The 124,646-nt window shown below is 43.9% G+C and overlaps 2 protein-coding genes and 2 pseudogenes across 3 annotated transcripts; 1 reads left to right on the top strand and 3 right to left on the bottom strand.

Moving 5' to 3' along the window:
- The first annotated feature begins 3,018 nt into the window (after positions 1-3,018).
- On the top strand, positions 3,019-40,228 carry HMBS (hydroxymethylbilane synthase). Of its 2 annotated transcripts, none has more exons than XM_089678588.1 (14): positions 3,019-3,105; positions 10,590-10,643; positions 10,755-10,827; positions 11,686-11,735; positions 11,885-11,940; positions 14,863-14,940; positions 15,036-15,113; positions 19,953-20,028; positions 23,031-23,144; positions 32,448-32,486; positions 32,598-32,717; positions 33,813-33,866; positions 33,994-34,080; positions 37,623-40,228. In XM_089678588.1, exons 1-14 carry the CDS (start codon positions 3,103-3,105, stop codon positions 37,794-37,796), a joined length of 1,056 nt encoding a protein of 351 aa, XP_089534714.1. In that variant the 5' UTR covers positions 3,019-3,102; the 3' UTR covers positions 37,797-40,228. The 2 variants fall into 2 exon arrangements, with proteins under 2 accessions (XP_089534714.1, XP_089534713.1); XM_089678587.1 differs by lacking the exon at positions 3,019-3,105 and adding an exon at positions 9,775-10,220.
- On the bottom strand, positions 24,181-24,296 carry LOC149461259 (U2 spliceosomal RNA; annotated as a pseudogene).
- An 8,605-nt stretch (positions 40,229-48,833) lies between the features above and the next one.
- On the bottom strand, positions 48,834-49,283 carry H2AX (H2A.X variant histone). Its single transcript, XM_089678647.1, has one exon. The coding sequence runs from the start codon at positions 49,276-49,278 to the stop codon at positions 48,847-48,849; it is 432 nt and encodes a 143-aa protein (XP_089534773.1). The 5' UTR covers positions 49,279-49,283; the 3' UTR covers positions 48,834-48,846.
- A 17,567-nt stretch (positions 49,284-66,850) lies between these two features.
- LOC149461256 (U2 spliceosomal RNA) lies at positions 66,851-66,943 on the bottom strand (annotated as a pseudogene).
- Positions 66,944-124,646: the final 57,703 nt, after the last annotated feature.

Here is a 124,646-nt window from a genome sequence, read left to right as displayed (position 1 = left end):
GATCAGCAGTTTTTTAAATACTCAGACCAGCCTGTCTGGCCCCAACAACAATGCCACGTTCAAAGTCACTTAAATCCCCTTTCTTCCCCATTCTGATGCTCGGTTTGAACTTCAGCAAGTTGTCTTCCCCACGTCTAGATGCCTAAATGCATTGAGTTGCTGCCATGTGATTGGCTGATTAATTTGTGTTACCAACTAATTGATCAGATGTACCTAATAAAGAGGCCAGTGAGTGTAGATTGCAGATGGATAATCACTCCTCCACTTTACATGGAGCCCAGTATTAGGCTTCTTGCACACAGTACAAATGTCTAAGCAGCTGCTTTTTTGGGGGTAATTTCAGGTGTTTGTTTTGCGTGTTTTTATGCACATATTTGATCTTGCATTTGCACGCACAATATACTGTATTCTTAGCAAAAATGCATTGATATTTATGCTCCTATGCATGCACGCAGCATAAATTACTGTCCAAAAATGCAGATTTTCCTATTTTTTTTCTCTGAGGAATACACAGCGCTTGTTAATGTGCATTTTTCAAGCTGCAGAGTCCAAGAGGCCTTACCAGCATACAACATATACACCCCAATAAGGATATATAGAGATCCTCCAGGACACGTGTCAAACACAAGGCAGGCCTGCAGGTTGAATCTGGCCCACCAGGCCATGGCATTTCATGTGGCCCTTCTACCTTTCCTGCAGCTGCGGCACCCCCCACCCACCCCCTCATTCTCCACTCACACCTTGTCTCAGCTGTCAGCAGCAGAGAAGAGGACAGAACTCCTCCTATAGATCCTGCACCATCTCCACCTCCCCTGGTCTCAGCATTTAGCAGGCTCCAGCCCTTCTCTGGTCCTCCTCCAGACTCTGCACTTTCTGTTTCCCAGCTCCGCCCCCAGCTTCTTCTCAGCAGCAGCAGCACAAGGTAAGGGGGGGGGGGGGGGTGGGGGTGTACTGCGATGTAAGAGAGGGTGGAAGACTCTTGACTTCTGGTGGTGGTGGGGGGCTCTTGACATCTGATGTAAGGAAGGTCAAGTTCTGTGGACAACTAGTCTGACAGATAGAAATGGCCCTTTGAGGGCAACCATAATGCTGATGTGGCCAGCAATGAAGTAGAGTTTGACACCCCTGCTCCAGTACTACCCTGCCCCCCCCGTACCAAAGGGGATAAAGCTCACAAACACTTAGGGCGACATTAGACCATAGTGAACCCATCATTAAATCTATGGGTAAATGTCACCCTAAGGACTTGTGAGCTTTATCAGGGGATCAGTCTGCCTCTGGGGGATCTTTATGTGCTGCCACATTGCGGTGTCACTGATGCTGTCCCTGAGAATCATAACAAAACCGTGCTTCTCAAAATGTTTTTTTTTTACTTTATAGCATTCTCTGCTTTAACTGCTTTCCTGCCACCCTATAACAGATCTACTGCTACCAGGGGTGCGCAAAATCACGTGTGTACAGTTTATATACGTAATTTTGCATTTCCTATTCACAGCCGCGGCTGTCAATCACCAGGTCCCGACTGGTAATTACTTGCCAGCACCTGGTGATCGCCAAGCATTACCAAGGGTGGGGGAGAGAGAACTGTATGTAAACAATACAGGTCTCTCCCATGTAAGCTCCTGCACACTGCTTTGCATGGCTCTGCATAGCACAGCCATACAAAGCAGTGTTCTTACAGTTGAAAGCACAGACACAGCCCACAGTAAAACAGCACACAGTTAACCCTTTGATCGCCCCACGTTAGCTCCATCCTGTCCAGTGTTATTAGTACAGTGTCAGTGCTTTTAATTAGCACTGATCAGTGTATTGGTGTCACTGGGGAGGTCAGTGACAACAAGTCAGTTCCCCCCCAGTGTCAGAATGCCCGCCACCGTCCCGCTATAAGTCGCTGATCGCCGCTATTACTAGTATAAAAAAATAAAAAACCCCAGTATATATACCGCCATTTGTAAACACTCTACTTTTAATATAATTCAATTAATTTACACGTATTGGGATTTTTTTCAGCAAAGACATGTCGCAGAATACATTTTGGCCTAAATTTATGACAAAATTTTATTTTTTTACATTTTTTTACTGGACATGTTTAATAGCAAAAAGTAAAAAATATTGTTTTTCTCAAAATTGTCATTTTTTTATAGCGCAAAAAATAAAAACCACACAGGCGATCAAATACCACCGAAAGAAAGCTCAATTCGTGAGAAAAAAGGACATAAATGTAATTTGGGAGCAGTGTTGCATAATCGCACAATTGTCAGTTAAAGTAACGCAGTGCTGTAAGGCAAAAAAAGGCCTGGTCAGGAAGGGGTGTAAATCCTCTGGAGGGCAAGTGGTTAAGGTAAAAAACGCCCAGTGACTGTCCACCCACTCCCTCTAATCACTGAACACCTGATTTTTCTCCCGGCTGCAGCGGCAGTGTGTCCTCTTCCTGGGCTCACAGGAGTCTTGGACAGCAGTGAAGCCATTGGCTCCTATTGCTCTCAAACTCCTGTGAGAAGAGAGTGGGGGTGTGGCTTACCAGAGTTGTGTAGATCTATGGGGACACACAGCCCAGTCTGCCAGCACTGGTGCCCCCCTAGCACATGGCTTGCTAAGGGGACACTCAGAGATGAGGAGTGGACAGTGCTGATGGGGACCAAAAAAGAGAGGGGGGTTCAGGGCAACTCTGTGTAGTATCCTTGTACAGAGCAGGGAAGACATCCTTTGTATCCCCCCCCCCCCCAAAAAAAAAGAAAGAAAACCAAAACAAAGGTTTATTATGGCTTGCATGTATCCTCCAATCATGTACTGTACAGCACACATGGCTCCACCCCTCCAATGTCAGTACATGGCACAGTGAGTGATGAGAGGCGTGTCCCCGCTCTGTATACACACACGTGATCCATACAGGACATGCCGGCTCCATGTGATTGGATAAGCCGGCATTGTGTATGTAATCCTCCTCACACATTCCAGCACCCCTCTCTCTCACACTGTACAGGAATTTTGTGTGCAATAAAGTTTTGTTGAAAAAAAAGCAAAGCGAAGTCACATGGAGTGACGTTCCCGGCCGAGGTGGGCTGAGCTGAGGGTAGTGACAGTGAGGGGAGTGGAGAGGACATGGTGAGTCCGGGGCATGGATGGGGATGGCGGACAGCACTTGGAGGAGATGTGGGTGGGTGTAGCGGACGGTGACCTCCTGTCATCGCTGTCCTGCCCGGGGTCAGAGTTATCATTGCACGGTGCGGGAGCAGGATGAGCTCCTCATTCCTCACATGCTGGGGTCAGTCTATGGGTCATATGGGGGAATTAACCCTTTCCAAGCTGCCCTATGAAGTGCTGCCTGCAGAGACCTCACACCATCCTCCACCTGTACCCGGGGAGCCACGATATATTCTGTCCCCGGGGAGCCTCGACCACCTCTGTCCCCCCCCCCCGGAGCCCCGACCTCTTCTGTCCCCCCGGGGAGCCCCGACCTCTTCTGTCCCCCCGGGGAGCCCCGACCTCTTCTGTCCCCCCGGGGAGCCCCGACCTCTTCTGTCCCCCCGGGGAGCCCCGACCTCCTCTGTCCCCTGGGGAGCCCTGACCTCCTCTGTCCCCCGGGGAGCCCCGATCTTTTCTGTCCCCCGGGGAGCCCCGATCTTTTCTGTCCCCGGGGAGCCCCGACCTCTTCTGTCACAAGGGAGCCCCAACCTCCTTTATTCCCAGGGACCCCTGACCCCTTGTCCTGGGTAGCCCCAACCACTTCTGTCCCCCGGGTAGCCCCGACCTCTTCTGTCCCCCGGGGAGCCCCGACCTCTTCTGTCCCCCGGGGAGCCCCGACCTCTTCTGTCCCCCGGGGAGCCCCGACCTCTTCTGTCCCCGGGGAGCCCCGACCTCTTCTGTCCCCCGAAGAACATTGACCTGTTCTGTCACAAGGGAACCCCAACCTCCTCTATTCCCGGGGACCCCTGATCTCTCCCTGGGTAGCCCCGACCTCTTCTGTCCCCAGGAAGCCCCGACCTCTTCTGTCCCCTGGAGAGCCCTGACCTCTTCTGTCCCCTGGAGAGCCCCGACCTCTTCTGTCCCCTGGAGAGCCCCGACCTCTTCTGTCCCCTGGGTAGCCACGACCTCTTCTGTCCCCCGGAGAGCCCCGACCTCTTCTGTCCCCCGGAGAGCCCCGACCTCTTCTGTCCCCCGGAGAGCCCCGACCTCTTCTGTCCCCCGGAGAGCCCCGACCTCTTCTGTCCCCCGGAGAGCCCCGACCTCTTCTGTCCCCCGGAGAGCCCCGACCTCTTCTGTTCTCGGGGAGCCTCGACCTCTTCTGTTCCTGGGGAACCATGACCTTTAACTTTTGTTCTCTGAAACTGTCACCAACCAGCTTGGGTTCATGAGACACTTTGCCTCTTCTGTCCCTGGGGAACCTTGACCTCTTCTGTCACTAGGGAGCCCCAACCTCCTCTATTCCCGGGGACCACTGACCTCTTCCCTGGGTAGCCCCGACCTTTTCTGTCCCCAGGGTAGCCCCGACCTTTTCTGTCCCTGGGGTAGCCCCGACCTCTCCTGACCCCGGGGTAGCCCTGACCTGTTCTATTCTCGGGGAGCCTCGACATCTTCTTTTCCCGGGGAACCATGACCTTTAACTTTTGTTCTCTGAAACTGTCACCACCAGCTTCAGTTCCTGAGACACTCTGCCTTCAAAACTGCACCCGCTCCTGCCCATACGTCACATTTAGAGATGTGACAGTGTCCATACAGCCGATGCATCTGCATCCACTTCTATGGGCTGCCTGCTTCCCAGGTGGATATAGACACAGCAGAAAGCACAGCATTGAGGAGATGTCTCAGAGCACATCTGAATGAGTCCTAACTTGTGCCCCTGGGGGGCCCTGACCTTTAAATTGTGTTTCAGGGGAGCCCCGACCTCTAACTTTTGTTCTCTGAAACTGTCACCACCAGGTTGGGTTCCCGAGACACTTTTCCTTCAAAACTGTGCACCCACTCCTGCCCACACGTCACATTTCGACATGTGACAGTGTCCGTACAGCTGATGCATCTGCATCCACTTATATGGGCTGCCTGCTTCCCAGGTGGATATAGACACAGCAGAAAGCTCAGCATCGAGGATAGGTCTCAGAGCACATCTGAATGAGCCCTAAATGTGCTCCTGGGGGGGCCCTGACCTTTTTACTTTTTGGGAATCCCCAACCTCTTCTGTTCCCGGGGAGCCTAACCTCCTCTATTCATGGGGAGTCCCGACCTCATTTATTCCTGGGGACCCCCAACCTCTTCTGTCCCTGGGGGAGCCCCGACCTCTTCTGTTCCCAGGGAAGCATGACCTTTAACTTTTGTTCTCTGAAACTGTCACCACCAGCTTGGGTTCCTGATACACTTTGCCTCTTCTGTCCCTGGGGAAACTTGACCTCTTCTGTCACTAGGGAGCCCCAACCTCCTCTATTCCCGGGGACCACTGACCTCTTCCCTGGGTAGCCCCGACCTCTTCTGTCCCCGGGGTAGCCCCGACCTCTTCTGTCCCCCGGGGTAGCCCCGACCTCTTCTGTCCCCCGGGGAGCCCCGACCTCTTCTGTCCCCCGGGGAGCCCCGACCTCTTCTGTCCCCCGGGGAGCCCCGACCTCTTCTGTCCCCCGGGGAGCCCCGACCTCTTCTGTCCCCCGGGGAGCCCTGACCTCTCCCTGGAGAGCCCCGACCTCTTCTGTCCCCAGGGAGCCCTGACCTCTAACTTTTGTTCTCTGAAGCCGTCACCACCAGCTTGGATTCCTGATACACTTTGCATTCAACACTGTTCACCCACTCCTGCCCAAACGTCACATTTAGACATGTGACAGTGTCCCCATAGCCACTGCATCTGCATCCACTTCTATGGGCTGCCTGCTTCCCAGGTGGATATAGACACAGCAGAAAGCTCAGCATTGAGGACAGGTCTTAGAGCACATCTGAATGAGTCCTAACCTGTGCTCCTGTGGGGCCCGACCTTTAACTTGTGTTTCAGGGGAACTCTGACCTCTAACTTGTATTCTTGGGGGGGCCCTAAACTGTGCCTTTTTGTTCCCAGTTGCTCCTGGGTTCTAGCTTGTGTTTCTGGGGCCCCTCTGGGTTCTAGTTACTGTTTGTGGAGCCTCACTGGCTTCTAGCTTGTATTATTGGGGACCCTCTGGGTGAAATCTAGCTTGTGTTTCTGGGGCCCCCTCAGGTTCTGATGTGTGTTTTATGAAGCCCTCACCTGGGTTCTAATTTTTGTTCCAGGAGTGCCCCCATATGCCCTCTATATTATGTGTTCTCACTGAGCCCTGACCTTTAACTTGTGTTCCTGGGGAGTCCCTGTGTTCTCAGAGCTGAGCACTTCCGGGTTTATACCACCCTGGGGGGATCTGGTAACATATATAGGTATATATATTCTGCTGCTTTTCCTCTTGACACCCGTCATGTGATCCTGGGCACTTAGAACAGACAGCTAAGCTCAGGACACGTGGAGGTTGGAAGGAGGCGCGTCATGTACCTAAACATGTTAGTATTACATATGCAGCAAATAGTCTGTGAATAGGCTCTCAGCTGTTGTAGTGCTATAATAGGTACACTTGCGGCACTCCCCTAACTCATGGGTAGCACAGTGGTCAATGATTACTACCATACCGTACAGTATAGTAGCCATGCAGAGTCGTAATCTGTGTTCAGAAACAGTCTGTAAAATGAAAATGCTATGTAAGAATCCCAAAATATAGTGATGATGCTTATCACAAACTTTTGCTTCCTCCCCCCCCCACTCGAGGGCCCAGTGATGCAAAGAATTGCATGTTTCATACATTGCTGTGATGCAGTATCCTCCATTCTGAATAGCACACCAACATACCTTGATGACTAACCTGTGTTGCGGTGTGCTGCCAGACATGGCACATGCACCTTTTGTGGTGCATTAGGCAACTCATTCAAATGCAAATATTTAAGTTCCAGTATGATTGTTAAAGTATAAATGCATACTTAATCTGCTGCTTATCTTCTCAGCCAGGTAACACATCTGCTGTACACTCTGCATGTACTCTCTCTCCATTCAATCCTATGGAGAGTTTGCACCAACATAATTATTGAAAAGTAAGCTCAATAGTGCCTGACCTAGTGACTGAAAATCAATCAACGTATTCTTGAGTGCCCTGGATGCCCAGTGACCCAGGCTTCCTCATATCTAAATAACGACTTGGAAAGTAAAGGTGAAGGTTGGCCAACTCATTTACATCCTTGACTATTGGTCCCAAAAGTGACTGGCAGTCATAGTGACTAAAGTGAATTGTAGGGGAGTTTCTATTTGCTTCTAGTTCAAATCAGAAAATCTAGAAAGGTATGTGCAGGCACCTTTTGAGTCATTGCCTTGAATTTCTTGTTCCACTTTAAACCTTTAAGATGGATAGGTTTATATAAAATGTTGTTTCCATTATGTTGAATAATATTTTAGGAGTCAAACATGCATTTGTCCTTCAACTCCCTTAGACTAGGTTCACACACGTGGGTCGGGGAATGTCTGCCAATCATACGTGTTCTCCGACCTGTAGGCAAAACACACAGCTGTGCTCTTTTGCAGATGCGAGGAGGTGTTAATTTTTAATGGCTCCCCCACTCATTGGAAAATGCGTCACGTTTTTAGATGTGCAAAACTGCATGGTGCTACCATGTGGTTACAATTTAAAAAAAAGATCCCTGATGAAGTCCCGTGATTCGTGACGATACGTGTGGGGAGGAGTCAGGTGACGTCAGAGCTGGAACACCGCTAGTACGGTCAAAGACGCTGCACATTGTCAACTGCAGCTTTGCGGCTTTTGTTATACTGCGAGGTTCACTTCTCTTAAATGTGAGTGCATTTCCAATAAACTAATTGTGGATTTTAAGAAACACACTGTACTTTGGTCGCTTTATATGGTTGTGAGTTCTACCCACAGAGCCAGTCATGCTGTTAAAGGGATAGTATTGAGGATACAGTGGCCATAATGAGAGGCAGATTATTTCCAGAGGAGAGGACACATTTTACCCCCATTAGGAGGGGAGATGCCTGTCTCACCTGTCTTTACATTCGGGTCAATATATGAAGGTGAAGGTCCACCTATAAGCCATGGTCACCATGGTGATGCACATTAGTTAAAAGATTTACAGCACCGGGATAGTGGGCTTACTCACCAGTAGGAATACACTTCCCACCAATATTTCTCAAGAGACTTTCTTGGGACTATTATTTCTACCTTTACTGTTGAGTGATTTATGTTTTTTTGGACTTATTTATGTTTATGTTATACTTTAGTGTTCACTAGAGTGGATGATTTTTGAGCAGCGCTACACTACACGCTGGTTTTGAATTTAACAAAAAGAGTCAGAGACTTTTTCCCCACATTTGTTGGAGGTACAGCAGCCATTCAAATGAGTGGTCTGTTGTGCATGTGTAAACACAGCACAGAGGACCTGCTCAAGTGTGAACCAAGCCTTAGGCCTGTTCACACCTATGCATTTTTCAGTGCGTTCTCAGTTTTGCAGAAATGCACTAGAGTCCATTTAACATGGTTTTGTATATCACATTCACCTCTGTGCATTTTTCCCCAATGTGTTTTTTGAAAAGGGTCAGGGGCTTTTTTTCTTGTAGCAGGTTGTATAGACTTTGCATTTTTGCTGGTTTCTCCCACAAGACAACAGACACCTCCCAAAAAGATGAAAAACTCATAAAGGGCTGGTCGACACCTTGTTCGCGCCTGAATCACACCGGAACACGCTGTGCGTACCTGTGCATTTCAACCCACATTCAAAGTGCACTGCTTTTGCAATCTGCAGCGGGTGTCAAGAAAGATGTAATAACCCAAACGCAGGTAGCAAATGCAATGCCTTTCCTCACACCTGCCTGCACCGGATTGTATGGTACAAATGTTACAGTGCATGAATGGGTTTGAAGTCACACTGCACAGAGCCTCATGTGAATTGCACAGGAACACACAGCTCATTCCTGTGTGAATCGACTCCAAAGCATGGTGTAAACCAACTCCAAAGCATGGTGTAAACCAACTCCAAAGCATGGTGTAAACCAGCTCTAAAGAACGTGTGTTAAAAAAAAAAAAAAAAACCACACTGGAAAAATGCATGAACTGCAACCTTCATAGATGTGAAGCAGGCCTTAGTATATCATGTCATCTGGTTTCCTGGGTCATGATGATTTTGTATCCCAATGTTTCCTTTTTATCTTGTTCTTGAAGCCTGAGTCTTGAATATCTTGCATGCCAGACCTTTTTTTCTTTTAATTGCCTTGTACGTTTAGTTCAGGTTGGTAGCTAGTATCATTCATGGGTCTCAGGAGAAATTTATACTGGCTGAGCAACATGGACCTCTATCACATCATTTTCTTTTATATGCACCACTGTTGGCACTTTGATAGCCAGCTGGGTTTAAAAATATTCTTGAATTGGTGCCTTTATAGTGGTGTATGACCTCCTGTGGGACCAAAGCTGGTCATAGATGGATCGAAGTTCAGCTGGTTCAGCAGGCTGAATTTTGATTCATCTATGGCCATTCCCATTCCAGAGAAGTCAATCTGATGATTGACTTTGCTTGAACCAGCTTGTTGAAAAATTCTCCTTTGATCATTGCTACAGCCAGTCAGAGGAGTCCCCACTGTCAAAAAACAACATAGTGGGGAAGATTCCATGCACCTCACTTGTGTGGATGTGGGAATCGGTTCAGTTTTTTTTTCGATCAGCTTAATGGCTGATCAAAAAAACTGATCCACGTACTGTATAACGAGCCTAAATCCACTGCTTTTATTATTGTAGCAGACGTTTTAAGTCTAAGATGGCTGCAGAATTTGTTTTACTTCTTCCCCAACTAGTTTGAATAAAAGGATTGTGCAGGCACATTGTACATCTTCGTTAGTGAAGATGTAGTAGTTCATTTTGGCAGCTCAGCACAAAGAGAGGAGTTACCATTTTATGCTCAGATAAGTGTCACCATCATTTTTTTGCCTTTGATAAGAAGTCCAGCCTGAGCTCCACTGATAACAAAGTTTGGGATTCTGTGTTAAATTACACCGAGGGGTGGGGTCGTAGAATACTATCTGTTCCACCCCCTGACCCTACAACTTATCAGCTTGTCCATATTGCCATTGAGAAATATTCTTTTAACTGAAACTGGGACTGCAGAGTAGAAAGGAGACCCGTTTAGAAGAGTGCTCTGTTCCTCACCTGGGTTTTGCACTGAAAATGGAAAATTCCAAATCTAAGGTACATTTTAGAAATTCAGATAATTTGTATATTTTTTGTATGTCTTCTGTAGAATTTGTTAGGAATTGATGTTTTAGAAAGGAATTGTCAAAATGTTTTCAGTTTTTTGGAACTGTCTTAACTGCATCATTTTTTTTTCTAGTTTAGTTAAAGTAATATTTAAGAAAACTGTAAATATGTGCACACATTCTATAAAGATGATATACAGTGTATAACCATAATGTGTTAACACAAATCTAGGCACACGGATGGCATATAAAATCATTATTACACACTTACTGTGCTCTTTTCTGCTCTGTATGCTGCTCAGGAGGTCACTTTTTAAAGATATGTCTCCCAGTCTGATCTCATAACTTTATACTTTTTTAGGATGGTCTTGGCCAGGGGGGAGATGTCATCAGAGTTGGTACAAGGAAAAGCCAGGTGAGCCTACCTTTAATTTGGGTAGACAAAATGTATTTAGCACATTCCACTTGTATGCGAATGATGAGAACTAGTCTATTCTTGATCAATGTATGTTATATCTATCTACAGCTAGCACGAATCCAAACTGATAGCGTGGTGGAAATGCTGAGCCAGAAGTTTCCCGATGTTCGTTTTGAAATTGGTGAGTGAATTTACCTTACTGTGCTACGCCTTTGTCCTCAAAACTATACAGACTATTTATGTGCTTGTCTAACTAGCTGTACAAGCTGGCCATACATGTATAGACTTTATTGTTCAGCCTGCAGGTTGAATAGAAAAAACCCAAGGGATTCCTCCATCCACGCTACACACTGCAGGTGGAGGATTCCCCTCGCTGGACTATTGTATTTTGACAGCTATTCGAAATACTTGAACAGTACTTGCATCTGATTTGAAGCAGCCACTGTTCAACTGATATTTTCCACCCAGCTCCTTTTGATTTTTCAATCAATGTATACCCACTAAGCGAGTTTTGGCTGGTTCATCAGGAACTGAATGAAATTCTCTGTGTATGGCCAGCACAAGTCTTTACCATAAAACAGGCCTGCATGAATTCACCCTGTGATCATTTAATATTCTGTGATCTATGATCTAGCTCAGGATTTCTCCGCCAGGGTTCCTTCAGAGTTTTTTAGGAGTTTCTTGAGCAATTTCTGCTTCTCAGATAAGTTCCCGCTAACACTGTTGATCTTTTTAGCTATCTATAAGGGGATAATTCTTCCCAATGACCACAAGTGTAAGGAGCATTCTGCCCATTGACCACCATGAGTTGTAGATATAGTCATTTTAAGCAGAAGTTCTCTGAGACTGGAAAGTAATTTCAGGGGATTTCTCTGTGTTGAAAAGGTTGAGAGAGTCTGATCTTGCTTTTTAATATTCTTATCATTTTTCCATCTGCCTCAGCTTTTGCCATATGTATCTCATTGTATTATAAGAAAAACAAATATTCCACACTTTCTCCTCCCCATTGCTTTTACTGTTGTTACATTTTGTTTTCTAGTTGCAATGTCCACAACAGGGGATAAAATTCTGGATACTGCTTTATCAAAGGTTGGTTTTCTGATTTTTTTTTTGTAAACATAGTACCTGCAGCATGTTGTTTTGTCAGTGCAGCAACTTTTTTTTTTCTGGAGTCTGAATTGTAGTTCCTTTTATATATTCTGTTGAAATCACTGACTGCTATTCATTCAACTTTGCAGATAGGAGAGAAGAGCCTCTTTACAAAAGAGCTGGAGAATGCACTGGAGAGAAATGAGTAAGTGGGGAAGTTGTGGGGTTGTTCCGAACTGAAGAAGCATGTGTTACATTTATCATAAACCTATAAAGCCTCCTGCACACACCCAGTTTCTATACTTGTGTTTATATGAGCACCGGTGTATACCTTGGTAAAGCCGAGAGCGGCCTTTCATGTCTATGGGCAGCTGCATGCAGCACCTGGTCTTTCTGTAAGGGGGTGGGGGAGTATGCTGGATTTATGTTGCACAAGCTCAGGCCCTAAGTCAAATCGGCCTAAATGTATTTACCAGTACTGTAGAATTTACACTAACCATAGTAGCCAAACTTTTTCCTGCCTTGTACCATAAGGGCTCATACACATGGGCAGAAAAAATGCCGCTGGTAGGAGCACCTGGCATTTTTTTTATGTCCATGAATGCAGCTGCATGTTATTTATTGTGGCCATGCACATGCAGACGTTTATGCACGTATTTGTGCGCAGTGTTCAGGGGTCTGAAAAAAAGTGACCCAAAGCTGTGTTTGGAGAGGCGCCTATGAGCATAATTTACATGCGTACGCATGTAAACGTGCGTGTATGCTCATAAATTTATTCTAGTGGCTACAATAAATGTCTATTCTAGCCATTAGAATGTTTACACATTTATTATAAATGCCATATGCGCATAAACGCATGCAAATATATGACCAAAGCCTTTTTTCTGGCAAGTTCTAGCAGAAACAATGCAGCATAAATTCATACGCCTGTGTGCATGATGCCTAAAACTGCTGTACAAATACAGTGCCTTGAAAAAGTATTCATACCCCTTGAAATTTTCCACATTTTGTCATGTTACAACCCAAAATGTAAATGTATTTTATTGGGATTTTATGTGATAGACCAACACAAAGTCGCACATAATTGTGAAGTGAAAGGAAAATGATAAATGGTCTTCAAAATTTTTACAAATAAATATGTGAAAATTGTGGTGTGCATTTGTATTCAGCCCCCTTTATTCTGATACCCCTGACTAAAATCTAGTGGAAGCAATTGCCTTCAGAAGTCACCTAATTAGTAAATAGAATCCACCTGTGTGTAATTTAATCTCAGTATAAATACAGCTGTTCTGTGAAGCCCTCAGAGGTTTGTTATAGAACATTAGTGAACAAACAGCATCATGAAGGCCAAGACAGGTCAGGGATAAAGTTGTGGAGAAGGTTAAAGCAGGGTTAGGCTCTAAAAAAAAAATATCCCAAGCTTTGAACATCTCACAGAGCACTGTTCAATCATCACCTGAAAATGAAAAGAGTATGGCACAACTGCAAACCTACCAAGAAATGGGCATCCACCTAAACTGACAGGCTGGGCAAGGAGAACATTAACGTCTTGGCACCGGCCGAACACAAATGTGCGGCCTCCCGGCATCTGGGCCTAGATGCCGAGCGGTCACACATTTGCTTTCTATTAAAAAAAACATATGTGCTGAGAGCGCGCTCCCAGCATACACATTCGGTACTCACGGAAAGTTCCCGATCTCCTCTTTCGATTGGGACCTTTCCCGATCATGTGACCGCCATGACAGCGAATCATGGCGGTCACAGGACACTAAAACCCTGCCCCGCCTCCCGGCTTCTGGAACCCTTAAAGGGCCGGAAGGCGCCAAGGGGTTAACCAGAGAAGCAGCCAAGAGGCCCATGGTAAGGAGCCAAGAGATCCACAGCTCAGGGGGGAGAATCTGTCCACAGAACAACTATTAGTCGTGCACTGCACAAATCTGGCTTTTTATGGAAGAGTGGGAAGAAGAAAGCCATTGTTGAAAGAAAGCCATAAGAAGTCCCGTTTACCACTTGCGGGAAGCCATATGGGGAGTACAGCAAACATGCGGAAGAAGGCGCTCTGGTCAGATGGGACCAAAATGGAACTTTTTGGCCTATGTGTGGTGGAAAACTAACACTGCACATCACCCTGAACACACCATCCACCACACCATTGCAGCGAAAGGTGATTCTACAAAGTATTGACTCGGGGGCTGAATACAAATGCACACCACACATTTCAGATAGTTATTTGTAAAAAAATTGTGAAAACCATTTATCATTTTCCTTCCACTTCACAATTATGTGCCACTTTGTGTTGGTCTATCACATAAAATACATTTACATTTTTGGTTGTAACATGACAAAATGTGCAAAATTTCAAGGGGTATGAATACTTTATCAAGGCACTTTATGCTATGATGTTACCATGGGAAGGGAATTGTCTATAGCACTTGCTGAGGGTAATGTTGATAAGTGGTGTTGCCCGTTGTTACAGGAGAAGGGTTTAAGCTGTAAAAACACATGGCAGATGGTGGTTATGCAAGGCTTGTCTTAGAGATGAGGCAAAGAACAGAGCTTAATGCATCATGGAGGAAAATGATATGCCACTGTGTTTCTTCTTTCTTTCTTTTTTTTTTTTTGTGAGAAGGAGGATGTCAGTGAGAATTGCAGGAAACCTGTGCTGCAGGCAATATATGAGTTATAATTGCACACTTCCTTTCTAAAATTGTTAGTTGCTTGTAGAGTCAGAACCCCTGATCTGTGGAGGTATTTATAGTAATTTCCTATAACCTTCCTGTAAATAAAAAGGTAACCTAAATAAAGAAAAGGTACAGAACCTGTCCCATCACTGATGCTCTGATCATTACTCCCTTTCAGCCTTATGCTGGCCAAAGAATCTACAGGACGTAACACATTTCCAGAAGTGTTGGTTGCCTAGTCCTCCATGTCCACACCTGTGTAAGCTCTGTGTTGATGGCATCCTCCTCTTCTCTGTTTCTTTTTTAGGAATTCAGGAAAGATGGCACATTATTTTTGGGGGACTGTAAAGGCCAATATAACATTTCCATGTTTCTGATAGCAAAGAAAATCTTCACTCCTTCTCTGTAATTTTTGCATTTTTTGTTGTTTTTCTTTTGTTGTTTAGGGTTGATCTAGTGGTTCATTCACTAAAGGATTTACCAACAACATTACCGCCTGGTTTCACTATTGGAGCTGTATGCAAGTATGTTTATCCTCTTCTATTTATCCAACCTGATAGAAATCATTTGCTGTATTGTTACTGCAGTAACTGAGGAGTTTCCCTTTTTGTGTCTTCAGGCGTGAGAATCCATTTGATGCAGTTGTATTCCATCCTAAACTTGCTGGGAATAAGTTAGAAACTTTGTCTGAAAACAGGTGAAATTCTTTGTTGTATCACTAATTAAATTGTTGTCTTTGTGGTGCTAACATTTGAGGCAACTCCTTAACAAAACATGCAAAATATGAAGTACCGTTTCCCATAGCTACCAATCCATGGTCATATTTTTTTTCTAATTCTGTCTCTTCTAACCAGGATGAAAAGTGAAGTTTGGTTGCTTTGGTTATTTTGTACCATTTCTCTTTGTGTTGATATATTAACGGTTATACGTATATATACATCCTGGTATTGAAACCGTGGTATACCAGGATCATGTCTACAGCTACAGTCACGATCCTGGCATAGGTTTTTTTCAGCCAGCAATTCTGCACATTGTAAAAGTAATCCTACTGGCTATACAGCTTCTGGATTACTTTGACAGGTGGCTGCGATCGAGAAGCCCAATAAGGATGTGTCTGGCAGCATCAGCTTCCCCGGACACTGTGGAAGGAACTGCTGTTGTTCCTCCTACTGTGCGATGTCAGAAACTGGAAGCAACAAGGATTTCATCACTTCCGGTTTTGGTTTCTTTGCTTACAAGTCCGTTACTGGCTTGTGAAGCAGCAGATCAAACAGATCTTGGTCTCATCTCTTGGACCCTAGATCACTCCATAAAGAGGACCTGTCACAGCAGGTATCTTTTATATTTTACAAAAGAAATTGGATATTATGTTATGTTTGTGTTCACTAAAATTCATTAAAGTGTATTGTCTTTTTTTTTTTAAATTTACATTTGAAAAACCGCTGTGCAAATACCGTGTGACATAAAAAATTGCATCACCCACCATTTTATTCTCTAGGGTATCTGTGTGAAATATATAATGTTTAGGGGTTCGAAGTAATTTTCTAGCAAAAAAAATGCCGATTTTCACATGTATGACATAAATGTCAGAATTGGCCCGGTAGTCAAGTGGTTAACTGCTTCTGCCCGGGCCAATTCTGACATTTCTCACATGCATGTTAAATCTGCATTGTCTTTACGAAAAAAGCTCTCGTAAAAGGGGCTCAAATAGACAAATTAAAATGAGTTGGTTCAAATTAACTTGCTGCTCCATGATGAAACAAACATAATTAAAGCTGAAAGTAATTGGAAAGGCAAATTTTTTGAATTTTTTTAAAAACAACAAGCATGTCATTCTTACCTGCCCTGTGCAGTCCTGATCCTCCTCTTCTCGGGTCCCCCGTCAGGGCTTCTGGCTCCATAAGACACATGGAACGCATCTCGCCCCCAACCCCCCGCTGGATCGAGATAGGGCTCAGGTAAGTATAAGGGGGGCTTAGCAGAATTATCTGACCCCCCCAGTACAGAGTGATCATAAATCGGTTTTGTATCTCAAAAGGCCTTCTGCCCCCTTAATTGCACTTCAGAAAACTCCCTGGTGAGTAAGGTGTATAACCTCTGAGGCTTGTCTCTAGATCACTAGATGGACATTCCGCACCTCCTCCTCAATCTCAACAGGACCAGTAACTTATGTCACAGTAGTGTTTTTCTTTTTCGTTCAACCCAGTGGGCTGAAGGAAAAAAAACCTTGACAGATCGCTGTACTAACACTAGTGGTGTTAGTACGATCTTTCCCGCTGTTCTATTGTGTTCTGACGGGGACCGCCTCACCACTAGGACACACCAGTTAAAAGACGATCGGCAGACCTTTTTTTCGGTCATGCCCCTTCGACAGAACCCAGATGAATATCTGGCTTCTGTCGGACCAGCTGCAGTACACAAGGGCCAAATGTCAGCCTGTTTCTGTTGATCTGGCTGATACTGACTTATATTTGGCCTGTGTGTTCCATTGTGTAAATCCACATAAAAAAACAGCTCTATTAAGTAGAGCCACTTACATTTTATTGCAGAACATACAGCAGGTATAGCATCAGAAAACTCCACTTGGCCATCTAGGTTACTGGCATTTTTTGCGTATTTGCACATTAGTTGTTAGCCACATTGTCATTTGAATTGTTAATGCCTATGATTTATCGTTGAGTAGTTATTCATTTATAGTTGCACCTTTATGACTGTTATGTGATTGTACATTTTGGATGAATTATAGTTTGAGTGTGTGTGTGTGTATATATATATATATATATATATATATATATATATATATATACACAACCCCACACCATAATCCACCCTCCACCAAACTTTACAGTTGGCACAATGCACTCGGGCAAGTACCGTTCTCCTGGCCAAACCCAGACATGTCCATTGGATTGCCAGACAGAGAAGCATGATTCATCACTCCAGAGAACACATCTCCACTGCTCTAGAGTCCAGTGGTGACGTGCTTTACACCACTGCATCTGATGCTTTGCATTGCACTTGTTGATGTAAGGCTTGGATGCAGCTGCTCGGCCATGGAAACCCATTAAATGAAGCTCTATATGCACTCTTGTGCTAATCTGAAGGCCACATGAAGTTTGGAGGTCTTTAGCTATTGACTCTGCAGACAGTTGGCGACTTCTGCGGACTGCGCTACAGCATACGCTGACCCCGCTCTGTCATTTTACGTGGCCTACCACTAGGTGGCTGAGTTGCTGTTGTTCCCAGTTGCTTCCACTTTATCATAATACCAATAACAGTTGACCGTGGAATACTTAGTAAAAAGGAAATTTCACGGATGGACTTATTGCACAGGTGGCAACCTATCACGGTACCACGCTTGAATTCACTGAGCTCCTGAGAGCGACCCATTCTTTCACAAATGTTTGTAGAAGCAGTCTGCATGCCTAGGTGCTTGATTTTATACACCTGTGGCCATGGAGGCGATTGAGACACCTGAATCCAATGTTTTGGAGGGGTGTCCCAATACTTCTGGCAGTATAGTGTACTTCATTACAGGTAAGTAATGAAACTAAAGCTGTAGAAAAGAAAACTAAGCTTCAGCTTTAATAAGTATATGCAAGGCTTTGATATTGTACAAATCTAATAATAATAATAAAAAAAAAAAGTGCATGATTTTCTAATATAACTGCACCTGTGTATTAAAGTGTTACTAAACTCTGTTATTTTATATGAAAAAAAAAATCATGTTATACTTACTGAGTTCTTAAGGTGACAATCCGTGCATAAAGTGTCAACTGCGGCGATACTTCAGTGCTTATCGCTGCAGTATCTGGGTGGTGTGTGGTACGTCAGGCACTTCTGGGTAGTATAGGGATCCAGTTAGCCAGAGCTGTGATCCGGCCAGCGGGCTCGGCGACCCCCCCGGGCTTCGTCCTCTGGCTCCGCTCTCGCTTCCTCTAGCACCGGAAGTCCGCTCTAGGAAGTGTCCGCTGTCCTGAATAAGAAGTAAGTATGTTGCTTCTTCATCAGGACGGCGGACACTTCCTAGAGCGGACTTCCGCAGGATGAAGCCCTGGGGGGGGGGGGGGGGGGGTTGTCGATCCCGCTGGCCAGATCACAGCTCTGGCTGACTGGATCCCTATACTGCCCAGAAGTGCCTGATGTACCACACACCACCCAGAGGGAGGATAATCCTCTACCTGGCCTAATCCGCTTCCTTAAAGGGGACCTCTGTTGATTGATTTACATGCGTATTTTCATTACGCATCTGGTGAGTGCGTATTCTTACCCCACTTTTTCAAAGCACAAGCACTGAAGTATCGCCGCAGTTGACACTTTATATACGGATTGTCACCTTAAGAACTATTTATTTGTCCAACATACCTATATTTCTATACGGACATTATGATTAATTTATTAGTGTGCACTTTTATTTATATTTATGACTGAGGTTTTATTTGGTTACCTGTAGTGCAATAGCTGCTTATATTGAGAGCGCTCACTTTTTATACCCTATTTTTTTCATGTTATACTTACGTGCTCTGTGTAATGGTATTGTACAGAGTAGCCCTCAATCCTCCTCTACTGAGGTCCCCTGCCGACAATCTTTGCTCCTCCTCTTTGTGTGTCCCCATAGCAAGCGGTTTACTATGGGGGCACATTGTGTGTGCTCGCTCCTGAGCGGTGTGTCTATGGAGCTGTGCTCCATAGACACACACAGTGGGACTTAGGCCCCCCATTTGTTCCTCACTGCATTTGGTTGACAGCAGCAGAAGCCAATAGCTCCTGCTGCTGCTTGAGTCCCTGTGTGAGAAAGTGAGGGGAGAAGAGATGCAGTGCTGGATCTATTCTCTCCTCTCTTCCCCTTCACACAGGGAAGGACAGAGGAATAAAATAAATTTTTTACCTTAAAGCGGAGTTCCAGCTGAATAAAAAAAAAAAGTCAGCAGCTACAAAAACTGCAGCTGTGTCCTCACCACCGTTGGTTTCACCAGCTGTCTTCTCTCCCTGGCGCCAGCATCTTTAGTGCTGGGACCCAACTCTGACAGCTTGCGGCTTCACAGCCGGGTGCCTACTGCGCATGCACGAGAAGCGCTGTGCTTTGTGAATGGCCCTGTAGTCTTCTGAGCCCTGTCACGTATCCCAGAAGACTACGGGGAGGGAGAGGGGAGGACAACTTCTGCTTCCGATTGCCTAGGCGATTGCAGCAGAAGTGGGAGCGGGCACCTGTCAAATTTGGGTACCCGCTCCCCAAAGGTGCCAATTCTTAATGGGGGTTGGGGGACAAAGCACTAAAGCGGAACTTCCCGTTTTGGGTGGAGCTCTGCTTTAATGTAAGGAATGTATTAAGGTAAATTGGTTTTAGTATCACTTTTAAATGTATGTATTATTTGTATAGTTTGAATTGATTTTTCTTTCTACAGATGTAGTAGTTAATGTGTGAATTAGTATGAAACATGTTGACTTTTTTTTTTTCTTCACTTTTTTGGCATCTTTTCACCATTAAGTCAATATAGGTTTATGGAGTCCTAATGTAATTTTTTTTTAATTACAGTATAATCGGAACAAGTTCTCTTCGTAGAGCAGCTCAGTTAAAGAAAATGTACCCACATTTAGAATTCAAAGATATTGTATCCTTGTGTAAGTGGCAATATTTGTTTCTTATCATGATATGGGGTGTTTTCCAATCAATATCTATTTTTGGTATAGCTAATATACAAGGGTTGGTAAAAACTCCCTTGACAACTGGAGCGATGAACAGAACAAACTGATATTAAAGTGTAATGGTACTATTGTGATTCAGTCCATATTTTAAAGCGGATCCTCAGTCTATTCCTAAACTTCCTTCTAATAGCATTCTCTCCCCCTTTTTGAACACCAGTGGAAGGAAAAAAAAATTCTAGATCCAAATACCTTCTTTTTATTCATTGTTCCTCTGCACTTCCTGCTTCCTTCTTGTAGGCGAATGACGTCAAAACTCTACTCCTGTTGACCCCTGGGATATTTTTGTCAGATATCCCAGGAGTCTTCAACCTTTTTTTTTTTTTTTTTTTTTTTTTTGTGAGTGAGGGAGAATTGGAGTAGGGTGAAGCACAGGCAGAAATGGGCGGAAACCAGCAAAGGACAGATGGAGACCATATTTAGTGTGCAAGTGCGGACTCCAATGTGTACTGGGCATGCACGACGGACTCGCTGTGCACCACAGAGAAGCGTCATGAATTCCTTGGAAAACAGAGGGCAGCTGCCCTCAGGATGGCTGCATATATGGTGAATGTAGTTACAGCTTGCTTTTTACACTGAAAAATTGCAGATTTAGAAAATGGGAGTGGATAAATCACATTTTAAAGTGTGACTGAAGTTTCACTTTAAGGAGAGTTCAGGGATAATGCTGGAATCTTGAGGACAGCTAGAGAACTTAGTATTTGTGTGAACAAAAAAAAAAATACAGTTAGGTCCATATATATTTGGACACAGGCATAATTTTAGTCTTTTTCAGGTATTTACCAAAACACATTCAAGCTATAGTTATATAATGGGTATGGGCTGAAAGTGCCCACTGTGAGGTTTCATTTGAAAATCCAAATTGGAGGAAGGGTTTAGGAATTACAGCTCTTAAGAGTCGCCATCCCCTCTTTTTTTCAAGGGACCAAAAGTAATTGGACAGTTGAATTAAAAGCTATTTCATGGCCAGGTGTGGGCTACTCCATTATTTCTTCATCAGTTAAGCAGATAAAAGGTCTGGAGTTGATTCTAAGTTTGCATTTGGAATCTGTTGCTGTGAACCTACATCATGCATTCAAAGGAGCTGCCATGCAAGTGAAACATGCCATTGTAAGGCTTCAAAAACTACACAAATCCATATTTGTCAGAGAGATAGCAGCAACATTAGGGGTGGCCAAATCAACAGTTTGGTACATTCTGAGGAAAGAAGAACGCACTGGTGAGCTCAGCAACATAAAAAGGCATGGAAGTCCACGGAAGACAACAGTGGTGGATGATCGCAGGATCCTCTCTATGGTAAATAAAAACCCATTCACAACATCCAGACAAGTGAAGGACACTCTCTAGGAGGTGGGCGTATCATTGCCAAAGTCTACAATCCAGAGAAGACTTCACGAGAGCAAATACAGAGGGTTCACCACAAGGTGCAAACCATTCATAAGCCTGAAGAATAGAAAAGCCAGTAATCTGTACCAGAATGAGGGGAAGAAAAAAGTGTGGAAAAGGCTTGGAACAGCTCATGATCCAAAGCACACAACGTCATCTGTAAAACATGGTGGAGGCAGTGTGACGACATGGGCATGCATGGCTTCCAGTGGCACTGGGTCATTGGTGTTTATTGATGATGTGACAGAAGACAGAAGCAGCCGGATGAATTCTGTAGTGTTTAGAGATTTACTGTCAGCCCAGCTTCAGCCAAATGCAGCAAAGTTGATTGGATGACGCTTCACAGTACAGATGGACAATGATCCGAAACACACTGCAAAAGCAACCCAGGAGCTTTTGAAGGAAAAGAAGTGGAATATTCTGCAATGGCCAAGTCAGTCACCTGATCTCAACCCAACTGAGTATGCATTTTACTTGCTGAAGGCAAAACTAAAGGCAGAAAGACCCACAAACAAAGAATAACTGAAGACAGCTGCAGTTAGAGCCTGGCAAAGCAGCAGAAAGGAGGAAACCCAGTCTTTGGCAATGTCCATGGGTTCCAGGCTTCAGGCAGTCATTGCCAGTAAAGGATTCTCAACAAAATATTAAAAATTAACATTTTATTTATGATTATATTCATTTGTCCAATTACATTTGAGCCACTGAAAATGGAGGGACTGTGTATAAAAATGGTTGCAGTTCCTAAAATTTGTACTTGATATTTATGTTGAAGCCCTTGAATTAAAGCTGAAAGTCTTCACTTCAAATTAATTTGGATTGTTTCGTTTTCATTTTTGGATTGTTTCGTTTTAATCTGTTGGTATACAGAGCCAAAAGTATGAAAATTGTGCCTGTGTCCAAATATATATGGTCCTCACTGTATATATTCAGGACATCTCTTCAATACCTATCCTTTTACCATCTTTCGTCTCTTTAAGCAAAATACCGAATGTACCTGTTAATCCTGCCAGAATTCCAGCGTGCTTCTAAATTCTTGTGGACTTCCAACGCTGCTTCTGCTGTAGAACAGAAAACAGAAAACCTCCCCCTCTCCTCATCTATATTACATAAGGCAGGGCTGACAACACTGCTTAGGATTTCTATGCAGCAGAAGAACTTTGTCAGCTCACCACATGCAGTTACAATTTCAATGTATTTCTGCCAGGATCAAGAGGGTTTCTTTGTACGTGCAAGGGATTTACGCACTGTAGAAAGATTTCCTCGCACTTCCTGTTGTATCTACAAAACAGGAAATGTAGGGAAAAACCTCACCCCCTCCTAATAGTAGTTCTAACCATTTGCTACCCTATCCAAAATGCGGGGAAAAAAGGTTTAACCCTTCATGTATTTCAACATCGGCCATTGGTCTACACTAGCTGTTGTTCATTTACTAGCTTTTTTTAATTTTAAATGGGTAAAGAGAAGTGTGTGTGTGTGTTTAAACCTTGCATTTTTTGTTTTCAATCCTTAACTGAATTTTTCTTAGCGAGGTAACTTAAATACACGCATGAAAAAACTTGAAGAACATCACAATTTCAGTGCCATTATTCTAGCAGCTGCTGGATTGCACCGCATGGGCTGGCAAGGCCGTATTGGTCAGGTAAGAAGAGTATTGGTATATAGTAGTGTGTAATGCTCCCTGGAGCCTACATTATGAAAGACTAAAAACAATTACAAGGAAGAACGTAGCATTACATATACCAGTACATGACAAATTGTATTTTATTTCTAAGATAGGAGACCAGCTTAAAGCAAAGTTTCCTCCCCTGCCCCCCCCTCCCCCCCAAAGAAAAATTAAAAGCTACAAATTTTTTTTTTTTTTTTAAAGTCCGCAAACGTGCAACTATAACGAAAAACCCGTAAGTGTTCACAAAAAAAGTGTAAGTGCAAAACACCACACGAAAAAGTGCACTTAGGGGTGTGCTTTGTCCTTCCCCCGAAGGGGTTGGACCACTAACCTGATCCCCCGGGGCACGAAGCTCCTGACAGGGACAAGGTTCCCATTTGGTCCTCCTGGCCAAAAGGCCTGGTGGACCACCGTTCCGAATCCGGACACCCAGTACTTGGTCAGGGGGTTCTCCCGAAGAGAAAACCCCCTAGGGACGGGAGGAAGGAACCAAAAGGCCACACATCCTCCCCCTAGACTTCAGGGCAGGCCCGAGGACCCACACCCTCCATCCTGTGAGAAAAACGCACACATAAGTAAAGAAAAAAGTGACAATACGTGGGAGTGTATAAATTAAATAAATAGAAAATAAAAAAGTGGTCATGCCAAATAGTGCACAGACCAGGCCCTGAGGCCTGTAGCAAAAATTGCCCTGATCCTAGCCATAAGGCCTGGTCCTAAGGGCGCTGTGCAGAAAAAGTTGAAAACACAGTGACCATGTGCCATCTTCACACAGTGGGGTCCCACACCCAGGTGTTACTAGTGGCACCCCTGAGGCGAGTACTCAGGGGGCACTGGTTTGCAGACTCTGTCTTCCCGACCCCTGGCCAGACAAGGTAGATCCGTCCAAATCAAGAGGAGCTGGGTCCTTCCGGTCTCCTTGGGGGAATTACTCCCAGGCCCCAGCTACGTGTGGGCGTCCCGGTTTCTGTCCCCCCGGTACTAGCCGTCCAGACCCCCATCATACCAGTGAGGGTACTATACAACAGTCATCCCCGCAAAGCAAGAATGACCGGGAGCACCCCCACTGGACACTGATAAGAACAGATACTACACTTGATCTTAGCCAAAAGGCCGAGAAGCGATTAAAAGCTACAAATACTATAGTTGCTGGCTTTTAATGTTAGGGCACTTACCTGTCCAGGGATCTTCTTCAATCGGTTGTTGGGTGCTGGCGCCCCCATCTTAACTAAGGGAAAACGGCAGTGAAGCCTTGCGGCTTCATAGCCGGTGTCCTACTGCACAAAGCACACTGCACTTTGTGAATGGACTGCAGTCCTCTGGGATCTGTGAAGTGTGCCAGAGGGCTGCAGGGGGGCGGCCAACTGAGCTGGAAGTGGGAGCGGGTACCTGTCAAAACCAAAATGAATTAAATGTGTTAATTTATTAAAACATTATTTCTTTGTATAGTTTATAATGATGTATGTACATGGAAGAAGCCATATTCACATTTGCATATGTAGCCTCTGCTTCCTAGTTATGCTTTGTGAATCTAACTGCCAGCCTAACTGACAAGGTTTGACTTATTAAAGCAGTTGTTATTGACATGAATACCCCACAAAATACCCTCAAGATAATATTGAAAAGTCTTTTTTGTGCAAAAAATAAAACTTGCCATCAACGTTTGAAATGTTCCATACCGGGAGTGCATGCACGGGGCAACCCAAGATGGTTGACTCTTAGGCTAGCTCCGCACAGATTTCCTCCCCGCTACAGTGATCAGCCTTAATTCTCTCACTATCTACTCCGGACCACCTTAGGCACACCCCAGGCACCGATCTACAGCCATGGGCCTGCTGGACACAGCGAAAACCTGCCAGTATTCTGACCCAAAGCCACAATGCAAGTGTCAGATAAAGATGGCGCCGGCCCCACCAGCGGATCAGACCAAGCAGCTCTCTCTCGGCGGCTCTGAGGGGTCAGCAAACAGCCTTAATCAATTCCCCTCTGCTCTACAAGCTGCTCACTCCAACCCTCATGCCCACCTCCTGAACCAAATTTCGGGGCATAGTCTGAGAAGAGCTGTCGGAGGTCTCCTGCTAAATCTATATGAAATCTCCATCTCTGCCGCTGTGGGGGTGTCATAGACACCACAAGTTCAATTTATCCAAGCTAATACCTACATATAAGCCTATAGGTTTTCAATCTGTAATTATCCCTGACAGCTGGGTTTTTCTGCGTCTGGTACTGACACAGGGCTGTTCTGCCTGGTGGCCTCCCTGACTCCCCACAACTCGAACCATGCTGCAGTGAGTGGTGGGACGACACCTTGCCCAGAGTTATCCATGCCACCCCGATCGACCCTTCTCCCGAGCCTATGAAACACTCGCAGTGTAGGGCTCACTGCGTTGCACTCTGTGCATCCACTTGGCTGGTACATAGGCTCCTTGTGTTCGAGATTCCGAGCTTATTTTCAGGGCTATCTTGGTTGCTAATTTTCCATTCTCACTTTTTCTCATCTGTACTCTTCTGTTTTCCTGGCTATTTCCTCTTCCCCTTTTCTATATTTCTTTCTTTCCCCCGTTGCCACAGGGATGGTGTCAGGCGGTCCTCAGGGGACCTTCGAGTTCTAAACTACTGTACTTATATCAACAAAATGGTGTTTAACTGGCTTACGTTGAATGTGTAGGGTCTAAATTCACCCCAGAAGAGAGTTAAGGTCTTTAAATATCTTCAGGCTCAAAAGTTTGACCTGGCCTGTTTACAGGAAACCCACCTGTCCTCCGGGCATATGCCGAGTTTTCTTGATGGTAGGTACCAACGCATTTGTGTCATAGCGGACCCCCAAGGTCAATGCTTGATCATTGTAGGGACCCTCCACGATATGGAAGTTACTCTCTGTACTTATTATGCTCCGAACCAATGACAGATGCGCTTTTTCGTATTACAATCCCATCAGAAAGGCCATCTGCTGCTCTGTGGTGACATCAATACGATTGTGAATCCAATCCAAGATTGGACAGATCACCTCCTACTGCTTCGTCCACCACGGCATCATCTTCCGACTTTGCAACTGTGCTCAAATCCAATTACTTGGTGGATGCGTGGCGGGAAGTTCATGCTACTTCTAAAGATTACACCTATTTTTCTCAACCTCATAATAGTCATTCTAGAATTGACCATATTCTGGTGATTCCATCTTTTTTGACTCAAGTGTCTTCAGTCCTGATCCATGCAGTCCCTTGGTCGGATCATGACTTTATTTTGGCACATTGCAATGCGTCGCACCACAGCCCCCGCTCCTCGGGGTGGTGTCTCGGTGACTCTTTCTCCCAAATAGCGGAAGACAGAATGATCCATTCTTTAGATTACTTTTGGAATAACACTCACTCTGTCTCATCCCCAACAACTTTGTGGGAAGCTTACAAATCGGTGATCCGTGGCCACATCATTCAATTATCCTCGCGATGCTGTAAAGAATGCACACAAGATAAACTAACCTTGGAGAAGGACTTAGAGACAGCGACGCAGCTTTTCAAAAAATCTCCATTGGAACGTAATAGGAAGTGTATTGAACAACTGCGCACAGATCTTATGTCAAATCTTTGTCTTACAGACGAGGTGGAACGCCACCTTTGCTGGTCTCACCAATACTTTTATGCAAGCGGTAATAAAATTGGCGCTATGCTGGCTAATCGTCTTCGTTCGTTCGCCCCGAAGCAACACTTTTACACCCTAAAAACGAGGAAACATTTACTCACCTCTTAATCCACGTCACATTGTCAATGAATTCTACTTTTATCTTGCCAAATTGTATGCGGGCAAAAGGGAGGCTCCCGCAGAGGAGATCTTTGAATTTCTTTGACAAACCCCCCCCCCCCCCCCCTCCCGGAAATTACAGCTGACCAACGTTCAAACTTGGGCGCAGACCTCATGGAAGCCGAAATCAGATGCACAATTATGGAGCTGAAATTACCAAAATGTGCAGGCCCAGGTGGGTTTACGGCCTTGTTCTACAAGAAGTTCACCGACATAGTGGCACCCATCCTAACCCAGACCTTTAATCAACTTAAGCATGAGGGCCACCTTACATCTGATGTGCTTAAGGCACATATAGTGATGCTTCCTAAAATGGGCTAAAGATACGCAAACGTGGGCTAATTACCGCCCTATTTCGCTATTCAATGTAGACATCAAGATCTTGACAAAGACCCTGGCAACCAGATTGAACCATATAATAACAAAGGTAATCCACAAAGACCAAGTAGGCTTCGTGCCCCACCGTCAAGCAGCCGACAACATATGTAATATAATAATAAAATATGAGTATAAATATGTATCTGTGACAAAATATATAACCTAAAACCAGTAACCAGTGAGTCAAAATAACAATCTATATATGTGTTACGCCCAATATAGTGACTAAAGGGCTGAATGCTAATTAAATAAATAAAACTGCATAATTCATGGTGATTAAATAAGTATAATAAATTCTAAATATTAAATGTAATCAGTCCACATATAATATTAGAAGTTGATATACAAAAGGACAGTCCAATTGAATTCACTTCAAACTTAGCTAACTATTCCCAATAGTGCAAATCTTCAGTGCAATCCACCATCACCATGCACTCACCAGAAACTAGAGTGAATGAAGCATACAGTGGGGATCGAAAGTTTGGGCACCCCAGCTAAACATTTGTATTAATGTGCATAAAGAAGCCAAGGAAAGATGGAAAAATCTCCAAAAGGCATCAAATTACAGATTAGACATTCTTATAATATGTCAACAAAAGTTAGACTTTATTTCCATCATTTACACTTTCAAAATAACCTAAAACAAAAAAATGGCATCTGCAAAAGTTTGGGCACCCTGCAGAGTTAATATCTTGTACTGCCCCCTTTGGCAAGTGTCACAGCTTGTAAACTCTTTTTGTGGCCAGCCAAGAGTCTTTCAATTCTTGTTTGAGGTATCTTTGCCCATTCTTCCTTACAAAAGTCTTCCAGTTCTTTGAGATTTCTGGGCTGTCTGTCACACACTGCTCTTTTAAGGTCTTTCCATAGATTTTCAATTATGTTGAGGTCAGGAGATTGTGAAGGCCATGGCAAAACCTTCAGTTTACGCCTCTTGATGTAATCCCCCGTGGATTTCGAGGTGTGTTTAGGAACATTATCCATTTGTAGAAGCCATCCTCTCTTTAACTTCAGCTTTTTCACAGATGGCATCAAGTTACCATCCAAAATTTGCTGAAATTTTATTGAATCCATTTTTCCTTCTACTCGTGAGATGTTCCCTGTGCCACTGGCTGCAACACAACCCCAAAGCATGATTGATCCAACCCCATGCTTAACAGTTGGACAGAGGTTCTTTTCATTAAATTCTGTGCCCCTTCTTCTCCAAACGTACCTTTGCTCATTCCGGCCAAAAAGTTCAATTTTAACCTCATCGGTCCACAGAACTTGTTTCCAAAATGCATCAGGCTTGTCTATATGTTCATTTGCAAAGTTCAAACGATGATTTTTGTGGTGAGAATGTAGAAGAGGTTTTATTCTGATGACTCTTCCATGAAGACCATATTTGTACAAGTATCTCTTTATAGTGGAATAGTGTACCACAACTCCAGTGTCTGCCAGATCTTTCTGGAGGGATTGTGCAGTCAAACGTGGGTTTTGAATTGTTTTTTCACAATCCTGCGAGCTGTTCTGTCTGATATTTTTCTTGGTCTTCCAGATCTTGCTTTAACTTCCACTGTTCCTGATGACTGCCATTTCTTAATTACATTCCGAAGGATATTGACATCTGAAAACGCTTTGCTATCTTCTTATAGCCTTCTCCAGCTTTGTGAGCGTCAACTATTTTCAGTTTCAGTTTTCTAGACAACTGCTTAGAAGAACCCATGGTGCTGATTGTTGGGGCAAGGTCAGATGAGTCTGGGCATTTAAAACCTTTGAGATTGACATCACCTGGTCTTCCCAGACGATGATTGAGAACAATCCATGACACTGGCAGGTCTCAGCTTTGCAAAGGGGGCAGTGCATGCTATAAATTCTGCAGGGTGCCCAAACTTTTGCAGATTACATTTTTTTGTTTTCTGTTATTTTGAAAGTGTAAATGATGGAAATAAAATCTAACTTTTGTTGACATATTATAAGAATGTCTAATCTGTAATTTGATGCCTTTTGGAGATTTTTCCATCTTTCCTTGGCTTCTTTATGCACATTAAGGCTACGTTCACACTAGCCTTGTGTGCAGGCGGCAGAGAGGCGTTTGGGAAGCGTTTTTACCGCTTCCCAAACGCCTCTGCCAACTCTGCACATTACAGCACATGCTGCTGTTCGAACAGGAGCGTTTGCATTGCGTCGCGGCAAAACGGACGCCTCCGGTCGAGTCAGGAGGCTTTGAAGCCTCCTATTCTCGTCTATGGTGCCGCTCCGCAAACGCCCGGCCGGCGTTTGCGGTGCGGTTGCGACGCGGTTGCGGGGCGTTTGCGGAGCGGTAACACCACTCAAATGCATTATAGGCGTTTGTGGGGCGTTATTAACGCTCGGCAAACGCCTAGCAACCGCCGCTAAACCGCGCATGCGGCGTTTGCGGAGCGTTTGCCGAGCGTTAAAAACGCTCCGCAAACACCGGACCAACGCTTGCCAAACGCTATAGGGGCGTTTGGCAAGCGTTGGCAAAACAGCCTAGTGTGAACGAGCCCTAATACAAATGTTTAGCTGGGGTGCCCAAACTTTCGATCCCCACTGTAATTATATATAGTTGCCAGGGACAAAGTGAGACCTCTCTTGGAGTTTCATTATTCTGAAATGCAGTCCCTGCTGGGGAGATAGCTCACCCCACAGACCCTGACCACGTACGTTGTACACTATTGCTTAGCCACTTAGCCACTTAGCCAGCAGTCACTCCCAAGAATTGATGCTTCTTTCATTGGACATGAATAAAGCGTTCAACGCGTTATCATGGACCTATTTACGTTTGGCCCTACAGCGCTAGTATGAGGGATGAATTTTTGAAGTGGATTTCAGCCTTATACCATATAGTATTCCTGCAGCTACGATCCAGAACCATTGGATACAAACCCCCTTGCTCCCCATAAAGGGAGGGGGGGGCCGCCAAGGGTGCCCTTTCTCCCCCCTTCTCTTTATATTAGCACTCGAGCCCCTTGCCGCTCTAATCCGATCTCACCCTGATATCAAAGGTTTAGAAATAGCCGGCTTCCGGCAAAAAAAAACAAAACACCCTTTTCATAGATGATATTTTACTATATTTGACCTCACAACATATATCTCTCCCCAACTTACAGACGCCTCTTACTCAGTTTGCGTCTTTCGGGCCTGCACCCTACAAAATCCACAGCACTAAATGTCTCCCTGTCTACAGTGACCCGTGCCTGCATTACTACAAATCACACACAAATTGACAAGATTTCTTGTTTTTATATAGTTATTTGTTTGGGGTTGGTGGCCATTAAAAATGCATGGTTGAGCCAGTTTTTTTGCCCCCACCCCCAAAGGTGCAAAGGCAACAAATAGGGATACCATTGTCGCGATGCAAAACTTCGGTCATGTTACGCTCAGCGGGCAGCAAGCCCACCGAGTGCGACCCATTCAAGTGAAATGGGAAGCTCTGCAAACACCCCGCAACTATGCAGTGCACATGGTTACATCATGTTAGTACAGGGGGTTAAAACAGGTGGTGAGTAGGCATCATATCGCCTCCCCACCGCCTGCCAAATGCCTCTGAAAAGCAATCTGAATGCAGATCGCCTTTCAGAGAAGTGGCGGTTTAGACACATGTCTAAACCTAGCCTATGAGAATGGGCATAGTCAGGCAGACACGTGACTAAGAACAGTAGGCAGTGAGACATCATCTTTTCTTGAAAATAGTTGCTGCTTAGGACCTGTTGTGATAGTATCTGCAACACAGGCAATGAATGTTAGCAGCATTAATACTGAACATGGACATACTTTCCTTCCCTTTACCCCTGCTGAGAAGTGGAGCCATTTATGGGGGAAGGAATGATTGACCAAGCCAGTCACTCTCCTTTGGCTTCAGATACACCAAGGGGCAGTGGTTGTTGAACCCCTTGACGCCGACGTCACACAAATATGCGGCCTCACAGAACTGGGTTTTTTTTCTGTTGGGCCGCATATTTGCGTACCTGTCTTTGTGCTGGGAGCGTGCCGCTCAGCGCGCTCCCAGCACTGAGACCGCGGTGTCACTGAGAGCCCCGGTCGGGACCCGGGACTCCCGATTCCGGGTCACATGATCGCTGTGATAGCCTCTGATTGGCTATCACAGTGATCAGTCACTGTACTGCCCGGCCCCCTTGCTTTTTTCTCTCTCTATGAATCTAGAAGAGAGATACATTGTATCGCTCTAACTCCTGGCATAGAGAGAAAAAAAAATGTTTGTAATAAAAAAAAAAAAAAAAAAAGATAAATGTTAAAAAATAAAAGAAAAAATAAAGAAAAATACCCAGATCAAGGTTTGATCTAGTTCAGTGCCAGGGTTAGTGTTTGGGTCAAGGTCAGGGTCAAAGGTCAGGATTTAAAAAAAAAAAAAAAATTGGTATGAGTGTCAATTAGTGTTAATGTCAGTGTGTTTTAGGTAAAACACAAAACAAAATGAACACTATTGTTTCTGGGCTGTACTGCAGGTACAAACAACAAATAACATACACATATATGGTATTGCTGCGATCGTCAAGAACTGGAGAATTTATTTTGGGTTGTTCTTTGGTGGTAGGTTATAGTCGTAACAAGAAACACACAGCTAAATAAAAGAAAAAAGAATTTTTTTTTTTTTTACTATTTTGGGACAGTTTTCCATTGATAATTAAAAAAATCAGGAGATATCCATTACCATTTACCACCAAATGAAAGCCCAATTTGTCCTGAAAAAAAATCAAGGTATAATCCACCCGGATGTACAAAGTAGTTGTGGTGATATGTACGGTTTTACTATCACATGTCAACGTTGCAGAATTGTGCTTAGGCATTTAGATTTTTTTTACCCTTAGGCGTGAAAGGGTTAAATAAAAGCCATTACATTGTGCCAGTGCTGACACCTGTTCTAAAGGAGATGAGATGTGTGTTTTTGACAGAATTGCTGGATGTTTTATTAAATTAGAAGTCACACAGGGACAGTGTACAACCCATTGTATGTTCTGTAAGATATGTTTTCTTTTTGTTTTTACCCATAGATACACTTTGAGCCCAATGGGGTTTAGTACACAGTACTTACAGGACAGCTGTTCAGCCTGCTTAAATGTATATTTTCTCTTCTTGTAGATCCTTTCACCCGAAGAGTGCCTCTATGCAGTGGGTCAGGTAAGCATTTGCATACAGACAGTCTCTTACTTTTTGGCCTTTTTAAATAGAAATCTGTTTAATTGTGTCATTCAGGTATATAGCATGTAGTAATCGTGCATTTCTCTGTAGGGAGCCTTGGCTGTGGAGGTTAGAGCCAAGGACCAGCATATCTTGAACATGGTGTCTGCCCTTCAGGATCCTCAGACTGTTTTACGCTGTATCGCTGAAAGAGCTTTCATGAGGCGACTGGTAAGGGGAACACATTAAGGCTGCATTCACACTTGAGCATTTTGTAGCCTGAAGGTCAAAGTTTGAATCTCCAAAGATGCTCAAACTTAGAAAATCAATTGTTCTCTATGGTGCCTGTTCACGCAATCAGGTGTGAACAGGCACCATAGAGAACAATTGTTTTTTTTAAAGTTTAACCACTTGCCCACCACCCTATAGCAGAAATACTGAATATACATGATTTCACATTTCCGGGTAGGGGGCGCGTGCCTCAGCTGTTGATCGCTGGGTCCCGGCTGGTAATTCCCTGCTGGCACCCGGCGATCACTGAGTATCACTGACAGGGGGAGAGGTCTGTATGTAAACAATACAGATCTCTCCCCTGTCAGCTCCTGCACACTGCTTTGTATTGCTCTGCATAGCATAGTATAATGAATAAAGAGTTACATACACATTTAGTATTCCTGTAGCTGAAAGAATTGGAGCGTTTGATTTTATGCTTAACATATATATAGATTTTTTTAAGTCTCTTTGTGTAATCTACCCAAGATTTGTCAACAACTATATAGCGCAAAGGCCTACCTGACCAAATACAGATTGTGTAGTTGCTGCATAATCTAAAGTAGACTGTACAGAGATGAGTTTGTGGCCAGCTTTACCTAAAAGAACGTGGAAGAATTTTGAGAAATATAGTGGCTTGATATGGAAATCCAGCCATTATTCTTCTCGTTTTGGATAGAGTAGGTATCGGTAAGAACCTTTGTGAGGGTTTTATATCTTCTTTTACCTCATTGGTGAGAGTTGCCTTCACTTTCTGGCCTGTAAACATAACAGAGTAAATAAGAGTAATTCCACAGAAATGGTGTGTCCATTACAAGATTTCTCATCTACTCCTGTTCTGGTGACATCTGTTATATCTTAGATTTCCCCTCATTTTTTGTTTCACTCACATTGGTCACCAGGGCAGATCAGGAGACTGAATTTCCCCAATGGGGACACAGAAGTAGAAACCAGGCAGAGGAAGAAGCTGAAAAAAATGCAGAAAGCTGACTTGCCATGCAAACATATAAAACAACGTGATTAGTATTTAATACAAGATATATTATTTTCTTATAGGAGGGTGGTTGCAGTGTGCCTGTAGCTGTGAGTACAGTTTTACAAGACTCCCAGGTAATGAATTATGAGTGGGGATTCAAAATCTTGACTCTCCTTTGTTCTGTTTCAGGTTGAAGGTTTTATATTTTTTTGTGTTTGATGATCAGATACTTTGTAAACTTTTGTTGTTTCTGTTATGCAGCTGTATTTAACTGGAGCGGTCTACAGCCTTGATGGTTCAGAATGCCTTAAAGAGACAATGCAGACATGTGTTGTTTTCCGAAATGAGGTGAGGGCATGGATAAACAGGTTTACTGCTGCCCTAAAAATGTATTAAACATACAAGGACTACACATAAGAAAACTTTAGTCAATGCAAAAAATAGGTACCACAAACCACAATGATAAAGAATTATTTGGAATGTGTGTAGATTTATTTTTTTTCCTTTTCTAAAAAAATAAAAAAAATAAAATGTGGACTTTTGCTAGCACACAATTGGATCATTGAAATAAACAGCTTCTTATTTACTAAACTTAGTCAATATTCACTTTCCTAAGTGGACAGTCTGTGTTAGCCATTCTCAACTAGAGTTCCTCTAGAGCAGCGGTTCTCAACCTGGGGGTCGCGACCCCTTTGGGGGTCGAACGACCATTTCCCAGGGGTCGCCTAAGACCATCGGAAAACACATATTTCCGATGGTCTTAGGAACCGAGACACCGCTGCTCTGTCTCGCGATCTGTGGGCGGGATGATATGCTGCCCCTGTAACCTGGCCACACCTCCGGGATCACTCAACAGCTCCGCCTCCTCGCCGCTGATTGGCCACCGGAACTGTAGCTCAGGAGAGGCACACAGGCGGCCAATCACCGGCGAGGAGGTGGAGCTTGGAGAGGAGGAGCCGAGCGGCAGATCGAAGAAGATCGAGGGAGCTGCAAGACCGAGTGAAGAGGAGAGAGGCCAGAGAAGGAAGACAGCTGACAGGTAAGTGCAAATTTTGCTTCTGCAGGCTGTAGATGGGAGAGGGAGAGAGCGAGCCCAGGCTGGAGCAGGGGTCAGCAAGCTAAGTATCATTGGTGTCAGTGGGAGGAATAGTGCCCCATCATTTGTGTCACTAATACCAACGATGGGGCGCTATTCCTCCCCCCACTGACACCAACGATGGGGCGCTATTCCTCCCCCCACTGACACCAACGATGGGGCGCTATTCCTCCCCCCACTGACACCAACGATGGGGCGCTATTCCTCCCCCCACTGACACCAACGATGGGGCGCTATTCCTCCCCCCACTGACACCAACGATGGGGCGCTATTCCTCCCCCCACTGACACCAACGATGGGGCGCTATTCCTCCCCCCACTGACACCAACGATGGGGCGCTATTCCTCCCCCCACTGACACCAACGATGGGGCGCTATTCCTCCCCCCACTGACACCAACGATGGGGCGCTATTCCTCCCCCCACTGACACCAACGATGGGGCGCTAGTCCTCCCACTGATACCAATGATGGGGCACTATTCCTCCCACTGCAAAATTACAGTTCTGAAGTAGCAACGAAAATAATTTTATGGTTGGGGGTCACCACAACATGAGGAACTGTATTAAGGGGTCGCGGCGTTAGAAAGGTTGAGAACCACTGCTCTAGAGGTTGCTAGGGGTTCCTTGAGCTGTGGATGACTTACCTCCTGTTTTGACAGTTCCCACATTGTTTCAGGATCAGTGCCACTTGGCAGAGTCTGCTGCATGACACCAGTGATCTTTGAGCTGTCTGTTAGAGTGACATTCTGGCCATGGTTGTAAGGTTCATTTGTCCCACTGACCCCCAATGATTTGCTCTAGCAGGGGTTTCCTGAGACCTGACAATTAAGAAACCCTTCTCTGGGCTCCAGGTTGAGAAAGGCTGATCTATGTTATATAAATTGACCCCATTCACTTTCACCAGCACTGGACATTTTTTCCCTAAAGCTGAGAATGAGATACCAATGTAAATGAGAAAAGAAAAATAGAGCTCCACCTTCTGTCTGAACAGAAAACATAATAATAATATACAAAATGTTATACCTGAATACTGTGTAGGAATGAAAAATAGTGTTTTTAATTTGCCTTGATCAAAATATATAAATACAGGTGAAACTCAAAAAATTAGAATATCGTGCAAAAGTTCATTTATTTCAGTAATGCAACTTAAAAGGTGAAACTAATATATGAGATGGACTCATTACATGCAAAGCAAGATAGTTCAAGCCGTGAGCCATCAGTCTCATGTCTGTCATCTTTCTCTTGGCAATGCCTCATAGATTCTCTATGGGGTTCAGGTGAGGTGAGTTTGCTGGCCAATCCAGCACAGTAATCCCACGGTCATTGAACCAGGTTTTGGTGCTTTTGGCAGTGTGGGCAGGTGCCAAGTCCTGCTGGAAAATAAAGTCAGCATCCCCATAAAGCTAGTCTGCGGAAGGAAGCATGAAGTGCTCCAAAATCTCCTGGTAGACGGCTACGTTGACCCTGGACTTAATGAAGCACAGTGGACCAACACCAGCAGATGACATGGCTCCCCAAATCTACACAGACTGTGGAAACTTCACACTGGACTTTAAGCATCTTGCAGTGTGTGCCTCTCCATTCTTCCTCCATACTCTGGGTCCTTGGTTTCCAAATGAGATGCAAAAGTTGCTCTCATCAGAAAAGAGGACTTTGGACCACTGAGCAACAGACCAGGTATGTTTTTCTTTAGCCCAGGTAAGACGCTTCTGACGTTTGTTGTTCAGGAGCAGCTTGACAAGAGGAATACGACATTTGAAGCCCATGTCCAGGATCCGTCTGTGTGTGGTGGGTCTTGATGCACTGACTCCAGCCTCAGTCCACTCCTTGTGATAGTCCCCAACACTTTTGAATGGCCTTTTCCTGACAATCCTCTCCAGGCTGCGGTCATCCCTGCTGCTTGTGCACCTTTTTCTTCCACACTTTTCCCTTCCACATAACTTTCTATTAATGTGCTTTGTTACAGCGCTTTGGGAACATCAAACTTCTTTTGAAATTACCTTTTGAGGCTTTCCCTCCTTATGGAGGGTGACAATGATGGTTTTCTGCACAACTATCAGGTTAGCAGTCTTTCCCATGATTGTGATTCCTACTGAACCAGACTGAGAGACCATTTAAAGGCTCAGGAACCCTTCGCAGGTGTTGGGATTTAATTAGCTGATTATAGTGGGACACTTTGAGCCTAGAATATTTCACCTTTTCACAATATTCTAATTTTCTGAGATTGTGGATTTGGGGTTTTCATGAGCTGTAAGCCATAATCATCACAATTGTAACAAATCACGGCTTGAACTATCTTGCTTTGCATGTAATGAGTCTCTCATATATTAGTTTCACCTTTTAAGTTGCATTACTGAAATAAATGAATTTTTGCACGATATTCTAATTTTTCAAGTTTCACCTGTAAAATATGTACCACCACTATAATTTCCTTTTCAAGGTATTCAATGTAAATGACTAAGCCATTGTTTAAATTTTCCTTAACGTTTTATGCTCTGTTATCCTGAATAGAAACCTTTACATTCTTTTTTTTTTTTTAGTCAAAGAAGTCACAGCGATTTCCTATATGAAAATGTGTCTTTTAAGTAATTCTGTGGAGGCATAGGAGGGTTCTCTGAACTGATGAGGAAGACTTTTATGTTTATTTACAAAGTACACTTTTTAAATGTTTAATACACGTTGACTTCTTTAGCTTTTAATATAAAATGCTAACAAAGCTCAGTGATAATCTGCAAATTATAATTGTGTACAGTAATGACTACTGACTAAACCACACATGTATGTTTCACTTACAGGAAGGTGAATGTCCAGATGATGATGCCCAACATGTGGGTATCACGGCAGTTGGAGTACCTCATAAAGCTCTGGAAGCTGCTGAAACGTTAGGAACAGGTCTAGCGGACCTGTTACTAAACAAAGGGGCCAAAGAGATCCTGACTGTGGCTAGACAGCTAAATGATGCCAGATAATAGTATATCACTACAGTTCAAGAATATGTGCCTCTTCAGTTCTGGGACATGGATATCCTTAAAAGACATTGTCTACTCTGTTTTTCTCCATCCTCTTTTTTTTTTTTTTTTCCCATGCATCACTGCTTTGAGAATTAGACATTGGGTTTGTATTTGTAGACCTCCTGTGGAACTGGATTACTATTAAGTCTTTTTGAAATTCTCCAGACAGTGATACCACAGTAGGAGTAATGCAGAGGGTGAGGTTTTTGAGGTGTCAAGATTGTCTCAAGGCAAAAACAATATTTTTGATCACCTGTAGAAATATCTAATTTAATTATTTTGACAAAAAAAGAATGTTTTAGTTAAGCAGTAGTATTCTTTTAACTGTGTGCTGCTACTGAGTGCTCTTAACATGAAATTACCCTCAGAAAATATTTATAAACAGAGGTGCAAAGAACAGCAATCACCATGTACCATTCCTGTCTTCCCTATTCTAAAGCACTGCATTGGATAAATGTTTGCAGTTCTATATAGCCCACATCCCAGGCTACTCTGGGACAGCATTTACACAAACCAGAAAGATACGTAAGGGCACCATATAGTACATGCTCTTCCATGCTAATACTAGTTTTTGTCATTTTTTTCTCAGGACGGGTTCACTTTACACACATTTCTTGTGACTTGGTAATGCATTTTCCTGTTTTGATCAGTTATTAAAGATGAATTCCTGGTATAGATATTTTTACATAGTTCTATAGGTCCAGCTTGGACCAATATAACTATACATAGCATTCTGTGGTGGGTGAGGTGGAGATTGTGATGTCATTGCCCCACCTCTCCCAATTTGGTCCAATCAGAGAATGCTTTGCAGGGCAGTTGCTCAGCATGGGACCCAGAAGCTACTGGAAATCATTGTAGTAGCAATGATTTGCAGCTTCCAGGAGGACTGGCCAGGTATGATACATGAAGGACCAATGTAACGATGTAAAAAATGCCATATATGGAATTCCGCTTTAAACTGTATTTCAGATATATAAAACCACTTGCATTACTAAAGCATTTGACTTTTTATACCAGTTATTTCATGTAGGTTTTGGTTATCTCAAAACCACCAACCATCTAGAGAATGTATATTCAGATATAGAGTTCATGCATATGGTATGTGGATCATAGTGTGATCACAGATTGAAAGTACTGTAAGGACGTACTGACAATGAAGCAAAGTACTCAGACTTCACTGTGTGCTTTTTCTGTAATTTGCTTTTTTTCATAGGGTTTAGTTAAAGTCCAAATTTAGCTGTTTTTTTTTTTGTAAGATTTGAATTGACTTGGAAAAGATAAATACACCTTTTAAAGCTTTTTTTTTTTGTGCCACCTGACAGCCATCCCATACACAGCCTGCGCCCCCTGACACCCATCCCATACACAGCCTGCGCCCCCTGACACCCATCCCATGCACAGCCTGCGCCCCCTTACACCCATCCCATGCACAACCTGCGCCCCCTGACACCCATCCCAAGCACAACCTGCGCCCCCTGACACCCATCCCATGCACAGCCTGCGCCCCCTGACACCCATCCCATGCACAGCCTGCGCCCCCTGACACCCATCCCATGCACAGCATGTGCACCTGACACCCATCCCGTACACAACCTGCGTCTCCTGACGCCCATCCCGTACACAACCTGCGTCTCCTGACGCCCATCCCGTACACAGCCTGCATCCCCTGACGCCCATCCCGTACACAGCCTGCATCCCCTGACGCCCATCCCGTACACAACCCTCGTCCCCTGACGCCCATCCCGTACACAACCCTCGTCCCCTGACGCCCATCCCGTACACAACCCTCGTCCCCTGACGCCCATCCCGTACACAACCCTCGTCCCCTGACGCCCATCCCGTACACAACCCTCGTCCCCTGACGCCCATCCCGTACACAACCCTCGTCCCCTGACGCCCATCCCGTACACAACCCTCGTCCCCTGACGCCCATCCCGTACACAACCCTCGTCCCCTGACGCCCATCCCGTACACAACCCTCGTCCCCTGACGCCCATCCCGTACACAACCCTCGTCCCCTGACGCCCATCCCGTACACAACCCTCGTCCCCTGACGCCCATCCCGTACACAACCCTCGTCCTGACGCCCATCCCGTACACAGCCTGCGTCTCCTGACACCCATTTTATGCTCTCCTAAAACCAGTGAATGCACAGCCTTCATACGTTTACAAATGTGCCATATGCGTGAGCCCTGTGTTCCATTTATTTACACATTTTTTTTAGAAATACAATTTTCTAAACTTGATTAAGTATGTTCAGTGTGCTATGATTATGGTGCCTTGATGTAATAAATATTTTGTCATGCAAATTTCTATAATTGTAATCAACAGAGAAAAGCAAACTGTGACTATGTAGTACATTTTTAATAAATACATCTGAATTACCCAGACTATGCATCATTTTCATCAGATTTTGTTTGTTTATCCTGAGCAAAGCTAGCCAGTTTTTGTAACCATTCATTGTCATTTAGACCCTCACCATGCCCTTTGTCAATCTAGTTGTCTGTTTTTAACCGCCTCCCACCTGCCATATAGTACAATGACGGGCGCAAGGCGGTTCTCTCGTTCTGGGAGGGAGTCCTATGACGTCCTCCCATTCTAACCGCGCATGCGCGGCTCCGGGAGCGCGTGGCATCCTAGTTTGACCCTCCCCTGCCCCTCTCAATCAGTGCTGGGGTCACATTAGCTCAGTGAGGGAGAAGAGAAACAATGGAATACTAGTCGGTACCAGTGTGCAAAAGTGTATTTGCTTTGGAAGGATAAATCACCTCTAATGTTGGGTGTCCTCCGCGTGTGGATGTTGCTGCATTATATAAAACTATTAGAATAGTTTTTCACATTTTAGAATGGGGTGCTTCAAGACTGTCCATGATTTTAAAGGGTGCCTTGACTGAAAAAAGGTTGAGAAACACTGGTCTACATACAAATCCAGATAACATTTTTCTGCCATCTATTTTGTTTTAACCGTGTATATTCTATTAAAAAAAAAAATGTGGCTCCATGTCTTTTTGTTAAATAAAGGTCTGCAGAGCTTTTTTAAAACAACTTTTGTCTTGCCCCCAGGACTTCCACATTCACCATTTCAATCAGGCTTATGAACACAAGGGGAAAAGGTGTCACTAGGACAGGAAGACACAAAGCACAATGAAAACATTGCCACAAGTGATAACCCCTCCCCATTCCATTCCAAGTGTTCATCTATGAGATTTCCCTTCCCTTTCACTGCTGATAGGAATTTATATGAAATGTTGTATTGTGCTAAAATGTAAACAACCCTTTTTTGTGCAGAGTTGGGCTGCAGCGCACACCAATGCATGCGTTGGAGTTTGCAGTCTGCAATATGTTCTGACCTTTACCAGGCCTTTGTAGAATCTGTTTGTAGCAGATCTATCTTCCAATTGTAGGGCTCATTCACACCTAAGGCAGCATATTCAGTTGGACAAACACCTTTCCTTTGCAGTGCACCCCAACGCACAGTAGTATGTTATGGTGTGCTGCACTGCATTTGTATTTCTATTCCACTGAAAATTAATGGGATCTCAGAGAGTAATTCTCCCCCCCCCCCTCCAACCTCACATTTCCTGACTTCCCTTCCCACCTTCCTGTCTCTATTCCCTGAATCCCTCTATTCCACATAGTTCATCCATGCCCTGATGTCACCATTTCTCCTTTCCCTTGTCCATTCCCAGACTTTCTTTACCCTCTGCACTTGGTCATTCCCTTACTTCTTCTCCCCCCCCTCATTCATTCCTTGGCTTCCTATCCCCTATCAATTCATTGATGTCCTCTACCCCCACCCCTTTTCCATTCCCTGACCCCATCAACCTCCCCCCCCCCCCCCCCCCCATCCATTCCCTCACTGCGTTTTCTCATCCATTTACTGACTTTCCCTGCCCCCTCACCTTATCCCTTCCCTGACTTTCCCCACCTTGCCCCTTCTCTATTCCCCAATTTCCCCTGCCCCCTCACCTTATCTATTCCCTGACTTCATTCCCTGTCTTCCTCTACCTCCACTCCCCCCCCCCCATTTTCTGACTTCCCCAGCTCCCTTCACTTATTCAATCCCTGACTTCCTCCACCCCCCAGTTCTGGAAAAGCATTCTTTGGATGGATGAAACTACAAGTGGCACTGGGTCATTAGGGATATACTGTCAGCCCAGATTCAGCCAATGCAGAAAAGTTGATTGGACGGTGCCTCACAGTACAGATGGACAATGATCCAAAGCACACTGCAAAAGCAACCCAGGAGTTTTTGAAGGAAAAAGTGGATTATTATTATTATTCAGTGTTTATATAGCGCCAAAAGGTTTGCTCAGCGCTGTACATTAAAGTGGGGGGACAATACCGTAACAAAACAACAATACACGAGGGGTTCGAGGGCCCTGCTTTTTCGAGCTTACAATCTAGGAGGGAGGGAGTAGAGGTACAGGAGGAAGTGGCTGTGGGGGATGGAGTGGTAGGAGGAGAGGAGAACAGCTGTTAGGTGAGGGTGGGGTAGGCTTCCCTGAAGAGAAGGGTTTTCAGGATGCGCCTGAAGGTGAGGAGGGTAGGTGACAGTCTGATGGATTGGGGTAGCGAGTTCCAGAGGATGGGTGAAGTCCTGGCATGAGATAATAAGGGAGTGTACGAGTTGTTTAGTGGTGTCTGGGGTGAGGAACATACGTATCTTGGAGATGTTGCAGAGGTGGAGCCTGCATGAATTTGATAGTGATTGGACATGAGGTTGGAAGGAAAGGTTTGAGTCTAGAGTGACACCTAGAACTTTGGCGTGTGGGGTGGGATTGATGGTGGCATTGTTAGTCATGATGGAGAGGATGGGGGGGGGGCGCAGGCTGGGGGGAAAACTAGGAGCTTGGTTTTGGAAAGGTTTAACTTGAGGAAATGGAGCGACATCCAGTCTATGTCGTTTAGGAGGTGGGTGATGCGGGCGGAGAGTGAGGGGGTGAGGTGAGGGGTGGAGAGGTAAATTTGCGTGTCATCGGCATAGAGATGATAGTTGAAGCCGTGGGAGTGTATCAGTTTGCCAAGGGAGGAGGTGTAGATGAAGAGGTGTCCGAGGACAGAGCCTTGGGGGACACCAACAAAGAGGGGGAGGTGGCAGCGTTATAGGTAACACTGAAGGAGTGTTGGGATAGGTAAGAGGAGAACCAGGAGAGAGCAGAGTCCCTAAAGCCAAGGGAGTGTGGTTTAGTAAGGAGGAGGGGGTGGTCGACTGTGTCGAAGGCCGCGGAGAGGTCGAGGAGTAGGAGGACTGAGTAGTGGCCATTCGCTTTGGTGGTTAGCAGGTCGTTAGTGAGTCTTTGGAATATTCTGCAATGGCCGAGTTAATCACCTGATCTCATCCCAATTGAGCATGCATTTCACTTGCTGAAGACAAAACCAAAGGCAGAAAGAGCCACAAAGAACAAATGAAGACAGCTGCAGTTAGAGCCTGGCAAAGCATCAGAAAGGAGGAAACCCAGTCTTTGGTAATGTCCATGGGTTCCAGACTTCAGGCAGTCATTGCCAGTAAAGGATTCTCAACAAAATATTAAAAATGAACATTTTATTTGATTATATTCATTTGCCCAATTACATTTGAGCCTCTGAAAATGGAGGGACTGTGTATAAAAATGGCTGCAGTTCCTAAAATTTGTATTTGATATTTATGTTCAACCCCTTGAATTAAAGCTGAAAGTCTGCACTTCAAATCCATTTTGATTGTTTCGTTTTAATTTATGCTGGCGGCATACAGAGCCAAAAGTATGAAAATTGTTCCTGTGTCCAAATATATATGGACCTAACTATTACCCGACTTTCTCTGTCCTCTCACCCATCCCCTCGTTCACTTCCTGACTTTCCCATACTAGTTAAAGCAGAGCTCCACCCAAAAGGGGAAGTTCCGCTTTAAGGCATCCTCCCACATTTGTGAAATGGCAATTTCGGGGAGGAGTGGATACCTGATTTTGACAGGAACCCACTCCCCAGTCGTCAGGGAAACATAACAGGTCCAAGAAGACTACGGGCCCATTCACAATGCTCAGCTTGGCTCGTGCACAGTGGGCACCCAACTGTGATGCTACAAGCAGTCACAGCCAGGTGTCCACAGTTAAGATGCCACCACCAGGGATAGACAGATGGAAAACAGCTGGGGTGATGAGCACATTGCTGGATCATGGGAGAGGTCAGTCGTTTTTTATTAAAAGTCAGCAACTAGTTTGTTTAGCTTAGTGTTACTAAATTCACAGTAAAATCAATCTGTATATGCAGTAAAGCATGCTTGTTATACTCACTGTGGAACCTAAGGGGTTAATCCTTTGCATTGTGCAAAAAGGATGTTTGATCCTGGCTTCTCTGATCCTCCCCTTCTTCCAGGGTCTCCTGAATATTTACTGATAAAACAGAGGCTCAGGGGCACATGCTCAGTTTGGTGTGTATTGCTAGTTTTTTTTTTTCTTGGGAGAGTGCATATGATCAGCACATGGCCAATCAAATAAGCACACTCCAGACAGAGGTCAGGGGTCCTGCATCCTCCTACAGGAGAATGAAAACTCCTCCAAGCTGAAACAAGTGATCTGCTGTACACGGAGAAGTCACAAGACTGCTATATACTGCTGATGAGAAAAGGTATTTAGCAGTTTATATTTACTAAAATAATTGCACTTCCTTGCTCTGTAGGAGACCTGATATAGTGAATGCAGGGTCCGGTGTTTTGTAACTAATTTTTACACAAGAGACTGGAGCTCCTCTAATTTCCAGACCTACTCCCTTTCTATTGTCCATTCCCCAACAACCAGCACCCCCTCCCTTTTCTTATCCATTCACTGACTTCCCCCACCTCATTCATTCGTTTCATGACTTCCCCTACCCCTTCACTTTTTCCATTCCCAGATATAAGCTGCCCATTGATGGATCAAATCTGTCAGTTCAGCAGGGACCGGCCAACATTCAATCCATCCACAGGCATGCTGGTTGTACTGCAGTTGATACATCGATCAACTGCAGTACAACCAGCCTGTTGGATTTTTTATATGCAATTATTGCCGGAAGAACACAATAGTGCTGTGGGAGGCATTTTCCCATCAAAACTGATTGATTTGATGGGGAAATTGAGCAATAGAAAGAAAAACTTGTATAATCTGTGACTTCCCCCCCCCCAAAGCCTGGACTGGTCACTGAGTGTATATCCACCCTGAATTGGGGGGCAGTCAGGGTAAAGATCTGCTGTGGAAGCTTCAAACTGATATAAGCCTTCCCCACCTGGTAGTGATCTGATAAACACTGGAATGTGTTGTGTAGTATGTAGAGCTTTCATCACCACAGCCCTGTTTAACCACACATCCCCCTCCATTGGTGTACACCTGGCGGGGAGGAGTAGTGGGGTGTATGGTGCAGGGTGTACAGAGCACTCCGGAGGCAGTGGGGTGTGTAGGGTGCAGACAGCAGTGTGGGGTATATATGGTGGAAGTGGGCTGTATGGAGCTCTCTGGAGGCGGTGGCAGTAGTGGGGTGTATATGATGCCAGGTGTACATAGTGCAATAGGGTGTGTATGGTGCCAGGGATGTGTATATGGCGTTATCAGTGGGGTGTATATGGTGGAAGTGGGGTGTTTATGGTCTTGGGTGTACATAGAGTGCAGTGTATATGGTGCACTGTGTACACAGCAGTGTGGGGTGTATATGGTGCCCATGGATGGAGCTCTGTGGAAGCAGTGGTGTGTATATATGGTGCACACAGCAGTGTGGATATATATGGTGTTAGCAGTGGTGCGTACACAGCAGTGTGGGGTGTATGGAACTCTCTAGAGGTGGTGGCAGTAGTGGGGTGTGTATGGTGTCAGGTGTACGGAGCTCTCTGTGGAAGCAGCGCAATGTAGTGTACACGATATGTGGTATAGGATGCCGGGTGTACAGAGCTCTCTGTGGAAGCAGTGCAATGCATATAGTGTACGGAGCTCTCTGTGGAAGCAGTGCCATGTATATAGTGTACACAGGTGATGTATGGAGCTCTCTGTGGAAGCAGTGCCATGTATATAGTGTACACAGGTGGTGTACAAAGCTCTCTGTGGAAGCACTGCAATGTATATAGTGTACGGAGCTCTGTGGAAGCAGTCCAATGTATAGTGCACACAGGTGGTGTACGGAGCTCTCTGTGGAAGCAGTGCCATGTATATAGTGTACACAGGTGATGTATGGAGCTCTCTGTGGAAGCAGTGCAATGTATATAGTGTACGGAGCTCTGTGGAAGCAGTGCAATGTATATAGTGTACACAGGTGGTGTACGGAGCTCTCTTTGGAAGCAGTCCAATGTATATACTGTAAACTGGTGGTGTACGGAGCTCTGTGGAAGCAGTCCAATGTATAGGGTACACAGGTGGTGTACGGAGCTCTCTGTGGAAGCAGTGCAATGTATATACTGTAAACTGGTGGTGTACAGAGCTCTGTGGAAGCAGTCCAATGTATAGTGTACACAGGTGGTGTACGGAGCTCTCTGTGGCAGCAGTGCAATGTATATAGTGTACACAGGTGGTGTACGGAGCTCTCTGTGGAAGCAGTGCAATGTATATAGTGTACACGGTGCCATGTGTACGGAGCTCTCTGTGGAAGCAGTGCCATGTATATAGTGTACACAGGTGGTGTACGGAGCTCTGTGGAAGCAGTCCAATGTATATACTGTAAACTGGTGGTGTACAGAGCTCTGTGGAAGCAGTGCAATGTATATAGTGTACACAGGTGGTGTACGGAGCTCTGTGGAAGCAGTGCAATGTATATAGTGTACACAGTGCCAGGTGTACGGAGCTCTCTGTGGAAGCAGTGCAATTTATATAGTGTACGGAGCTCTGTGGCAGCAGTGCAATGTATAGTGTACACAGGTGTATACGGTGCTGGGAGCTCTCCATGGAAGCAGTGCAATGTATATAGTGTACACAGGTAGTGTACAGAGCTCTCTGTGGAAGCAGTGCAATGTATATAGTGTACACAGGTGGTGTACGGAGCTCCGTGGAAGCAGTGCAATGTATAGTGTACACAGGTGGTGTACACGGTGCCGGGTGTACGGAGCTCTCTGTGGAAGCAGTGCAATGTATAGGGTACACAGGTGGTGTATACGGAGCTCTGTGGAAGCAGTGCAATGTGTAAGGTACACAGGTGGTGTCTACAGTGCCGGGTGTACGGAGCGCTCTGTGGAAGCAGTGCAATGTATATAGGGTACACAGGTGGTGTACGGAGCTCTCTGTGGAAGCAGTGCAATGTATAGTGTACACAGGTGGTGTAGAGCTCTGTGGAAGCAGTGCCATGTATATAGTGTACACGGGTGGTGTACAGAGCTCTCTGTGGAAGCAGTCCAATGTATATACTGTAAACTGGTGGTGTACAGAGCTCTGTGGAAGCAGTGCAATGTATATAGTGTACACAGGTGGTGTACGGAGCTCTGTGGAAGCAGTGCAATGTATATAGTGTACACAGGTGGTGTACGGAGCCCTCTGTGGAATCAGTGCAATGTATATAGTGTACACAGTGCCAGGTGTACGGAGCCCTCTGTGGAAGCAGTGCAATGTATATAGTGTACACAGTGCCAGGTGTACGGAGCTCTCTGTGGAAGCAGTGCAATGTTTATAGTGTACACAGGTGGTGTACGGAGCTCAGTGGAAGCAGTGCAATGTATAGTGTACACAGGTGGTGTACACGGTGCCGGGTGTACGGAGCTCTCTGTGGAAGCAGTGCAATGTATAGGGTACACAGGTGGTGTATACGGAGCTCTGTGGAAGCAGTGCAATGTGTAAGGTACACAGGTGGTGTATACAGTGCCGGGTGTACGGAGCACTCTGTGGAAGCAGTGCAATGTATATAGGGTACACAGGTGGTGTACAGAGCTCTGTGGAAGCAGTCCAATGTATAGTGTACACAGGTGGTGTATACGGAGCTCTGTGGAAGCAGTGCAATGTAGTGTACATAGGTGGTGTACACGGTGCCGGATGTACGGAGCTCTCTGTGGAAGCAGTGCAATGTATAGGGTACACAGGTGGTGTATACGGTGCCGGGTGTACGGAGCTCTCTGTGGAAGCAGTGCAATGTATAGTGTACACAGGTGGTGTATACGGTGCCGGGTGTACGGAGCTCTGTGGAAGCAGTGCAATGTAGTGTACATAGGTGGTGTACACGGTGCCGGGTGTACGGAGCTCTCTGTGGAAGCAGTGCAATGTATAGTGTACACAGGTGGTGTATACGGTGCCGGGTGTACGGAGCTCTGTGGAAGCAGTGCAATGTAGTGTACATAGGTGGTGTACACGGTGCCGGGTGTACGGAGCTCTCTGTGGAAGCAGTGCAATGTATAGTGTACACAGGTGGTGTATACGGTGCCGGGTGTACGGAGCTCTGTGGAAGCAGTGCAATGTAGTATACATAGGTGGTGTACACAGTGCCGGGTGTACGGAGCTCTCTGTGGAAGCAGTGCCATGTATAGTGTACACAGGTGGTGTAGAGCTCTGTGGAAGCAGTGCAATGTATATAGTGTACACAGTGCCGGGTATACGGAGCTCTCTGTGGAAGCAGTGCAATGTAGTGTACATAGGTGGTGTACACGGTGCCGGGTGTACGGAGCTCTCTGTGGAAGCAGTGCAATGTATAGTGTACACAGGTGGTGTATACGGTGCCGGGTGTACGGAGCTCTGTGGAAGCAGTGCAATGTAGTATACATAGGTGGTGTACACAGTGCCGGGTGTACGGAGCTCTCTGTGGAAGCAGTGCCATGTATAGTGTACACAGGTGGTGTAGAGCTCTGTGGAAGCAGTGCAATGTATATAGTGTACACAGTGCCGGGTATACGGAGCTCTCTGTGGAAGCAGTGCAATGTAGTGTACATAGGTGGTGTACACGGTGCCGGGTGTACGGAGCTCTGTGGAAGCAGTGCAATGTAGTGTACACAGGTGGTGTACACGGTGCCGGGTGTACGGAGCTCTCTGTGGAAGCAGTGGTGGCCCTGACAAGGGCCGTTGTATTGGGGAGTAGAGGGGGATATCGGCTTCGGGGCTCAGTATTCCTGGGATTGCTGAGAGCTCTTCTTCCCGGACGATTTCGCGGAGGAGGCGGCGGACGCGGAGCTCTTCTTGGGGAGTAGCACGGCCTGGATGTTGGGCAGCACTCCGCCCTGAGCGATGGTCACCCCGCCCAGCAGTTTGTTGAGCTCCTCGTCGTTGCGGACGGCGAGCTGTAGATGGCGGGGGATAATTCTGGTCTTCTTGTTATCTCTGGCTGCATTGCCGGCTAACTCCAGGATCTCAGCGGTCAGATATTCCAGCACGGCGGCCAGATAGACCGGCGCTCCGGCACCCACCCGCTCCGAATAATTCCCCTTCCGAAGCAGCCTATGGACTCTACCGACAGGAAACTGCAGGCCGGCTCTGGAGGAGCGAGACTTAGCCTTCGCCTTGGTCTTGCCGGTGGTCTTCCCTCTTCCAGACATCTTTACTAAACTTCTCTCAATCCACGCAGTAAACGAATGATACCAAGTGCTGCAGGTCGCTGTATTATAGGACCCGGCGCTCTACTCTCATTGGTCGGAATTGAGCGGGCTTGACGACGTATTACAGTATGTGAATAATGGTGCTCTTGGATTGGTTGGGTTTTCAAACCGGTATGTAAAGAGTACGGTTCAACCAATCGGTGAAAAGAGCAGGCGATTTCAAACTTCCGAACGTAGGGAGCCGAGCCCGCGCTGTACTATGATTGGTTGGAGGTTCTAGTCTTCCATAGAATGGGGAGCACGTGGTGGAATGTAGACTAGCCTGTTACAGGGTTGGAGAAGGGCGCCTCGTGGCAGTTTCCGAATAAAGAACGAACTCCTGAACGAACAAATGCTGCGATTAGAAGGCCTGCACCACACCCTGCGCAGTCTAATGGGGCTTCTCCGGAGCACTGACAGTACATATTGCTGCTTCCTGTCAGTTGTCTTTTGGAGCTCCTAATGTTTTCAATGCATTCTCTGTATTAGTGCCGGTGTACCCCCAACCCTCTACACAGGGGGTAATAGAGCCATGTGGTGGTCCCTGTGTCTGGGGGGATGTTTGATGTCTGGGGGGGTTATCTCTATGAGGGGGGTCCCTGTGTCTGGGGGTTATCTCTACGAGGGGGGGGGGGGGGGGGTCCCTGTGTCTGGGGGTTGTTTGATCTGGGGGGGGGGGGGGGTGACTTGTGTGAATGGCTTTTGGGAAGGAGCTGAAACTTTTCAGGAAACTTGTTGCGATTTAAGTTTGCAGACAATGAAAGGTTCTTCTCACTCCTTGTAGCCCCCAGCCCATCATGGAGTGTTCCTTTAAAGATTCAGCAAGCGTCCATTGAAAGAAAAATGGAACTATATTTTATTGGCCTTTTATTTTCATTGAGCCCTTTTTAAAGTTCTTTTTTGGCCAATTATTTGAATCTTAATTTCACATTTTGAATTTTACTTTTTAAACAATTATTCGGACATTTCCAGCTGCCAGAACCCCCACCTTGAAGTTTTCGGTGCGCTCTGGCATGGCGGCCGTCCTCCATGTTTGGTCCACTTTGCTCCTGCATAAGAGGTCCCGGGATCAGGACTTTCCCTTTTTACCAGTTTGAGGAAAGCAGAATATTCTTCGCGTTTTTTTTTTTCGGCGAAATACGACAACCAGCAATCGCCACTCGCATCCAATATGGTGATCGTTTTATTACACGCCAAGGTCGCTCCTCCCCTAAATGATAAGTTTATACATTTTCTATTCATCCTTTTATATCGCCATCAACCATGGCTCAGCACGAAGCTTCCACCGTTTGGGTCGAAGGATATTTTGGGGGGGTCAGCTATTGAACCTGCGCAGGCTGAACACGGGGTGATCGCTGTGACAGGCGCAGCATCAGACCCCAGCCCTTCTCACCAAACTTGTGACCGAAGGACTAGCCAATCTAAACCCGCGCTGTTACGTGTGTAACAATGCCGCACCCTGCACACCGAAGTTCCAGTTAATTGGAGAACAATCGATGTACTGGCAACCTGAATTGTTACTGGTTCAGGTTAATTACGCAATTAACCCTTCACACTGCCACCACCTCCTTTTTATACAGAGAAAGAGGAAACTCAGCAATACGCTAGGATGATTGGTTAACCGTCAGTATCCCGCTATCTCGACAGACCGGTTATACAGAGGGTTAAATACTCATAGTAGCGTTCTTCAGCAGCAGGGACTCATAAGTTACATTCAGGAGCTATAGGAACAGTTCAACACTTTTAGAAGGTAAGATTTATTACCAAAAGGTCGAAAGGGTGCAGTAAAATATTTACCGAAAGAAGATGTAACCAATATATAAATATACAGAGCACAACAAATAGATAACAGAAAGAAGTTTAGGTACATAAGTACTTGTCAAATGTCTGGGGTTAAGCAGTTTCAAGGCTGATGAGCTAAAAAGGGATTTCTGGTCTCGCACTCGGCTTCGTTGTTGCCGTGAGATTCTCCTTTGCTTTCTGTCCGATAGATGTTATATTGAGGACGGTCTTCACTTCTCTGACTGACCACACCAGAAACACTTCTTTCTTCTTACTCAAACTCTTTTCCCACAATGGACAAGCCAAGCCTTATTCGGTAAAGAATTGTTAGGCAGGTTCTCAGCATCATACGCTGGATGCATTCCTGAGGGAGGGGGAAGGAGGAGATACATGAAGCCTTCTTACTACAGGGAGAGCTGAACCTGAACACCAGAGCTGCTACACCTCCCCCTCTAGGTGACTGCAGATTAATTAAAAAAAAATACCACAATGCAGAAATTTGGAGCAAAATGGAGAACTGCACCTCTCCCTGTGTGCATGATTGTGACGATCGCCGCAACACTTCCACCGTTGTACGCATTCCGTAGAACGCTCAGCCGCGGGACTTTGGGCACCATTCACATGTAAGCATTCCGCGAACACACAAAAAATGCGTGTCCTGCTTGAGGTGCCATTTATTATTAAGGCATCCCAAACCGCCTTTAAACGTGCAACAAATGCTCAGATTCGACGCCCGGAAAGGAGCGTTTTGTTGTGTGTCAATGAATGAGCTGCCCTATGCGTGTAGAGCGAAAACATGCCATAAAAATGCACTCTCATGCAGCGCTCAATTGAGAACGCGGCTAATTCTTTGGGGCTCAAAAATGGAAAAATTGTGCAAAAGGATAAAAAATAGTTTTCTTTCTAAACAGACAGGAGAATGCCTCCCCCCCCCTCGAATGTGGGAAGGGTCATGGAACCCGAAGCAGATAACCCCCTAGACACGGTCTATATGCATCATATTATTGGGGGTCACTAACTGTGTGGCCCCAGCTGGTTATGGTGGAGCACCGAGATATGGAGTTCTCTATGCCCATTGGTAAGGGTCTCCTGCGCTGCGGGCGGAGTGTCCCCCATAAGTGCCCCCCCATCCCCTGCTGTAATTAGGTTCTATCGGAGGATCTGTCTAGTCATGTCTTTGTCGCCATGTCTCACAGCGGGGAGGGGCGCCATGATGAATCCCAGATGTTTCCATACTGTATGGGCAGAACAAAGAAATTCTTTATTTCATAGGATGATGGCTATCACAGCTGTGCGTCACGTGGTCTGCCATGGGGGCTCAAACAACCCTCCAGCACCTCCGTTACCTGCCTGGTACACATCTCACCTCCTGAGAAATACAGCTGAGCCACAGAGCTGGCAATCCGGAAACCACAGGTGTCCGCCTATGTAGGACCAAACAGCTGGCATCTACTGATCTCCATCGTCTATGGGGGGAGCTTACCCCACCCCAGGGCAGGAATCCACTAGATACCTTCTGCTTGTCCACCATGGTGCTCATATATCACCCTGTGACCGCTTCCTTCAGCGGCTTCTCACAAAGGGTGCTCATTGTGCAGGCCTCTTCAGAATCAATGGTGGGTGCCAGTGTTTTGTGATGTTTGTGAATGAGGCCCTTTATTGGTAACGTCCTCCAGGTCCTGTGCATTCTTTGAGTGTCCATCGTGAACCCCCATGTCTGGGGTGTCCCCAAAATGTCCCGATAAGGGATGGTGATGGTCATTCCAGAACCTTTACTTTTGTCTGCTGCAGGCACCGACGGGTGGCCTTAGCCAGTTTGGGGTCATGGCAGAGGTCCAGGTGTTTAGGATCATGTTCATGGCAGAGGTCCAGATGTTTGGGATCATGGTCATGGCAGAGGTCCAGATGTTTGGGATCATGGTCATGGCAGAGGTCCAAGTGTTTGGGGTCATGGCAGAGGTCCAGGTGTTTGGGATCATGGTCATGGCAGAGGTGCAGGTGTTTGGGATCATGGTCATGGCAGAGGTCCAGGTGTTTGGGATCATGGCAGAGGTCCAGGTGGTTTGGATCATGCTCATGGCAGAGGTCCAGATGTTTGGGGCCATGGCAGAGGTCCAGGTGTTTGGGGTCATGGCAGAGGTCCAGGTGTTTGGGGTCATGGCAGAGGTCCAGGTGTTTGGGATCATGGTCATGGCAGAGGTCCAGGTGTGCGCCATATCTGGTTTTCCACCAATCTGATGGTACTTTGCATTTATTTTACCTCAGTACAGTAGAGATCCACCACCATGCTTCACAATAGGGAAGGTGAACCACCATGCTTCACAGTAGGGAAGGTGAACCACCATGCTTCACAGTAGAAATGGTGAACCACCATGCTTCACAGTAGGGATGGTGAACCACCATGCTCCACAGTAGGGATGGTGAACCACCATGCTCCACAATAGGGATGGTGAACCAGCATGCTCCACAATAGGGATGGTGAACCAGCATGCTCCACAATAGGGATGGTGAACCAGCATGCTCCACAATAGGGATGGTGAACCAGCATGCTCCACAATAGGGATGGTGAACCAGCATGCTCCACAATAGGGATGGTGAACCAGCATGCTTCAAAATAGGGATGGTGAACCAGCATGCTTCACAATAGGGATGGTGAACCACCATGCTTCACAATAGGGATGGTGAACCACCATAATTCACAGTAGGGATGGTGAACCACCATGCTCCACAGTAGGGATGGTGAACCACCATAATTCACAGCAGGGATGGGGAACCACCATAATTCACAGCAGGGATGGTGAACCACCATGCTCCACAATAGGGATGGTGAACCAGCATGCTCCACAATAGGGATGGTGAACCAGCATGCTTCACAATAGGGATGGTGAACCAGCATGCTTCACAGCAGGGATGGTGAACCACCATAATTAACAGCAGGGATGGTGAACCACCATATTTCACAGCAGGGATGGTGAACCACCATGCTTCACAATAGGGATGGTGAACCACCATGCTTCACAGTAAGGGTGGTTGGGGTATATGTATATGAGTATGTTTTTTCGAGGAGCTATGATTAATTGCACATTTTGTATTTATTTTTATAATTTCACTGGAGATTGTCACAGTTATTAACACTGCAGTTGCTGTGCTTGGGTATTGCTGATTTATTTCAACAGTAGGGATTGGTGAACCACCATGCTTCAGAGTAGGGATGGTTGGGGCATATAACTGTGCCTATTTATTTATATGCATGATTCTTTGAGGTATTACAATTAATTGAACACATTTTGTATATATTTTTATCATTTCACTGGACATTGTTGCAGTGATTGTGCTTAGATTTTGCTGGTTTATGTTCACAGTAGGGATGGCGAATCACCATGCTTCACAATAGGGATGGTGTTGTCTCCTCATAGGTCTTTTTGAATCCCCTCCAAGCATCTTGAGGATAAACCATCAGTGGCGCAACATTACCATTGAGCAGATCATTTGTCAAAATGTGATAGATTTTTGTGACAATTTTGCCGATCATTTCCCGAGCCGCAGTTTCTCAACCATAGTTTAATCAATCTTGCAGTGTTCATGTTTGTCATAAGGATGGGAACCTCAGACGTGATCACCCTATAGGGCCCCACCAGGGTTGAGGGGTCACCTCCTGCATGGCCACCATCAGACCATCACTGCAGGTTAGAAGATTAGGAGTCACCACAGAGGTCTTCGGTGGATGGCGGTAGAAAAGACCCCGATGTGTAACAGTATTGTTACCACAGCAACTAGATTTCACCTTCTGTGAGAGCAGTTGGTTGTTTGGGGTGAAGTTGGGCCATACATGTTAAAATCGAATTGTTCAGTCTTCTTTAGATTTACCAGATGAGCGCCTACAGAGGAACTGAAAGAATTGCCTGATTTGCCCATACGTGTCCCAGATGCCAGGGGTAATTCTTAGTATCTGTCCTTATTCTGTATGTATGGAATCTGCATAGTCCCACTTCACCTCTCCTGGATGCCGGGTGTCATTCTCGCGATCTGTCCTTATTCTGTATGTATGGATTCTGCACAGTCCCACATCTCCTGTCGCGGATGCCGGGTGTCATTCTTAGTATCTGTCCCGATTCTGTATGCATGAACTTTGGACAGTCCCACTTCTCCTGTCCCAGATGCCGGGTGTCATTCTAGGTATCTGCCCCTATTATGTATGCATGAACTCTGCACAGTCCCCCTTCTCCTGTCCCGGATGCTATGGGGTTTATTTACTAAAGCTGGAGAGTCCAAAATCAGACTCCCTTCTGCATAGAAACCAATCAGCTTCTAACCTCAGCTTGTTCAATGAAGCTTTGGCAATGAAACCTGGAAGCTGATTGGTTTCTATGCAGAAGGGAGTCTGATTTTGGACTCTCCAGCTTTAGTAAATAAACCCCTATGTGTCATTCTCGGTGTCTGTCCCCATTCTGTATGTATGGATATTTTTATTTGTGAAAACAAACAGAATACAAAAGTAACAAAACAGTAACCATCATAAAAATAGAAAGCACACGAACCAACAATGTAACAACTGCTTCCCTATTCTTCACCTCAGAAACTCAGCAGTTTAAACTAAATGAAAGTTATGCATAGAATTTTATGCTATAAATAAATTCCATTCCATTTTATATTCCTCCAGCTCTAAACTCTTTTTATAAATCAGAATCCGAGTCACTCTGCCGACTACCAGTTTCCATATCAGATTCTGTAGATACTGTTTTTCTATTCCTTCTCTTCTGCCCGGGAATATTCTCCACAGAGGCAGGAACTGAAACGGATGAAAAGGGCACAGACGGCCACTGCTCCTCAGCCTGCTGAACACTGCCCGAGGCTAGCCTCCTGGACCTTTGGGTTTACCTCCCCCCCATTTAATATAACCCCATTCATTAAGGCTTCCTCTTCTAGGTGTTCTGCTGCAGCCAGCAGTTCCTCATCTGCTGATTCCTCATTATTGAAGGCCACCGGGCAATCTCTGTGGAAATGGCCAAGCCTACCACATCGATTGCACTTAACATTCTCACAGGTAGAACGGACATGGCCGACCTCCCCACCCAGATTACACTTCAAGATAGTACAGACACTCGCCCCATGACCTGACTTACCGCATTTAAAACCTAACCTGGGCTGCCCTGCATAGAAGCTAACTCCTCTCTCCCGCCCAATGAAAAAGGAGTTTGGCAGGTGATGGGTGACATTGTTACTTTGCCTCAACTTAACAAGAACCCTCCAACCACCAGTCCAGATCCCATCACTATCTTTAGTTTTGGTCAAATCAGAAACCATCTCACAATGCCTTCTGAGCCAGACTACAATATCCTGGGGGGAGTACAGACTCATTCCAGAAAATGATGTTAACATTTACTGTGTCAGATTTGGAGATGGGGATGAAGATGAAATTCTTCCACCCCTCTTTGTCCCGAAACCTACTAAAGCTGGCCCAGAACCTGTCCAAGCCAGACATGAGCTTGAAGCTGACACTATACCCCTGTCTGGAAGGTTGATGACTACCAGTATATCTGCGGGCACAAACCCCATCTGCTGACACAGCAACTCACTACAAACCTCCCATCAGGGAGCTCTTCTCTGAAAACCCTATGCTTGAACCTGACCATGTTCCTCCTCTTAAAGGCCTGACCGGTATAACTGGTACTGTTGGAAAAAGAAGAGGCTCCGGGCATTCCGAGGAGGGACATGACCAGATGGACCATCATTCCCTTGTGATGCAGGTGGCGGCTCGACCAAAGGGGGGAAATCACGGGGGTTATTCTGAACTGACTCCTCCATTGTGACTTTCTCAGGGTCCTCAGACTGGTCATGACCCCATTCAGGCATACCTACATCAGTATTACTGACATCGGAAACCCCTACATCAACATTAGTGATATCGGCACTGGTCACTATATCACCACTAGCATCAGCAGCTTCATCCATATCATTATCTGTTACCCCATCATGAACACCAGTCCCTTCAGCATTGATCCCACCATGAGAATTGTGGGTAGTAACACTATTCACATGATCCATGTGCCAGGAGTCCACCATGTCGCTTCTCTGGGTTTCCTGTACTATGAAAGTCCGTTGAACTGATACTCCCGCTATCCTCCAGAGCTGAATGTCCAGCAGATACATCAGCTCCAGCCTGGTGATGTTCCTCACTGTCCCTCAGAGTCTTTCTTTCAGGAAGCACATTTGCTGGCAGCGTGCATTGGATCAGTTCCCCGGAGTCGGACTCTGAAGAAGACTCAATCTTTACACTTAATTGTGCCTCGAACCGATCGTGATTCCGGTACACCTCCCCCACTGGTCCCAGTTCTGCCAGAACAGCATTAATGTCCTTTTGATATACCGGCCAGTTCATTGCCCAGGGAGTTCAGTTTACCGTCATATAGGACTTCTTTCTTGGGGTTGGCAGCCTTGAGTCTGTAGCCAGAGTCAATCAGTTTCTGGATCTTAACCTTAGTTTTCCTCAGAGTCTCCATTCTCTTTGCCAGAGCAGGAATCTTATCAGCGAAGTGCAGCACAGGTGATGACTTTAACCCTTTCTGCTTCATATCTGCAGGACGTTTGAAATCCTGATTCCCTATTAGCAGTACTAGCTGCAGGGTCTCTTCTGGGTGTAGGACTCTCCGGGGCAGACTTTGGAGGGTTATCGGCGCCATCATGTTTATTCTGCTGGGATTTGGAGCGTGATGAGCATTCCTGGCCACTGCCCACCAATACACACTGCTGTAAGTTCTCCTTCAAGGTTTTCTGCTCCAGTGAAGTCCTTGCATATTTGCGTGGAGTACTTGGAGTGACAGATGCCTCTGCTCCGCTCTGAACTGTATGGGCCCCGCTCTGAACAGCCTGTGCTGGGCTCTGTGCGGCATGGGCTCCGCTCTTCTGGACTTGCTTTGGTTGCAATGACTGCCTTGAGGTGCAATTCCAGAGCTCAGAGTGTGCTGGGTGACAGTGTCACTTTTCTGAGCCATATGAACGGTGTGTGCTCTGCTCTGCAGGGCTTGTTGTGCCTGTAATGGCTGATTGCATAAAGTTGGACCTCCATGGCTTGGACTGTGCTGGGTGACATTACATTGATGAGCCGTATGAACTGTTTGGGCTCTGCTCTGCTGGGCTTGCTTTGGTTGTAATGACTGACTGCCTTGAGTTGCAGTTCCAAAGCTTGGAGTGTGCTGGGTGACAACTTTACATTGCTGAGCCGCATGGGCCCTGCCCTACACGGCATGGGCCCCACTCTGCTGGGCTTTCTGTGGGTGCAATGGCTGAAGGCATGGAGTTGGACTTCCATGGCTTAGACCAGGGGTGGGCAAACTTTTTGACTTGAGGGCCGCAATGGGTTCATATATTGAACCCGGGGGCCGGACCAAGAGTAGATGAATGATGTGTATGTGTCATCCATAGTAAGTATAGTAATATTCCCCCATAGTAAGCATAGTAATTCATCCCCCCTATAGTATTTCATCCCCCACAGTACTATTCCCCCCCAAGTAGTAAGCCAAGTCCCCCCTGTGTCAATGCACTTACCTTTGCTCCGCGCGTTCCTCTCTCCGTGTTCCCGCGCCGTTCCGGTCTTCAGGGCGGACTGTGAGAGGAGCCTAGCTCCCCACACGTTCCTCACGCTGCCCCGCCTACACACATCCTGACAGCCACATCCGCGGGCCGGATTAAAAGGTCCGCCGGGCCGTAGTTTGCCCATTGCTGGCTTAGACTGTGCTGGGTGACAACATTACATTGCTGGATAGACTGAACTGACTGGGCTCAGCTTTGCTGGACTTCCTGTGGTTGTAATGGCTGACTGCCTTGAGTTACACTTACAGAGCTTGGAGTGTGCTGTTTAGACTGAACTGAATAAGCTCCGCTCTGCACGGCATGGGCACTGCATGGCATGGGCTCTGCTCGGCTTGCAGTGCCTGTAATGGTGGACTGCATGGAGTTGGACCTCCATGGCTTGGACTGTGCTGGGTAACATCACATTGCTGGACTGACTGAGCTCTGCTCGGCTTGCTGTGGCTGCAGTGGCGGACTGCCTTGAGCTGCACTTCCAGAACTCACATTTTGCTGAGAGACATTAAGATACTGCTGGACCAATTTCATCTTCTCTGTATTATCAGAACTTCTCACACTGGACTTTCCATCACTAACATTCCCACATCTACTCACAGTCTCTGCCGTCTGCTTTCCATTCCCCGAACTCCATCCTCCCGCTTCACCACCAACCACAGCTTCACCTGGCTCTCCATTTGTAGGCCGAGAAGCCTGGGACGCTCCTGGGAGGTTTCCCAGCCTAGGGCAGCCCAACCTTGGACTTCTACTAGACATCAGAGGAGGTCAGCACCACACAGCCTGCAGCTGCTCCACAGGAAACCACACCCTCTCCTCAGTCCCACTTCTGTCCCGGATGTCATTCTCTGCAGAGTCCATACATACAGAATAAGGACAGATACACAATCCCACTTCTCCTGTCCGGGATGCTAAGTGTCATTCTCGGTATCTGTCCCCATTCTGTATGTATGGATTCTACGCAATCCCACTTCTCCTGTCCTGGATGCCGGGTGTCATGCTCGGTATCAGTCCTGATTCTGTATGTATGGATTCTGCACAGTCCCACTTCTACTGTCCTGGATGCCAGGCGTCATGCTCGGTATCAGTCCTTATTCTGTACGTATGGACTCTGCACAGTCCCACTTGAGTGTGGAAAACTGGCATAGTGGGCGGGGCTTCATTGCCAGCAGCAAATCAGAATTCATAGCAATAGGGACTCAGTGCTGCTCTTTGAACTGCTCTATTCAGTAAGAACCTTGGTGAGTACCGGTGCTGCGTATACTGCCCCCTGCTGCTATAGGAGGCTTAGATCCCAGATCTCCATAAGGAGGACCTGTCACAGCCCATGCTATTACAAAGGGATGTCGTTCATTCTTTGTAATAGCAATAAAGTTAATCATTAAAAGTTAATGTTAGTGTTGAAAAAAAAATTTAAAATGCCACCATTCCCCTGCGCAAATGCGAAAGCGTACATAGGTCCCACACCCATAGGTAAGCGGCGATCGCGCCACACGCGAGGGATTGCCGCAAACAGAGCAAAACATTTAGCGCCAGACCTCCCGTGTATTTCTAAACTGCTAACCTATAAAGGCTTTGAAGGCGTGGCCCAAGGAGATTTTCCAGTACCGAAATTTGGCGCTGTTCCACAGGTGGACGCAAACTTAAAGCATGACAGGATTGGTAGAATATAAAAGCCGATCTCTCTCATATTCAAATATATAAATATATATATATATATATATATATATATATACACACACACACACACACATACACACACACACACACACACACACATATACATACACCTCGAGTAAGTAGATACCAAACAATTGGGCATTATATTGTGTTTTTGTGCATTAAAGTGGATTTTTTTTTTCCCCAAAAAACTTGCGTTTGAAAAACCACTGTGCAAAGATTGTGTGGCATAAAAATATGCAATGTCCATCATTTTATTCTCTAGAGCCTCTGCTAACAATAAAATGTATCATGTTTAGGGGGTCCGAGTCTTTCTAGCAAAAAGAGTTCTGGTTTTGTACAAACAGGAGAGAAATGCCAGCGCTGGATGGGCTGGAGGTGGTTAATGATTTTTCACGCACATGCAATGATCTTGGTGGGGAGAAAAAAAAAATCTGACTACTCCGGTAGAGTCACTCTCCAGGCTCCCTCCTTGCACATCATACCCCACCCCTCTCCTGGGAGGGTCTGAGTGTGCTGACCCAGCTGCTCTGCGTTTCCTCTCCCTACAAAGGTATCCACACCTCTCACTATAGGGCTTTTGGATGTGAGATCTTTTACAGGTGAATAACAGCGGGGAAAATACTGATTTGCTCCCCTGCAGATGGTGTACGTTTGCCCACTTAGAGAAATAATCGGTCTATAATTTGTATCATAGGTGTATATAAAATGATAGAGACAGAATATCAACCAAAAATCCAGAAACACCACTATAGAAATGTAGTTGCCGTTCAGGCAGTACAATATTTATTTAATCCCCTACCAACAAACAATGATTCTGGCTCCCATAGACTGGCTCTGTGCTCATATGGTACACAGATCAGTCCTGCCAACGTAAGAAGGCACTCCTAACGACAACTCATTTTGTGTATAAAAGACACCTGTCCTCAATCTCTTCCATTCAAACCTCATCACCACCATTTTTTGATTGAAAAGATGGTTTTATTACAGAAGCATCAAAAACATGTTACTTGTAATCGGGGTACATCTCACCCTGGACTGCGACGCAGCGCACCACATTGCAATACAGTTCCAAGCATACAATAAATACATTCAGAAATAAATACATTCGCTCAGCGGTATGATGCCTGACGTGATGTGCGTGGAGGACGAAGCTCCAGACCACCACGTCATGCATAACGCCGCTTACCCCAAAAACTGTAGCATCCTAGTATACATTACGTTTCCTAATACTAATGCATGCAAAAACGAAAACCGGATATTACGATCAACAATAGGCATCGGGTGTGTGTGGGGGGAAGGAGGGAAAGAACACAGGCCCGAAGCTTTATTGAAAAGACAAAGACACGCAAGGGGGAGTAGGGGGAAGGGGGAAATCTTCAGACGTCCTCTTCCTCCTTAAAGTCCATCAAGGAATAGTCTCTGAGCAGACTGAGGATCAGTCTGCGGCAGTCCTCAATGGACATCCTCTCCCGCTGGTGGATGAGGCGCTTTCTGGCGCACCATAAAGTGTCCTTAAAACAGCACAGCACCCGCCAGGCGCCGTCAATGTCCTCCAGAGAAAAAGTCCCACAGAATAGTCCATTCAACACCCCAAAGTGAGTGATGGCTGTCTGTGGTACAAAGTCCTTGAGTTCAGGTTCCAGGGCCCCCAACAGGGCCTGAGCAAATGAGCACTCCCAGAAAACGTGGTGAGACGTTTCCTCGTGGATGATGCAGAAGGGGCAGTGTCTGTATCTGCTCAGGTTCCTGGCATGCATAAATGTCCTGAGAGGCAACCCCCCTTGGATTGCCATCCATGCCAGGTCTTTGTGCCTGTTGGTCTGGAGGAATGTTTCTTCCAACATCCTTACCACCTTGCAGGTGTCTGAAGGCAGGCCTGGAACCGACTCCAAAATGTCGCTGGCTCGGATGAGCTTGTAGATAGTCTTTGGCTTCCACAAGTCAGGCTTGACTCCCTGCAGCCCTTGCTCCCTGATGAACTTGAAGGTATCCAAGTAGTACCAAGGAGTGTCCCAGTTGTAGGGGATGGAACTATCCCAAGTGTCCCATCCCAGGGACCTCCAGAGAGGCAACAGGAAGAAGCGAGACATTGCGTTCCCGCCAGAGTCCATAATCCGTCTGCTTGCAACTGCATCCGCAGAACTTTGCCCAAAGAACACCCTCATCTGGGTGGCAATGTCGGGCACGCCCTTACCGCCCTTGAGGGGTTCCTTGAACATGACTGCCCGCTTCACTCTGTCCATCTTGGAGCCTCAGATGAAGTGAAACACCGCCCTGGTGATGGCCTTACAGGTGTTGACCCGTGGGGGCCAGGCCTGGGCGAGGTACTGCAACACAGGGAGAATCTCGCTGCGGAGTACCAGTGTCTTCCCTTCGATGGAGAGGTCTCCGAGGCTCCATAGTCCAAACTTTTGACGCATCTTGGCCAGTCTCTCCTCCCAAGACTTCAGGGCTGCACCCTCGGCACCAAACCAAACTCCCAAAATTTTCATGAAGTCTGTCTTGATGCCAAAGGGCATGGATGCAGAAGAAGGCAGGATCCACTTTCCGAAGAGCACGACTTCCGACTTCCCGCAGTTGACCTTTGCCCCCGAAGCTTGGCCGAAGTCCTCGCAGGTCTGGACGAGCAGGTCGATGGAGCGCTGGTTGGCACAGAACACCGTCACGTCGTCCATGTAGAGCGAGCACTTCACTTCCCGTCTGTCTGGTCCCGGTGCGGTGATTCCCCCGATCTCTGGATTCCGTCTGCTGTATAGAGCTCTTCGCCGAATGCATCAAACAAAAAGCAGAGGTGAGAGAGGACAGCCTTGTCTGACCCCGGAGAGGACCGGGAAGGGGTCAGTCTTCCAGCCGTTCACCTGCACGGAACTACAAATGTCATTATACATGATGTCAACATATGAACAAAACATTTCCGAGACCAAACCTGCGCAGGGCTCTGCACATAAACCCATGGGAGACACAGTCAAAGGCCTTTTCCTGATCAAGACTGACCAGGGCCGCGTGCACACGGCGGTCCTTGATGTATTGGACCGTGTCCCGGACAAGCGCTAGGCTGTCCGCAATCCTGCGGCCAGGAATGCCACAAGTCTGATCCGGGTTGATGATCTGTCCGATGACAGCCTTCAGCCTGTTCGCCATGACTTTGGCGAGGATCTTGTAGTCCACATTCAGGAGAGAGATGGGACGCCAATTTTTCAAATCACATCTCTCCCCCTTACGCTTGTACAGGATCGTGATCATCCCCTCCCTCAACGAAGGAGGCATCTTGCCCTCCACCACCATCTCCTTGTACAGCTCGAGCAGGTCCGGGCCCACAGCGCTACATAGAGCTCCGATGGGAGACCGTCGCAGCCCGGGGTCCTGCCTTGCCTAAAGGATTTAGCGGCAGAGTGCAGTTCCTCCAACGTCATGGGGGCGTTGGTGGCCGACAAACCTGCAGGATCAATAGCGTTAGAGATACCTGACAAGAACCTGTCGGCCGCTTCCGAGTTTGTTTCTTTGGGGGAGTAGAGGTCGGAGTAGTAGTCGCTGACCACTTCCATCACGGCCTCCTTCCCCTTCTGGAGCGTTCCAGTCTTGTCGCGCAGTTCCGACAGGGGTGTGTGTCCTGAGTGGAGTTTCCTGAAAAAGAAAAAGAGTTACACTTCTCACCTTTCTCGAGATGTTCCACCTTGGCACGGAAGACAATGTGCCTGGATTCTTCCTCAAAGTGCTTTTTCAAGCACTTCTTGGTGTCCTCCAGGTCTTGCCTCACGTCCCAGCCACAGTGATGAAGGTCCTGCAGGGACTGCAGCTGACGCTGCAGCCTCCTGAGTTCCTTCCTCCTGGCACACACTTGCTGGCGTCCCCTGGCCTGAAAGAAGCTGCGCAGCTTGACTTTCACGAACTCCCACCAGTCGCTTACCTTAGGAAAGAAAGACTTCTCCTCTCGCCAGGCACCGTAGGTTTCCCTGAGCTCCTCTAGCAGTTCCTCATCGTCCAGCAGGGTGCAATTCAGCTTCCAGGAGCCTGGGCCCGGGGCAAAGCCCTCTCCCAGATCACCTTGAAAGTGAATGGCCCTGTGGTCAGAGAAAAAGCAGGGAACCATGGAGAACCCGCGGTGCCCGACTGCCCTGGAGGTGAGCACAAAGTCAATCCTGGAGCGCACAGATCCATCGGGGCGGCTCCATGAGTAGTTCACGGAACCGCGCCCCACGGATCCCACTGCGTCTCGCAGGGAAGCCTCCGCAATCATCTCCCGGAGCAGCTTCGAGGTGGCGTCGAGTTTTGCGTACATGCTGGAGCTGCGCCCATCCTCCTCTATCGGACAGTTAAAATCACCGCCGATTACTACTGTTCTCGTTGTGGCGAGTTGCGTCCGCAGGGTTTGGAAAAGTTCCAGCCGCGCGTTCTTTTCCGGGGGGGCGTACACGTTGATGAGCCTAACGGGCTCCCCCGCCCACGAACCGTCTATGACCAGAAGGCGGCCACAGACGAGCTCATGGACGGAGTCAACAGTGAAACGTCCTCCCCTGATAAGAACCGCAACCCCTGCGGACTTGCAATCGCCACCCCCAGACCAGTAGGAGGGACCGTGGGTCCACTGGGAGGACAAATTAGTGTACCTCCTCAGAGGGGGAAGTGCGCACTCCTGAAGCATGTACACATCACTCTGCTGTGTGGAAAGAAAGGTCAGCACAGTCTGCCTCCTAGACACATCCTTGATGCTCCTCACATTAATGGAAAAGATAGATATCTCAGCCATCATGGGAAAGAGATGAAGGGGTTAGTCGGCAGGGGCTGTGCTTACCTCCCCTGGAGAGGGGGGGCGACCTCTGTGACTTCTGCAGCCTGACAAATGTCCTGGCCCAGACCAATCTGGTTGAGGACCTCGTTGAGGACCTCATCGAAGTCGGTGGAGAGATCTTGGTCCGACTGGGTCAGAGCCATCTCTTCTTCCACCTCTTCTTCCTCCAGCGTGTCGAGGTCTTCCCCCACGGGGTCGGGACCTGCGACATTCTGGAGGACGGCAGGCCGCTTGGTGGCAGAGGAGGGGTCCTCCGCCGCCGGGCTGGCCTGCTCCTTCTTCCGCTTCCTGTACCCCGTCGCAGAGTTGCTGACAGGGGGAAGGGGCGGGAAGTCCTCCTGTGAGGACAGGTCAGGGGGGGGGTGGAGCTGGGCCCGGGGCAGGGGGACCAGGGGCAGGGGGTCCAGGGGCGAGGGGACCAGGGGCAGGGGGGCCAGGGGGACCCGGGGCAGGTGGGCCAGGGGGACCAGGGGCGGGGGGACCTGGGGCGGGGGGACCTGGGGCGGGGGGTTCCTCTTACCCGGGTCCTTTGGAGGTTTCTGTGGCGCTGGTTTGGTGGCAGGGCCCTTGCTCAGGGCCCCAGCGTATGTCCTGCTTCTTTCTGGGCAGTCTCTGTAGACGTGCTCTGACCGTCCACAGAGGTTGCAGGTTCTGGACCTCGGGCAATCCTTGGTCTCGTGACCTGCAGACCTACAGAACCTACAAGAAAGCACATTGCATTCCTTACCCTCGTGCCCCGGCTGGCCGCACTTGCGGCATGACTGGGGTTGATCCGGGTAGTGTAGGAGACCTGTTGACGATCCCAGGGAGAAGCACTGTTGCAGGTGTTGGAGATCTCCAGCGGGACGATCTCTTAGTAGCCTGCAAAACACAGCCCACTTACCTGTCCAGAAGCCGTTGGCGTCTAGTATCCGGACTGGGTCCTTCAACACGACGCAAAACCTTTGGAGGTAGGTGGCGATGTCTCTACCAGGGACGTGAGGGTTCCTCATGGACACCGTGATCCGCCTTTCGTCCCTTTGAATGGTAGAGTTCGCAGTGAACTTTCGGAAGAGGGAGTCGGGTCCAGAGGTCTTCACTGCCTCCCAGTACCTTCTGCATACCTGTAGGGAGACGAAAGTGACAAGGAACATACCTCTCACAAAGGACTGCACCGACAGGGTCTCTGCCTTGCTGAATCCTTGTTCAAGGATCATTTTCTTCCCAAAGACTTCCGGGGTCATGTACGGGATTCTGCCTTCCACCTCTTTCAGCCGCAGCACGACTGTCTGCTTCATCCAGGGCTCCAGTGGAGGGAGACCGTCTGCAGGGCCGGGGCGATCTGAGGTGGAGGCGGAGGGGGCTTCTCCCGGGGTCTTGGCAGGGGCGGCGTTCTGTGGCTTCTTCGTAGTCTGCTTCTTCCCCATCTTGTCGCAGAGGAGTTCTCAGGAGGGCTTCCCAGAGATCTTGGTCGGATTCCTTCTCCTTCTTCCTTGGCGGCTTCACTCTTGCTTAGCCTTTGAAAAGGCTATTGAGCGTCTACTGCCCAGAGGTAGTAAACGCAGAGTGAACAAGGGGGGGGAAGATCACAAACTCGTTCTGTGTGGGGGCTAAGCCTCAAACCCAATAGCAGCAAGCAGGTGAAGCCGAATTTAATCGACGATCCTACAAGGCCGAGAAGAGGGTACCCCACACAGACCAAATGGCTGGGATAGATTCAAGTGGTTCTCAGCGTCCTAGCTGGAAGCAGGGACACCCCTAAAGGCAAGGTCGATACTACACTTGATCTTAGCCAAAAGGCCAAGAAGCGATCTGGTGAATGGAGGAAACAGCTATTTTTTTAAGTCCGCAAACGTGGAACTGTAACGAAAAAACCCGTAAGTGTCCGCAAAAAAGTGCAAGTGCAGAAACACTCACACGAAAAACGTGCACTTAGGGGTGTGTTTGTCCTACCCCCGAAAGGGTTGGACCGTTCACCCGATCCCCCGGGGCACGAAGCTCCTGACAGGGACAAGGTTCCCATTTGGTCCTCCTGGCCAAAAGGCCTGGTGGACCACCGTTCCTTATGCCCAGCCGAAGCCGGACATCCAGTACTAGGCAAGGGGGTTCTCCCGAAGAGAAAATCCCCTAGGGATCAGGGGAGGAAGGAACCGTATGGCCACACATCCTCCCCCTAGACTTCAGGTAAGGCCCGAGGACCCACACCCTCCATCCGTGAAAAAACACACACATAAGAAAGCAAAAAGTGACAAAACGTGGGAGTGGTTTAAATAAATAAAATAAAATAAAAAAGTGGTACCGTGCCTAATAGTGCACAGACCAGGCCCTGAGGCCTGTAGCAAAAATTGCCCTGGACTTAGCCAAAAGACCTGGTCCTTAGGGCGCTGTGCAAAAAGATGTGAAAAACAGTGGCCATGTGTCATCTTCACACCGTGGGGTCCCACACCCAAGTGTTACTAGTGACACCCCTGAGAGCGTCTTCCCCAGGGGGCACCGAGTTTGCGGACTTTTTGCGTCCCCGACCCCAGGCCAGACCAAGGTAGCATGCTCAAACCAGGAGGAACTGGGTCTTTCCGGTCTCCCCAGAGGAATTACTCCCAAGGCCCCAGAACGAATCATGGCGCTCCCTGGTTTCTGTCCCTCCGGTACTAGCCTTCCGGACCCCCATCATACCAGTGAGGGTACTGTACAACAACCATCCCCGTAAACTAGAATGGTCGGTAGCACCCCCACTGGACACTGATAAGAACAGATACTACACTTGATCTTAGCCAAAAGGGGAGGAAACAGCTATGGCTCTTATAATGCCCCCCGGGAGCACCAGCTTCATTTGTGTACTGTATGACTGTCTTTTGCCCTTCCCTCATCTGTCCTCACTCTAGTTGCTGTCACACACACACACTTTTTTCTGTTGCTGAATTTTCCGCTTCTCATTATTGAATTTTGTTTTTGGACTTTGCACTTTTCATCTTTGTACAAAACAAAAATTACAGAATTTTACCCTCTGCTTCTCCGTATACCATCTGATTCTCAGTTTTCTTCTCTGTATACCCTCTGATTCTCCATATACCGGCTGCATGTCATCCTAACATTTACATACAATGCAGGGGCTGGCCTTTACTCAGGTCGCTGCTCTGGAGCAGGTAAATTCTATAATTTGTGGAGAATACATGGTGCACACCAACACTGTCCAGTTAGGGCATAGATGTCAAACTGGCGGCTCTCCAGCTGTTGCCAAACTACAAGTCCCATGAGGCATTGCAAGATTGACAGTTACAAGCATGACTCCCAAAAAGGTAGAACCATGATGGGACTTTTAGTTTTGCAAGAGCTTGAGGGCCACCAGTTTGAAACTCCTAAGGAGGGGGGTCACATCTTTTGTAAATTAAAATTCCAGTACAACCCTAACTCCTCTTAAAGCTGTCACCATTGTACAATATGTAAAGTGATATGCAAGTTGTCAACATAGGAATACCTGGAATGAATAAATTTTTTATTTTGTCTGGTAGATTAAAAAAAAAAAAAAAAAGTGATGTCAGCTAAGTTCAGTTACGTTGGGGCCCCTGGAATGAAATGTTTGGTCCCAGATTGGTCGCATTTAGTGTCTTCACCACAAAAAGTGCAAATGTTATAAAAGTGTGCTTTCTGGAATACAAAAATACTATTATATATAAAAAAAAAAAAAAAAAAAAAGTACAAAGTGTTCATGGCCCCTCAGGGGATGGGTGAACAAGTCTCTGCCCCCTTCTCAGAAATATGCAGGGGCTGTCCTCATCTTCAGTGCTCACTCCAGTGTGGTTACAAAAATAAAAAAAAAATAAAAAAAAAAAAAAAAAGTGAGAAAAGTCCGTATATTGAGAGACTCTGCATAAGCTAGCTTAAAATTAACCATGTGAATGGGCTCTGTAAACAGGTGTTCAAGTACACCATGGTATTTCGTGGCTAAGAGGGCAGTGGGTCAATGGCTTCCCCTACTAAAAATATACCACTTGGAACGCAGTAAAGAGTTAAAGAAAATCTTTTATAAAAAAGAAAAATTTCTAATCTATAATATGGTTATTGCACATAGTTAACGAATTAGTTAGGAATAGTGTGATAGTATATTCTCAATTAGAGTTGATTTTTATGCATTTGTGTTTTCTTTCCTTAACTGAAGGTTGAACTTGTTTTAAGTTAGACTGTTAAATGATCTTCCCATACCATAGGATCACAGAACTACATTCTTAATAGTATTATAGGTTTGTTGATCTACGTAGTTGTAGATATCAGCTAGGAACCATACATAGGTTTAGAACACTTACCAACATGGCTATTACACATTTAGCTCAGACTGAATTAGGAAATAGCTGTATAGTGGGATGGCTTTATTCTATTAAAAGTATATAAAGAAACCACTCACAGTCAAGATACACACTGTTTATTTACAAGCCTTGCTACTCCAACTCCTGTTGTCTTCCCTAAAGACTGAAAGACTTAATTTGCTACTTTGCAATAGAACGGGCAAGAAGCTCAATTTTTTTTTTTTTTTAAATCAGCCTGGCACTAGAACAATTTACTTAAATATTGTGACACTTTTATAATACTTAAGTGTCCTTCTGCATTTAACATATGCGAGTCCAGGTTATCAGTGATTCCAATTCATGAGACATGACTGCTTCTATCTGCCAGGTAAAAGGAACATCTAAAACCAACATTCTGATAGACTGACCCATTGTCTAAGTCTAACAAACACTAAATGTTAAAAAACACACACACCACCTTCTTGCTGATACACAAAAGAGACACTTTGTGATAATCAATCTAACCCAATCCTAATATCTACACACCAAAAATAGAGAAATAGTAATTCACATTAATATATTAGAAAAAGGATTAAAAATTATTTATGTCATTACCCAGACCTACTACATTGGCTAATGGGAATACGAGATTAGTATTTGTCCATAGTAATTTGAACAAATCTACATTCAACCCAGCTAATTCAAGAAATCAGAATGTCGATGTGTTTAAACAGATTGAGGATTTGTATAAACCTTGATTTATGAAAAGTTAGGGAAGAATCCCTCCACCAAGGCCTTAAGACACTTAAAAATAAGAATTTAGTCATAAGACCGGCGGATAAGGGTGGGGGGAGTAGTAGTGATGGACAGAAGCCAGTATGAAGAGGAAATTAATTCTATTTTAAGTGATTCAGACACATAAAATCTCTTAAAAATCCAATTGTATTATATAAAAAGCAGCTGAAGAAATTGATTAAAGCAAAAGATAAAATCCTTAATGAGAAGGAAGCACTATATATAATCCCCTCACACTGTAGAGTTTCATTTATAATAGGTCTTCCTGGGTGTTTGGTCAAATATAAATAACGGAATTGGATCCATACATTCTAGGATTAACAATAGGCTGTAAGTACAGATCCACATATTCGCCAAAGAGATGCCTTCTTACCTAAAAAGACAGTCAAGATGTTATAGACTTGTATAGAGGGAATTAACATCTATAGTCACAAGAAAAGTATTCTGTGAAACCTCCATCCCCTCCAACAAGTATTAGACATAATGATGGGATTGAGGCAATAAAATGAGGTTTAAGAAATTTTACAGACCTACATATTAAGCAAAGAAAATTATACAATTATTAGAATTCAGTATGAATAAGAACTACTTCTGGTACAAAGGAGAATTCTATGAGCCGAAAAAGGGTGTGGCGATGGGTGCCAAATTTGCCCCTAGTTGGCAAATATTTTTCTGGCACATTGGGAAGATAGTGTTATTTTTGGAAGAAAATGGGAGGGTCTAAAAATTTGGAAGAGGTATATAGATTACATCCTGTGTATTTGGGAGGGCACTGAGTAATTTATATAAAATTTTTAGAATTTATTAAAAATAATGATTATGGTCTTGGTTTTACGTGCAATATTAATATTCAAATCTAAAGTTGGCTGAATCTGCACTAAGTGGAATACAAGCTTTGATGAAGGGATGCCCTTTGAAACGCATAAGCTGTACCCCGAGTGTCCACCCCTATGATGGGACTCGCGCGGGCTTTACTATTCCATAGCTCATTTCAAGCTTACATGCTTGAAATACTTCGTTGTTTGTGAGTATCATTCTGTAGTCAATAAAATGTTGGTTTACTGGAGGTAATGCGCAAGGTTGGTGCGCGGTTTGTTTTCACTTCACAGTATTGGGTCGGGCTTCCCCAGCCTTGTTTGGAGCTGCACAACCCCATATGCACTGGTGGTTGAATTTTTCAAGTTCTGGTTCCATCCACCTCTTTGGGTCTCAGAGCACAGGAGAGTTTGTTTCTAAAGTAAAAGGTTTAAATAAAAGCAGGCTCAGCCCACTCAAAGTATTCATTGTGAATTATTAATTTAATGTCCAGGACTCCAGGTACTTCCTTATCAGTTCCTTAGTGAAAGGTGGTCAAAATGTGTAATGAAGGAATTGTACTCATACCTGGATTCTATGAACTTTTCACCTGTGAAATACAGAGGAAGTCTTAGTCTCCTCTAATTCACTACCATACATGCAGCTAAGTGAAAGACGCAGAACGTTTTAGGTTTTTATATTTGATTATATTTTTATGATTGTACACCATAATAAAAGGTCTACTTTTCATGATCTATGTGATCAAATAAATACAATTTTGCATTCATTAATTTAGTGATTATTCCGCATAGGTTTTATTAAAAACCACTTTTTGGCAGGTCTGCACTAGTCAGCTGCAATTTTGTTCTTATAATTAAGCTTACCTGTACGCAAAAATAAATCTAAAACATGCAGTTTAGGAGATATTCTAGTGAGCAGCAGCCGGAGACATCAGAGGCACATGCGTTCTAAAAAGGAACAGCATACCTGTGCCATTCCTGCAGGTGTGCCATGGCCGAGACTCCCGCGTGCATGCGCAGGAGTGACATCATGGCTCGGCCACTCAAGCAGCCGCAGCCCATGAACTTAGAAGACCGGAATTCCTCCCACTGTGCTATTGTGTTCTACCAAACAGAGTTTTCCACAATAGCAGAATACAATGATCACCATCAATGGGTATAGCTGCCAGCAGTGATTGTACATAAAACCAGACAGGCTGGGTGTACTGTAGCCCATTGATAAATAAACCTCACTAAAAAAACAGTCTGCTTTCTGCTGAACAGGCCACATTTCAAATCCATCTATGGCCAGCTTAACAGAGTAGTGGAACCTGCAGCAACTCAGTTTTCATAGACCTGGCGACCAGATGGGGGGGGGGGGGGGGGGGAGCGCAAAAGTGCAATAGGGATATTGGGAAATGTCTAGACAAGGCCACTTGCCAACCATGCTATAGCCGAATGACGGCTACAGCACAGTTGTCCAGTTTTGGGAGGGTGTCACATGATGTCCTCCCAGACCGTGACCTACCAGCAATCTCCATGAACACTGTGTCCTAAGGACACAGCTGATTACATGAGGTAAAAGGCCAATCACAGCGGCCTTTTACCATGGAATCAGCTGTATCCAATGACACAGATTACTGAGTAAATACAGTTGCCGGTTATCGGCTTGTATTAATATGCCTGATGTATGAGCATTTATTGTAGAATTATTAACGCTCTGCCCCACAGACAGCAGGCGTATGATCCAGAGGTGTGTCAAGGGGGTTCTGGATCTTGCAAAACCCAATTTTCTTACCCTGATAGGTAGGGCAAATGAAGGGCTTGAGCTGCAGGACTGACTGAAAACCTATACTTTCTTGAAGCACTGCTGGCGTTGCAGCATTTACGGAGAGCAGCAGTCATACAAAATATGACCATGAGAATTGTAGAAGTCAATCGTGTCTTACACCAAGTTTGCGAACAAGGGTCAGTTTACACCGACATCTGTTTTGTTAATGGGTACAAGGTTACACCGAGGCAGCAGAAGATATGGAAATAAAGAAACAACCAAGGTGAAAATAAATACATTGCAATGCATATCTTGTATTCATCTGCCTGATTTATGAACATGTGTTTCATACCGTTCATATTTTCATCTTATCCATCACTCCCTCTTCCATCAATTGAAATTGTTCACTCATCTTCCCCACAGACATTAGGCTCATGATCCAGAGGTGATCCAAAGGATTTACACTGACATTGTTTTGTTAATGGGTACAAGGTTACACCGAAGCAGCAGAAGATATGGAAATAGAGGAGCAACCAAGGTGAAAAATACATTGCAATGCATAGCTTGCATTATTCATATGCCGGATTTATGAACATTTACTGTTTATACCGGTCATTTTCTTAATCTTATCCATCACTCCCTCTTTTCCATCAGCTTAATTGTGCACTCATCTTCCCCACAGACATTAGGGTCATGATCCGGAGGTGATCCAAAGGTTTCTGGCTTTTGCATAATCTCACATTCTTCCCTGATAGATGTGGAAAATGAAGGGCTTGAGCCAGAAGACTGAATGACTGTCCTATACCATCTTGAAGCACTACGGACGTTGCAGCATTTACAGAGACCAGCAGTCATACAAAAAATAGGACCACGAGAATTGTAGAAGTCAATAGTGTTTTACACCAAGTTTTCTAACACGTGTCAGTTTACACGGACATCCATTTTGTTAATGGGTATAAGGTTACACCAAAGCAGCAGAAGATATGGAAATTAAAGGAACAACCAAGGCGAAAAGAGACATTGCAATGCATATCTTGTATTCATATGCCTGATTTATGAACCTTTAATAGAGTTAATCACTCCCTCTTTACCATCAACTGAATTAAGATGAGGAAAATTATGGAGGACTCCTCTTCCCCACAGACATTAGGCTCATGATCCGGAGGCGAGCTAAAGGGTTCTGGCTTTTGCATAACCTCCCTTTCTGCCCTGATAGGGAAAATGAAGGTCTTGAGAGGAAGAACAGACTGAATGACTGTCCTATACTGTCTTGCACTGCTGACATTGCAGCATTTACAGAGAAGAGCAGTCATACAAAATATGACCACAAGAATTGTAGAAGTCAATAGTCAACACAAATATTTTACAGCGGGTGTTCTAAAAAGCATCAATTTACACCAACATCCATTTTGATAAAATGGTGTTACGATTCCTCAGCAATCACTGATGTACCCATCTACCTTTACACAGAGGCAGTGGAAGTCACCATCAAGGTGGACGTCAGAACTTTGAAAGTCTCACAGATGGCTATAGTGGTCTTGGAAGGATCTGAGGAAATGTTCAATACATATTTCCAAAAGATTTGGCCTGTGTCACTAGTGTGGCCACTTGTTACCGGTGAGGGAGAAAAAGGAGTGATCTCCAATTGGCTTATTCAGCTTCATCAGAAGGGGAAAAAAAAGAGAAAAAAAAAATATATACAAATTTATGTTGTGCAGCTTTGCCACCAATTTAACAGAGGTGAGCAAACTCCTCATTTGTCCAACTATCAGACCACAAATTAAAACAAATCTCACCCTTTATATGTAACCTTCCTGCCATCACTTAGCACTGCTCAAAAGCTTTCCTTGATTTCTGCTGTTTATTCCACTACCACCATGAAGTAAAGAAGCTTCAGGAAAAATACCTCGACCAGATGGAGATCAAGAAAGGCAAAAAAATAAATTGTGAAAAATGCTATGACAAAAAAAGGAAACAGAAATAATGGATGCCTTCTGCTTCAGGGTAGGTTGTATATTGGCCATTGTTAAGAAATCAACTATGAGCAACTCCAGCTCAGTTTTTTTTTAATGCATCAGTAACTAATGCTCAACTTTCTTTCTACCTTTAGCATCCCTTTGAGCCCTGCTAAGCAATTCTGAAACTAGGCAGGGAGATTAAATTTCAGGCTCATTCGTGAACTGAAATGTCTACAAAAGTAAACCATTGCAATGTTGTGCCTACATCCTTCTTGCCCTGCTCAGCACATTGAGAACATATATCCAAATTGCTGAACAGAATTTAGACACAAACTATAAAAATCCAATGACTGAAGTCAGCTCCATAGGGAAAGAAAAAAATTACTGTTCTTTGCCACTAAAGTAAAAATGACACTATCAGGTGAGTAACCATTGATAGGATCATTAGGGCTTGGTTCACACTATAGAAACGCAGTCCAGATGCGTTCGATGTGCTTCTGCATGCACGTTTCTTCTCCTGTTTTAAATAGGGACATGTGCATTCTAGTGCAGTTTACCATGTTCCAGTACAGCTCTGTGCAGGAAAAATCCAGCCTGTTCTTTTCTGCAACTGGAACTGCAAGCACTGATATGAGCTACAACATTGACAACCATACAACCTACTTTGGGCATTTTGGATGCAGAAAAAGGCACACTGAAATGCATGTTGTGTGAACTGGCCCCTAAGGGCCAACTGAGCACAGACTATGATAAAAAAAAATGCTTTGGCTTTCTAAAGACATGGGTGTCATGAAGACAATGAGAAATAGTGACAAAGTGGCCTTAGTTGACAAGGATGTAGCCTTCATGTGCATTTTGGATGCATTTCCAATGGAATGTAACATGTTTTCTAAAGAAAATCAGCTGTACTGCTACAAGGTGTGGAAAATAGCAGTAAGTAACATGCAATGAGATATTAAAGTGTTAGTACATATTACCTACAAGTAAGCTTATAATAAAGCTTACTCTACAGAATGAAAAATCTCCTAAAACATGCAGTTTAGGAGATTCGATTGAGCAGCAGCCAGTGACATCATAGAAGCATGCGTTCTAAAGGAACAGCATACCTGTGCAGTTCCTACAGGAGATGTGTGCCACAGCCAATACTCCCGCATGCATGCGCAAGAGTGACATCATGGCTCGGCCAATCAAGCGACTGCAGCCCATAAACTTAGAAGACCAGAAATCTTCCCACTGTACTACTGTGTTCTACCAAACGGGGAGCCTTCCACACTAGCAAAATACAATGATCACCATCAGTGGGTATAGCTGCCGGCAGTGATTGTACACATAAAACCAGATAGGCTGGATGAACTGTAGCTCATTGATAAATAAAAGCTCACTAAAAACAGCCTGCGCATAGACCAAAATTCAGCTGGTTTCTGCTGAACAGGCCACGTTTCAAGACAACTACAGCCAGCTTAAACGGACTAGTGGAACATGCAGCAATTCTGTCTTCATAGATCATGCAATCAGGTGAAAAATGCAAAAGGGCAATAGGGAGATTGGGAAATGTCTAGACAAGGCCTTAACCACTTGCCAACTGTGCTATAGCTGAGCGATGGCTACAGTGCAGTTGTCCAGTTCTGGGAGGGTGTCACATGATGTCCTCCCAGAAAGCAATCTCCTGCGCACCCCCAGCGATCTCCGTGATGGCTGTGTCCCAAGGACACAGCTGATCACATGAGGTAAAAGGCCAATCACAGCCGCCTTTTACCATGTAATCAGCTATGTCCAATGACACAGATCACCGAGTAAATACAGTTGCCGGTTATCGGCTTGTATTAATATGCCTGATGTATGAGCATTTATTGTAGAATTATCAACTCTGCCCCACAGAGAGCAAGCTTATGATCCAGAGGTGTGTCAAAGGGTTCTGGATCTTGTAAAACCCAATTTTCTTACCCTAAGTAGGGAAAATGAAGGGCTTGAGTTGCAGGACTGACTGTAAATGCTGCAACATCAGAAGTGCTTCAAGAAAGTATAGGAGGATTTTTCAGAGACCAGCAGTCATACAAAATATGACCACGAGAATTGTAGAGGTCAATAATGTTTTACACCAAGTTTTCTAACAAGGGTCAGTTTACACTGACATTTTTTGTTAATGGGTACAAGGTTACACCGAAGTCGCAAAAGATATGGAAATTGAGGAGCAACCAAGGTGAAAATGAATACATTGCAATGCATATCTTATATTCATATGCCTGATGTATGAACATTTGTTTACCATTCATTTTCCTCATCATAACCATCACTCCCTGTTCCATCAGCTGAATTGTTCACTCATCTTCCCCACAGATATTAGGCTCAATCTGGAGGTGATCCAAAAGGGTTTACAAAAGGTTACACCTGAGGCAGCAGAAGATATGGAAATAGAACCACCAAGGTGAAAATACATTGCAATGCATATCTTGTATTCATATGCCTGATTTATGAACATTTCTAGTTTACCATTCATTTTCATCTTAACCATCACTCCCTCTTCTATCAGCTGAATTGTTCACTCATCTTCTCCAGACATTAGGCTCATGATCCGGAGGTGATCCAAAGAGTTTACACTGACATCAGTTTTGTTAATGGGTACAAGGTTACACCGAAGCAGCAGAAGATATGGAAATTGAGGAGCAACCAAGGTGAAAATACATTGCAAGGTATATCTTGTATTCATATGCCTGATTTATGAACATTTGTTTAGATTTTCCTCATCTTATCCATTACTCCCCCTCTTTTCCAACAGCTGAATTGTTTACTCATCTTCCACAGACTCATGATCTGGAGGTGATCCAAAGGATTCTGGCTTTTGCATAACCTCACTTTCTTCCCTGATAGGTGTGGAAAATGAAGGGCTTGAGCCAGAAGACTGAATGACTGCCCTATACTGTCTTGAAGCATTGCGTTGCATCATTTACAGAGACCAGCAGTCATAAAAAAATATGACTAAGGGAATTGTAGCCGGCAAGTGTTTTACACCAAGTTTTCTAACAAGGGTCAGTTTACACTGACATCCTTTTTTGTTAATGGGTACAAGGTTACACTGAAGTCGCAAAAGATATGGAAATTGAGGAGCAACCAAGGTGAAAATGAATACATTGCAATGCATATCTTATATTCATATGCCTGATTTATGAACATTTGTTTACCATTCATTTTCCTCATCATAACCATCACTCCCTGTTCCATCAGCTGAATTGTTCACTCATCTTCCCCATAGATATTAGGCTCATAATCTGGAGGTGATCCAAAGGGTTTACATTGACATCCATTTTGTTAATGGGTACAAGGTTACATTGAGGCAGCAGAAGATATGGAAATAGAGGAGCAACCAAGGTGAACATAAATACATTTCAATGCGTATCTTGTATTCATATGCCTGATTTATGAACATTTACTGTTTATACTGTTCATATTTTCCTCACCTTATCCATCACTCCCCCTTTTCCATCAGCTGAATTGTTCACTCATCTTCCCTACAGACTCTTGATCCGGAGGTGATCCAAAGAGTTCTGGTTTTTGCACAACCTCACTTTCTCCCCTGATAGGTAGGGACAATGAAGGGCTTGAGCCGAAGGACCAAGACTGAATGACTGTCCTATATTGTCTTGAAGCACTTCTAACATTGCAGCATTTATAGAGAGCAGCAGTCATACAAAACATGACCACGAGAAATTGTAGAAGTCAATGGTCAACACGTATTTTACAGCGGGTGTTCCAAAAAGCGTCAATTTACACCGACATCCATTTTGGTAAATGGGTACATCAGTGGTTGCTGAGGAACCGTAAAACCATCTACTTCTACACAGAGGCAGTGGAAGTCACCATCAAGGTGGACGTCAGAACTTTGAAAGCCCCGCAGATGGCTATAGTGGTCTTGGAAGGATCTGAGGAAATGTTCAATACATATTTCCAAAAGAATTGACCTGTGTCACTAGTGTGGCCACTTGTTACCAGCGAGGGAGGGGGGGGGAAAAAAAAAAAAAAAAAAAAAAAAAAAAAAAAAAAAAAAAAAAAAAAAGAAGGAGTGATCACCAATTACCTTATTCAGCTTCATCAGAGGCAAGGAAAAAAAAAAAATGCAAATTTGTGTTGTGCACCTTTGCCACCAATTTATCAGGAGGTGAGCAAACTCATTTGTCCAGCTATCAGACCAAATTAAAACAAATCTCACCCTTTAGATGTAACCTTCCTGCCATCACTTACCAGAAATCAAGGAAAGCTTTTGAGCAGTGCTGTTTATTCCACTACCACCATGAAAGTAAAGCAGCGTCAGGAAAAATACCTCAATCAGATGAAGATCAAGAAAGGCAAAATATCAAAGCTTGTGAAAAAATGCTATGAAAAAAGGATACAGAAAGAAAGGATGCATTCTACTTCAGGGTAGGTTGTATAATGCTCATAGTTAATTTCTTATTGCCCAACTCCAGTTCAGTCTAATTTTTTTTTAATGCATCAGTAACTTAAATGCTCACTTTTTTCTACCGTAGCATCCCTTTGAGCCCCGCTGAGCAATTCTGAAACAGAAGGCAGGGAGATAAATTTCAGGCTCAACACTGAGCTGAAGTATCTACAAAAGGAAACCATTGCAGTGTTGTACCTACACCCTTCTTGCCCTGCTCAGCAGACTGCTGATCAAAAGTTAGACAAAAAAAAAAAAAAAAAAAAAAAGGACAGCTGGGAGAAGCAGACAGATTACCCTATAATGGGACATAATACTGTCCTATAGCTTGAAGTGCCTAGGCAAAGCTTAGTTTAAAAAAATTAAATAACCAGATATTTTAAAACCCATTTAAATTTTTGATGCACTTTAGTTGCATTTACACATTAAAAGCAGATATTGAGATCGGTGCAAAATGTATAAATACATTTTCTATTAGATTTTTGAATCTATTGAATCTACCTTCCTATGGAACCTTGATCTGCAAGGTTTGCTTAAAGCTGCTGCTTTCTTGGGAGTGTGAAGAAAGAATGCCAATGAGACCAAGATTAAAGAACTTGTTGAAAGAAGCCTTGGGGGGGGGGGGGGAAAGTGGCATTTGGTTAGGCACATTAACATATGTGTATATTAAGACCTGGAGCACCCAAGTTCTGTCAGACTGAAGCAGTTTTTAGCAAGTTCTCTTTAGATTAGGGGGAAGTAGTAGAAATAACAAAGAAATGTTTAAATAGTATGATATAGCTAGAAAGCAATGTATTGTGACTATCGTATGTCACAGAAAGTGAGGAAGTGGATACCAAAACACATTATTGCATTGTTTCCTCTGTGTAAACCCCAATTTCCATCTGCAAACTTCACTGTTGAATGAAAAGGAGAATACATAGTGATTGACTGATACACATGGGGGGGGAAAAAAAAAAAAAAGTTACCTGTAAGACATGGCACTATGTTCAAATTGCACTTTTAATGGTTTTATAAATTTTAACAACACACATTGGCACAAATTGTGGCACGGTCAATATTCCATAACTAGAAGAAAATATTAGTGTCCTTCCTGAATCAACAGGAAGACAACAGTATGCATTCAGCCTAGAAATTTTTTGCTCTGGCTCATTTGTCATGAGCCTTCCCTATAAGGATACCTATGGTGACTTGGCATTAACTACGAGTGTGGCCCCCCCTGGTGGCTGAAGTAATCGTGGTGCCTGGATGCCCTGATGGTGTGCTGCTTATCCTACTGATGCCCACTAGATGACCCGGAGTTCCAGTAACCAGATGCAGATGACCAGGAATTGGTCCTAATTTACCCAAATACGCATTTAGTTGCGCTCTGGTTAGTGCAATCTACATCCATATATTCTAACACCACCATCACGGATTTCCACTGGTTATACCTTAATTGAATATTGCTTCACTATATGCACCATGATCGCCAACTCAGGACGTTCACAACTATTTTGCAAAAACGACCTAGTGCGTTCGTTCATCTATTTTGCCCATTTTGATATGTTTTGATTGCTGCTATAGACTATGAGATAACCACAGACGGTCATTTATATTTTATTATTAAGAGTTTGACCCAGTCATATCCGATTTATATGTTCTATGCTCTTATTACATTTCTAGCACTGCATGTTTATTTTATATGGTTTTTTAGAACGTTTTAAAAGTTTTTACCTTTCATGCCAGCAGCTCCTCATTTTACATCCAGCGCTCATTTTTCATTTTACTTTATTTAATTTATGTATTTGTTTACTTGTTCCATTGGTTCACATTTACATGGAGGGTAGAACTGTAGAGAAAGTGAAGATTATAAATTCATGACATGTATATTCTGAGGTATTTTGCACACATAGGGCAGCTCATCACTGCTTTAACACTTTATCCAGATGTCAGTACCTTTGTAGAAGCAGCAACTATTTTTGGTATTGTTTGGCACATTGTTATAAACCAAATTAATTCTTCAGCATACCACCAATAAATGACAGATGTTGGTTCTTTAAGAATTCGGATTCTCCAAAGTTTGTACATTGAGACTCAGCATAAGCTAGCTTAAAATTAACCGTGTGAATAGGCTCTGTAAACAGGTGTTTAAGTACACCATGGTATTTCGTGGCTAAGAGGGCAGTGGGTCAATGGCTTCCCATACTAAAATATACCACTTGGAACGCAGTAAAGCGTTGTATAAGAGAAAATCTTTACAAAAAAAGAATCTAATATACTGTAGCTAGTTATTTCATATAGTTAACTAGTTAGGAATGGTGTGTATGTAGTATATTTTAAATTATAGTTGATGGTTTATGCAGAGTAGAGTTAGATGTGTATATTAGAACATTCATTATCTGACCCCTATAAGTATATGTATACGTTTTTACCGTAGTTTTTTTCCCTCTCAGGAAATGTGATTTGAAGTGTATGCCTGTGATGTAAACACCTAGCCGGCTAGAAAATGCTAACTTCCTCTTTCAAGGATAAGAAAAGCATCTTATGGTCAAACCAGTTTGCGGTTAAGCATATATGAGGATTTGATTGGATTAAGACTATACGACCACGCCTTGATTTTACACGATTGAGCCCAGACTTTATGACTATATATGTATCAGTTTAATTTTAAAAGTTCAGCTATATATTTTATACAACCTTAGTTCAGCTCACACAAGGTGAACTTTTGTATGCTATATTATCTCCAATACAGTGTAATAAATTCACCTTTATCAGTATGGACTTGCCATCTCATCTAGAAGGTCACGCTTGCAGACACCCCAACCTAAAGTTACAATGCATTTATGAGTTTTCTTTCCTTAACTGAAGGTTGAACTTGTTTTAAGAATGTAGTTCTGTGATCCTATGGTAAGGGAAGATAATATAAAAAAAAAGTCTAACATAACAGCATCATGTGTTTCAATCAGTCTAAGTATTTTGTAGATAACGTCAGCTAGGAACCATACATATGTACAGAACACTTAATATGGCTATTACATATTTAGCTCAGACTGAATTAGGAAATGGCTGTATAGTAGAATTACTTCGTTCTTCTATACTTTTCAAAGAATTGACTCTTGTCACAGTCTACACACAATTGTTTATTTAAGGTCTACAAGCCTTGCTACACCAACACCTGTTGTGTCCCCTAAAGATGGAGACTCTTCATTTGCTACTTTGCAATAGAACGGGCAAGAAGCTCAATATTTTTCTAACGCTTATTTCATTTCTATAGCTTAAGCTTTTCTTATATTTTTGTTTTACTACACTAAAACATTTTATTTTCTCTTTTGTATCCATTTTATGTTATTACCAAGTGTAAGTTTTAAATCAAACAGAGAAGAAAGCCACCTAATATGACACGTGCATCCGTGTCAAAATAATATATATCTCTCACTTATGTATTTTGGGTTTATGAATCCACATTTATATTATAATAGAAAATATGGCAGTGTGACAAGGGCAACACTACCTGCAAAAAGTGGTTAGTTGAAAATCCAAGCGTGTTCTTCTATTGTTGTGACTTAGATGACATTCAGAGCACATTTTATGCCCAATTCATGCAAAACTCCACGTAATCCCAAGGGGTTCACATACTTTTTCTTGCAACTATGTTTAGAACACTTACAAATATAGCTATTACACATTTAGCTCACACTGAATTAGGAAATAGCTGTATAGTGGGCAGACTTCTTTGGTCCCTTTTAAAAAAGTATATAAGATGCACTCAAGTCAGACACACACACACATACACACTGAAGCTGACACACAGACGTTTATTTAAAGGCCTACAAGCCTTGATACGCCAACACCTGGTTTCTTCCCTGACAAGACATACTTTTTCATTTACAATTTCACAATAGAACAGGCAAGAAGATTGATATTTTTCTAAAGCTTATTTCTATAAGATACAACATGTTATATTTTACTAAACTGATCTTTATTTTATCTTTTGTATTCATTTAAGGTTGTTGCCAAGTGTGAATTAAAGTCACTGTTTTAAAATTAGCCTGGCACTAAAACACTTCACCAGAAAAACGCCTAAGGAGGACACTTAAATTTCGTGACACTTATGTTAACATTTTGGCTAAGCCAGTCTCCGCCACAGTTTTTCTCCGGTTTTCCATTTCCTTGATAAGGGGGAGAAAGCACAGTTCTGTGACTGATCAAGTCTGGGAAAAACAATAAAGAACCTAGAGACAAGAAGCAGCTTGAAGAGTCAGCGATTCCATCTGAATCAGTTTCAGTAAACAGTCAGAAAGAAATATACACAGATCCCCTCATTTGCAGAAGAGAAGGAGGATCTGTCCCTTTCCGCTTCTCAGGTTGATCCAAAATCTTCCTTTGTTTGTGAAAACTGGATTTTGGGTCATGACTTAAAACAGGGTTCTGTGTCCTGTTATACCAAAACATTTGCAAGTGGACTTCACAAAACACAATCATGAAAGTTTAGGCCATGTAGGTAAGCAGAGACTGCTAGAGGTTCTCAAAAAGAAATTTTTCTGGGAAAAAAAAAAATGGACAAAAACTGCAGACAATGTAATTCAATCTCATCTTGTGCTCAAGTGAACCCTAGGCCAAAAGGACTGAAACCTCTTTTACAAAGAACTCCTCCAGTTAATGGTCCACATTGCAACTTGACTATATAGGACCACTACCAACAGGAAAAAAACTGATTCAAATATGCTCAGTGGATTTTTTTTCCAAAATGGGTTGAAATTTTACCTGTACGCGCAGACTATGCACTTAAAAAAAAAAAAAAAAAAAAAAAGAATGCAAGAACGTTAATCATGGTTTTTCCAAATTGGGGGATCCCAATGGACATCAGTGCAGATCGTGGATCTCACTTTGCTGGGTTCCCAAAATTTTACACTTTACCTGTAAAGATCTCATGTTCCATAACATCCACAATCTGTAGGTACTGTGGAAATAAACCATCAACTCCAGAATTGCTAAAATGTTGTTAGACAAAGGACATACATGGGTAGATGCCGTGCCTTTTCTTCTGATGAGTATCGAAGTACAACATCCTCATCTACAGTCCATTTGAACTGATGACATGTAGAAAAATGCCACTTGTGTTCCCACATGAACCTTTGTCTACTCCACAGAAAGAAGCAATTGAAAAAACTAAAATGGTTACAGATGTTGCAAGACAATCTGAACACCATTTTGCCACATGCAGCTACTCACATGCAGGAAATGAGCCCTCCACACAAAATTTGAGAAAAAGGTGGACAAGTCATGATTAAAACCTTTTAGGAAAAGCAGGCTGTGGCAAAGTAATTGGGAAGGTCCTTTTGAAATTTGACACACTAGGTGTAATGATACAAGTCCAAAGATCTCTCAATTCTGTTAAAAATGCACGGAGACAACAAAAAAAAAAAAAAATATGGGTTCACACTGATCAATACAAGTGGCCAAGATAATGATACTGCATTTCTTTTGCAGAAATGACATCTGATAATCAAACATGGAACATCAAACTCCAAGAAGAAATATTGACATCAGAAAATCGGAAAAAAAAACAAAAAAAAAAAAACACACACACGCTTTCCAAGATACAGTGACATTGACACAGCCATAGACTTTTATGAACTTGCTTGTATAGGTTATGGAGCTACTTGTATGCAATTGTATTTTCTTCATAGTAACTACTGAAATACAAGCTAGAATAGAATCCAAAACAAAAAGTTTACAAAAATGCAAGGATCATATGTACATAATAATAAATCTGGTACATATGAATGTAATTTAACTGATATGGGATTCTGTTCCATAGTTTTAAAAGGAAATGAGTCTACAATTTGGACTGGCGAAGTAAGAGAGTAGGTTCTTCTGTAGGAGGATCCAAAACAAATATTTGGTTTTTGACCCAATATTTACAGTTTATGGATCCTGAACACTTAGATTATAGGGGATGAAGGAGATGTAATTAGAGTATGGGATTTTCAAACAAGGGGTTTAGCTCATGTTAAAGTGAGAGTGACTATTTCAGTTGTATTTGATTATTCCAGATATAAAAAAAAAAAAAAAATCTCCTCAAGCCGTTAAAATTACTGAAGGAAAGGATGATTTAAATTTGATATGTACTACGCAAAATATGCTTACCTCAATATTCCCTATTAACCTGGAAAAGAAAGTGAATTTTTGGGTAGTCTTTTCCATAGCTCAACTAATATTTGTAAGAGTAATCTTGGAAATATAGATTGGACTAATAACTAACACAGTAGTCCAAACCACACACTGGCTCTAAAGAAGAGGTGCTTCCTCAAAACGTGTCAACTGCCAGCTATTCAGAGGCTCCCAGTCCCCTACCGGACTACACATGGAGGTTCTTGTGCCACTCTGCAGCCTTTGTGACATGTTTCCCCATGTATATCTGACTTTACATCAATTTTATCTTGTGAGTATTTTACTTTTTTATTTTAAAACGTAATGCACTAGGCCTGTGTGCCCTCTGTTTTCTGTGTCCAAATCTTAATGGACACAGGTATATATGAGTGTTGCATATCATTAGAAAATAATTTTGAAATGTGTTACTGCAAAATGTTATAATTTCATCTCCTGAGAAATCAAGTGTACTAATGAAAACTAAATGTGCAGCGCTAATCAGTAAATAGTAGTAAATATATAAGTGAGAAATGTCCCCAATAAGAACAAATATCAGTGACAGTCTTTATGATGGATATTGTAATGACTTTTGGGGACTATTTCTAAAAAAAAAAACAAAAAAAAAAAAAAAACCACACACCAAAACATATTTCAAAATTGGGAATCCTGGCTGACTCATGGGTTAACATCCTTGGTTAATTTCAAGTGACCTTCCCAAAAAAAGGTTATCCTAAACAAATGAGTGGAAGAGACAATGAGAGTCAAACACCACTATTTGGAAGTCTGCAAGTGAGCATATAGGAGGTCTGGAAGTGACAATAGGGTAACCAAACCCGATTGTCTGAGAGCTCTCACAAAACCTTGGGAAGTGTGCGATGACAAACAGACTTCTTGAAATGTGACAATATGCTATTGAATACCGAGGTTTAATTCCAGTCCAGTTTGTTCACCTTAATTATCAAACAAACAATGGATGAAATTTCCTATGTCACATCGCCTTGAACTGTGTATGCAGAGGGTGAAACCGGAGACATTTCAGATACAAAAGGAAAATGTGGTTTATATCAATGGAAATCTTATAAAGGGTATATTTCCACACGCCAAAAATGTATTCAACAAAGTTGGGTATTGCATACCACTCAACTAAATTTGAAGTGATGAAGACGATTTGTGAATTGGGGTAAATTTTATATTTCCAAAACAGTTTAAATATCAGGATACATAAAGACATTTTGTTTCTATCAAAGGAGGAGTCATCATTAAGACCACCAATTCATTTGTGATACCGGCCTGTCCCCAGTGGACAGGTGAGGAACATATCTAGATACGCAACTTCTCAACCGTCCAATCATCAAGTCTGTTGGGAGGTCTTTTCGGAACAATGGAATTGGATGATATAAAAATGCCAAATACCTAAACTAAAAGAAAAGGAAAAAGAAAACTCAAACTGATGAACTCACTTGCTCACTTTAAGAAGTAGTAGCAGTCTTTCAGAAGTGAAGTGATTATTTGAAGTCTTGATCACTTCTGAACAATCTTCCAACTATTTCTTCACTACTCCTACCACTATATACTGCACTATACTCACTTGCTACCTGCGGCCATTTTGCTGAGAACTTCCAGCTGCAATTTTGAAGGAAAAGATTTCCACCAGAGACGCTGATGCTCAAATTCTGGGAGTGGTGAGACTGCTAGAATATTGAAATTTTCTCTGACATTCCAACTTTAAAGACTTATAACATTTATTGTGTTTAGGAATATATTAAGGATCTCTCTCTCTCTCACTAAAATGGTATCAAGATTATACATTTCATATTAACCGATTTGTAGTTTTGTTGTAGTGCAATTTATCAGAATACTTTTATATTCCTATGGCCACAGAATGAGAAATAATTTCTGAAGCACTATAAGATTAATCCCTCAAAATTTGGTTTCTCATAATTTACCATTATCTGAAATCATATATTGTTTGATCATATAGAAATTTGCATATTATATTTTTGATTGTGTACGAGTATATATTCATCACCAGTATTTTACTTACACACACACACACACACACACACACACACACACACACACACCGTATTTTCCGGCGTATAAGACTGGGCGTATAAGACGACCCCCTACTTTTCCTGTTAAAATATAGGGTTTGAGCTATACTCGCCCTCTTCCAACGCACACCAAATAAAAATCAAAAACATCAGATTTGATTTCAATATGGTATGCTATTTCAGTATGGTATTCCGATGATGAGGCGCTACTCCTCCCACTGACACCGATGATGAGGCGCTACTCCTCCCACTGACACCGATGATGAGGCGCTACTCCTCCCACTGACACCGATGATGAGGCGCTACTCCTCCCACTGACACCGATGATGAGGCGCTACTCCTCCCACTGACACCGATGATGAGGCGCTACTCCTCCCACTGACACCGATGATGAGGCGCTACTCCTCCCACTGACACCGATGATGAGGCGCTACTCCTCCCACTGACACCGATGATGAGGCGCTACTCCTCCCACTGACACCAATGATGAGGCGCTACTCCTCCCACTGACACCAATGATGAGGCGCTACTCCTCCCACTGACACCAATGATGAGGCGCTACTCCTCCCACTGACACCAATGATGAGGCGCTACTCCTCCCACTGACACCAATGATGAGGCACCATTTCATCCACTGACACCAATGATGGTGCCCCATCGTTTGTGTCAGTGGGGAGGAGGAACAGTGCCTCATCGTTTGTGTCAGTGGGGGAGAGGAGCGGCTGCTCCTTCTTACAGTGTGGCCGCTCGATTTTTGTGGGGCCGCTCGGCTCCGCCTCCTCGCTGGTGATTGGTCGCCTGTGTGCCTTTCCAGTGCTGGCGCCCAATCACCGGTGAGGAGGCGGAGCCGAGCGGCCGCGTGACCATCGAGCGGCCGAACTGAAAGAAGGAGCAGCCGTGCTTCCTGGACCGGATCGTCGTGGGACCGGAGCCAGGTAAGGTACAGCAGCCCCTCTGCCCACCCCTGTACTTTGTGTCCGTTGGAGGAGGGGGGCGGCACCGCCCCTCGAAAAAGTGCCGCCCTGACACCGGCTCGCACCGGCGTATAAAACGACCCCCGACTTTCAGAAGATTTTCAGGGGTTGAAAAGTCGTCTTATACGCCGGAAAATACGGTATATAATATTTTGTACATAAATTTATCAAAAAGGCAACTTGTGTATATGGTATGAAATACTGGTTAAAAAGAACTCAAGGTACATTATTAAGGGGTGATCAAATTATTAAGGTGTCCAAATTATTGGTTCATTAAATATTTGCCGTATTTTAATGGCTGGAGGCACTGCGATATTCTGTTTAAGGGAGAGGATACCGCCCTACGTATTTAGAATAAAATTCTTACATAAACCACCACAGGATAAATTTGGAGGCACTGCTGAGAGCCAAAGTAATCCTACCATAATACAAAAACGCACTGGTGATTGTATATATTTGTACACATTGTCAAAAATATATTTGTATAAAAATGGCATCCAGTAACCATGGATCCACCTCTTCCAAGTATAGCGAGGAAAAGGTAGCTGTTCAGAATGTTGAGGAAGAAACTCCTAAGAGAGCTAGAAAAGTCCGCGATGCTTGGCAAAGCTATACAGAATGTGCGGTAATAGATTAATCTCTGGCGGAGATAGATTTAGGGGATAGCACTGAGGAGTTAGTGGATGAAGAGAAGGAGCAGGCTCAAAGCACATGAGGACCTGTTTAACCAGAAGGGTCGGGTAGTTAGGTTTTTATTAGCATTTTCTGAAGTAGAAAATAAAAGCCGTGACAGACTTCTCCTAGAAGCATAGCCCATGTTCTGGTTGATGAGCATTGAAGCTGTCCAGCAAACGCCAGCTTTAAGGAAGGACTTGTCAGAAGCCCGCCACCTTTTGAAAGATAGGAATCAGGAAATTGAGTCATTGAGAAGCTTGACCATACATGTGTTCGTCTAGACGAACACAAGGAACATCAAGCTAGCTTAGTCAAAGACATTCAATATCCAAGGGTTTATATGAGGAAAGTTTTAAAGAGCTAAAACAATTTAAAAAGATATCAAGATTTAAAACAAGAAGTAGAATTCTTTAGATCAGGAAGGATATCCCCTGTTGAAATTAAAAAGTTCATCCAGGAGATAAGAATGATCAGTCAAAAAACTTGTTTTTGTAAGATCTGAGAAAAAAAAAAAAAAAAAAGCACTGGAGGAGCAGATTGTGAGGTTAACTGCCCAAATAAATGCTGGGGTCCGGAACCGGACCAACCCAGTTAAGCAGGAGGCTGATGAACGGGAATACCCGTATCACAGTGAAGCACCTGATAGTGAGGCAGAGACAGACTATAGGTCGACCCCTAGGCTCCCAAGATATACCCCAGAGCGTGCAGAGGAAGACTACGAGGCTTCATATAGGAAGGAAGGGAAGTCCCGGGGGTCATTCAAAAGATATGACACCCCAAAGGTCATTAAGTTTTTGAAAAACACTGTTCCTATTTTCACCAAGAAAGGGTCCCTAGCAATTACCGAGCATATGGAAACATATGAACAAACATTAGAAATTCTCAGCATTAAGGATGACCGCACCAAAATTGGATTATTGCCATGGGTGTTTGAAGAAAAAATACTGGCAATTCTTTGATACCTTGAAGACCTTCTCCAATCAGTCCTGGAGGGAGGTAAAACATAGGCGCCACATGGAATTTGGGCCCTATAGAACCGTTACCTCTGCCAAGGCTGCGGTCTACAATTTAAAGTGTGGTCCCAACCAAAGCCCTGCAGAATTTCTGGCCGTCCTCAGAAATGCATTCCTGGCTGAGAAGGATCCCAATCCCGGCCAGCCAGAAGTTAAGACTATTTTATGAAGCATTACCTGCTTACATAAAATTGGGACTTGCCCAGGATTACAGGAAGGGACGCTCTCTTGATTGGCTGGTGAAAGAAAGTGACTATTCTCGATCCAACAGTCCAGTGAGAGCGGGATAAAAAGAACCCAAGAATAGTCCCAAGATAGTGGCAGCCACTACAGTTTCCCCTCCAAATCTAAATTTGCAGGCGGAGAAGAAATCTTATGCGGAAGTAGTCCGTGGGGGTAAACCCAATGGTTCCCCTAGCTTTGCACCTCAAACCCAGCAAGTGGAGGCCCCTAGCTTTGCACCTCAAACTTAGTGGGTGAGGAAGGATAGACAAAAGCCAGGGAACTACAGTAGTGGAAATGGAAAAAAAAAAAAAAAAAAAAAGTGTATGAAAATGCCCAGTATAGTGATGAGAACCAAAAAGGGGTCAATAGTATCCTTGGAGGTTCTATTATCCTCATCAGAACCAACAGAGAAATTTTTATAAAAACAATTTCAATAGTAACCTCAATTTTAATAGGAACTCTGACTTCCAACGATTCCCTCAAAACCAGGAACACCCTCAAGCTCAAAGGGTGGATACAATACCCCAGGTTCCCCTCAATTACAGGGAGAACCAGAAACCTCAGGGAGCAAGGCCATGGCATCGGGACTGGAGCAGCAGTTCTGACTCCGGGTCTCCTAACCAGTCCCGTCCGCAGTACAACCGCAAGTACAGGAAAAGGGAGAATCACCAGAATGCCTCCTCTAAGCGCATTGAGCAAATAGAGGCACAGATCAGCAAAATGGCTGAACAAATGGAAAGGTTTGTCAGTAACCATTCTTCCAATCCTTTTTTAGGAGCAGCTTCTGTGACCAACCAAGGGTCACAGAATTAATAAGCAACCAAGCCTTAAACCAACAGGGGAGAACACTGAGTGAGACGACAGGAGATGTGTGTCCCGTCCTTGACACGCCCACTAATGGAGAACATCGTTCTCGGGCCAAGGGGGACCAACTGTTTGTTAATTCCTCTCCTATTTTTCAGTGTCCATCTATTTCCCCTAATATAGTCGCAGTGTCGGAAGTAATCGTGATTGACAAGCCAGACGGAACACCAACTTCTAGTTGTGCTTCCATCTTTAAACACTCCAAGAGTCCCGCCAGGAAAGATAAGGGTGATGTGTCTGCAACGTGCAGTGAGATAAAAGCCAAATCACATGTCATTGAAGGGCCCACAGATTTTCAACCACGCTAATTTCACGTGTGAGCTGACTGAATCTGATGGAAGATATTATGCCACAGTGCAGGTGCAGGATGTCAGTGATCTTTCTATTGTAGGCCTAATAGACACTGTATCCCAGGCTACCATTATGTCACAGGAACATTTTAATAAAGTGGCAAATGTCATGCCCAATAAGCCAAAACTTAAAAGCTTTGACAGCTCACTGATTGGTGTAGGCGGAGATCCTTTACAAGTCATGGTTACTGCCTGGCTTAAACTTAAACTGGGTAATAAGGAACTGAGAGACCCCATTATTATTGCCAGTATCTCCCAGAACCACATGATAATCGGGATGGACTTCCTTAAAAGGCTTATCACAATAGTTGACTGTGTGAACCAAGTACTGTGGTCACTAAAAAATACCCCTATTAAATATGGGAAACTTCAAAACTTCCCATTCCCGGCAACACTGCCACCTGGTGGAAGAAAGGCTTGGTTCCTTGGAAATCCATTTCAGGAATAGTCAACTCCCTGATGTCACGGTTATCCAACCTAATGACCATAACCCTACCAGAAGAGATCACATTTTTAAAATTCCCCGAAATAAAATAAAAAAAAGATATTTCCCTCCAAGATGATATCCTTACTATATATCTTTTCATCAGGAGGATAAACCAAGGAAAGGGGAAAATCACACCCAATTCTTGACCGGTATTGAAAGTGTTAACAGTGATTTATTTATCCCTATTCAGATAAATGGTCTTAATAGGTCAAAATATGCCAAACTAGATTTGAGACAGGAACACAGCTTTGTAAGCCATGGGCTGATAAAACACCTGACCGAAATGGAAATGATACATTTCTCCACACCTCAGATTCATTGGATTTCAGACTCCATTGATGATTCTGATGATTATAATTCAATAGCTAGGTGTCTTAAACGTCACTATAGGGAATAAGACAGCCACCCATGTGTTCCTAGTCTTGGATAATCCCCAAACTAAAATTTATTTTGACAACGTTAAGTTACATCGCTTTGCAACGCAAGTTGACCTAATTAATGACTGCTTATGGAGTCGACTAAAGGGGGACCCCAAGATACCAAAATCTGGACTCAGCCTTAAAATTCCAACAACAGATGCCTTATGCTGTTGAAGTCCAGGTAGCCCAAAGAATTACAATTCCAAAGGGCATAAATAATTTCATACTCCCCATCCAAGTTAAAAAGGGACAGACTAAAAAAAAGGGGTCAGATTCATTAGTATGCCTTTCCCATAAAATGCAGGGGAAGGACTGAGCATTACACATACACCCCTAGTCAACACACATCAGTCCCCGATGTACATTTACGTACACAATCTTTCCAATCAGGACATATTCTTACCCAAGGAGACCCTCATTGGTCTAGCGGTAGAGAGTATCACTTTTGGAGTCACTAACCAGGTGATTGGACTCATCCCTGATTAATATTTATCGGAGGAACAATTAATTGAACAATCGTTCCATTCATTACCAGAGGGTATCTTCACCGTAGAGTCCATTTATCCCTTCGATTCTAAAGATGGTACCTGTAGAATTGAAGAGACATCAAGGAGAACACACATCACATGCCCAATGACCTCACCACAAAACTTGAAGAGGCCTATGAGATAGGACAGCCGGAAAGCTTTCCTGGATTCAAGGAGTTAGTCGAAGAGATGGTAGCCTTAGCCGATGCGTGTTCCAATGATCTCGACCGACAATTGCTCCAAGAGCTTCTCCTTGAATTTCAAGAGATCTTTGCCAAAGATTCTTATGATTGTGGGACTACTGACCTACACATCGCTAGGATCCAAACAGACCCAGATGCCCCACCAGTATAGGCTGCCGTTAGCTCCCTATGAATCTCTAGCTGAGATTATCAGGAAGTTACATGAAAGGGGTATAATTAAGCCCATCCACAGCTTCTATAACCACCCGATCCTGGGTATTTTAAAACCCAATGGACAATGGCATTTGTGTGCTGACCTCCGTCAGCTAAACAAGTGTGTTTACATGTCAGGATGGCCTGTCCCATACATAGACCAATGTCTAGCCCAACTCCAAGGATCCCCAATTTTTACAGCCTTTGATTGTGCACAGGGATATTGGACCATTAAGGTGAGCGAGGACGACCAATACAAACTGGCTTTCAGTTTTGGAAACCGACAGTACTGTTGGGTGCGTATGCCTTTCGGATTTATAAATTCCAGACATGAGTTTGCTGTGTTTATGCACAAGGCCATGCCAGATACCCTCGAGCGGGGGACGTTGGCATATGTGGATGATATCCTGATCAAAAGTACTGATATGACCAAGCATATTACGGAACTTCGACACGTTTTGGGCCAACTAAAAGCAGCAGGGGTTAAACTATCCCTACAAAAAGCCCAATGTGTCGCTCAAGGGTAAATTTCCTAGGCCACGAAGTTACCGCTGAAGGTTTGAACCCACAAAAGAAGAAAGTTGAGGTGGTTCTAAACTGTAAAGTCCCTACTAACCTTAGAGAATTAAGATCATTCCTAGGTATGGTAAATTAGTTACGTAAATTCATCGATAATTACGCCGAGATAAGAAAGCCGTTGCTTCACCTACTAAAGAAAGATGTCGAATGGTCGTGGGGTAAGAAACAGGAAGACGCCATGAATGAGTTGAAGGAACGTCTCACACAGGCCCCATGTCTCGTGTACCCAGAGTGAGGTAAAAACTTCTATCTAGAGACAGGGTTCACGCGGGTAAGTATGAGTTCCGTTGTTTACCAAAAACATGTCAGTAAGGTAATTGCCTATGCTAGTAATACATTGTCCCCAGTAGAAATAAAATTCAGTGACTGCGAAAAAGCTCTATTATCCACAGTGTGGGCATTACAGAATTTCCGCAGTTATATTCAAGTAGAGAGAATCATTGAAAAAAATGGCACACCAGCCTTTACAGTATTTAAAGAGTGAACGTATCAGGGGAGGAAAATGTGTCTAATAGCCGCATCACTGCTTGGACTTTGTCTTTGCAAGGGTGGCCTCTTGAAATTAGTTATAAAAACAGAAGAAAAGTCCAGTAGCCCAGGGCCTAGCTGAGCTCCATGATTGTTCCGCAACTACGCCTTCAAAAACGGAGGCCCCGGACACTGACCTTTTGGAAGAACTGTTCTCTCCTTACAAGGTTTATGATGAAGAATACTGTAAACAGCTGCCGTGTGTATATGTAGATGGTTGTGCTTTCCACCACAAGGATGAAAAACAGCTCCAACTAGTGGCACGTATTGGAATTGTTTGGACCCAAGGTGTTACCCCGATTTCTGTGGGATACAAACTTGGACCAAAAAGCAGTCAGGTTGCAGAACTCACTGCAATACTAAGAGCAGTTGAGATGTCTGTAGAGTTCAACATAAAAGAATGTGCCATCATAACTGATTCCAATTATGTCAGGAATAGTTTTGTGGAATATTTCCCTAGGTGGAAACAAAACATGACCAAGAGCAATAATAAACCCGTAAAACATGGTAAGCTCTTTTGCCAGATCGATGAACTGGTAAGGTCCAATGAATTAACCCTTTATTTCAAAAAGACCAAAGGCCACTCCAAGGTCCTAGGTGCCGAAAAAGGGAACAATTTGGCTGATTCTCTAGCCAAGGAAGGAGCAATCACCGGTGAATTACTAGACAGATCATCTCTTAGGTACCGTGCAGATTGAAGCTATCACCAGGCAACAGGCCAGAACAGCTGGTGATCCTAATGTGTTACAGTGGAGTCATGATTCTCCTAGTGAGGATTTAAATTACTGCCCAAAAAGAAGACCCAATAATTGGCTTATTCTATAGACCTATAGAAGATCCCAACCAAAAGCCCATTAATCAGGAAATATGTACTGGGAAAGAGGATTTACGTATTTTAATAAAATCCAAATCCCAATTCGCTTTGTACCAGGGATTGTTGATACGAACCTCAAAGGGTGGTATCCAACAATGGGTCGTCCCACTTAAATTTAGAGGTCTAATGTTACAGCATGCCCATGATGCTCCTACTTCCGGGCACCGCGGAGAGAAAATCACATATGAGGTCCTGCGGGATTATGCGTACTGGCCTCATATGTTACGTGATGTGAAGGCATGCTGCCAAGGTTGCCAAATATGTCCCCAGTTTCAACCTACTAAACCAACTCAGAGCACCTCTCCAGAAAAGGGGATATGTATGCTTTGGTCACACCTTCAGATGGATTTTATTGGGCTCGTAACAAAATCTTCACGAGGAAAATCGATATATGTTAACAGTTACATGTCTATTTACCAAGTATGTCAAATGTATTCCAGCACCAAACAGCTCTGAGACATGTGCTGCTTTATTAATAAATCATGTCTTTTCACGTTTTGGTCTCCCACAGAGGACAGAGTCTGACAGAGGATCACACTTCACTAGCAAAGTGATGGCCAAACTGTGGAAAATTTTGGGTGTTAAAAGGAAACTGCATATTGCCTATTGGCCAGCCTCTAGTGGTGGAGTAGAACGATACAATCAGACCATCGTTAACATTCTTAAGAAATTTGTTAAGGAAACAGGCAAGGCCTGGGATATAATACTTCCACTGGTCCTGATGGCTTTGAGGGCTACTCCAAATAGTCACAAAAATGTCATCCTTTGAACTGACAGGTAGATGGATGGTACTGCCCCAACACTTATTGTAATCGCACTACAGATAAAAATTTGATCAATGCCACCACCACACACCAATACATAGAGGATTTACGTAAACATTTGCAATATGCTTTCGCCTTTGCCCAGCAAAATTTGGAAAGAGCTGCAACTAGCGCTAAGACATACTATGATCTCAGAACCTCCAAGAAGGAATACGAGATTAGACCTTGTCACCATCTATCTATACAACTTTGCAAGAGACCAAGTCAAGAAACGGATATTCCTTCCATCGTGGAAAGGTCCATTTTCCATTGTTGACAAGATTTTCCCCAGAATGGTGAAATCAGCGAGAGATGGGTGCACATAAATTACGTGCTTGCCATCCAAAGTCTCAATTGCAGTTGTTGGAAGACTAACCCACCAGTTCTTAGCTGGAGATATTGGAATCATGGAATTTCCTCTAAACATTTTCATTCACCATTTTGTCTTACAGGATCCAATTGTATAGTATTGTGTATCCAGTACTTAAACTGTTTTCCATAATTTAGTAATGAAGGCCCAGACGATGACCAGCCTGGCGATTGGAGGTGTCAATGACCAGACCCTAGAAGGAAGCTCAGGTAGCTACCTGATGTCCTGTGGGAAAGACCAGACACCAGCGATTGAGCTGGAGACAACCTGATGTCCCAGACCACTAAGGGCCAGTCCAGAGGAAGAAACCCGCCTACGAGACCGTCCCAAAGACCAGTCGTGCAGAGGATCCTATGGACCCTGATGTGGGTGTGCCCGCCAGGCCAAGCCGGCCTCATCACAAAACCAGGATTGTCATCAGGAATATTCATCCAAGGAGCGCCCGAGTTCAATTCACAGATAAACCCAGCATTGCTGCTGCCATTTCATCATTATGACTACTTAATTCCGAAAGTACCATCGGAAAAATTATCCTTTACCCAATCACACCATCTAATGGCTCAAGAACGCCAACTTATCAGTTGAGAACTTTGATGTCACCGGAGAAGATCAACGGTCACTCATCAAAAGTCACACTAACAATTTGCGAAACATACACCACTTTACATGTTAGTCTCCTAAAAAAGGGGGATATGTAATGACGTTTGGGGACTATTTCTTTAAAAAAAAAAAAAAAAAAAAAAAAAAAAAAAAAAAAAAAACCACACATTTCAAAATTGGGAATCCTGGCTGACTGTCATCAGTTAACATCCTCGGTTAATTTCAACTAACCTTCCAAAAAAAGGTTATCCTAAACAAAATGAGTGGAAGAGACTTGTTTAAGAGACAATGAGAGTCAAACATCACTATTTGGACTTCTACAGGTGAGCATATACGAGGTCTGGAAGTGACAATAGGGTAACCAAACCTGATTGTCAGAGCTCTCACAAAACCTTGGGAAGTGTGCGATGACAAACAGACTTCTTGAAATGTGACAATATGCTAATACTGAGGTTTAATTCCAGTCCAGTTTGTTTACTCTAATTATCAAACAATGGATGAAATGTCCTATGTCACATCGCCTTGAATGGTGTATGTAGCAGAGGGTGAAACCCGAGACATTTCAGATACAAAGAAAAATGTGGTTTATATCAATGGAAATCTTATAAAAAGGGTATATTTCCACACACCAAAATGTATTCAACAAAGTTGGGTATTGCATACCACTCAACTAAGTGATGAAGAAGACGATTTGTGAATTGGGGTAAATTTTATATTTCCAAAAGAAATCAGCTTTTCCAAAACATTTTAAATATCAGGAAAATGAGAAACCAAAATGTCTTTACATCTTTTTAAGGTCCTTATCCAAAAGTTAGTAGTGAAATCAACTATACTTGAATAGGACATTTGATTCATAAAGACATTTTGTTTCTATCAAAGGATGAGTCTTCATTAAGACCACCAATTCATTTGTGATACCGGCCTGTCCCCAGTGGACAGGTGAGGAACATATCTAGATACGCAACTTCTCAACCGTCCAATCATCAAGTCTGTTTGGAGGTCTTTTCAGAACAATGGAATTGGATGATATAAAAATGCCAAATACCTAAACTAAAAGAAAAGGAAAAAGAAAACTCAAACTGATGAACTCACTTGCTCACCTGATCACTTCAAGACTTCTAATAAAATCACTTCACTTCTGAAAGACTGCTACTACTTCTTGATCACTTCTGAACATAACCTTCTAACTATTTCTTCACTACTCCTACCACTGTATACTGCACTATACTCACTTGCTACCTGCGGCCATTTTGCTGAGAACTTCCAGCTGCCATTTTGAAGGAAAAAGATTTCCACCAGAGACGCTGATGCTCAGTCAAATTCTGGGAGTGGTGAGACTGCTAGAATATAAAGAAGATGACCTTGCACACCTGTGGGACACCATTTCGCTCAAGCAGACCACACAATGGGAGACCTCAATATTTTAGTTCTTAGTTCAAAAGTTTCTTTCCTGAATGGATTTGAAATTCTTTTAAGAACTAAAATATTGAGGTCTCCCATTGTGTTATCTGGTTGTGCAAAATGGTGTCCCACAGGTGTGCAAGGTCATCTTTATGTTCCTTGATGGTATGTCTGTGCAAATTCATCCTTGTTTGCAACTTCTATCCTGTTTCGCCAACATAAGATCCTTTGCTGCATTTTCTGCACTGGCTAAAGTACACAACATTACTAGAGGTGCAGCTGTATGATCCGGAGATATTATAGATTCCTTTTGAGTGTGTGATACTTTTTGATGGATTGATTTGGTTGCACAGTTTGCAGTGTTTTTTTATTGCAGGGTTTGCTTCCATTATTTGTGACATCTTGATCAGAAGGAAGTTTCCTACTAGTTTATTTCTGAGGTTGGGGGGGGGGGGGGGGGGGGTGTCTGAAGGCCAGTATTGGGGGTTGTTCAGACCAGACAATGGGAGACCTATTTTAGTTCTTAAAGGAAATTTCAAATCCATTCAGGAAAAAAAAAAAAAAAAAAAAAACTTTTGAACTAAGAATGATAATTATATTTGACACAAGAGATAACGGCCTGAATTTGGACATGGGATTCCTCAATCATTAGCCAACAGTTTTAGGACTATCAGCTCAAGCTTGGCTCCCTCTGTGACATGAGTGTTGTCTCTCCCTCTCCCCCCCCCTTTTGCTTTTGCTGTATCTCATCTCTAGCCTTTTTTTTTTTCCTTCTTTCATCTCGAACATTCTGCTAAAACTTTGTGATTTGTATACTACTGCTTGGACCTTGAAGGGGACACTCCCCGAAAGCTTGTCCTCAAAATTGTATTTGTGCAAATAAAAAAAAAAAAAATGAGATGACAGGAGAACTAGTGTACTCAACTAAAAAAAATAAAGCAAAAGTGTTTAAAGAATATTATATTAAGTTATACAATATTTTGCCCCATGGTACTAAAGAAGACTAAATAAAAATAGAAAGAAGACAGGCATATATAAAAAAAAAGGCGGGATTGCCGAAATTAAGAGAACAATTAAAATCCTTGGAAATAGAAATCACACAAGAAGAAATACATATAGCATTAAAAAAAGTACTGTAGCTGGGAAGAGCCCAGGTCCCGATGGATTTACAGTAAGATGCTATAAAAAAGGAAGAAATATTAATACCAAAACTTTGGGAGGAGAGACAGAAAAGAGGGAATCCCTGTGTGACGAATCGCCCCTTTGTGATACCAATTTGCTCTGTTTCAGTTTTCTTCCCTTTGTAAAGCTGGACATGTTTCACAGACATTCTACACTGTTTAGGGTAATGTGACCTGGTAGTCAATCACCTCTAATAGAATTTATACTGTATTGTTGGGTTGTAGGGGTTGGTTTGGGTGGGGGAAACCCGGTGCCAGGCTGTCTGGTGGGGGTGGGGTTGAAGCTGTATATACACTGAACTGTGTTTAATAAAGAGGCATTCATTTTCACGCTACACGAAGTTCAGACTCCTGGTTTAGGAAGGGAGTGTTTTGAGAGATATTACCTGCCTTGGCAGAGCACTGGAAGCCTCGCTGTAAAAAGGGGACCATTGGCTGAGACGCACTGCTCCGCACGAGGAAGCCCAGGCGGAACGGTTCCACCACACCCTGCAAGCTCATGTTGCCCTTATACGCAAGGAAGGTAAAGAGGATACCTACTGTGCAAGTTATAGACAGATACAGATACTAAAATTATATGCAAAAGTACTAGCAAATAGGTTGAGAGAATTAATGCCGAAGTGGATACATATGGACCAAGTTGGGTTTGTCCCAGGGAGGCAGGGTAGAGAAAATGGATTAAGATCTCAGTTTTATACAAAAAAGTAGGAAGGAGAAAACTCCTGTGTTGATACTCTTGATAGATGCGGAGAAAGCATTTGACAGAGTTAGTTGGGGATATATGCTAGACACCTTGGAAGTTTTGGTCCCAGAATGAGAATGGATAAGGAAATTATAGTAAACCCTCAGCTGCAATAATGGTAAATGGGGAATTGTCCGAATATATGGAGATACAGAACGGAACAAGGACAGGGATGCCCTCTGTCCCCATTGTTAGATTATCTCTGGAATCTCTCCTGGCCACCAAAAGGAATATAGATATAAAAAAGGAATTTGGGTAGGAGAGATGGCACATAAGGTGGCAGCTTATGCAGATGACATGCTGCTCTATGTAGGAAACCCAAGGATAACACTGCCAAATTTAATGAAATCTTTAAAAGAATATGGAGAGATGTCAAATTTAAAAATTAATCCCACTAAAAAGATAATATAAACCTAACTAGAGATTAAACAAATGCTACAGGAGGAATTCCCCTTTGGAAAGAAAAAAAAAAACAAAAAAAAACCTATATTAGATTAAAATTACATTCTACTATTAAATGAGATTAAGGATGAAATAAAGAAATTAGGATGGGGATCTCAGTCATGGATTGGACTGATAAAAAATGGTGATTGTTCCAAAAATTTTATATATATTCCAAAAATGAAACCCAATAAACTACCCGAAGTATACTTTAGTATGATTAAATAAAATCCTGACAAGATTTATCTGGAGGAAGAAACCTAGAATTAGTTATGATATTTTAAGTAGCGACAAAAGAGAAAGGAGGTTTGGGTGTACCAGACATAAAGAGATACTATAACTCAGTAATATTGGCAAGAATCTTTGACTGGACAACGCACAGGGGAAAAGCTGGGTAAAAATAGAAAATACACCAAGTTGTACAGATCTATGTAAAAATATTTGGTTACCTCCTCAGTACCGTGGATTAGCAGACAACACAAGTTTATTTACACGTAATGTATTAAGAGTTTGGGATGCCTTACACAAACAAATGGGATGGGGATTTAATTAATTGTTAATGCCCCTTGGAAACACAGTTTTTCCCTCCAGGTAAAGAAAGTATTACAGGGAAGTGGATAAAGAAGAAAGAAATACAAGTGATATAATGAAGGGAGGGGAAATATGTTCATATAGGGAATTAGAAATTAAGAGGGAAATATTCACGAGAAAAGATGTATGGTGCTACTTTCAGTTGAAACACTTTATAGGGAATTTTCCAGAACCACTAAGAAAAAGGGGGGGGGGGGGGGGGAGAAGGAGAAGAATTGGAATCCCTTCAAGCACTTATTAGAAACACAAGGAGATGGGAAGCATGGGACTTCTAAAATATATAAGATACTCACAAGTTTAAAAGGCTATAAGGCCACTATTTATAGAAAAATAGGAGAGGGATTGTGGAGTAATCGGAAAAAAAAAAAAAAAGAAAATGTATAGTTTAATTCACGTAAAATATGAAGGCAGTGGAAAATATAAAATTTGACAATATGATACATCACACCCAGTGTTGCACATAAGATAAGTGAAGATAATTCACCTTTATGTTGGCAGGGATGTGGAGATAGAGGCACAATATTTCACCTGTGGTGGGAGTGTCATAAAATACAAGAGTACTGGGGAGGTATAGTACATCTAATACAGGAAATAACGGAGGTCAATATTTCAAAGGAACAAGAGTTTTGTTTTTTTTTTACTGAAAGCTCAGAGCCATAAAAAAGACAAAGTATTACCAATAGTATAGATATTAATACCATAAAGTCTGATCTGTAAACAGCGGGCTTAGTGGGAAGTAAAAATATTAAAGTTGAAAGAAATTTAAATCAAATATTAGAAAAATGTCAATGACGACATCTATGGTTATAGGCCCAGCTGTAGTACATTTACAAGATGTTACTTTAAATTTAATGGACAGAGAAACATTCCCACATAGCCAGAACATGTCTAGAGAGTATTCTATCAATTTTAAAATCATTGCACAGACATTTTAAAAAGGAATAACTCCAAGTCTTTTGCAAAGTTTACCTAATGAATATGTATTTGCAAAAAAATCATACATATTTATGGCTAAATAAGTGGGTAGGATGTAATCAACATGAAATGTTATGGTACCTGTAATGACTTTTGGGAATGTTTATTAGAAAAATTATATTATCCCAAGTTGGGAATCCCAGCTGACTGTTAGGGGTTAACATTCTAGAGTGAATTTCAAGGGATATTTCAAGAGGTTACCACACACACACACACACACACACTGGAAGAGACTTGTTTAAGAGACAACACCACTATTTGAGTTTTTGCAGGTGAGCATATACACCTGGACCCAAAAAGGGACAATCGTGAGACAATCCTCATTGTCTTATCTCTCACAAAAACCTTGGGAAGTGTGGATTACCAAACAAAATCTTCTTGAGATGTAGCTATTGAATACTGAGGTTTAACTTCAGTCCAGTCTGTTTATCCTAATTACCCAACAATGGATGAAATTTCCTATGTCACATTGCCTTGAATGGTGTATGCAGCACAAGGTGAAACCTGGGTCATTTCAGATACAAAAGGAAAAATGTGGTTTATATCAATGGAAATCTTATAAAGGGTATATTTCCACACACCAAAATATGTTCAACAAAGTTGGGTATTGCATACCACTCAACTAAGTTTGAAGTGATGAAGATTTGTGAATTGGGGTAAATTTTATATTTCCAAAAGAAATCAGCTATTCCAAAACAGTTTAAATATCAGGAAAATGAGAAACCAAATGTATTTACATCTTTCTATGGTCCTTATCCAAGAGTTAGTAGTGAAATCAACTATACTTGAATAGGACATATTTGATACATAAAAGACGTTTTATTTCGATCAAAGGATGAATCATTAAGACCACCAATTCATTTGTGATACCGGAATGTCCCCAGTGGCCAGGTGAGGAATATCTCTAGGTACCCACACTTCTCAACCGGCCAACCAACAAGCCTGTTGGGAGGTCCCTTGAAACAAAGGATTGTAATGGTATAAAAATGCCATACACCTCAGAAAGAAGACACACACACACACACACACACACACCACTTCACTTGCCTTCTAAAAATCTTCAAGGCTTTCAGATCTGCTAAAACTTCTGCAACAGCTGCTAAGACTGTTATAACTTCTAAACTCTTATCTACCCTGTTGCTACTATACCTCACTTGCTACCTGCGGCCATTTTGCTGAGAACTTCCAGCTGCCATTTTGAAGGAAAAGATTTCCACCAGAGACGCTGATGCTCAGTTAAATTCTGGGAGTGGTGAGACTGCTAGATTATTGTACTTTTCTCTGACATTTCAAACTTTCTAAAGATTTATAACATTGTATTTTGTGGTTAGGAATATATTAAGGAGATATATAGATATATAAATTATCACTATACTGTTTGATAATTTGCACCACAACACTACAAATTAGTTAATATGCAATATATAATCTAATACCAATTTCAGAGAGACTTATTTTTCTATGGCAATGAGAAATATCTGAAGTACTATAAAGTTATAACTAATCCCTCAAAATTATATTTCCTTTAAATTGAATTAAATAAATTTATCAAAAAGGCAATTTTTGTGTATATGGTACGAAAATCATACTGTTAAAAAAAGGACTGAAGGTAAGTTATTAAGTGGTGATCAAATTAAGGTGTCCAAATTGTTGGTTCATTAAATATTTGCTGTATTTTAAACGGCTGGAGGCACTGCAATATTTTGTTTAAGGGAGAGGACACCGCCCTACGTATTTAGAATAAAGTATTACATAAACCACCATATACCTCAATGGATTCCCCATAGCTGGGAAAGAACAAAATGTTAGTCCCAATTACAGTCTTAGGACTGCCAGTTAGTAATACTCAGTTACAGTTGTGGCCAAAATTATTCAACCCCCAATGCTGTAAAGGGGTTTAGGGACTATAGTGTACATTTGGAATTGTATTCAGAATCAAATCCTACAAGGACGTTGTAACTACCCAAATGCAACTAAAATGACATCAATTGTTTATGTAATACAGTAGTAAATGGTTCTTATGTGGTTTCTTCATTGCCACAATTATTCAACCCCTTAAAGACTACCACTCTGAAGAACAGAGGTTCATACAGGTGCTTTCCATCAGGTATTGAAAACACCTGTGGATGTCACCGAGCAGCAATCAAGCATAATAAGCACCAATTAGGCAGCTTTAAAATGACTGTGATACTCAGCTCCTTCTAGACATTTACTGGTGTGGTTACAAACATGGTGAAGGCAAGAGAATGGTCCAGGAAGACAAGAGAAGAGGTGATTTCTCTTCACAGGAAGGGCAATGGCTATAAGAAGATTGCAAAGATGTTAAACATACCAAGAGACACCTTAGGAAGCATCATTCGCAAATTCAAGGCAAAGGGCACTGTTGAAACGCTACCTGGTCGTGGCAGAAAGAAGATGCTGACTTCGACTGCTGTGCGCTACCTGAAGCGTAGAGTGGAGAGAAGTCCCCGTGTGACTGCTGAGGAACTGAGAAAAGATTTGTCAGATGTGGGTACAGAAGTTTCAGCCCAGACAATAAGACGCACACTGCGTAATGAAGGCCTCCGTGCCAGAACTCCCAGGCGTACCCCCTTGCTGTCTCCAAAGAATAAGAAGAGTCGACTGCAGTATGCCAAAAGCCATGTGGACAAACCACAAAAGTTGTGGGATAGTGTTCTGTGGACTGATGAAACAAAATTAGAACTGTTTGGGCCCATGGATCAACGCTATGTTTGGAGGAGGAAGAACAAGGCCTATGATGAAAAGAACACCTTGCCTACTGTGAAGCATGGTGGAGGGTCAATCATGCTTTGGGGCTGTTTTGCTTCTGCAGGTACAGGGAAGCTTCAGCGTGTGCAAGGTACCATGAATTCTCTTCAGTACCAGGAGATATTGGATGGAAACGTGATGCAGTCCGTCACACACCTGAGGCTTGGGAGACGTTGGACCTTTCAACAGGACAATTATCCCAAGCATACCTCCAAGTCCACTAGAGCATGGTTGCAGAGGAAAGGCTGGAACATTTTGGAGTGGCCATCGCAGTCACCAGACTTAAATCCGATTGAGAACCTCTGGTGGGACTTAAAGAAAGCAGTTGCAGTGCGCAAGCCTAAGAATGTGACTGAACTGGAGGCCTTTGCCCATGAAGAATGGGCGAAGATACCCGTAGATCGCTGCAAGACACTTGTGTCAAGCTATGCTTCACGTTTAAAAGCTGTTATAACTGTAAAAGGATGCTGTACTAAGTACTAAGATTGAATGTCACTTGGGGGTTGAATAAAACTGATAATGCTGTGAGCACAGAAAAGACATTTGTGGTTATTTCATTATAACTGTTATGTTATATTTGTCTGACCTACAAGTGCCTCTTTAATGTAAATGTAAGCAAGATGACTGAATGATCAAAAGCAATGTCAAACTGGCCAAAACACTCAATTTCAGTGGGGGTTGAATAATTTTGGCCACAACTGTACATCAGCAACTACAGATTTTGCTTTGGATACTAATCGATCTGAACCAGAACTAGATTTATATTCTTGTTTACATTTCCAATCAAAAAGTAATCCATTTGCCTAAACAGGACAAAAATGGTATTTTTCCTTCTTGTTTCCATAATCATTATGTACAGCAAGAATAGAAAAAGTTAAAAAACTTGACTTAAGTCACTCTTGTAGGAAAAAGGCCTGTTTTCAAGTAATGACAGACACTGAAACAGTTAAAGCTTTCTTCCTATCCTGCACACAAAATATATCTTGGTCAAGGCTTGTATAGAAGATCTTCCTGAATTATTTTAAATGGAATTAGAGTAAACTTAACTAATATGCTTATGAAAAATGTAAGTGTTCTACCTATACAATATAGTATATATCTCAAGTAGATGAGTTCCCATGGAAGGAATGGGCAGACATCAAAAGATAAAAAAAAAAAAAAAAAAAAAAAAAAGGATTAATTGCTTTCTCTGAAGAACTTCAGAAAGCAGAAATTATATTTAAGCATGAACAGGGAAATCTACTAGAGATAGAACATGATTGACCACCATGAACGACCTGAAAATTCAGACCAAAGTTTAAAAATACTGCATTAATGTGGGGAAAAAACCTAACAGCAGCTGCTGGAAATATTACATCCATTAGATGATTTTATGTATTTTATTTAAAATCTGTATTCTGATTAGAATGAAACCATTTTACAAAAATGGATTAAGAAACAAATGAAAGAAGGTGAAAAAATAATGTCAGGTATTTATAGATGGAGAATTACCTCTGGATTAACTGACCTGGTTATGGAAAGTGGTGCATCTGGAACAATGATTCAAAGAGTCTGTAGTTGGGCCATGAATGAAGTATGATTATATAATTTTATATGAGAAATTATATTTAGGGTGATTTTACAATGTAATTTAGCTTATAACAGACATCTGTATTCTTTATATTTCGGAGTCCCCAAAGTCACTTTGAAACTTTGGGTGTGAATGGTCTTTTAACAGGTGTCCAAGTGTACCATAGTATTTCATTTTCAAGAGGTCAGTAGGTCATGGAATTCTCATCTTAAATATATATATATATATATATATATATATATATATATATATATATATATATATATATATATATATATATATATATATATATATATATATCTCTATCTTGGAATGCAGTAAGGAGCTAAGAAAGAACCAAGTATTATATGTCTTTTATAAAAGAAAATCATTTCTAGTCTATAATATAGTTAGTCATGTTATATAGTTAACTAATTAGTTAGGAATAGTGTATGATAGTATATTCTCAATTATTGTTGATTATGCATTTATGTGATCACTGTCCCTGAGTTAAAGGTTGAACCCGTTTTAAAAGAACAGAGTTAGTGAACTGCAAATTGCTTTTGGACTATTTATTAAAAGGAAAATAATTTTTGCCCCCCAAAAAAACAAAACAAAAAACTCTAAAGCTGACTGTTATGGGTTAAAATAACTGATTAACTTCAGGTGACCCTTCCAGGAAGGCACCATAAACAATGAGTGGAAGAGACCTGTTTAAAATACAAATGAAATTAACCACCTGGAGGTTTGCAAATTCTCAAAACACAAGGTACCATAAATTGACAATTGTGGGATAGAGCAATATGGATTACAAGACCTTGGGAGATGTGCGATAACCAAACAAAACCTCCTAGTTGTCACAATCAGCTATTGAATACTAGGTCAAAATCTAGTCCAGTAAATAACACCTGTCAGAGAGGCTTAAAATGTCTGTTTACCCTAATTACCCAACAATGGGTTTAACTACATGGGGGTCTTCTACCAGACATGTCTCCTTGAAGCTTGAAACCAGCATGTGAAAAGACCTATATCAGTTAATATATTAAAAAAAAAAAAAAAAAAAAAAACTCTTGAGATATATCTAAACTGAATTATCAAATGCCATACCAACACACCAAGGTCCATTTAACAAAGTTAGGTACTGCATATCACTCAACTGAATATCATGAAGTCATAGGATATAAGATGGTTTGTGAGTTGGGTAAATTACATCTCAAAATAAAAGATACAACTCCCGCGTCTATATCAAGACAGAGAGAGAGATGGTATAAATCTGATGAACGGAATAAAGTACGCAAGTTAAAAAACCATAACAAATTATGACATCATACAGAGATCTGCCATTTCAGGACAAAAATCAGCAAAATACAGCTCATATCAGGAAGATGAGACCAAATCTATTCACATTTCTATGGTCCTTATTCAAGAGATATTGGGGAAAGTCATTTATACCATAATAATAGGACCCATATAGTCTATCTATAAAAGACATTTTTTAAAATAAAGGGCGAGTCATCATTAAGATCACCAGTTCATTCGTGAAACCCGACTGTCCCTGGTGGACGGGTAAGGAACGTCCAAGTCGCGCAAACTCTTTAGCCATCCAATCAACAAGCCCTTTGGGAGGTCCTTCGGAACAAAGGACTTGAATGGTATAAAAGATGCCACACCTCAAATTGGATACTGCTCCTACTGATACTCTACTACTATATACCTCACTTCTTCAGACTATACACACTATATACTTCATTTTCAATCCTCATACTATACTCACTTGCTACCTGCAGCCATCTTGCTGAGAACTTTCAGCTGCCATTTTATTTTTGAAGGCCATTTTGAAGGAAAAGACTTCTCCAGAGACTCTGCTGCTGATCCAAATTCTGGTGCTTGACTGACCAGAAACCTTTTCCCAACTGCATCCTACTGGGAAACCCCAAAAATCACAATTCTGGGAGTGGTGAGACTGTCAAAATACTGTAATTTTTTTATATTTAAAAATTAGGATTTATAACATTTTGTGTTATATTAATCAGATAACCTTCGTACACTATCCTGAGTATTGATACGGAGATTATACTTTATACTAACTTATTTGTAGTGTTTTTGTGGTGCCAATTATCAGATACTTTATTTCCCTACAGCCTTGGGAAATTGGAAATATCTGAAGCACTATAAGTTTATACTAACCCCTCTAAAAATTTGTTTTACATAATTTGATAAAACCGTGTTATACTGTAGAGATTCGCGTAACAGATCTGTGTGTACGACTATACAGGTGAAACTCAAAAAATTAGAACATTGTGCAAAAGTTGATTTCAGTAATGCAACTTAAAAAATGGTGAAATATATGAGATAGTTCAAGCCGTAATTTGTCATAATTGTGAAGATTAATGCTTACAGCTCATGAAAACCCCAAATCCACAATCTCAGAAAATTAGATTACATGCAATCAATAAAACAGGGATTGTACATAGAACAAGATCGGACCTCTGAAAAGTATAAGCATGCATATGTACTCAGTACTTGATTTGGGTCCCTTTTGCAGCAATTAATGTCTCAATTCAGCGTGCCATGGAAGCCAATCGGCCTGTGGCGCTGCTGAGGTGTTATGGAAGACCAGGATGCTTCAATAGCGGCCTTCAGCTCTTCTGCATTGTTCAGTCTCAGATCTCATTCTCTTGGCAATGTGAAAGAAATTAATCAAATTTATAATTCGGCACTAATATCAATGGCAAGCTTGCAAAATATTTGGTTTTTATGATTAATCATAATTAATATTAACGTGTGAATGGTCTTTTGACAAATGGTATTACAATTCTTCAGATATAGCGGAGACTGAAAGATGAGCAAGTTAAGCTGAGACCAGCTAAACCAGCTGAAGACTATTTAGGTATAGCTGGTTAGATGTCTAGTAAAATGTCAAAAAGGTACTTACTATTACATAATGTATTTTTTTTATAGTATCTGCGTGTATTTAGTATACGTTCTTAAGTTATATTATCATTTAAATATGAATAGCTGAGGTTATATCGTTAGCTTATAGTATTATGTACTCCGGTATCTGTACCTGTCCATCATACATACAGTGTCCCGTCTTCTATGGTATTGCTTTGCTAGCAGTACTGATTTCCATAGAAGGTCTTAGAATCCCAAGCTATGACGTAAATTTGCCTCATAAGACCATGAGACAACAGACACGGAGACACACACACGTCTAGGACCTTCCGAGGAAATCCAACAGGTGCATGCTGTTAGACAAGATAGTCACTTCCGTCTATTTCCGTCTTCTTCAAAGTCTCGAGAAGGACAAGGAGAGCATGAAAAAGACAGAACAGCACATGGCTGGACAGCTATGACAAAAAATGGTGACTCTTTAGACTTCTGCTTGATATTTCTACAGTAGTTTTATCTACATGGAACGCTTTACATCGTTATTTTAAGCCATTGTGTGATAAAATAAAAATCACAATTTTTTTATTTCAACGGCTTTCATTCATAATCGCCTCAAGACACTAAAAGTAGTATTATATGTGTCTATAATCCAACATCTTGGTGGGCCAGCCTCCACCAAAGTTTTTCTCCGGTTTTCCATTCCTTGATAAGGGGGAGTACGCACAATTCTGTGATTGTCAAGTCTGGGAAAAGCACGGTGAAAACCTAGCAGAAAAGGCGGTTAAAACAGACGTGGACAAGAGGTCCAGTGACTGAGCCGGGTCAAACAAGAAAATCTTCTGATTACGGTGAGTAACAATTATCAAATTTATTGAGGACTTCGTTAATGAAAGCAAGCTAGAGTTTAAAGATGTTTCTTTATATCCTGAAGACGGTCAGCTATGGCACTACATGTATAATGAATGTTTACAGGCCAATATTCAGATAGATAAATCTGAATTTACTGTGCACAGACAGCGTAAAAAGATATCTAATATCTTAAATTTAGTGAGAATATTCAACAAAATGATTTTGAATGTTGATTTACCTGTTAAAAAAGCTTGTACATTAAAGCAGACAGAATGTAGCACTGTACAGAACACAGAAAAGCATTAAAATTTGTCCCAAGATGCTCTTAATTGCCCAAACTGACTTTTTTGTAATTACATAGAGAATCTTGAGGAACAAATTGACTCAGACAAATCTTTTGTTAAGACTGCAGAATGACAGTAAACAGGTTGCCATGATAAACACAGATGACAGAGTGACTTAAGGTTAGAGCCACGACCGTCTGATATTTCTGAAAGTTCGGATATGGACTCAGATGATGAACACATTAAACAAAGAATTGTTATGTAAAACTGCAAAAATCTTCAGTTAAAATACATAATTAATGAAAGTTTTAAAAGACATCCCTGCTTATGAGTCAGAAAGATATCTACAGCAACATGGAAATATATGAAATGCATGTCAAATGCCATCAGCTTTCAAATCAGGATATAAATTATTTCCATTATGGCTACCAATTAAATTTATGACTCAAATTAAAAGTTGTTAACGATAAATATCAGAAAAAAAAAAAAAAGTGACGCGACAGACCGACAATTAGTGTTATGTTCAACAGGTGAAGACGTACCTTCTGTAGAAATGCTAGACTTACTGCAGAAGACCCTTTTGCGTTTAAAAATAAGTTTTCCAAAGCATATAAAATTATATTTGGAGTAGAAAATGAGGAAGATTCAGCTATGATCAAAGCTTTTGTAAAAAATTCAAGTATCTTGACCCAGTAACCGTTGCCATAGCAGAGGAAAAACAATCTGAATGACATAGTAAGTTTCATTGACAAAATCCGGGGAAAATTGAAAAATAGCAATCTCACTTACGAAGTAGCTGTGATTCAAAGTGACAAAAATAGCAAGACAGTCATGCCAGGTACCACAAGTCCCAGTAAGAATGACAGATGCAAGCAAGTTGGTCATAAAGAGTATACCACATGCTTTCACTGTCAAACAAGGTCATATTAGACGGCATTGTTGGAAGTTTAAAATTGACTCACAAATAAAGAAAATGGAAATAAAAAAGTGAAAAAGCAGCTTTTGTACAACCTGCTTTGTTGTGTAATGATAAAGGTTTAACTGAATTGCCTTATGCCTCAACAGTTAAACAGATTCATACTTCGACTAGCAACAACTATTCTGACAACATGGTGAGAAGGGCTGTCACGGACACAAATGGTTTATTACCAGTTCCAAAAATAGAATCACGTCCACATTTATCCCCATTACCATTAGAATTTGTCGCTCCAATTGTATTGGATGTCAATGGAAGACCATTTCTACAAGGTTTACGGAATGGTAAAAAGATTACATTTTTTATTGACAGCAGATCTGAGATTAGACTTACCAGAGGAGAAACACACACACACACACACACACACACACACACACACACACACACACACAAAACCAAATTCTCCCATGTGTAATATAAAAAGGTTTTAATAAATACAGGTCATTCCACTGCTAGACAGGTGCCTAATGTAACATTTGAAGTACCTGGGCTAGTGAAAACTAACATTGATATTTGGTATTGTAATGCCACCAAAAATATTCTTGGCATTGATTTTAGGAATAAAGCAGAAGTGGATTATTGATATTATGACCAAAAGTTATTTGGAGGAATCCATCTGGGCCCAAATCAATGTTAATGGATCCTTCTATATATAGTGATGTTGGTTTCAATTCTAAAATGTCTACAGCACAAAAATGGCCTGATACTGATGGAAAACGTTGTACCAATTCCTTTAAAGCACAATTACCAAGTTTGTGGTCAAAGTTTAAAAAAATTACATAGGAACTTCAAAAGATACAGAATTGAATATTAAGGGAAAAGATCCTATACCCCTTAATCAGTATGAGTTACCACAAGAATCAATAGGATCACTTTCTGCCATTATTCAAGAGTTTGTACAACTTGGCATTTTAAAGAAAACACAATCAGTGGTAAATAACTGTATTTGGCCTATCAAAAATGCTGACAAATAATATTCTGTCAGTTGACTTCAGGACACTGAATAAACATATCACAAATAACAAAGCAGTTGTTCCTGATCATTCTAATATCAAGTTACATTTGAAGGCCGAGTCCAAAGTGTTTTCTGTTTTGGAAATCGATAAGTCATTTTTCGATCCCTTAGCTAAAAGTTGTCAATACAAGCTAGCTTTCAAGTTACAGAAAGAGACATACATTCACTCAATTAGTAGCTGGTTTAGACATCAGTGATGGTGTAGTCCATGAATCCATAGCAAATTATCACAATTTTCAAGGCCAGAATGCATTTTTCAGCATGTAAATAAAATTATGCTGAGTACGCAGAATGTTAACGAACATATTACTCTTTTGTTTGAGTTATTTATGTTGTTACAGGCCTAAAATTAAACCCGGAAAGAGTTCAGCTGATGAAAAGTCAGGTGAAATGCTTTCACATGCAGATTAGTCAAGGAAAGACTATTGCAAGAAACAGAGCTATCACTGCCATTCCAGTTCCTACAACTCAAAGCATTGCAACAATTTTTGAAAAACAAATCATTGCAAAAAAGAGTTTATACATGGTTTCGCAGAGAAAGTTAAGCCATTATATCATCTTTTGAAGAGTAAAAATAACATAGTTGACCTTTGGGGTCCAAATGAGAATAATGCTTTAAAAGTGTTGAAAAGATTTGCAGAATGTTCCGGCATTCGATACAATTGAGGTTTGTTCCAATGCTCCTTTTGTTGTGAAAACGCATGTATCTGACAATGCAATTTCAGTAACTTTGTCTCAATTAAAAGACTGTAATGAGAGACTAATTATTAGTTACTTTTCCAGAAATTTTTCACCATTGGAAAAAACTTTTACATCAGAGGTACAACTGCTAAGTGTCTTTTATGCAAAGCATCAGAAAGCACAGTGAAGTCACACAATATCATATTAGTTTCCTGACAGTTCACCAAGAAGAATTCTTGAGGAAGATGCATTCAGAAAATGTCATGAACGGTAGCCTCAGTGGATAAGAGCACTGTTAGCCAAACACATTGTGATAGATGTTACAGGTAAACATTTTCAGGATACACCCAATACATGTGAATATGAGGTAGAGATTTGTCTGATACAGCTATACAAACAACATGTATTACTGGAGAATACTAACACCAGAACAATGACATCAGCACAGAAAACAGTTAGGCATATTTCTAATTTTATAGAGATGAGAACAAAGGCATAGTCCATTGTCATCTCTGGGGTGATATAAAACCTTTGTTTAGTAAAATGGGGTTTTGAGGTCATGACTAGAGATGAGCGAATCGAACTTGGCGAAGTGGAATTCGTTTAGAATATTAGGAAAATTTCGATTCGCGACGAATCCAAAAATTAGCAGACTTCGGATGCGCGAATCGAAATTTTTCCTAAAATGGCGGCGACATGTGTGGCGACGGAGCGGGGATCTCTGGGAAGGCGCGCAGACAAGGCGCGCTGACCCATTATGCATTCATTCATGACATGTGATCGCATTAGCCAATCAGCAGCCAGCCAGCACTGTAATGGTCGAGCTATAAAATGCGGCCATTTTAGAATTCTGCATTAGCCTCCAGTCATTCAAGAGAGGCAGAGCTGTCTGTATTCAGGGAGAGAGTTAGGGCCACAGAACCGTTACTCAGGGACCGACACAGAATTGTTACTCAGGGACCGACACAGAATTGTTACTCAGGGACCGACACAGAATTGTTACTCAGGGACCGACACAGAATTGTTACTCAGGGACCGACACAGAATTGTTACTCAGGGACAGACACAGAATCGTTTAATTAAAGAGTATGTCAGACAACACGCAGAGGAGTGGCAGAGGAGGCAATGTTTTAGGAGCGAGCAGACGTGGCAGCAGAGGAAGGGGTGGAGGCAGCACTAGTCGCAGCCAGAGGCCAGTGCTCCCGGTGTCATCCAGCGGTCGTGTCTCCACCGACAACCCTGCCGTCATCGATTGGTTGGCTCGGTTGTCTTCCTCTTCCCAGGTCTTCCTCTTCCCAGGTCACCTCTGACACCTACAGCCAACGGTCGGTGGGTACGTCAGACACAACCGTTAGTTGGCATGGCCCGGGAGCAAGCCCACTGAAATCACGTGTCCTCTACCTGCCCCTGTCCTTTGGTGTTCCCTCACCAAGCGAAGTATCGCATGCTGTGGGCTCAGCCCCACTGTACAGTGAGGAAGAGCTAACAGAGGGCGGTCAGGAACGGGGGGAGACATCCGCCTCTTCAGCAGCCAGGCGAAGAAGTACTGGCGAGGAGAGCGGCTCGGTAGCCGGTCTAGAGACAGGTCTGTCTCCTGACCCACACGCAGCCGAGGGGGCTAGTAGTGAGGCGGAGACCCTAATTGATGATGAGGCTGATCGCACTTGGCAGCCTCGTCGTCATCAGGCTATTGCTTCTGCATCATCAGGAGAAGAGGGTGGCAGCTTGGCAGCGAGCAAAACAGTCGGTGGGTTGCCCAGGAGGCAGCAGGGTCGCAGCAGTGTCAGTGGAGGCAAACGGCCATGGAGTAGAGCACCAGCTCCACTGCAGCCTACCACCACGGCCAGTAGTGGTGCCGGTGTGCACGGAGGAAGTAGCAGTCAGCCAGTGAGGAGTATCGGGGGCAAAGTTTCCTACTCGGCGGTGTGGCAATTTTTCGTCAAGCCGCCCGAGGAAGTAAACGTAGCCGTATGTCAACTATGTGGCCAGAAAGTCAAGTGTGGCCAGGGGGCCCATGTTGGGACTACAGCGTTGCGTCAGCATATGCAGCGTCGCCATTTGGTGGCCTGGGAAAACCGTGATAAAGATACGGCGGTTCTGCCTGCCCCAGCCCCATCACCCGCTCCGTTACTTGCTCCGTCACCCGACGTCAATCACCCTCTATCAGCCAGTCAAGGCTCCAACACCTCTGCTGAGGGGAGTTGTCGCTCGTTGGCATCTTCCGCTCGTTCAGATGCTCCTTCTCCTGCTACTCAGCTTCACGGATTCCGTCAGCAGTCTTTCTTGGAATCCGTTTCCAAGAGACAACAGTTTGCGCGCACGCACCCGACGGTGCAGAAGCTGAACGTCCTCCTGTCCAAGTTGCTGGTGCTGCAGTCCCTCCCTTTCCAAGTGGTGGACTCAGCACCTTTCCGAGAAATGATGGCTTGTGCCGCGCCGCGGTGGAGAGTGCCAAGCCGGCATTTCTTCGCCAAAAAGGCAGTGCCAGCCCTGCATTCACATGTAGAAGAGATGGTGGGCCAGTCTTTGAGCATGTCGGTCTCTGCCAAAGTGCACGGCAGCGCCGACGTGTGGAGCTGCAAGTACGGTCAGGGACAGTACATGTCATTTATGGCCCACTGGGTGAACGTGGTGCCGGCACAGCCGCACCAGCAACTTGGACAGGTCACGCCGCTTTTGCCTCCACGTTTGCACGTCCTTGGTCCACAAAAGATGTCCGCCTCTACCACCTCTTCTTCCACCGTGTCCTCAGCCGCCACCCCCGTGCCAAGTCCCATTACCCGACCGGCATATCACATGTGCAGGGCGCAACGGTGTCACGCTGTGCTGCACCTGGTATGCCTTGGCGAACGTAGTCACACAGGGGAGGAACTTCTGAGTGTAATGAACAGAGAAAGCGACAGATGGCTGTCTCCGCGCAAACTAAAAATCGGAACCATGTTGACCGACAACGGAAAGAACATGGTGTCTGCTCTGCGTCAAGGAAGGTTGTGCCATGCATGGCTCACGTGTTCAATCTGGTTGTCAAGCGGTTCCTAAAATCCACCATCCCACTGCAAGACATCCTTAAAATGTCACGTAAACTTTGCATGCATTTCAGCCATTCCTACACCGCAAAGCACACCCTCCTTGAGCTGCAGCGGCAGAACGGAATTCCACAGCATCGCCTGATCTGCGACGTTGCAACAAGGTGGAATTCAACCCTACAAATGTTAGACCGCCTTTACGAACAGCGAAAGGCCATCACAGATTTCCTGATGTTACAAGCGGATAAAGGTACTCCCCTGTGTAACTTCGATGTCAGCCATTGGCAGCTCATGCGTGACACCTGCCGGTTGCTCAGGCCCTTTGAGGAGGCCACGCTATTCGTGAGTCGGCAGGACTATGGGATGAACGACGTCATTCCTCTGTTGCACGTCCTGGAACAAATGCTGTTAATAATGGCTGGTCAGGGTGTGGTAGACGTGGCGCACAGATCTCAATGCCACATGACCCCTGTGGGGGCAGGACAGGAAGAAGAGGAGGAGGTAGAGGAGGACATTGGTGCTCAGGAATTATTGAGTGAAATGGGTGGTTTTTCCACTCAGCGGACAGGAGTGGAGGAGCAGGAGCATCTGGTAGAGGAGGAGGAGGAGACAGAGGACCCAGACGCACCGTGGCAGTATGCTGTGGAGATGGAGGCAGGGAGTCCCTCGCATTCCTTGGCACAAATGGCCCATAGCATGCTCGGTTGCTTGCGTAGCGACAGCCGAATAATAACCATCAGACAGAGGGATGACTTTTGGCTGTCCACCTTGTTGGACCCTTGCTACCGTTCAAAAATGGTGGCCTTTTTCACACCTGCTGAGAGGGAGGCCAAAATAACGTACTATAAAAACCACCTATGTAGTCAGTTGGTCTCTGCCTTTCTGCGCCAACGTCCATCCTCAGACACTGTGGGCCCTGTGCGCTCGCGTTCCGCTGCCATGGCAGCAGGGGAGGGGTGGGGTGGTAGGAGCAGTGGCAGCTCCACCAGCAGCGGCTGCCTCAGTCTGCAGTCGATGATGAGTAGCTTTCTTCACCAGCGCAGTGAGGAAACTACTAACCAGCCGCAGCAGCAGCAGCATCAGGTGGACCTGGAGCAGGACCTCAAACAGGCTTGGGCCTACTTGGACAGCACCCTGCCAACCGAGGTAGACAATCCCCTTGACTACTGGGCAACGAAACTTGACCTTTGGCCCCAACTAGCTGAATTTGCCCTTGAAAGGCTGTCATGCCCGGCCAGTAGCGTGGCATCGGAGCGCGTGTTTAGTGCGGCAGGAGGTATTGTAACTCCGGAGGACACGACTGTCCACCCAAAGTGTGGAGAGACTCACGTTTGTGAAAATGAATCAGGCGTGGATTAGTCTGGATTTCAAACCACCAGTTCCTGACACAACTGACTAAATCCGCCATGAATCATGCCCCAAACATGTTATTAGGGACAAATGGAAGACCTCCACCTGATCCGTACATTTGTATATATATTTTATTGAGAGGCTGCTGGTCGGCCGACTCATGTTTTGCACATTTTTAATGACTTATACTCTGCAGGTCGGGCCCCTCATGAATTGGGGTTTTTAAATTATTTATAAGTCGCTGGACGACTGTCACATGAATTTAAACTTAATTATTTATAGTCGACCAGTTCCAGACCGATTGAATAGCAATTTTTTTTTAAATATTTGACACGTGTTGTCCATCTCATCAATGAGGTGGACTGTTTATTGGCCACAGTTTGGCCCCCCTCCTGTTTCTTACATTGTTAACTTGTTGTATCGGTCACATGTTTGGTTGTCTTGTTAAGATTTTCTGTAATGTACACAGTTACGCTTGACTTGTCGACTTTCCACAATCTACTAAGGTATAGCATCGCATCAAAGTTTTTTTTTTTTTTTTGGTCTAAACCATTTCTTATAATGTCAATTTGTAGGATACACCACTGTAAGGTGACCTACTTTTTTGTCACTGTGTAGACATTTATAGACAACCTAGCCGTTCAAGCCGCTCACTGAACACCTCGGGAATTGCTTTGTATATCTGTCGCCTTAGGGGCCGCTGTCTGGCGACATCATTTTTTGTCACTGTGTAGACATCCATTTATAGGCCGATGTTTGGCCACAAAAATATATTTAATAACCTAGCCGTTCAGGCCGCTCCCTGAACACCTCGGGAATTGCTTTGTATATCTGTCGCCTTAGAGGCCGCTGTCTGAACAGCTCATGAATTGCTTTCTATATATGTCGCCTTTGAGGCTGCTGGCTGGACAGCTGATGAATTGATTTGTATATATGTACTTATTGTCCGCTGTCCGGACAGCTCATGAATTACTTTTTGTATATAGCCTTCCAAACCACTCTCAGAATAAGTCATGATATTCATGCTGTGTATAGCCTTATAGGCCAATGGTCAATCAAGTCATGATTGTTATAGTGTGTATAGCCTTATAGGCCGCTGTCTTTACAACTTTATAATTCCATGCAGTATATAGCCCTATCGGCCACTTTCTGGCATCCAGTTGCTGTAGCCCCCATCACCACACTGTGCCACGGGCCCCTGTACCGCCTTCTCATACTGCTGCCAGATCCATCCTCTGCCATGTGCGTCTTTGTCGTTTGCTCACGCTGCTGGGTTCCAGTTTTAAACCTAGGCCTGTGTATGGCTTCCGAATACTGCTGCCTCCACCGCCACCCTGCACCATGTGCCTCTGTTGTCTGCTCACGCTGCTGACGGCTTCCGCTTTTTAACCTAGGCCTGTGTATGGCTTCAGAATAATGCTGCCTCCACCGCCACCCTGCGCCATGTGCCTCTGTCGTCTGCTCACGCTGCTGCCAGGTCCATACTGATTCATGGCCCCCTGTACCGGCTCCTCATGAACGTGGTTCAGCGGGTTTGCATCACTTAACGGCAAATCGTTGACAAACGCTGGGACGTTCAGTGTTGTGCGCATTAAGCCAGACACCAAAGGGCAGCACAGACCTGTTATTACTCGCTCAAGCATGGCTGAACAAAACCAGTCTCTACCACAAATTGGACCCAGACCTGCCCAGGGTCTCGTAACTAGATTGCACGGAGGAGTAGAGTTCGTTATTGGAATTAACTGTGAGGGACTTTTAAACCTAGGCCTGTGTATGGCCTTCAATTGAAGCTGCTTCTGCTCCGCCACTCTGCCATTGGACTCTTGATAGTCGTCTCCCCACGCTGCTGCTGGGGGGACTTTTTAACATAGGCCTCTGTATGGCCTTCAATTTTAGCTGCTTACGCTCCGCCACTCTGTCATGGGCCCCTGTACCGCCTCCTCATGCTGCTGCCAGGTCCAGAGTGTGTCATGGGTCCCTGTACGGCCTCCCATTGCTGCTGTCTCCATCGCCACACTCTGCCATGTGCCACTTTCAGGTCTCCTCACACTGCTGGTGGGTTCCATTTTGTCATAGGGTGCTGTATGGCCTCCCATTGCTGCTGCCTCCACCGCCACACTGTGGCTCCACACTCTGGTTTTGGCCCCGTGACTGCCCAAATGAGTGAAGTGTGCGGTGATTCTAAGATCGACGGCACTCATCTGCATGTCATACTGACTGACAGTATTATTTCTCTTCCCCAGCAGACTCCAAGGGCATTTAAATTAAAGGTACAGTGTTCTGCACTAATATAAAGGCTCTCTGAAGCCTAGAAACACCCTTTTTATAAGTTAAATTCGCAGCGAATATATTCGGCTCGAAGCGAATTTATTCGGCGAATCAGCCGAACCGAATTTTTGAATAATTCGCTCATCTCTAATAACGATGATGCTGAGGTTGATAATGTCAGTAACGTTGATAATGTTGGTAATGCTAGGGTTGATGGTTATGATACTAATGAGGCATCACTAACATTAGTGGTCACCCGCAGTGCAGCAAGGGCGGCTGAGACGCATGCTCTGGCCTCAAAACAGCAGGAGGATGTCCCTGACCCCTCCCCTTGTTCTGACCCAGTGGACTCTGCCTCCAGTGAGTCTCAGCAGCTGTCATGGTTTGCTACAGGACCGCTGGCTGGGACCTGTAGTCCCACCTTTGAGGCCGCACTGCAGACAGACAAGACTCTAGAGCAGCTCAGAAGTCTGGCTAAATTGCCCCCCTGCGGAGAAGGACAAACAAAAGATTTACTGGGAACAGAGAAGGCTGTATAGGCAGGGCTTGCCCACCGAGGGGAGGGGGGCTGACATTGGTAGAAGACAGCTTGTCGTGCCTCATCCCTTTAGGGGACAGCTGCTGAAAGTGGCTCATGAAATCCCTCTGGCAGGGCACCTAGGGATCACTAAGACAAGAGCCTGATTGTTTCAGAAATTTTGTCCCACCATGCTCACGGACATAGCGGATTACTATCGATCCTGTGTTACCTGCCAGCGAGTTGGCAAGGCAGGAGATGTCCACAGGGTCCCATTGCAACCTTTGCCTGTGATTGACGAACCTTTTAAGAGGGTTGCGGTAGACATAGTGGGTCCTCTAGCCATCCCTAGCAGCTCAGGCAAATGTTATATCCTGACGGTGGTTGACTATGCCACTCGGTATCCTGAAGCTGTGGCTCTCTCCTCCCTCCGGGCGGACAAGGTTGCGGATGCTCTGCTGGGGATCTTCACCAGAGTGGGGTTTCCGGCTGAGCTCGTTAACAATCAAGGGCCCCAGTTTGTGTCAGACCTGATGCAAGCTCTTGGTCAGAAGATAGATGACACACATCATGGTCAGTCCTTACCATCCACAAATAAATTGCTTGTGCGAACGTTTCAATGGCACCTTGAAACAAATGTTGCACACCTTTGTGGAGTCCCAGGGGAAGGACTGGGAATGATATCTGCCATTCGCTTACAGAGAGGTGCCTCAGGAGTCCACTGGGTTTTTGCCCTTTGAACTTCTGTAGAGGGTGGAGGTGAGAGGGCATCTTCTGTAGTCCTGGTCCCCAAAAAAGGACCGGGCGACCAGGTTCTGATTGGACTATCGGAAATGGATAGTCATCACCACTGCAGATGCCTAGCCCATGCCCCAGATCGATGAATTGTTGGATAGGCTGGCGGCTGTCCGCTATCTCACAATCATGGATCTGAGCAGGGGGTACTGGCAAATTCCTCTGGCGCCTGAGACCCAGGAAAAGTTTGCCTTCATCACCCTATTCGGCTTGTTCGAATTCACAGTCATGCCCTTTGGGATGAAGAATGCCCCAGCTACCTTTAAGAGGGTCATGAATGACTTGCTGGAGGGGCTGGAACAATGCGCAGTAGCCTACCTGGACAACATCGCCGTGTTCAGCCCCACTTGGGAAGAACATCTAGTGCATCTGTCACAGGTTCTAGACAGAACTGACAGCTGCCAATCTGACCGTCAAACCCAGCAAGTGTCAGATAGGCATGACAGATGTCCAGTACTTGGGACACCAGGTAGGAGGAGGCACCCTGAGGCCTGAAACAGGGAAGGTGGAGGCCATCCTGACCTGGCCTACCCCACAAACCAAGAAGCAGGTTATGTCATTCCTGGGGACAGCTGGTTACTATCGGAAGTTTGTATGTAACTACAGTAGCCTGGCGAAACCCTTGACTGACCTGACCACAAAGAAACTACCCAAGGTGGTGTCGTGGACACCAGATTGTGAGAAGGCCTTTCAGGCCTTGGAGGTGCTGGCCAGCGCCCCTGTGCTACAGGCTCCAGATTTCACCCACCATTTCCTAGTGCAGATGGATGCCTCTGCATATGGATTGGGTGCAGTCCTGAGCCAGGTGGATGGTGCAGGAGAGGAGCATCCCATCCTCTACCTGAGCCAGAAGCCGCTTCCCAGGGAGGTAGCATATGCCACAATTGAAAAAAAAGGAGTGTCTGGCGATCGTGTGGGCACTCCAGAAGATACAAATGTACCTGGGCAGCACTTCCTGGGATCACTGATAACAATCCTCTGAGCTGGCTAAATCATGTTGCTGGGGAGAATGGCAAACTACTTCGGTGGAGCCTAACTCTTCAGCAATACAACTTCACCATACAGCATAAGAAGGGCAGCACCCATGGCAATGCTGATGGGTTATCAAGACAGGTCGAGCCAGCAGAAGTGGGTTGCGTCAGGAAATTGCAGTCCCCTCCAATGCAACCACCTGAGGGGGGAGGTGTAACAGTGTATACCCAGAGACTGACGCAGTCCTCCATTTTGTTAAGAATCTCCATGTTGTCCCTCATTTTGCCCTCTTTCCTCTTTGTTAATCAACAGGGACATCTGTTGTGGGTCACTGGCAGGCTAGAGCCAGCAGGGAGCCCAGAACTAGAAAACCTCTGATCCGGGGCCTAGCTGTCCAAAGAACCTGTGCAGTTTAACACCTCGTATAAGATAAGGCAAGCTTTCCCAGAGTTCAAAGAACATTCCAAGGAAACATGACCAGATAACCTTAGGGGAAAAATGGATTTTAACAATGTCTCATATCTTGGAATGAGACTTACATAAAAAACGGACATATTGTCAGATTGGCCATGAGAGGACGAACAGTTTGGTAGGTCACTCGCATTGTCTCGAATACATAGGAAAACAGAAAAATAGATCTTGTGAACCGTACAGTGTATAATTTCAAAATTCATATCTAATCAATCCTCAGACGTGTCTGCATAATAATCTACCTGCGGGTGGAATGTCACTTGTGCACATGGAACGTTATGGGCCAGAATAGGAGTTACGGGAGATTTTGGGTCTAGTTGAGGTATCCGCCCAGACCTCCATTCTCTAAAACTGGGTATTGGTCCTTGACTTCTGAGACACCCCCTGTTGGGGAACTACAAAATAGGCTGTCAGGCCTAAGAGAAAGTTGAAGATGTCTCCCATTTTAACATCAGTACCACATGGGGAGACCCGTGCCCTTTCGCTCTGAAACTCGGATCTGCTAACCTGTTGGTCTCTGTATAATATATATAGATATATATTCTGCTTCATGTTATTGAACTGTTGTATAACACTAGTCAGCCAGTCTAACAATAATTCAGAAGTCAAGAAACGTGAGACATCAGATCTGCATGTATTCTTTGTTCTGAATAACTTTGTAAAACTACAACATAAGCACAAACAAAACATATGTCAGTACATTAAACATTATACAACAGCTTCATCTCATCAGTGAGTGTACTCACGGACAATTCCATCATAAGTCCAGGAATAGCTCAGAGCTCCACTGTACGACGCTTGTTAGATCCAGAAGCAGTCACAAAAATGGAGGATAGGAAGTTCCAGGTTAAAGTCTCTGTAAAAATCATCACTTCCTATCAAATCCTGATAACTAGGCATAACAACTGACCACTAGATGACAGCAACATCACAGATCCATCCATCCAATTACATCTTTTCTTGTAAATATTGTTATTGCACCAGTTTGACCTTTTAGTAATAAATCTTTCCTTCTGACAGTGTTGATCTGTTTCTATAGCACTTTACGATTTCTTGCCTCTAAAGAGAACGCTACTGTGTTTGTTTACACCTCTGCATAAACGGCCTGCAGTGACCTTATTATGCAGACGATTATCTCAACCATTAGTGTTTTAGCTGATCACGGAGTTTCCTCTCTGTACAAAAAGGTGGTGCCAGTGTGAAGGGTTAATTGCGTAATCAACCTGACCCAGTAACAAATCGCTCAGGCTGCCGGTACATAGATTGTGTTCCAATTAGCTGGAAAATCGTTGTGCAGGGTGCAGCATTGTTACTCACATGACAGCGCAGATTTAGATTGGCTAGTCCTTCAGTAACGAGTTTGGAGAGAAGGGCTGGGGTCTGACGCTGCGTTCATGACACTTGTCACTGGAGATCAAACGGCCATTCTAATCAAAGTCACACTCACGATTTGCAATACATACAACTCTCTATATGTGTTTATCTCCCAAAAAAAAGGGGGGGGGGTGGGGGAGACGTGACTACTAGTTAAGGAAAATTATTTTTTTTCCCCGGAACACACACACACACACACACACACCTAAAGCTGACTGTTATGGGTTAAAATAATAATTAACTTCAGGTGACCCCTCCAGGAAGCCACTATTAAACAATGAGTGGAGTTTAAAATACAATGAAATTAAACACCACCTGGAGGTTTGCAGATTCTCAAACACAAGGTACCATAAATTGACAATTGTCGGATAGAGCAATACTGATTACAAGACCTTGGGAGATGTGCGATAACCTTTGTCACAATCAGCCATTGAATACTAGGTCAAAATCCAGTCCAGTTAAGAACACCTGTCAGGGAGGCTTAAAATGTCTGT

The sequence above is a fragment of the Staurois parvus genome, unplaced genomic scaffold (genome assembly GCF_062004578.1).
Source record: "Staurois parvus isolate SC_StPar_1 unplaced genomic scaffold, SC_StPar_1.0 ptg000207l, whole genome shotgun sequence".
Lineage (NCBI taxonomy): Eukaryota > Metazoa > Chordata > Amphibia > Anura > Ranidae > Staurois > Staurois parvus.
Note: the sequence above shows the minus strand (reverse complement) of the source record. Positions and strands in the feature narration are given on the sequence as shown.

Coding starts and splice junctions, on each gene's coding strand:
- HMBS (XM_089678587.1), top strand. CDS start 10,200: ATGGAAAATTCCAAATCTAAG. Junction 20,029..23,030: donor ATTTAGAATTCAAAGATATT/GTATCCTTGTGT, acceptor AATTTTTCTTAG/CGAGGTAACTTAAATACACG. Junction 23,145..32,447: donor GGCAAGGCCGTATTGGTCAG/GTAAGAAGAGTA, acceptor CTCTTCTTGTAG/ATCCTTTCACCCGAAGAGTG.
- H2AX (XM_089678647.1), bottom strand. CDS start 49,278: ATGTCTGGAAGAGGGAAGACCACCGGCAAGACCAAGGCGAAGGCTAAG.